Source organism: Equus caballus, chromosome 5 (assembly GCF_041296265.1).
Source record: "Equus caballus isolate H_3958 breed thoroughbred chromosome 5, TB-T2T, whole genome shotgun sequence".
NCBI classification, from domain to species: Eukaryota; Metazoa; Chordata; class Mammalia; order Perissodactyla; family Equidae; genus Equus; species Equus caballus.
This window is the reverse complement of record NC_091688.1, coordinates 81,051,908-81,196,086: the sequence shown is the minus strand read 5'-3', so window position 1 is coordinate 81,196,086 and position 144,179 is coordinate 81,051,908. Positions and strand designations below refer to the sequence as shown.

The following is a 144,179-nucleotide window of genomic DNA, read 5'->3' as shown; positions in this document are numbered from 1 at the left end:
TTTATTGACTAAATACATCTTATTATCACATACATGTTCACAACTAAGTCGATAAGCACCTTGAAGGTCAGATGCTATATACTTCATTTTATATCCTGAGTTTAGAACAATGCTTTATTGGGATTAATATCTTAAAATATATCTGCTTTTTTGATCTAGTTGATGTGAAATTCCAATATATAGTAGTCTTATGCTTTTATGAAATATAAATTTAAATGCTAACTCAAATAAAAGTTTCCTTGGCATTCTTGTTAAAATCATAAACTGAAAGGGGCTGGCCCCGTGGCCGAGTGGTTAAGTTCGCGCGCTCCGCTGTAGGCGGCCCAGTGTTTCGTTGGTTCGAATCCTGGGCGTGGACATGGCACTGCTCATCAGACCACGCTGAGGCAGCGTCCCACATGCCACAACTAGAAGAACCCACAACGAAGAATACACAACTATGTACTGGGGGGCTTTGGAGAGAAAAAGGAAAAAGAAAATAAAATCTTTAAAAAAAAAATCATAAACTGAAAGTGCTCTGCTGAACAAAATTAAATACAAAGACCTTTCCTTGTTATTAATGTAAATTAGTTTGAACTTCTTTTAGGCCATTTGTACAGCTTCCTTTAGTTTTAATCACTTGCTATATAAATATACAGTTGTTGAATTGGGGATTGAGATGGCAGACTAGGCAGCTGAATTCTCTTCTCATCCCTCCCAAGATTCTACTGAATTAATGCATCGAAAAGTACATAAAAGGAATAAATACGTACAGTAGAAAAGACACTTAGGGCTGGGTGAGTACCAGTGAATGAGATACTTTATTTCTGGAACAAAGGCAAAAACAGATGGATGAAACAAACAGAGAAAGCCTCAGCCTTAAAAATTATAAAAGGAAGCTTCTTTAAACATGGAAGCCAATTTCTCCAATAGAATGCTACCAAGGCCCTGGACCGAGAGTCAGACGACATAATAGAAGGGGGAGTAAGAAGTGGGCTGAAACTGGTGTATTAGTTGAATGTCTACACGTGGAACATCTATAGTAATGACAATACTCCTCGCCCATCCCCAGCACTAAGCTCCAGCCAAAACACCAAAGGGCTTAAAAATTCCAAGACTGGAAAAAAGTCTCTGAGAAACTGGACTAAAAATACAAAAATAAAAAGAATGTTAGATGAAAGGTAAGAGGCATAGAAAACAAATTTATGATTAAAGCATTCAACTAATATAGTCTCATGAAGAGACAATGGAGAAAAATGGGGGGGGAAAGCAATAATTAAATATTAGAAGAGAATTTTCTAGCATTGAAGAAAAAAAATATCTTCAGATTGAAAAGGTCCAATGAATGGGCATAAGAAAACAAATTTTGAGTCAAAATCTTTTCAACTTTAAATTCTATACTCAATTAACCTATCATCAAATTTGAAAGAAGAACAAAGACACTTCCCAATACAAAAGCATTCAGAAATTTTATTTCTCACATATGCTCTTTTTCAAGAAAGTTACTTAAGGATATGTCCCAGAAAAATGAAAGAATATACAAAGAAAACAGGAGATCCAGAAAGTGTAAGGAGAGGAGTCAAAAAAAAATAAAGTCTCAGGATGATGGCTGCACATTAACCCAGCCAGCTTGAAACAGGACAGAAGACTCTACAAAGCACTTTAGGGAAAGAAGGGAGCTTGATAGAAGATAAAGTGACATTTAAATGGAGAGAGGGAGGGAAATCAAAAAAATTAAGAATGAAATGAAAGGTAATTTAAATATTCAGGATATGTGCTAACTAGTAATCTTCCAAGTATCAAACAAAGTAAAGCAGAAAATGAAGCACTTGATGGTACTCCAGAAAAAAAGATTCTGGTCATAATTACTGCAGGGAAGAATTTTCTTCTTGTGGCCCAGGTACTTCTTGTATCCACTGGGTAGTCTAGAGAAGGAAATTTAACACCCTAGTTGAACCAATATTAAACAATAGCCATAATCATGCAAATACCATTCATTGTTCTTCAACTATTCCATTCGTTCCACAAAGAATGGAATACTTGGTTATGATTGTGGGACAGACTAGGTTGTTAACAGTCTTAACAATGTAAAAATAAAAATAAGCTGAGAGAAAATGCTATGTGAAAGGGAGAAGAGAGGAGAAAGAAAGAACAGGAATAATACTTTCTTCTTACAAATTTCGGAGTCAAGAAATAAAATGGAAATTGATGAAGCAAGAAATAACGTTTAAGGATAATACTTTAAGTTACAAAAATAATGTAAGGACTAAAAATCATATAAATGTCATCTATTTGAAGGAGGAAATGTGGTGTAAATGAGCCAGATCTTCATCTTTTGTTTCAGAGCTAATCGATATTGACAAAAGTGTATGAATCCTGAAACAGAAGCAGAAATACATTATCCAGTCTTTGGAAAGGAAGCACCGAAAGAAAAGGTAAACAGTTGAAAGAGATTGACTCTTGGGATTGGGACTAGGGAAGGGAGAGAATTGATGAGACACTAACATATTTGTATTATTTATTACCACATGCATATATTTGATACAAATAATAAAAATTTTTAAAATGAACACAAGTGTTAAATTCCAGAGAAAGAGAGAGATATATTTGGGGAGCTGAACTCACTCTCTCCCAGGGTAATCCGTCTCTGTTTCTTCCTTTTCCTTAGTGACGATGTATTCCACTTAACTCTACAGCTCTCCAGTGTCTCTCAATTCTCATTCTTTGCTGACTCAGAAATTACTTCTAATTGGGAAACTTGTAATGTCACTGTGACTTCCCTAACTTTTTCTAACATTCTGCACCTCTTTCCTTTCACCTGCAATAGAATATGAATATGAATACGATAGAATGACACACGCAATTTGTAGAGAGACAAAATGTCTTGGCGCTTTAAGCAATGATAGAATATTCTTTCACCAGCATAAATCAGTCTGAACCCTTGACTGCAAGTAACAGAAACCAAATTCAACCTAATTAACAAGATAAAGAAGTAATTGTTGACGCCAAGGAATCCTTAAATGACTAATTGCAGGAGTAGGGGTACAGGTGGACCTCAGAAAAAAAATGGAACCAGGAACTTAAGCCAGGATCCCCTATCTCCATCATCATCTGATTTTTCTTTGCATACAACTTTATCTCCCTCTTTGAAGACCAGAGGCCTCCACAAGGTGGCCAATATAGGGCAAGCATGGCAGTAGGCAGCTCTCAGTCCTCGCAGTACCCAATTTTATCACCTAAGAGAGACTTCCTCAGGTCAAGTTTTTAAAATCCTAGAGAAGAAATCTAATTGGCCTACCTTGGGTCAGACGCCCGACTGTGGATGAATTAGCTATGATCAGGAAACACTATAATTGGACAGGTTGAGTTGTGTGACATGTTCTCTCACCCCCACTGATCAATCAGCTGTTGTCAGGGGCAAGGGCCATGTAAGACCTAGGCAGCTCTTGCTGGAACTATATGGTTAGAACAGAAGGAAAGAAACTCAAAAGAAGACAGGTGTTATTCCAGGGAGTAGAATAAGGAGATAGAAATACTAGACAGAAAAAACAACAAATGTTTACTATCTAGGAGATAAAATTATTTCAAAGAAATCACTTGGTGCATAATAATTGTTAAAAATATATCAGTGTTCACTGCATTGGGGCTTTACTATTGAGAAACAATAGTTAAAGCATTAATTCAACTTCATATTTCAAAAAGGCCCATAAATGGGAAGAAGAATGATTATTTACAGCCTTAAAGATTATCTAACTTTTGCACACTACCCCCCTACAAAACAATTTCATTTGAATATCCCCAAAGCTGGCAAAATTTTGTTCTTTGGATGTATATGTAGCTTAAAACAACTAAAACTTAATTGGGTACATGAGTGATGATAAACAAGGAAGGCGACCAGGCTAAAAGTTTTTATTTTGAAACAATGTTTTAGGTTTAAAGAAATAAAGTAAATGGCTAAATAATACAACCAGTTTTCCTGTGTAACTCTAAAGGTAATCCCAAAAATGGGATAGAGAAAACATATTTGGAGCAAGAGAAGTATTTTTTAAGCAAATCTGTAGCCACCTAGAAAGAGTTCTTAGAAATAAACAGATTGTTTAGAGACATGTGTCTATCATCAGCTTGTTACTCTATGCCAAGCGTTGAGAAATATTTTCTATAAAGGGCCAGATAAATAGTTTAGGCTTAGCAGGCCGTACTGTCTCTATAAACACTGTTTAACTCTGCCGTTGATGCTTGAAAACATAGGTAAATGAATGGATACGACTGTGTTTCAATAAAACTTTATTTACAAACCAAGTTGTTGCATTTGGCCAGCAAGGCGTAATTTGCTGAATTGTATTCTACACTAAGCAAGTATTCATCACCTTTATTCTATCACTCTCTTCTTCCATGTACCTTACATACTACTTTCACTCTGTTTTCGAGCACAAATGTGATCATGTCACAGTCTCACTTAAAAGCTTTTACTGATAAATCCCAGTTCTGGTCATGACAGAGGAGACTGTATCAGACCATCCTCCCTGCTCAGAATATCTGTGAAAGCAAAATAAGATATAGAACACAGTTGCTTGAAGTAAACAGACAGGAACCAAGGTAGCCAGGACTTGAGAAGCCATGATCCCAAGGAGAAGGAAAACACGTTGAGGTGAGCTGCCCGGCTCCTTCAAGTTTTCCCCTGGGTATATTTTGAGAGAAGCAGCATAGAGCTTTGGCATTCTCACAGACCTAGAGAGGCAAGTTCAAAGTTCCCCAGACAGTCAGAACTTAAGGAACCAAAATTCCAGAGAAGAGGGAACTTTCTGCATAACAGTCTGCACAGCTTTTGCTTTTGAGATGTTTGCTGAATCCTCAGTTGCAAAGGACTGAAAGACTCAGAAACCAACATCTTGGCTTGAATACAGCACCTTGTTCTGTGCTTTGCACACTATAAATATTTATAAAGCAAATATTTAATCAAGAACCAAAAGACATGGCCTTTAACTTCAATATACTTACTATTTGATTGGAAAGTATCTAGTATCAGCAAATGAAATGGCATTTAAACAAGTCACAAAGAAATTAAAATAGAATAATGAAACATAGCACTGATAGAACATCAAACTCTTTAGGGTTCTTCAGCCTGTTATTCCTTAAGCCTCTCTGATTTCAGTTCCATCTAATCCTCTTTGTCAATTCCTAGATGGGTTCAATTAACCTTGCTAAATCCTTTTCTTATTCATCAAGTTCAACTTTCTTGCCTATTTCCAAAAAATACTTTGACTAGTCTTATCTTCCAACTCTGCAAAACTATCACAGTCATTTATGAACTGAGACAACAAGTTCTTTTTTTTTTTTTTGAGGAAGATTAGCCCTGAGCTAACATCTGCTGCCAATCCTCCTCTTTTTGCTGAGGAAGACTGGCCCTGAACTAACATCTGTGCCCATCTTCCTCTACTTTATATGTGGGACGCCTACCACAGCATGGCTTGCCATGCGGTTCCATGTCTGCACCCAGGATCCAAACCAGCGAACCCCAGGCCGCCGAAGCAGAACATGTAAACTTAACCACTGCGCAACCAGGCCGGCCCGGAGACCACAAGTTCTATACACTATTCACATTTGTGTTTGCAATCTCACACAAGAAAGCATCAAGATAATTTTCAACCTCGTAGATGTCAGAATCCTTTTAAAACTGTCCGTAGTCTACTATTCCCATTTGTTACTTGATTTAAACATCTTCTCAGGTAATATATTTAAAGAATAGTAAATGTATTGTTTGTATAGAAATAATATAAACTCATGTAACATTTTAAACAATATGGAAATTTTTTTAAAAAATTTACATCTCACTTGATATCTCCCACTCAGTAATAACTATCCTTAATATTCCTGACAAACATTAAAATAGATGGACTGATGGATAGTGTGATAGGCAGAATAATGACCCCCAGAGATGTCCACACTCCAATCCTCATTGCCATGTTACTTTACTTGGTAAAAGGGACTTTGGAGATATAACTAATGTTATGGACCTTGATATGGAGAGATTATCCTAGATTGTCTGGGTGAGTCTAATCTAACCACGAGTCCTTAGAAGCAAAGAACTTTTCCAAGTTGCAGTCAGAGTGATGTCGTGATGGAAGAAGGATCAGAGACATGTAGCATGAGAACTCAACCTGCCTTTTCTTGCTCTGAAGATGAAGGAGGAGGACATAAGCCAAGGAATGTGAGTGGCTTCTGGAAGCTCGGAATGGCCTTTGGCTTATAGCCAGGAAGAAAATCAGAAACCAGTCCTATAAACTCAAGAAACTGAATTCTCCCAACACCTCAAAAGAGCAGGAAAAAGATTCTCTCCTGGAGCATACTGATGGGAACACAGTCCTACCAACATCTTGATTTTAGCCCATTGAGATCCATGTTAGACTTCTGACCTATAGAACTGTAGTTCTGGTAAATTGTTATGGTAACAATAGAAAATTAACACACATAGGTAGATAGATGGATGCAGGACTTTGCAAAACTGAATCCTTCTATATATCCCATTTTAGAATAAAAATACTTTGTTATATTTTATATGATTTTAACAGAAACTAAAAGTTAAAATTGAAACATTTCTTTACCACAAGAGATGTTTATAAAAAGAAATTCATCTAACATTAAAAAAAGATTATGGGGCCAGCCCAGTGGCACAGCGGTTAAGTTCGCATGTTCCACTTCAGTGGCCCAGGGTTTGCTGGTTCAGATCCCGGGTGTGGACCTATGCACTGGTTGTCAAGCCATGCTGTGGCAGGCATTGCACATATAAAGTAGAAGAAGATGGGCACGAATGTTAGCTCAGCGCCAGTCTTCCTCAGCAAAAAGAGGAGGATTGGCGGCAGATGTTAGCTCAGGGCTAATCTTCCTCAAAAAAAAAAGATTATGAAAAATATTGAGATGTTGGAATCAGTTTTTAAAAAACTATATGTTTCTGATTTAGGCAATATCTATTGTCTTTGTTATAAAAATACAGAAATTAGCATATTCACACTTCTTCCCATTCCTCTCCCATATCACCGAATTTCATTAATTATATTCATTTTACTATATCAGAGTTTATAATATTTACATTTTGTTCTCCATTCAATATTCCCAAGAATCTTTGAGTATATTATTTCTTATGTTTCAATGTTTAACACCAGTCCTCTTTATTGTGGCTTCTTTATTCATGAGTTTCTAATTTTGATTCATCTTTTTGTTGGCTGGGATTGCCTAATATATTTTCAAGCAAGACTCATGAGTGCTGTGTTGCCTGAGTTCTTGCATATGAAGAATTCTTCAAACTTTAAGCGTGAAGGATAAGATGGTTGGGTATAAAATTCTTTGATTATATTTTATTTCCTTAAGAAATTTGTAAATACTGCATCACTGCCGTCTGGCACTGGATGTTGGCTGTGGAAAGACTGAGGCTAGCCTAGTATTATGTTTGTGCACATTTTTGTATTTTAATTTTTCCTCTCCTGATAAAAAAAGGATTCTTTCATTACCCCTGAAGTCCTCTAGGATATCTCTTTTTCTGGATAGTTTTGTACCAATTGTTTTCTGGACTAGATAAACCATGTTTATCTATATATCCAGATATTTATCTCAAAGAATTTATCTGCTACTATATCATTTTATAGGTTTTTTTTTTCCTGTTCCATTTTTTTTAGTCCTTTCTTCAAAAACTAGGTTTGTATTTTAAGTCATATTTATTCTTTTTTTTCACATGGCTTTCATCCCTGCAATGTTTTTATTTTCTCTTCCATTTTTCTTCTGAACACTACAAGCTCTCTTTTCACATCCTACAGCTTTTCATTACTTTTTTCTTTAAAGACTAGCATATTTTCTTTGAGCTCTTTTTAAAGAGAAATCAGTGGCCTACATTTTCTTAAGCCTGAAATTTTTGCCTTTCCCTATTTAATTATTCCTGCAGTATATTCTTTTGTTTGCCTTCTGATTATGTTTTTCTCTTTTTATTTTGTAGTTTACACCTGTGGACCCCATGCTAGTTCTCCTGTGATTATTGCTCATCTTAAAATGTAGCTGACTACTTATGGAAGAATGTGTGAAGGGATGAAAAGAGGGTTAAGTTGAAGTAGTCAATAGTTTCTATGAGAGATGTGTCATAAACACTCTCTTAACAAGTCTATTATTGCCTGGGGGAAATGATATGGCCAGAGATAAGCAAGTGGAATTATTGCTGTCCCTGAACATGTCTTTCAAAACATAGCAACTTTTCGGCAATATTTTAAGGAATATATTGACATAATGTCTATAATGAAAAGACATTAGGATTGGTCTACTCATTGTACAATTGAAATGCCAACCTTCAGATTATGCTGGCTCCTTAAACTACAAAGCATCCCCTTTATCACATCTTGTACCACCCCTCCTTTACCTATAGCCCCACCTCCTTAGGATAGATGATTTAGAAATAAAGAGTAGGATTGTTTGTTGATGTGTTGTCTCCCTCAGTACCAACTTGAAGTTCTGTGATATTAAAGTTTCTACACAGATACTTCCTGCTTCTTTCTGGGCCCACTCACACCTAGAGTGATTCTAGAGATTTTATCTCTAATAAAAAGACCCTTAGATAATATCTTTTCAGATCAAAGACACTTACTTCTAGGGAAATGTCAGTTCTGCTCTGGGTTCAAGGTGGCATTTATCAGCTCTCAGCCTCCTTGCCAACTCCTACTCAGACTTCACACTAGGTGGGTATGCTTACTTATGCAAATTTTCAGTTGTCTCTGCACTTTGCTTTTTTATATGGAGTGTTTCTTTTTCTAGTTTACATTCTTATAGTTTTTATTGGTGGATTTTGAGAAAAAGAAGTTGAAAAAATGCTTTTACTCAGTCATTTTTAACCATTAGTCTCAGATAATCTTTCTTAAATCAAAAATAAATGAAACCCTATCCCACTGGTTATGGAACTGAGGTAGAATTTGGACACAGGTAAACAACTTGGACATCAGAATGATGATTTATTAAATGAAAAATGGGAAAAAAGTCAATGTCTATGGGCATTATCAGGATAAAGAAGTTTTTTAAAATTAGCATATTTAGGTTACAATATTTTTAATCTCAGGAATGCTGTGATAAAACAACAATCTTCAAAAGTAGTGGGCGTAATTTAACTCTTGGTTTAGCTTTTTAAATGACAGATCTTCAGCAATGTACTGAAGGGATCTCGGATATTCTACACAAAAAGCATGAAGGTTTCAGCTGCCATTTCAGATCATTTCCACAAAATAGGAGTGTGAGTTGGCCCATCACAGCTTTAAGCCTTGTTTATATCATATTATTAGGCATCTTTTTCTAAAATGGATGAATTTCATCTCTGTTGAAGATCCATTGAAGCAAATAACCCTCTTCTTGATAATCACAGCAAGGGTAATAGTGAACTCCTCAGCAGTTACGGTCCCACCTGCAATGTGCTGACCACTCACTTTGATGTTGTATAGATTAGAGTAAGTCCCATCTGGGGCTTGATGGAAGTTTCATCAGGGCTACACTATGCTTAGCTTTTAGGTTCTCAAATTCTTAACCTTCCATTGAATTTATGTTGAGCTAATGTGCACTCAGAATTTACTTTGATCCTCTAGTCACACGCTTAAAAGATTTTTCATCAATCACATTTTTTTTCATCTCTCACTAGTAATAGTTAGATGCATACATGCTGTACTTTTCACATTATGGCTGACTCATTCTCTATTTCAGAATTTTTTCACTGTCAAATGACAAATTCACAATGAATCACGATTCTTATCATTGTCTCATCCTTTTCCATTGTTTATCTCAGCTCTGCATCATAACCTATGCCTCTCCTTACTAGAATTTGCTGTTATTGCTATTATTGTTATGTTGGGATTAGTAATGCTCCCAAAACTCCTTAAAACTAAATAGGAGCAAGGTCAATATGGAGGATTATACAAATGATGATGGCTAAGAATAAATTAGCTCCTTGTGGCCAATACTACACCTGTTGATTTAAGATAGTGTGCTCTAGCACACAACTTTCTTGTTCAAAAATTTGTGAAAATACACCTCTTTGAGGCTTGAAAGGCAAATTTAGTAATGTGGCTAAATCACTAGCTAGCTTAGTAATGCTGCTTTTCTGGGTGAGTGATCTCAATTACAAATATGGGCAAATATTACTGAGTATGCCACTAAAAGTATTAGAATATTTGGCTAAAAAATGGAGACAATTGGCATTACAATGATGCTTTTTGTATCTCAGTTTTCATGTGAGAAAAATTTTGACTTCCTACTCTGAGGAGACAGATCTTATTTTAATGATTACCAAATTCTCTTCCATTTGGTAGCATTTTCTCCTTTACAAGTTTAGAGATTTGCTACTTAATGCTTTTGAAGTTAGGAGGTGGGTTGTTATATTTTTACTTCTATCTACATGAATGTGAAAGTTACCCATGGGAACCAAAGGAAGCCTTCTTGGCATCATTGACATTTAGATGGAAAGCATATGCTATTCATTCGCTTCCAATTTGCTGAACAATTAAACTCGTAGATTTAACACATATACTTCCCACATTTTCCCTTCTTAGCCTAGCACCTTATACAGGGCATAAAGGCACATAATCTCATATTTTGATGATATGGAAGATATTTGATATTTGTGGCTGCCATGCAACAAAATGGCATTAAAATCATTTAATTCTCTGCTTGGGTTCAAACATGTTTTCAGCAGTCTTAAACCCAGGGCCAAAATGTTGGCTAAGAATTAATAAGAATTTATTTATCACCAGCATTTATACACAGAGCCTTTAAAAATCCCACAGAAGTAGTTTCTTATAGGTCCATCGCAGCCATTAAAGATGAAAAGGTATATATCATGAATTCCATTTATTCCTTCTCGAATACACAGTTTTCCAAATGGAATTCTATGGTTTTCCTAAAAGGAAAAAAAAGCTGATCTTTGGTATGATTGCTGTTATTCAGGATATTGTTGAAATACATTTAACTAGGCATCTACTGTTTGGGGAATTTGCAGTGATTGAGTTCCAGTTCATTACTTTCAGGGCTGCGATGCTATTGTCAGGGTCTCAAAATCAGTGAGATGGCCTAAACCCAGGTCAGAGAGGCTACGATAGCACAAAGGCAATTATGCTGCAAGAAAAATGTTGTCCACTAATCAGCTGGCAATCAATTACTAAGAAGAGAAGATAACCCTCTCCCCACTCAAGCTCTTCAGTATTAATAGTGCCGTCGTGTAATTACTTTCGGCTTGGGCAGGTGCATGAAAGGACAGACTCTACAGCACACTGCATCGAAGATTAATGAGTTCTGTCAATTTGCCCAGCAGACATCTGATTCTCCAGCTTTCTGTAGCTACTAGTTTTACACTTGCCTCAGGGCTTTTTCCCCCTGAAAAAAATTAGCTAGTAATTTAAATACATTCAATAAGCATACTTCTTTAAGGAAGGGAAAGAAACACCCTAATTTTGCAATGAAGTACGAACCAAAAAAGGCTCTTCATCTGAATATTAACATAGCAAGTGGTTCATAATGGCAGTATTCTTTTAGTCATGCTTTATTTTTAGTTGTCGCAATTAGTAATGCGCAAGATTCAGAGGCTATATAAACCCCTTGAAGTGGGATTATGCAAACCCAACATCACTGATCATCTCCCTTCCCCTTGTTGGCCCAGAAGCAGAGAAGGGAAAAACTGCGAGAGCTCCAATAAATAATGGAACTGTTTTAAAGCCTCCTACACTACAAATGGCTTGACTAAGGAGGAGACCTTTAGCCCACGGATTTTCTGGGTAAAAGCCATTGAGACATCCCCCACCGGTGCATCCCGAAGGAAAATACAGCTTTCGCCCAGAGAACCTGGTCATCCAGGCCTATATATTTGTGTCAGAACAAGAATTGCCTATAAACTGAAATGAATATCAGGAAATTTGCTGTTACTCTAAATTGATATTTTATAACCCAACTACTGTAAAATCTCATAATCTTTAAATACATGAGGTCAATGTCCTAAATGGCTATTTCATGCTGCTACCTAAAGTGTCCGATTTGTTTCTCATGACGACCTAAGTCTTCCTGGTTCATGGCTCTTCCTCAATTGCTCCTTCAATGAGTGTATAAATAAAAGGAGAAAAAACAATTTCACTCAGAAACATTATTTGTTCGTTTACCTTTCTGCCTCCATTTAATGTTACAATCAGCCATCCATGAAATTTTTTTCCAGACTACATTTATTGGATATTAGATTTTGCTAATTAATTCTTCGTCTTAATTTCTTTTGAAGCAACGTTATCAATGGTATCCAGTAAAAGGAAAAAAAAAGAAAACAAAGAAAAAAAATCCAGTCCAGACATAACTCGATTTCCACAGAAATGGATTTAAGCCTACCCAAATGTTATAGCTGTGTTTATCACTGATCCATGTTCTTTGCTTGATGCTGTTTAAATTATTATTTTCTAGAGTAAGAGACAATAGAGCAGAAAATATTTTTGATCTGGAGAAACTGTTCCTAAGAAGATAGCAGTACCTGTGTTTCCCTGAAAAAGACAAAGTCTCATGCCTCTAAAGCCACTAATCTTCAAAGTTGGAAATGTTTTGAAACTCACATCACACACAGAATCTTCATCAAAAAGAGATGAGAGACACATTATCAAAGCCGTGACCTCATATGAATCAACAAGAACTAATGCCACCTCACTCCACTAGAAAAAGACCTTAACTGTTTGAATTTTCCTCTTTACAATATTTTTACCTGTATTGACATCTTTTTATTCATCCAGGGGTTGCAAAAGTGATTATTTTTCCCAAATATGTATTACCTTCTAATGAAGTCCTTGGCAGGCATTTCATGTGGCTTAACTATAAGAGTGTCCAGACCATTGCTGAGAGCTGTTCTGCCTGGAGACATCATCCTGGTGAGCCTACCCCTGATGTGTGACGACCCAGGCCACCAGCTGTGGTGCCAAAACAGGTGTCAAATATAGAGCTAATTATACATTCATTCAAATATATACACGTGTATGTATGTATGCATGTATGTATATTGAATTAGTATTTAAATACCATTTTGACTGCTAATTCCTGGTCAACATTAGCAGGGTACTTTGGAGACCAACATTTAAGATCTATTTGGACATTTTGTCTAAGAAAGAAAATCTAAATAGTGTAAAGTGAATAGACGGGCACGGAAAAGAGGCAATATTCTAGGCAATATTAGCGCTTTGGTCCAAAGGAAGCCTAGCTCCATGAGTCTCTTAATCTCACTGCTCCAGGATTGGATATATTACTGACTAATCCTAATGGGGATCTTATTATTATTAGATGGAAAAAGACAACTCTTAGTAGAGATATAAAACATCTGGACCTCCACAAGCCCAGACTACATAAAGCAGAAGAAAAAGTGGACTTAATCTCAACTCATCTCTAAGGGGGAGGAGATAAGGAAACTTAAGGAGCTACAAGCAGAGGAAGGTTATAGCAGAGCAGCGTGATTTCCCATCTCTGATCCTCATCAGTCCTGGCATGTGTTTTATCCAGATTTTCTTCATCAGGCAGAGTGCTTCTCAGATCAGCTGACTTCCACTAGAAAGAGCCCACTATGACAGGCAGGGCCAGGCTTTTCCTCAACGCACACCCTGCAGGTGGCTGCATATAGAGGTATGTTTACATACCTGCTTACAAATAGAGGTGAGCCTGGGTCCACTTAAACCGAGAGGCATTTCCTGTGGGCCTCAAACCTCTCAATTTCTTTCATCCAGGAAACAGATTTAATTAGCATGCCCGGAAATAAAATGGCTGAAAGAAACAAACACCGTCTCTGTATTTCCCGCTCTGGGAAACCTATTACCTCTTCCAAGCCCGTGTACAGAACTTGCCAACACACGAGAGGGGTACATCTCCAAGGCAGGACACATTTACAGTTGAGGCCAGCAGAACAATTTTCTTTCCTGGTCCCACCATCTCTAGAAACATCCTCATCAGGTACTCTAAATAGGAAACCATATAACTTTGTAAAATGCAATTTTATATTTAACATTCAAAGTAAAGTCTAAAAGCTCTTTCAATAATTATAATAATAAAAATAAAATAATAATAGCTAACACTGTGCTGACTAAAGTCCGGCACTGTTCTAAGTGCTTTACCTGTGTTAACACTTGTAGTTCTCATAACAACTCTATATGGTAGGGACTATTACTGTTCCCATTTCACAGGTGGGGAAACTAAGGCGCAGTTTAGTGATTTGCTCAAGATAAGACTGCTAAGTGGCAAAACTTGGATTCAAATTCAAGGGGTTCCCCTTCAGAGTCTATGCTTTTTACTGCTAAATTAGGAACAGAAATTTTTAAACACTTATACTACCAACAAAGGACCAAAACAATAGAAATAATTTTTTAAATTGTGTGAAATAATAAACTCAATAATGAGCATAACATGTAATTGAGCGATACTGTGATAGAGCTATTTAATCAACCTAACAAATCAAAACACCCCACTTGCAAGCCCAAGGCTGAGTCAATTAAATTCCTGGATTCACAAAAGTTTGTCTCCAGTGCTCACCCTAAAGCTCATTTTTCATCCAACTAATTTTTGTGGTGGTCTGGCACTATGCTAATTGCATCATTGGATTTCATCCACAAAACAGATAATTATCCGACTCTCTCTGGTCAGTGCATCTACGAGGATCAACTTGGACTGAAGCTCATCTATCTCTTAGAAGACTTACTAAAGATTGCAAGAAGCCATCAACACCGTCCAGTACCCCGACATTGTCCACATGTCCTTCTTCTATACCCCAGGCTTTGTAGGCTTTGGATGGAGTCCCAAGACACACTGGTGACAGTTTAAGCAGCTGCCTAGCTGTATCATTTTGGAAACAGGTTCAACTTCACATAACAGAAAATTGAACTCATGGTGGCTCAACCAAATAGAGATTTGTTTGTCTGTTTTCACACAATAAGAGCTCAGGATGTTGAGGGGGCAGCCTGGTGGCATAGTGGTTAAATTCACGTGCTCCACTTCGGTGGCCCTGGGTTCTCAGGTTCAGATCCCAGACACAGACCTAGCACCGCTCATCAAGCCACACTGTGTGGGCACCCCACATAAAATAGAGGAAGACTGGCATAAATGTTAGCTCAGGGCCAATCTTACTCACAGAAAAAAAAAAAAAAAAACAAAGAAGTCAGGATGTTGAAAGTCCCAGGCTGGTGTGGCAGTACCATGATGTCATCGGCACAATGCCTTCTATCTCTGCTTCACCTCACACTTGGGGTGTGGACCCAGTCTGCATCAGTCTCAGACACTACGACACTGGCACAGACAGGAGGAAGGGGGAAGGGCAAGGTGAAAGGCATATGCCAGCTGGATCTGGATGTCACCTAAAGAATTTCCTTGATAGTCCTATGCTATGACTTCTGTTTATATGTCATTGTCCAAAACTACATCACATTGCCATCCCCACTTGGAAAAGGAGTCTGGAAAATCTGTTTCTTAGGTGGGGACTTTGCCACTTGGAAAAATAATTTGGATTATGATAGTAATAAAAGAGAGAGTAGGGGCCAGCCGATAGTGTAGTGGTTGGGTTTGTGCACTCTGCTTCAGCAGCTTGGGGTTCACTGATTTGGATCCTGGGCATGGACCTACATGCCACTCATCCAGCCATGCTGTGGCAGCATCCCACATACAAAATGGAGGAATATTGGTACAGATGTTAGCTCAGGGACAATCTTACTCAACCAAAAAGAGAAAGACTGGCAACAGATGTTAGCTCAGGGACAATCCTCCTCACCAAAAAAAAAAAAAAAATCACTGTTCAAAATAAAGAGAGTAGAATTGGGTTGTCAACCCTCAGTCTGCCATACTCACATTAGTCCTGAATGGGAGAATCCTCACACTGCTGTGGCTTGCCTCTGCTTAACCAATTCCATAATTTGGAATCTATTGACCGCATTTCTGGTATGCAAGGACACTTCTGGTTACAAGTAAAAAACCTCAATTCAAAGTAGCTTAAGTGTAAAAGAAATTTACTGAGTTCACATAAATTAAAAGTCTGGGATATATTGCTTTCCTATACAGCTAAATCGAGAGCTGAAATAGTGTCATCAGAGTCCTTCTCCTCTACCTCTTTTTTCTCCTCTTCCTCCTCATCTTAGACAGCTTTCTCAATGTAGCAGAGAAAATAAAATGGCTGCTGGCCATCCACATCCTATAAAATTAGTGTTCCTAGTGGAAACAGTGACTGTGTATGTTATTGAGGGTCCAAAGATGAATGATAAATGATCCTACATTTAAGGAGCTCAGCAGTCTCGGGGAAATGCTTTAATTTTATTGGATGAATCAAGCTATGTGAAAATAAAGTGTTATACTCCCACTAATTTAAAATACTTTTGAAATGTACTGCTCATCTCTAGTCTGTACTAGCATCCACCATTGTTATATAAGTTTCAAGTCTAAGACCATAAGACTGAGCATCATATCCCAAAAAGTATTCCAAAAAGCAGAAATTCTGGCATATGACATAGGAAAGTGCTTCCATGGCAAATAAGTGCCAGAAACCATGCATATTATACCCTATTCTTACAGACTTAAGATGTTTACTAACATATTAAAGATTCCAGAAGGTCCTCAAGTTAGGAAATCTGTATAATTTTGTATAGTCCAGCATTGTCCAGACTTTATCATGCAATAGTTTTCTGAGTTGAGTGAATAAACTTCAGCCCTTGGACTTGAAAGATAAGAAAGAAAAGAGAATTAGAATTTACATTTTATAACGTGTCACACAATCTGCCTCTTACCTGTAAAGACATAATTCCATGTTCATGCCATAATACACGTCATAACTACAGCAAAGGTAAGCAGGAGCCAGAGCAGCGAAAAGATAAGAGAATGGTTCACTTTGGTGTGTACTGGGAAATTGAGCTATTTCTTTTAGAAGTAGCACTGTCTTCCAACAAGAATCTAAGTGCATTTTGACAAGAGAATGCTGAATGGTTCACGTTGTTTACTATACAATGTTTCAGTTACTTAATTATACACTGAAGTACCTAGAAAAGAAATATCTCTTTTATGTACAACATACCTAATAGAGCATTGTGCAGGTTGAAACTACATGGCTCTCTGTATTCCGGCATGTTGCTCAGTGGCTCATACCTTAATAGGCTCTCTGTGTACTTGATGTTGACAATAACTATGAGCCTTCAGCAACAACTAAACTGGTCTAGTAACCCTCTCTCAGTACACTTTCTGCTTTGCTACATTCACGCTATTGTGCAAGCTATCCCTGCTATGTGAATGCCCTATTGTGAGGCTGACAAAATGCCACCCAGTTCCAATCTCACCTCCTCTATGAAGTCGTCCCTGATAATAATAATAGTAGATAATATTTACTAGGCACTTACCATTTGCCTTGATCTAAGTGCTTTGCACACATGATTTATTTGATCCCCACATATCTTAAAGTTCTATGGGGTCAGCTTAATAATTATCCCCATTTTATATGAGTCCTAGCCATCATGCCCTGGTCATGTCCCAAGAACCATTTTAGAAGATTTCCATTGATGTGTGGATCTATAGATAGGACATGACTGCTTCCATCCCTTGACCCTTTTGACACGGCACTAGTTATAGGTGTTTTGTGTCAGATTGCAAATATAAAAGGGTATACAGAGTATATGAACTAAGGCTGACTGTTGAGGGACATGGTAGGTTGTTAAAATCAAGTAAACAAGGGCTTACCGGGGCACATGGACCTTGAAAATCATTATCACCCAACTACACTCTAGGCTGTCCAAAGTCTGGATCAGATGCTATATATAAAGCCTGTTACATCAAAAGAAAGAGGCAGGAATCCATTCACTGAAACTGATATTGTGCCTTTAAAGAGTATTTGATTTGAGCATTTAAAATACTGTGCTCCACTGCTGGTTTAATTTTTATAAATGCTCCCTCTCTTATAGATCTTCTCAATAGCCACATCAGAGGAAAGTGAAGCAAGAAAAAGCTCCTCATTCAGGCACTCAGTACACTCCTGCTTGATTGGAATGGATATTGTACATAATATGTCCCTACAGATGTTTCCTCCAGTGGGGCACATTGAATTTCATTTAAATGCCAAGGCACAAAGTCTAAAACAATGTGACTTTAACAAAAAATCTGATGAGGAATTTGATGAGAAAATGGCAAGAATTCCTGTGGCATTTGGGTAACAATTTCAAGCCTTCATTTTAATAGAATAAACAGGATCATATTTCATTCAAATCTGGCAATGAGATGAGCTTTGGGTATTACATTGATATAAACCAATAAAGAATTTGCAAATTTGAAGCACTAATTAACAGACACAATATTAAATGAAAAAAGTTTGCTCCAGGGGCAAATACATTTTAAAGACTTTAAACTTTTATTAAAAGACATTTTTTGAATCACTTTTTTTGTAGTTTACTCTTTCACTGGTTTTCACAAAATATGGGGAGATTGTGATATTTTCAAACTGATATTTTTAATACAGCATCTGATATTCCTTTTTACCTTTTTGAGGCAATACATCAATGTCACAGTGTTTTGAAATGTGGAGAAAAATAAGCCAAAACATGAGCCCAAATATCACAGAATAATCAGAGCAGACGATTTAAGAGATTCTGTCAGTGCTCAGAGTCCAATAAACTACGGGTGTTCAAGTTGACTCAGTGGGTACAGCCTATAACAATTATCAGAGTCATTCCCAGGATATAGCAAATCAGGCCAACTACCCCCCAGGGTAAGAGCACATGTTCAGAAAGGCCATCATACTGGCAGAAAGAGTGGTTCTACCACCTTGGACTGGAAGAAACCTCAAGATTTTACTCATATAATCAGATAACACACTTCACTCCACCACCACCAAGTCAAGAGCATCCACCCAAACCCCTTGTGAGTCTGTGACTTTTTGTCCCCAGAAGTCTTTGGGATGCTAATTTGAACTCAATTTCATCTGGATACAAATTGGAAGGGAGGTGGAAGGATGAGCTGAGGGGATACCATAGATTTAACTCAGGTCTTACAAGCAGATAACACTTCTTAAATGAATGACCTATTAATTTTCAACTCCATGCAAATATTATTTCAAAATACTTCTAGAGGAAGAACTCTCTGAAGCCTTGGCTTACTGGTCACACATGCCCTACAGAAAGAGAATGTTCTCTCCCTAATTGCAGTGCTGCACAGAGTTACTTTCTTGAGACTACGTATCTAAGACATATGTATCCAAAGATTCATACTTCAGAAAATGGGGATGTCAGCCAGAATGTTAAAGAATCAAATACATGAGACTAACCTTCACATAAGATATTGTGGGCTGGTTCTGTGTGTGTGTGTGCGTGCGTGCGCACACCCAAGTACACATCTTTGTTTGAATGTGTGTATTTTTAAACAAGTAGTTATTTTATCCGAAGCATGTATTCAGCAGAAGTCAGCTGGTGTTACTATTACCTCTACTAACAATTCTGCAATCTGTGCGCCACTCACAGGTTTTCACAGAGAATTAATTTGTTTGCATTATAACTAAATACCACATTCTCTAAGAGGGAAGAGGGATTAAGTATAGTGCAAGGAGCTTTATATACATTTTATCCTCAGAGCCACTTTATGAGAGAGGCATTATTGCACTTGTATTACAAATGAGGAAAGTAAGACCCAGAAAGTTTAAGTAACTGGCCAAAGATCACACAACCAATAAAAAATGAGCCCGAATTTCAAACCAAGAAGATTTGGCTCCAGAATCCAAGCTTTTTCCCACTATATTAGAACATCAGAAAAATTGGTTTAAAAGTGAAAGATTTAATCAAATTAGTTAAGCCATCAAATAACTAACTTAACTTATTCTAACTCATTTTTCCCTCAGAAGAAACTCAAATCTGATCCAGTGCCAAGAATGCCTGTTTTATGGAAACTGTGAACCAGTTTTGGCTGTACAACGTTTAGGAACAAATTTGTGCTCGCCCACCCTACCCCTTTAGCATGTCACGTTATCAATTAGAACTTTATTCCTAGCTCCATTTTACCTCACCCTTTTTCCTATTTTGCCAATTTTTCATATTTTACATACTCTTACAGCTGTGAGAAGTGCTTTCTTGAAGAAAGTATACTGTAAATAAATTAATTTTCTTCTAGTGTATTAATCAGCTGTTGGGTAGAAGTTAATGAGTCACCCAGTGTTTTCAGTACCATTTTTCCTCCCCCTAGTTTCTGACATAAGAGATACTTCACTGATGTGTCTACATTGTCCTTAACACAAATAAATGATATTGTATTGTAACATAGGATGTATTGACTTTATGCCATAGTATTTGAGTATTGTCAATTTTATACCATAGTATTTAAGTTACAGGATGTCAAGGAGAAGAGTGCACATTGCTCAAGGCCCATACCTCCTCTACAGGAGAAGGAGTTAGTGCACTCCCAGTTGTACACAGGATAGTTGTAATGTTAGGTGGAATCGTGACCTTGTAATTGTCTATTTGGAGATTAAGTATGATTTAAGGAGATGTTTATGGGTACCAAGTTGACAAGGGGTGGACTTGTGATGGTTAATTTATGCATCAACTAGACTGGTCCATGGGGTGTCTAGATACTCAGTTAAACATTATTTCTGGGTGCGTCTGTGAGGGCATTTCTGAATGAGATTAACATCTGAATTGCTAGACTGGGTAAAGCAGACTACCCTCCCTAATGTGGATGGGCCTCATCTAATTCACTGAAGTCTTGAATAGAATAAAAGGCTGAGGAACAAAGAATTCTTGCTCTCTGCCTGACTGTCCTCAAGCTCGGACGTTGGTTTTTCTCCTGCCTCTGGTCTTAGACTTGGACTAGAACTTCTACCATTGCTTCTCCTGGTTCTAAGGCTTTTGGACTCAGACTAGAACTGTACCATCACATCTCTTGAGTCTGCAGCTTACCAAATGCAGATCTTGGACTTCTCAGCCTCTAAAAATCAGGTGAGCTAATTCCTTATAGTAAATCAATCTCTCCCTCTCTCCCTTTCTCTATCTCCCTCTCTCTCTCTTCATAGTGTATCTATATAGCTTCTGTTTCTCTGTAAAACCAAGACTAATATACATTTTAATACCAAGACATCAGGTTGTTGCTGTGACAAACACCTAAACATGTGGAAGTGGCTTTGGAATTGGGTAATGGGTAGAGACTGGAAGTTTTGAGGTACATGCTAGAAATACAAATGTTAAGGGCAATTCTGTAGATGGAAATGAGGATAATGTTATTGGAAACCAGAAGAAAGGCAATGCTTGATATTAAATGGCAAAGAACTTGGCAAAACTCTGTTCATGTGCCGGTGTTTTGTGGAAGGTATAACTTGCAAGTGATGAAATTGGATATTTAGCTGGGGAAATTTCTGAGCAAAATGTTCAAAGAGCAACTTTGTTTCTCTGGACTGCTTATAGCAAAATGTGAGAAGAGACAGATCAGTTGAAAAAGGAATTGCTAAAACAAAAAGGAACCAGAACTTAAAGATTTGGAAAACCCTCAGCCTGTTCATATGGCAAAAAATGAGAAATGGTGTTCATATAAGAACACCAAGGGCATAACTGGACTATCACTTGATAAAAAGTTTATGTGATGACATGAGCAGAGACACTGCCAGTTTGAACTGAAGGGGATGGAGACAGGATGAAATGAAGGAAGGCTCTCAGACTTAGATCCTGCAGGACTGGACCACAGAACTATTCAGCTGTGAACGTGTGTTATCCTTCAAGTAAAGGAAAGAATGACGACTAAAGCAATTCAGAGACCATCAGAGCTACCATCCCAGTTTCAATAGGCCAGACAGCGTCTGACTGGAGCCTAGGAGGCAAGAGCATCCTGTGGAACCAGGGTCTGGGACCCCCACCTAGAGCTGTGGGAGTGACGCTGCTGCCCCAGTGGGCCTGGAAGGCAGAGCATTGAACCAAAGGGATTATTTTTGAGCCTTAAGATCTGATGGAATTCACTTTGCTAGGCTTTGGACCTGTCACCTTTCCTTCTTTCTTATTTCTCCCTTTTAGAGTAGGAATATCTATCTTATGCCTGTCTCGTCATTGTATTTTGGAAGAACATAACTTGTATAGTTTCACAGGCTCACAGCTGGAGAGGAATTTTGCCTCAGGATGAATCATACCTCAAGTCTCATATCTGCTTTAGATGTTATTTAGAAGAGACTTTGAACTTTAGACTTTAGGGTCAATGCTGGAACAAGACTTTGAGGCTGTTGGGATGGAATGAATGTATTTTTTATGCAAGAAGGACATGAATTTTGGAGGGCCGGGGTGAAATGTTAGGGACTGAATGTTTGTGCCCCTTCCCCCAAAATTCATATGTTGAAGCCCTAACCTGAATGTGATGGTGTGTGAAGATGAGGGAAGTGATTAGGGTTAGATCAGGTCCTGAGGGTGGGGCCTTCATGATGTTATTAGTGCCCTCATAAGAAACAACACGCGAGAGCTTACTTGCTCCCTCTCTCTGTGTGCATACATTTAGAAAAGGCCACGGGAGAACACAGTGAGAAGGCGGCTCTCTACAAGCCACAAGGAAAGCCTTCAACAAACTCAACCATGTTTGCACTCTGATCTTAGCTTTCTAGCCTCCAGAACTGTGAGAAAATAAATTTCTGTTGTTTAAGCCACTCAGTCTATGGTATTTTGTTATGGCAGCCCAAGTAGACCAAGACATGTATTTTTAAAGGCCTGAGTTGAATTCTGTCAGTTGCTGAGTTTATCTATTCCAATTACGCATTCCAGAAGTAGGGAAATAGCCACAGGATGGGTTCATGTCTCAGTCCGTTCAGGCTGCTATAAATAACAAACATGAATTCCTCACAGTTGTGGACACTGAGAAGTCCAAGATCAAGGTTCTGGAAGATTCAGTTTCTGATGAGAGCCCACTTTCTGGTTCATAGATTGCACCTTCTCACTGTGTCTTCACACGGTGGAAGGGGCTAGGGAGCTCTGTGGAAACTCTTGCACAAGGCCACCAGTCCCATTCATGAGGGCTCCACCTTCATGAACTGAGGCCCTACTTCCCCAAGTCCCTACTTAATACCATTACATTGGGCATTAGGGGTAACATATGAATTTTGGGAGGACATGAACATTCAGTCCACAGAGGTACAAGAACCCACTGTGAGATGCGCCTAGACAAAAATTCCATTGATCACCTGACCTCTTTAAGATTCAACTCTGACTGCTAGACCACAGTAACATTTTTGGTCTCTTGTAATTAATGTCAGTTCAGAGCCAGTGTCCAATAATCCCCCCAAAGTGTGATTCTTTTCTTTTCTTTTCTTTTCTTTTCTTTATTTTTTGGAGGAAGATTAGCCCTGAGCTAACTGCTGCCAATCCTCCTCTTTTTGCTGAGGAAGACTGGCCCTGAGCTAACATCCATGCCCATCTTCCTCTACTTTATATGTGGGACACCTACCACAGCATGGCATGCCAAATGATGCCATGTCTGCACCCGGGATCCAAACCGGCGAACCTGGGCCGCCGAAGTGGAGCATGCACACTTAACCACTGCACCACTGGGCCGGCCCCTATTTTGTTTTTTTCAATCCACAGTAACTCTGGTAAAAGGCCACAGGTCCCTTCAGGTGGCTGGGAGCAAGGTTAAGAGTATAATTTTGGCAGTGTAGCAGGGTCCTTCCTCAAGGAGACCTGGCCTCCCCTTCATTCATGGGATTCGGGTCTGTAAACTGGCTCAAGTCTGAGAATTGACTGAGGGGTTGTGACTCTCTGTTTTTGATGATTCCAGTTAGACTTCTACTCACTTTACCTAGAATTCTCCCACTTACACAGATAAAGTAAGACTTCAATGGACTGCCCATCAATTTCACTGCTAGGGACACCATGGTCAACCAGCCAGTGCCATAGGTCTGTGCAAGTCAAGAGTATTTTGATTACTGCTTTGACTCTGTTATCCACGCCCATTATGTTATCCACGCCCAACTCGTCTGTGGTGATTAAGTGCCACCAAATGGCCCTGCCACTCTGGATTCAGTTCTCCTCGTTGCATTTAGTTGTCCAGTTCAGCAGCAGTAACTACACTTTAATTTCTGACCTACAAAGGAGAGTGACTACAGACTCTTCAAGGATGCTGGGGCTCCCTCACAAATTCATTCCTCACAGTCGTGGTAAAAGGTGTATCCTCTGCACTCTCCCAAGGAAGATAAGCAGGCCTCACATGATAAATCCACTCTCATATGCCAGAGTTGGGTGTGTAGGCGTGTGTGAGCAAATGGCCCAGAGGGCAGGGGCCAGAGGGTCTTTATTTATGTATTTAAAAATTATATACTATTTTATTTTATTATTTATTCATTAAATTTACTAAAAATTACATATAAAACTTCTATATGTATTTAAACATTAAAATAAAAGAGAACTTTCAGGTAGAGATTTTAGTAATAAAGTGCTTTAGTCTTTGCAGTGCTAACTCCATCCAACCACAACCTTAGAAGCAAGGACTCAGCTTTTCCTTTTGGTTGAATATAGTCTTTCCAAGTTTGGGACATCTCAGTACCCTTCACACTAATTTTCCCTATCTTCCCAAGATAGTGACATCAGCTTTTCTTCCATTTCCAAGCAAGAGGTAGGTGCCTGCAAATACAAATGAGCTTGCAATGAAGGGCCAGATTGTCTTTTCGAGACACCGGCATGAATCAAAGCCAAAAGGGGAGGAAGGGACTGCCAGTCCAGCACTGATACCATCGACACAACTTGAAAACAATGAGCTTCTGTATTTAAAATGTCATTAACTGGGGAAATAACTTAACTGGCATGTGAAAAACCAAAAAGTAAATTATAAAATTTTTACCCCAATATCCATTCTAATAGTTTAGCCTTGCCACTACAGTATACAGAGCAACACAGAGCTGTTCTTTAAAAGATTAAACTTGCCTACTTTCAAATAAAAAAAATCATCTGGGAAAGTGATTTGCATATTACACAATTTCAGTGCTAAGACTGCAATGGGTTTGCCTCCTAGCCTAGTGCATTTGAGACGTAAACCTTTTTTTTAAATTTTAATGAGTACTGTATGTATGTGCATTCTAATCATGTATAAAGCTATTTTTCTTAGAAATTTTTGGAAACATTGGGTTTTACACAATAAAAAAGCAGACCAAAGGGTTTTTTTTTTCTGTTCCTCTACCTAAGGGTACCCGTTAGCTTCATGAATATGGGTATCAATGAGTCACTATCATTCAAGGACTGATATGGAAAGCTTGAGTTTTGAATGTCAAACATTGTTTTTTAATTCCAACTGATATCTATGATTGCATATACCATATAATTTTAATTACCTATTTATGTTTCTGTCTGCCCCACTAGACTGTGAGCTTTTGAACACAGAGATTCTGCCTTACTCAATTTTTCACATCCAGTGGCTAGCATTGTCCCTGGCATGGATCTCTATTGGCAGGATGTTTTCAGCCTAAGACCCCCATGTGAAGATTTTTTCTTCAGTTCTTACAATCAGATGGAATGCAGCAATTCAGGGGAGTAGAATTCACAAGAAAAACACCCTAACTCAGTCTAGCCAGCAGTCTGGCTGTTCTGATGTCTGTAACCACTGCAACCACTATTAGCGTTAGGAAAATAGTATTTTGTAATACTTTGTAATTGAATCCTAGAAATCCTCCATTTTCATTACGTATACAGCCCCATGTAGCAGTCTAGGAGCAGAAGTTCCGGGACTCCTACTACTGCCTCTGCTACCTAAGCTGTCAACCCCATCCCTATCTTCTTATTTTATTTTAAACCCTAGGTGCATAGAATTCACTTATCAGACACTCCAGTTTATGACACACTGCTATCATCTGTCTGTTCAAAAAACCACCCATTTTATTTTATTTTCATCCACCATATTAGATATATATTTCCTTAGAAATACAATGTTCCTTGAAAAGTAGAGTGTTGTTTAGTTTATATAAACTTAAAGCATAATTTTATTATATATACATTAATATTTAATTACTTATTGTACTAATAACCGCATGCTGTGCAGTCCAATGTGTTCACTAAACATTATGTTTTTGAATTCTGTTCATTTTGCTGGATATAAATATAATTCATTACTTCTGACTGCTGCATTCCATCATATGCATATATCACCATTTACTTATCCACCTTTTAAATACCTCCTAATCCTTGCTGTCACAAATAATCCTGCAATGGACATCCATTCCATTTGTGGACCTTATCAACATATTTCACTTCACTGAGTACTGCCAGATTTCCCTCCAGGGTGGCTGCACTAGTTTGTACTCCCATCAGCAGTTCTTAGAACTTCTCATTTCTCTATATTCCTGCCAACACTCGATAGTATGCATTTTTTAAATTTTTCCCAGTGTAATGGGTATGCAATGATGTCTCATGGTTATAATATAGGTTGAACATCGTTTCATATACTCATTGGCTATTTTTAATTTCCCCTTCTTTGAATTGCTGATTGTATCCTGTATATATTTTTCCTTTTGGATGCTTGGTTTGTGATATTCATTTGCAAGAATTTCTTATATATTCCAGATTTCTTTGTTGGTTTTAGATAATGCAAAAACTCCTCTCAACCTGTGCACGTCTCCTTTAACTTATCTCTGGTACCCATAATTTTGATGTTGTGAAATCCATCAGATTTCCTCTTCAGTTTGTTCTTTGTGACTCTTCCTGAGATCCTTTCTACTGCAAGATTACAAAGATACTCTTCAGTATTTTTTTCTATTAGCTTTATAGTTTTATCTTTCACATATAGAGGTTTCATCCACTTGAGGTATATTTTTATGTTAGACATCCAACTTTCATTGTCTAGTTTTTAAGAAACCTATTCTTTCTGCATTGATTTGTGATATTACTTCAGTTATAACAAAAACCTTACATATCTGTGTGTTGTGTGTATATAAACACCTTCATGCATAGACAAGTATACCACAAAACCATGGGCAAAATGGAACCCAGGGATGAGTGGATATGCACACCTGGCTCTCCCTGCACTGGCTCCATTTTTGCCTATGGCACTGTGGTTTCATGGTATGCCTTCCATCTGGTAGGGCATACTCCCCCTACCTTTACTCTTAGTTTTCAACATTGTTTCGTCAGCTTATTTTTTTTCGTATAAATTGTGATTGGGGTCTTATTTTCTAGTTAGTGGTTGCTGCGCTAAAGTGATGCTACTGAGTTGTGTTGCAATGAGAGCTGGTATTCTTGTCTTACTCTCACTCTCAAAAGGAAAATATTGAATATCTTCCCAAGGAGGATGACACTGGCTGCATCTTTTCGGTGGATAGACTTTATTAAATTTAAGGAATATCCTTTTATTCTTATTTTTCTGAGAAGTTTTAAGTATTGACACTTATGTGTAATAGTCACTGTTGTAGGACCATCAGATACAACAGCGAACAAAACAGACAAAATCCCTGCACTTAAAGATCTTATAATTTAGTTAGAAAACCAGAAAATAAACAAGATAAGTAAGTTACCCAGTAATACGTCCTAGACCAAGATGCTGAACTAACACAACTTCTGGATCCCTCCCCGAAGACCAATCCCCTAAAAGTAGGAAGATTTTAAGAAAACCCTGGGGCATTGCTGGGAAAGGGAATGTTGAACTAGTGGGCGTGGAGTAGCAGCACTGGCCTGAGGCAGCAGGCAGATGGGTAGGACTGTAGGATGAGAGGATTAAAAAGAGAAGACACCATTGTTGGGGTGCTGCCCTGGCTTCCCCTTGCCTTTTACTCCATCCATCCCCACTGCTTCCATATCTTGAAACTCAGACTTCTGGTCCAGGTATTCTCAGAGGTTAAGTCTGAACAAGACAAAAGTCCTGTGCTTGTGAGCCACTGAGAGAAACAGATGAGAACTAATTAACCTCAGACAAGTAGCTTCTCACCCTTATCCCTCCAAATACCCAGGGCTGGTGAATTATAATCTATGTGTGTCTCATCCTACAGCTGATTTTCCTTAGGGTGCAAAGTGTGAAGATCTAAGGAGTTGTTTAATAGGCTCTTGTTTTCTGGTACCTGGTCTCTTCACCCTAGGTGTCTCACACACACTCAAAAACATAAACACTAAAATCTTTGGAGCTGACCTTTACAAGGGTCTGGCCTTCCTCGGTTTGTATTACTGAAGAGAATAGCTGGTACTCCCAGGAGAAAATGAATTCACAGGCCCAGATAACAAGACAGTTAAGGAGCACAACTATTCCAGTGTGCTGAATATGGATATCATTAGGAGGAAAATATTACAACAGTCAGACCCAGATTTCGAAATTGAAAAACATGTCAAAAGAAAGATATTAGTATATGGAGCAAAAATATTAAAAAGGAGGCAAAAGAGAAGGGCTGGCAATTTCCAATAGGGTATCTGGGGATGGCTTCCCTAGACAGGTAACCTTTAAATAAAGACCAAAAGAAACATAGGGAGTTTGTCATGTGGATACCTAGGAGAAGAGCAAAGCAACCTAGGCTGCTGAAAGTCAAATGCTGAGCTGGAGCCAAGAGAGAGGAGGAAGGGTGGTAGGACATGAAGCCCAAGAGGGAAGAAGAAGGCAGACACAAGAGTCCTAGAGGCCCTGTTACAGCTTGCATTTACTCTGAGGGAGCAGGGAAAGTCATTGTAGGGTTCTGAGCCAAGGAGTGGTGTAGGGGAGGAAGACATTTCCTCTACCGTCTCTGGGTTCTTCTGGCCGGAAAACGAATTAAATTCACATGAGACAGAAAATTAAACAAAGCTTTATAACATGTATACATGGGAGAGGTCAGGCAAGCTGAACAACTCGCCAAAATGGCTGAAGCCCCCCGCCCCCCTTAAATATCATATCCAGCTAAAGACAAAGCAGGAAGTTGGGGGTAGGGGGAGTCAGTTACAGGAGGTTACCAGAAACAGGAATAAGATTATTATGCAGATTTAAGTCCTTGCCTTTGGCATTGATTAAGAGTTTCTAGAGATAAGGTCATCCTCTTTCTTCTTCCTGGTACAGAGAGGGAGGTACCTTTACAGATAGAGATTTCCTTTACAATGTAAATGTCTCTTAACAAAAGGCAAGCAAGCTCCACTCCTCAGAGCCTCCTTCCCTGTCCCAAATAATCCTCATGCCAAAGAGACATATCTTGGCATGGCCAAGACCAGTCCCCCACAGTGGCATGATCTAACTTATGCTTTAACAGGATTAGTCTGTTAAAAATAGACTACAATGGGGCAAAGTGATAACAGGAAGACTAGCCAGTAGAGTATCCCAGGTGAAATGATGGCATCTAGGACTAGCATGGGAACAATAGAGATATTGAGAAATGGTCAGCTTCTAGGGTGGAATGGAAGAAAGCAGTGGCTACTTCCTGAGTGAGGGGAAGCTAAGAGAGGAGAAGATTTTGGAAGGAACACCAGCAAGTTTTTGGATGTGTTAATTTTGAGAATGCTTATAGAACATTCCAATGAAATGTCAATTAGGTAGACGGATATGGAAAGTCTGTATGTCAGAGGAAATACCTGAACTAGACATAAAAGTCTTGAAAGTCATGTGACGTTAAAGAACTAAAAAGTTCTTCAATGTGATGAATTAAATAGATGGATTTTCTGATTTTGAAGAAACCTATTCCTCCTGGAATAAAATGTACTCAATCGTGACATATTAGTTTTAATACAATGTAAGATTCATTGACCAATATTTTATATGCATAGATTTTTGTATTTATATCCATGAGTGATATTGACCTATAAGTCTTTTTTCTTGATAACAACTTTCCAACACTTAGACCTCAAGTGTTGGTAACAAGGCTTTACTTACTTCATAAAATGAGTTTAGCAGCTTTTCTTCTTTTGCTATTTTCTAGAACGACCTGTATACGATAGTCTATGCCTTATAGGCCAAGAGAAGGACTTTGGGGTTTATTCCAAGTGTGATGGGAAGGCATTGGAGGATTTTTGACCAGAAGGATGACAAAATTTGGTTTATATTTTAAAGAGATTAATTTGACTATGAGGGGGAGAATGAATTATAGGGGGCTCCTGCAGTAATCCAGGTGAAAGATAATGGTGTTTTGGACAAGAATGATAGCAGTAGAGATGGAAGACAGTGACCTGATTCACAATATCCTTTGGAGAATCTAGTTGGTGATTGTGTGCGTATACATGAGTTTCTAAAAGAGGAAATGGGGACCATTGTGAGGATGGTAACTTCTTAAAAGTCAAAAGAATCACGTGAAAGCAAGACAATAGCTGCACCATACACATGACATCTTTATCTATCCCTACTCTAACCACAAATTAAATATACAAATTATATTAAAATTGTTACTACCATAAATAGGATTAATCACAAGTCTCTCAATAGTGTTTCACCTTGTGAAGAAATACTTTTAAGATCATTTGCATTACTGCCAGGAGTTCATAACTATTTCAAAAAATCCTAGACTGGGATGTTTTCAATCAAAAACACTAGGTTTCATTTTTGTTGAACAGGAAGATGCAGCTACCAATCCCAGGTGAGGATTCCTACCACAGAGAGGATGACAAAGAGCATAACAATGCCAACTACCAGAAGTAGGAGCCCACAGACCCAGGCCCACAGCATCTTCTATGGGTTCAGAGTCACCAAGAAGGACTCAACACACGAGACACTGGTTGGAACAACGCCTTGCTCACAGAAAGAAGAAGAAACGCAGCAGTATCATCATCTGTAATGTGCTCTGGTCTCCCATGACCAAGGAGTCTCTCCTGATAGCCCACACAGGGCGATGGACTGCACATACCCCTCTTGGGCTGAGGAAGAGAGGAGAGTGGGGCTGGCCAGTTGCCATATGATGCAGACACTTAAGCAATACAAGGAAGTTCACTGCGCACCCAAGACGGGGAAAGATTTCTCCTAATAAGAAAGAAGAATCTGGAGCCAAGAGATAGCTTGGTACCCAGCCTCCATCTAAGGGAATGTCCCAGGCCCAGGGCACTGATTGGACAATCCCAATACAGACAACAGGTCGTGTGATGACTGCTTCCCCAACAATTTTTATAGGCGGCTGCTATTTATTCTAACTTTTCCATTCTCAAGTACTTTTTTACACGCACATCAGAAGGGCTACTGAGAGGAAATCACCAAACACTCTTCAGAAAAAGCTAACCAAGTGTTGCAGGATGCATTCAAATTTTCTAATCCATCCTTCTTCTCCAACATATGTCAGGTTGATTAAGAAAAATTGCTGACTTTAGAAATAGTAAAAAATAACTGTTATACTGATTTGTAGTGCATCAAAAATAAGTGTATCAAAGAGAGTCAAGCAAAGGTAGGAAATGCTCATAACAAAAATTTCATTGAAAACAAAAGTATCTGCTAAAAAATGTTTTCAACCTTTCACAAGCAGCAGGTGGGTTGTGGAATTCTACCAGGTCAAGTAATTTCAGTCTTTGTTTGGAGATGAAATTGCTTAAATCTTTACCACTATAGTGCTTACCTGTGAGACATATTTGAATCAGAGCAGACTTAATATCTGCTAAGAATCCTCTCTCAAACTTAAGAGCTCATTGTCACTGGTCCCCAGAGGACAGTTCATTTTTATGAGTTTACATATATTGATAATACTTTATTTAACAGGCTCTATCTATTTAAGACCATCAACAAAACTTGTATCAAACTGCAGAAAGGCAAAAATTCTAATATTCCACTAGTGAGAGGATCCATGGAAATAGATTGAAAAGATCAAAAGGAATTTACTGTGGCTTCTTTTGAGCATTCTACTTGTTGAGTGGAAAGCTGTTTGTCTATCCTGAGAAAGAACAAAAGGTCTAATTCCTAAATATATAGAGCTAACATACTGTGGTTGCTGAAAACACACTGAGAAAAACAGGACCCAGGCTTCTAAAAGGCAAAATACACTGCTCCTAAAACACAAAAGCCACACTATGAGAATTTATAAACCAATCTGGGACTGTCATCTAGTGCTTACTGGTATAATGTTTTGGTAGACTATGCTACTATGACAACATTTTAGTTTTCACTTACACTCTTGCCACATTTGTGGCTATGTATATTTCTCTCACTTTTAAAGTGCAAGGTTGTTTAGGGCAGGGAATCTGGTATAATGGAAATAAGATGGATCCCAAAGTGGGAAAACTTGAGTTTGAACCTCATGTATGACACTTTTTACGTACTGAAATTTAGGCAAGTCACTGAGCCTTGGTCTTCTCCTCTGTAGATGGGGACAGCCAAAATAGCTACTTCCCAAGGTTTTAAAGGAGAAGATGTCTGGGAAGCAAAGGTGTAAGCTCTGGTGCAGTCTACCAATATTGATGACTATTACTGCAGATCTTTTTAGCCCCCAGGGTGCAGCACAGTGTTTTCTGAACATTCATAGCACTCAACACCTGCTTGTTGAATGGGACACACTCAATAGAAATAGTGAATTAATCTTACATACTAAGAATTGGGAGGGCCGGCCCTGTGGCCCAGTGGTTAAGTTCGTGCGCTCTGCTTTGGCAGCCAAGGTTTTTGCCAGTTTGGGTCTTGTGCATGGACATGGCACTGCTCATCAGGCCATGCTGAGGTGGCGTCTCACATAGCACAACCAGAAGGACCTACAACTAGAATATACAACTATGTACTGGGGGCTATGGGAGAAGAAGAAGGAAAAAAATTTTAAAAAAAAATGAACTGGGAGGTTTCCTCTTCAGGAGACACATTTCAGAGGCAGGGAAACTCAAATTGGGAAGCAAGCCTAGTTTTCCCCAAAATCCACATGTTTAGTGGCCTCAGCCGTCCCTTTGGCATCCCAGAGCTTGTGACTTCCCTCATTTAACCCAATCCTATCCTCAGTTGTCTGCTTCTCAAGAAACTTATTTCCATAGAACTCGAAGTGTCAGTTAGGCAACCAGCTAAACTAAGCTTTGCAAACAAGGAAGAGAGAAGTAGAGAGTCCAATAACACCTCCCCTCCCGCCATTATCTCAATATCTTCCATTGTGCGTACCAATTAATTTCTCACAAAACCCTAGGTCCCACTCTGAGCAATATAAAAAGCCTGCTTTCAGATGTTTAAAAAGTATATTCTGTTGTTATATTTAACTAATATTGCTGTAGCCTTGCATATTTCTGTAATTGTTATGAGAACCCGAGGTTCCACCTGGACAAGTTCAGGGTTCCACCAGTAGTATACTGACCACTGGGTGAGACCACAGATCCAACAAATGAACAACGATTCCTAGTAAACACTCAGACTAAGAGAGGAGATAGTCTTCAGATGTATTTTCTGCAGGCAAATCTTTAGAGGTCTGTGTCAGAGGAAATTTCAAAAGCTTGCAAATACAATAAAACTATTATATGGTATCCTACTCTTCTTGAATTCAGAGTGCTCCAAGTCAAATGAGCAAACCATAATTAGGAGTAAAGAATATGGAGTCAACTAGCGAAAATCTGAACATCTATGACTCACTGGTTATGTGATCCTGGACAATTGGCTTGGCTTCTTCAGGTTATAAAGGGGAAAAGAACAGCACATACCTCTAGCGCTCCTACAAAGCCACTGGGGCCCTATGGAAAAGCCACTCTCTCCTCAAGCTACTTTATTGGCAGCCAGAAAATTGTCATTATATATACATATGTATGTATGTATATGTATGTATGTATGTATGTATGTATGTACGTATACACGTATATATACAAATCTACAATGACCACCAATGTGAATGATATTTCCTACAGTTTATGCAGCACACAACCTATAAAGCCACATGCAGTGATGCTCCCCTCCTCATGAGTAAAGGAGATTTTACCCTGCCATTTAAAGCATTTAGGACAAGTTTAATAAATGCCTATTATTATTATTATTATTAGTTATGCCCAGCCTGTAAGTCTACAGTACAAAGTACCTAAAATATTGATGTCGCCCTTCCAAGACAATAATATAACATGATTATAATCAAGTTCCACTGTACAAATGCTTGGCACTTTCTAAATGAGAAGAGCAATCAATAGAAACATTAAACCATTTTCTAATGATTTTAGAAAATCAATACTTTTCAATATTTTGAAGTCTGATAAAATTTCTAGTCAGTCCAAGAGTTTTGCTCTGGCCAATGCCACTCCAATTTTTCTTTCCTCATTAACATTCCTTACATTAACAGAAAATGAGCTTATAGCTACAGCAAAGGATGCTGGTAGTTCAAATCTGGACTCATATTCCCAGGAAAAGCAAGCACAAAAGCAATATCAAGGAGAAACAAAATATATTTAAATTACATTAGGTTCCCCTGTTGAACTGAAATTAAAATTTCTTTGAAAAGTTCAAATTTGCTTGTTTGTTCCCTTTGGTTTGGTTTTTTTCATTTTTTTTCTGGAAGAAAATAAAGTACTTTGTAGGGTAGAAGAGGGTTGTTAAGGATTTGGAACAGGAGACAAGAATCTTTCATTTTGAAAGAGATCGGGTTTATAGACTGATATTTATTTGCATGTAAAATGTTAAATCTTAGTTTCAGCCTTTGAGTTCCAGCCTCATGGCCACACTCAAGTCTAGAAGCAACTTCATTCACATCAAATGCAGGAGGAAAGAACATGTTTATAAACGGAAAAAGAAATAGTTTATAATTAAGCAGAGCTGAATGCTCTAACAGACAATACGCAAGGAATAAAAATGAAAAACATTTCGGTCCTTCTTTTGCTTTCGTGGTCTAACACATCTCTCCTTGATGAGCTGGTCTGACCACAGCTGGGCTTTACATTTCTGTAATTAGCACAGCAGAAGCCCAAGTGAGGACACAGCTTTTCCTCTTCTATTGTTTGCACATGGGGGGCAGGATTCTAAATGTCAGATGCTTCTTCCTATTACAAAGTGGCCTACTAACTCCTCAAAACCAGTTTGAAGACCTTTCAAGAATCATTGAGTCAGGCCCCATATCCCACATTAGATAAGGATTCTAGCAGCAGCAACCTCCAAAGGACTTGTCAATTTTCTTACTCAGGAAAAAGTAAGAATAAAAATAAACGAACGTTTAGGTTACCTTGTGGAAAGTTCTGATGTAGATTTAGAGGTACTGGACTCTGCCCCTTGATTTCATTTCCAGGTAATTCCATTGAAGGACAGATGCTTTCTTTTACATCAGCAGAGAAAGCTGGAGGAAAAGTCAAATTGTGAGTTCTGTTTGTAAGTTTTATAATTCCTAGTTGTTCATTTTCATACCTACTTACTGACAGCTAGATCACCTAAGTCAGTAAATAACCTAAGAAGAAAGAGTTTCGATTTTCTTTTTCCTGACAGTTGTTAATATGTAGGCCCTGTAAAAAACTAGGCACGGATTTTATATCACTAGAAAACCGCCGGCTATCCAGACACCTAAAAGTTTTATATAGTCCTAATTACTGCAGTGTAGGGTGGCAAGGAACTAAATCAACCCTTCCATTTTTTCCTCCTATGAGTTTCTAACACCTGGAAATAAAGGCCAGGATTACCTTAAATGGGAAAGAAATCCCACGTTGCTTAGGTTATTTGAAAAGTCCGTGTAACTTGGACACACCCTCTCATCTACTTTATCTGTTTTTCTAGGTTAGGTGAAATCCTAAAGACCATGATGCAAAACAGAAGAGTAATCTTTATTTTGGAAGCTATGCAAATCAGCCTTGCCTGAGAATCTGTGGCCCATTAGCAAGTAACACGGTATGAAATGCCACTGAGCAAAGCTGTGTTCACCACCACAAAATGAAAGAGCGAGATGACAGATTCATAACATGAAGAACAAGAATCAGGTGACTGTGGGAAGGAGGATAGAGAGAATCAGAATCGTGTGGGATCATTTTTCACCCCTGCTGGGTCATGCTTCTGCCCCAAGTTAGAGAACCACTACACACAACAGGATTTCCTAAACCCTTCTCTACTTTTCTTTTACCCGAAAAAGGAAGAATTTGGTTCCACCACCACCAGGACAGTCTTGATGGAAAGGAGGAATCATATCCACAAGGTAGGAATCATTGTACTGATGAATGACAGTTTCTTTCTCCCATATCAGTAGTCCCATTAAGCAGCCAAGAGTTTACCTGCGGGGTAGTTTTTAATTTTTAGAGAATTAAACGAGGCTTAAGACAAGAAAAAGATAATTAGAAAGAAGGGTAACACCTTGTAGTTACTTGGGTCTGCTCCACCCTTAACCTTAATCTCTAGTGATAACGTCCACCGCTCTCCCATGAACTTCCATCATTTCTCCTCAAACCCACACGTTATTTGACCTACAGTAGAAAGGATACTGTGGAGAGTCGCAACTCAATCCACATATTTGGATCCATTCCACTTCCCTTCCCTTATATCTGTATGTATATGAGTTCATCTGTCTGTGTTTGTGTGTGTGTGTGTGTGTGTGTACTAAAGTACCTGTATGTGCCTGTAGAAGCATTTAGTTGTCAACAATATGGCTCAGTGTTGTCCATCAGAACTTTCTGTGATGGAAAAGTTCCACATCTGCACTGTCCAATATAGTACATGTGACTATTGAGCACTTGAAATATGGATAGTGTGACTGAGAAATTAAAATTTTAATTAATTTAAAGTTAAATAGCCACATGTGAGTAAGATAGCGGCTACTATATTGGATAAGGCAGGTAGAGAGGATCAAGTCTTTATTAGATACAATATTGGAACATTTTGGCACAAATAAATAAATGTTCTGGTTGTTCACAGATCAATCTCAAGTACATAGAACAGTAGATTGTATATACTAGATATATAATATGTATATATTATCATATGAATGGAGGAGTCCTAACCAGCTCATTTGTCAGGAACAAGATATGCAGTCATTCAGGAACTCAAGATTCCAGTGACTTCCAAGGTTGACCTAGGGATTGCCATTCTATTTAACTGGAATGGGAAAGAGCATGGAAGAGGCTGTCAGAGGTTTTGATAGGTCAGACCTGAAAATAGGGTACTTCCATTTATGTTCCACTGACCAGAACTCAGTCATGTGTGCATCTATCAGCAAAGGTCAGAAACATAGCTGTGTATTCAAGAAGAAGGGAAACAGATTTTGGTAACCAACTAATAGAATATGCCACTACAAATGATCTTACTTTTCTTTCTACATTTCTTTATTTTGAAAGTTTTCTGTAAAAGTATGTGTTTCCCCAAAACCAGAAAAAAACAGTTTTATTTTTGAAAGGAATACCAAATACCTTTCCATAAGAAGATGTGATAACTAATATTTAAGGTTAAAATACAACTTTCAGGCCCTTGTAAAGGATTAATCTGGAAACATAAGATTTATAGAAGATATAGGAAATTAGAGCTGTAATGGACGTTCAATACCATATAGTCATTTGTCAGATAAGTCAGCATTTCTCAATCTTTTTTACATCATTGTCCCACTAACGAACCTTTTAGGTTTTATTTTATTTCTAATAATTCCCTCTGTGAAATTTTAATACCACAGATATACTGTCCACCTATGTTCTAGATATAGATGTAGATATAGATATATAGATATAGCTGTGCTTTATACATAAAAAGAGTAAAGTTTTTTTTTCACCCTCTCATCCCCTTGGGGGCAATATGAGGTAAGTCCATTGAAGTTAAGTTACTTCCAGGGAGTCCAGAGAAGTTAAGTTACTTATCCAATGTCACAAAGCTAATCAGTTGATCAACCAGAACTGATTCTCAGGTGTCTTGCCCACCAATTCAGTGCGATTTCACCATCCTGGTAGTGAAAACTCAAATTAGTAAAAGACACATTAGCATCCCAATTGTTCGTGACATAGTAAGGATGAGAAAAAAAAATGAACAATGTCTTACAAGCTATGATATAGTTGGTGGTTGGGGTGTTTTTGTTTGTTTGCTTTTTGGTTTATTTTTCTTTTAGGTTTTTTTTGTCTTCCTGTGTGATAAATAACAGGCAGAGGTACACCCAGACTTTCAACACTCATCATTTGTAAAACTGCTGGGGAAGAGGAAATGAAAATTAAGTCAAAGTAAATCTCACACCCAGTCAGCCCTCTAATGACCAGATGACTTATTCAGGTCACAATGTGTTTCCCCTCTCTCTGCTTCCTTCAATGACAAAGAATGGTGAGTGTCAGGAAGGGTGGCTTATGCCTTCCCAAGTACAAATCTAAAACTTGATAAAGAGAAAATAAGTGTTTCAGCAATGCCAGCACCAAAGGGATCAAGATGGCTGAATTTTCTAAGGAAATAGCATTGCCATTTCTTCCAACCAAGCACTAGCTAATGGAAAAAAATTAAAAGTAATAACCACACCTCTCACAAGCACCTATCTGAAACATGCTCTGTATTCAGAGCCAAAAATGAGGGACAGCTGTCTGTCACATGAGAAATGGCTTTTCAAATCTATGAAAGTAATTTTTAGAGCTACTTTGTTTTATACAGGAAAGATGATGGTAGTGCTATATACATTAGGATAATTTGACAAGAACAAAGTTGGTGATGTTACATCAGCTTGATAATAATAACATTTTTATCAGATTTTACTATAGGATATGATAACAGTATTTGAGCGAGAAGAAACTGTGATGTTACAGAATTATTGTAGTCTTTTACAGTATCGCCAGAAATAAGCATAATCCAACTTTCCTTTTAGTAACTGCTTAATCTTATATTGTTAAGAAAAGTTATATTCTTTCCTTTTAGTAGGACAGGTAAAATTATCATTTAGAACATCAAGCCATTAAATTTGTTTTTTTTACAGGATCATCTCTTAGATTCCGTAAAACTAGCATTCTGCATAATTTTCTACTACCTTTTCAATGAAAAATAAAATTCTGGCTAGAAGTGCGCTATCTGACCTTTGCATTAATAGTCTTGCTTCTTGCCTGTCAAGCTAATAAAGAGTTTGGGGAATCATAAGGACTCATCTGGAAACGATAGAATTTCTGCCTTTGTCTTTCTTCCCTGGACACTAATGGCTTTTTGTCAGTCCTCTTCATTCAGTGTATGACACATGAAGCCATTCCATTTTAGTTGTCCATTAACTTCAAGCATTATGACAAGAACAAAGCAACCCCCTAAAGAAACTGAACTCAAACACTCATATTAAATTTCTCCAATTCCTCAGCTTATAAGGTGCTGTTTTTAATTGTCAATAATGTTCATAGGAGTAACCAATATCCATTACTAATTAAAACAAGCTGTTTAAACAAACACAAAAGGTCACAAAGCCTGTAGATCAACATATCCTGCTATTGTTTGGCTTCCTGGTGCATTACACCTGATGATTTGTTTCTATCTTCTAGTCACCTATTTTTCTAAGTAGCAAATATAGAGAACAAACACACAGAAAGCAACCTTCCACAATAGGTGACATGAGGCCCAGGGCTCCGGTGTGCCAGTGGATATTGTTTCCCTAAGATCAGAAATGTGCATCATATAACTGCAATGAAAGCAAAGAAATTTTCATTTTATTTTTCCTGAGTTTGTGGGAATCAGAGGCATAAACTACAGGGAAAATGCAGTTTTTATTAGGAAAAGGGACACCTCTATCTTTGTGCAACATTTTTAAACAAGCTTTTATCTACATGGATGCACTATTAAGACACAAATAAAATACAATACCTTGTCTGACATACTGAACAATGGCTTATTTTAAAATTTTTCTTTATTTTCATGCCACTAAGTCCCCTATAAAATATTTTTGAAACTATTTGCTCAATCTTTGCTTGAGCTCTTACATTTGAAACTGCCTTTTCTTTTACAATTGTACTCCCTGACAGCATATTAATTACATAGAGAATATAATCTCTGAATTAATACCAAACCAATTGAGTAAGCCAGTAGAAGGAGCCAGATAGACTTTTTAAGCTACTTAATATTAAGTTGTGCGATTCACTTATTATAATCAATTTCAAATTATGAACAGAAGTAGAAAGGAGGAATAATTTAAATTAACAAAACTCCCAAACCTCACTTTAGACAGTAGTATCAACATTCTCCTCCAAAGCTTTTATCCAAAATGTTTATGCCCAATTGTGTTACTAATTTACAGATATTTAATTCATATTGTTTAATTTTTTTTCTGGCCCAAACCATACCAGATGTATGAATGAATCCTGAAAGAAGGAAGAGTAGGAAATAATCTTTGTTGCTCATCTGTTACTCCTCTCTGAGTGATAAACCCTTTACATACATCATCTCATCTCGTTCTCATTTCATTCTGTGAGACTGGTAATATTATCCACAAATAAGGTTACTTATTTGCAAATTAACGCTCAAAGAGTTTATGCGACTTACTCAAAGTCATCCAACTAGCAAGGAGTGGATTCCATGCTTTGACTCCAATTGTCTCATCAAGTGCAGCAGCCCTTGGAGTAGACTAAAGTCAATGTAATCCTTTCACTTGAGCTAACCAGAAGACATACTGAGTTTGAAAGTTTTAAATGGTGTTTATTTGCAGTACATAATGGAGTTGCCTTATTCCATTTTGACCCTATGATTATACAGATTGTGACTTTGTTTCCAACTTCACAGCATTGTAGTTCTTTGGTGCACAGAGGCGCTTCATTAGTTACCATACAGTGAAAACAATACAGCTGGATAGTAATGTTGACTTTGCCATTCAATGCAAAAAAAAATATTCAGATGTTTGTATCTGGAGAGCTATAATGTTTAGACATTTGAAAATTGTGATTCTTGTCATATTCTGAGATTCTGCCAACTTGTAGCATTTACTTTAACTCCACTTAAGCCTATTCTCATTTCACTGCCTGCAAAATTAAAAAGCAGGTACATTTTTTGGTACATCCAACACTGTGAAAAACAAGCAACCTCACAAGTAGAATCTACAGGACAGTGCATTGAAAGCTAAATCTGATAGTTTTCCTGCTCATTTAAATAGTTTCCAGTGAAAAATCTATTGCATCAGGTATAAACTAAGCCAAATGAAGATGTTTTGCTGACTTATAAATCACCATTTTGTTTTGGCAAATCAAGTTGAAAACAGTTTGAATGATTAAAAGCATGAGAAATTGTGTATTAAATGTTTCTATACTTCAGAAAAAAATTGTTTCATAGGTATTCAAATTAATATAAAATAGAATATTTGATTTAAGAATGAGCAAATCTGAATACTGGATTAAATATCCTTCAATAACCTTAGTTTCTAAAGCACAATAGGAAAGACATTTCCAATTTTTTTAAATTTTCTGAAACACAAAACATCATAAAAGGAACTTGAAATACTTTTGATAACAAGGAAAGAAAAGTTGATACAGCTTACTAGCACCATGCAGACATTCCATTGTTTTTCATTTTTTTTCTTCCTTCCCTCTTCCCTGGGTATTAACATATTCACCAGAGCCTTATAAGGAAAATCAATGGGTGTAAAATTCAAATCCGTTGACTCTTGCCATATTTTAGCTAGTCTGGTAAAAGGTTTGGTGGAGAAAAGGGTTTAAAGCACAAAGTAAAGTGCACATTTGATGACCTGTAAGATTGAATTTCTCCAGGAAATTGAGAGCTGACTATAGACTTCTTTACCCCTAATACTATTAGGAAGAAAGTAACTTCAGTGTGACATAGAACACATTTTGTGAAATATACAGTTAGTTGTTCATTAACCCTTAAGAAAATAAAGACTTCCTTACATAACCACCTCTGAACATCAGTCTTCATAACTTACTGGAAAGAACATAGGACTGGAAAAAAGGCCATGATTCAAATCCCTATTCTCCTACTAGTTATACGACCTTAGGATAGTCGTTTAACATTTTCAGAACTTTGTTTCTTCACACATGAAGCTGAGTAATAATACTCTAATTTGTTGCAAGAATTAAATAATATAACACACTTAAAGCACCTAGCACAGAATCTGCCACCTTAAAAATATCAGTAAATATCAAGGAGAATTCTGATAATGCAATTATTCTAATAAAGTGATATAAATCAGTAAAAGTATCCAATGACCTCATTCTTATTGATCTTCACTTCCCATAAAAATATGATTTAAAAAAAAGAAAATCCCACCACATGTAATTGCAGAGTACAGCAGACCAAAGCAAAAGAAGAGGAATCAGGCTACAGTAAAAATTTTTACCATTTCTGCCACAAGCTCATGAGCACACATTCATGGACACATGGACAAAGCAAGGAGAGAATGGGGTAAGAATATTTGACTCCACTTTGTGTGGGTGTGTGTGAGGAAGATTGGCCCTGAACTAACATCCATTGCCAATCTTCCTCTTTTTGCTTGAGAAAGATTGTCCCTGTGCTAACATCTGTGGCAATGTTCCTCTGTTTTGTATGTGGGATGCCTCCACAGCATGGCTTGATGAGCAGTGTGTAGGTCCACTCCCAGGATCCAAATCCGTGAACCGTGGGCCACCAAAGCAGAGCGTGTGAACTTAACCACTAAGCCACCAGGCTGGCCCCTATTTGACTCCATTTTTAATGAAAACTCAGATGGCCACTTTATTTTGAAGAAGATCTCAGTGGCAAGTCTTACAGACTTGGTGGTCAGTTACTAATTTAACAGTATATCATAGGTATATATGTAGTTCTGTAATATATTAGAGAGCTCCAAGCTATAAAAAAAAAAAAAAAAGTAACCTACTGGCACATATTATGGGAAAAGTGGTAATAGTGGATGACTTGTGATTTGGAGGATGGGTTGAAAAATACAAGATGAACTAAATATTGAATACGGATCATTTAAATGGTGTTAAGGAGAAGTTCAAATATAAAATGGAAATTTACATTCATAGCAGAGGAGGATGCGATGAGAAAAAGATAGAAAATAGAATGAAAGATTTTACGACTAGTTATTTAAAGACAATAAAAATGTATAAATATCTTCTACAATGCCATTTTATTTCTGCAGCAAGATGTAATATGGGACTTTAATACATTGCACTTGAGGGAAACAAACAAAGTTCAGCTGATAACTCTGTACTAGACATTAACAGGTGCAAGTAATAATGAATGTCACAGTACAAGTATGGTAAATATGATAATGTATCGTATATACTCACAAAGATCACACTCAAAATGACCCTCCATGATCCTTGAAACAAAGTTTTCTCACTCTACTTCCCGTCTGTAGTAGTTAGAGATCCAAATACCTTTTTTATTTTGAATTGTCTCTGTCCCTTTTAGATTAAATTGGCAGTGCTTCCATCAATACAATTCTCTTAAAATTTTGAGGGTTTTCCACAAATCTTATTAAGGTTCTCTCTACCAGATAAAAGCCACACCCACCAATCTTGTTTTGAGAAGTACTTGTCTATCTTAACCTGTAATGCTGCTTCAGAAAAACACCCTAAAGATTCTTCAAAGCTCTGTTGTTAAATGGAAAGGTTTTGTGAAAGATACTCTTAAAATCTGTACAGGGACTTTTTTCTGTTAGAGGCTCTTCTGAGTTTTTTCACAAAGGCTTCTATAGTCACCGCTTGGCTTCATCTTTAGAGCATGTTTTCTGACAGTGCCTAGATTCGATATTTGCCCAGAAGCTTTTTCTTATTTTTAGAATTGTTTGCTGTCTGGAGAGCCTGGGCATGAGAAACACTTTTATTTTTTGAATTCAGCTCCTTAGTATTTAACTGAACTTCTTTGAACTTATCGTGATTCTCTTGCATTTTACTCTAAACGAAGGAAATGACCAGGTGGCAATTTCCACACTCTACCTGAAAATAACCTTAGCTAGATCATCCAGTTTATTAAATACATTTTCTACTTTCAATGTTACCACAAGTGACAGTGCTGAACTTTCCCTAAATATATAACAATAATCTCCTTTTCTCCAGCTTATAAATAATATGTTTCTCACTTTCTTTAAGCCCTCAGGAATAGCCTCCTCAACAGTGGGCTACCACTAACAGTCTCTTCAAGGCCCTTCCAACTTCCACTCCCCACCTGGTCCCAAAGCAATTGCCACATTTTGGGGGTTTTGTCTCAGCAACACCCCACTTCTGGTACCAAAATCTATCAGTTATTATGGTTCTGCAACAAATTTCCCCCCAAAACATGGTGGCTTACCACCAAAATAGTCATTTATTATCTCTTGTGATTTCTGTGGATCATGAATTCAGAAAGATCCCAGCTGGGAACTTATCATTTGGGGGGGTCTCTCCTGCGATGTCAGTCAGATGTTTGCTAGAGATTCAGTTACCTGGAGGCCTTTTTTGTTGAAAAGGAAGGACAATTCAGGAGCCCAGAGGTCAAAGTGAATCATTCCCCGGCAGGAGAACTGAGCCTTAACCAAGGGACTAGCAACATGTGCCTGACTGGGCTTCAGAATGCTTTGGAACAGTGGCTCTCATGTGCCTCTCATTTTTCCCAGTCCAGAACAGGAGAGTCTATAGTGGTCATCCTTGCCCAGGACACTACTGTATGTTGGTTGAATGGAGAATCAGATGATGTATTGCTTTAGTTCAAAGGCCTTCAAATTAAGAACTATGCTGAAGGAGTGTTAAGGGAGGAGCCTTATTCACATCTGGACCTGAGTTAGACAACAAGATCTTGGACATAGAGTTCAGGCCAATGCTGTAATAGATGAGACTTTTTGAAGCCTTGAGAGAGGAGGTGTATTTTGCATTTGGGAGGGATATGAATTATTAGGGACCAAAGAGGGACCTGTGATTGCCAGCTTCCAAGATTCTTCGCTCCTAGTGTTCATATCCTTGTGTATTCCCTTTCCGCATCAAATTGCAGCTGGCTTATATGATCAATAGAATATGACAGACGGGATGGTATTTGACTTCCAACGCTAGGTCATAAAAGGTATTTCAGTTTCTGCCTTAGCCTCTTGGATCTCTCACTCTGGAGGATGCCAGTCTCCATCCTATGAGGACACCCAAGCAGCACTGTGGAGAGACTCAGGCAGAAAACTAAAGCTCATAGCCAGCTGTCAGTGCTGGTGATTATGTCACCTAGAAAGTGAAACCCCTAGCTCCAGTCAAGCCTTCAGATGGCTACAACCCTAGCCAACTTCTGACTGCAACTGCATGACAGATCCCAAGTGAGAACTACCCAGCTGAGCCCTTCCCAAATATTGAATCCACAGAAAAGGTGTTGTTGCTTTAAGCAGCTAAGTTTGGGAATGATTTGTTACACAGCCATTACAGTAGCTTATACAGAAATACAAGAGCAAAGTTTGAAAATAGGTAATTATTCAAAATTAAAAATATAATGAAGGAAACATAGACTATATTTTGTAGCAGAGAAGATACATCAAGAAAATATGACAGGAAGAAAGACATCATGACTCAAGAGAGGAAAATTTATGTGTGTTCTGCAATGCATTTTATTCCAGTAAGAAGATATAACATGAGAGATTAATAAGACACTATATATAAGATCATTCAAAAAGCATATATCATAATTATATACTAGACATTAGCAGGTACAATTAACCCAGAATTTCATAGTGTAATCATTATAAATATGTTAATACCATACATACTAACAAAGTGCACAGAATCAGTTAAAAAAAACTACAAGTACCTAAAAATGCATATTTTACAAATGGAGACCATGTTGTATAATTTCAGAATGTAAGAAAAGTTCATCTTATTTATCATTTTAACAAGAGTTTAAAATACTGTCAGAATTGCTTTTAAATGAACTGGTATTTACTATAAACATGGCACGAAAAGTTTATTTACTCTTATTTCGCCTGCAATAAGCAATACGTATTAACCTATCCAACTTTACATATAAACTAATGGTAATTATTACAATCCATATAATTTAGCAGATTTTTTTAAAAAATTACACCCAAGCAACACCTTTCCATATGGCCAATTAGTAGAGTCGTAAACTGCAGCAAATATATGATGCTGTATTGAACATCTGTGTTGGTTATCCTATGGGAATTTTTAATAAAGGACCAAGCAGCATATTGATGTTAATTCTACGTTACCGGGACTTTAAATAAAAAACTAAAATAAATAGCATCCATTAAACTGATCATACTGTTGTAACTCAAATTGTGTTTATTATGCTAATGGAACATGAAATTAAGAAAAAGACCTTTATGCCAGTGGAATTAATTAATGAGCTTTATGAAGGCATTGGGATGTAATTTATTTCTAGATAAGTAAGTCTAATTTGCAGTTCCATGGGCCTCTGCAATGCTGATTGTAATAGTCATTCCTGCAGATGTGCTGTTCACAGCATGTCTTTCCATTAGAACTGAACACCTCATTATATAAACTGTACCTAATTAAACATAATACAGTGGTGACTTGTTAAACTGGCCTTTTTAAGTCAGCAGCTGCCTAAGCTAATAATACTATACACAAGATTTATATCATCTTCCCTATAATACTGATATTAAAATATACTGCCCAAGGGATTGATAACTAATTTACAAGTATGTAACAGGTACAGTTCTGATTCTGTGATAAGAGATTAAAGGCTAGCAGCCCATAAAAATAAAATGAATTCAAGTCCATTTGGAACTCAAGAGGACTTGGGAAACTTTATTAAAACTACATACCTTTTTAAAAAATCAGTAAAATAGTCATGAAAAGAAAGTGAATACTAAAAGTAAAAAATATAAATAAATAAGTGGGAAAGATCTAGAGGTCCTTCAGGTACTTTTCTGAGTGCATACAAAGTTTTTTCAGACTCAACATGCTGCAGTTACGTTTGTCACTTATAGTCACATCTGGATGTGAGATATGGCATTTCTGCTAGAGATAGGAAGATACTTATAATACCAGACCTTGCTCTGCTTAAGTTGGGCTTTGAACTGCCATCTTAAGAGACACTATAATATTCTTCTTTTTTCAATTGTCAGCTAGTAAGGTGAAAATATAGTCACGAAGCCTGAGCTCCGTAACACAAAGTACAACATATACAGAAATCTCCAAGCTAATTTACGCTCCTCTCCAACTTCACATTCACCTGGTTATACCATTCATCATGCGTCATCCAACTCAAGTCTGAAGTGCTCTGAAAAGTGATTCTTGACTCACCCAGTCTATCTTAGGTATCTGTTGTTATACCTCCTAAAGACCACTGCTTTTCTCTAATTATTGCAGGTTTAATGCTGTATATGGTAGATGTCCAGAATATGTGTCTGTCTGTTCCTTCTCCCCACTAACAAATTATAAGACAAAGGTTATCTATAATTTATCACTGCAACGCAACTCCTAACTGGAACATAGTGCTGCCTAATGAATATTAGTTGATTGAAGGATTCAAACAATCCTCAACCTGTGACTTTGCTGCTAATCCTTTCTGCATCTAATTCCAGCAACTTTATAGGAATATAGCAGGTCACTTGGTAAATATTTGTCAATTTAATCCATTGATGGACACTATTAAAACCAAAGTCCATTTAACTTGTCAATCACATATTAATTTAACATCAGACTTAGAAATTCCGCACTTCACCCAACTTCATATTTCCAAGTTGTCTCCTTCTGGTCCCCAGTGGCCACCTCCATTCAATATATAAATTATTTGAGTCATGAAAGAGTCTTATTTCAGCAGTTACAAATATCATCTAGCGGGAATATTTCAAAGTGTCCATATGGCTACTTTGAAACATTTAAACATAAGGCATAGTAAGTTTTGATAGTTATAAAATGCTATTTAGTTGCAGTAAATAGTAGAGCCACCATAGTCCCTGCTGTTAGCTCCTCCTAAAATGGTTATGAGCTCTGCTATCCTCATTTTAGGTAGCAAAGGACATCAACCCCAGGAAAAAAAAATCCAGAGGCTAGTCAAGGACCAATGGCCCATATGGACTGACTCAAAAAAAAAAAAATAGGCAAATGAGATTCCATTTTGAAGATGATTTTTAAAACAAACATGATTAGGTAATTGGAAATTAAGCTGTATGTGAAAATATTCACAAGATTGGGTAAAATCCACAGCAGGCCAAAGCCATTTCTAAGCTAAAGATAAGGGAGTACGTATTGAAAAGGCATGGATTATAAGATGAGAACTGTTGGTCAAACAAGAACAGGACAGTCACTCAATTGGAGATAGAGATGCTACAAGAGAGACAACTGAGCTTTCCTGTCATGATTTCAGTCCACAGAGGAAAAAGTCTTCTTTTTTTTTTTCAAGCAACCTAAGTAGGGATCTCTTTTTTATAGTCAAAAGAAACAAAATCAAATGCATTATTAAAGGGGAGGCATATAAATTAGTATAATGTTAGCTGCTGTAGCAAATAAAGCCCAAAACTTCAGCAGCTGTTCTATTAAAAAGCAGTCTCATAGAGGCCTTCAAAGGTCAAAGAAACCACTGCTTTCAAACCATTTTCAATGATTGGACTAGAGGTGTTTATTTCCATAAGAAATGAATATACTGACTCTACCAAGGAGAAGTAATAGCTATGACAAAGACGAGAGAGAGATTTTTAGGTTCTATTTGTTTTTCAATACAGCTCTTACAATGCATGAAGAATACCAGAACCAGACCTAGGAGGATGGAAATTTGATGAATGTGAAAACTTGATTGAACACAACTGACATTAAGAGAAGGCAAACTTCATATTGCCAGACATGGAAGGAATGCTGTTTAATTTTAGATACTCTAGCTCCTACTTCATTTTCTTCATTGTTTTATCGCTATTGGCTACCTTAAAGAGGAAGCAACAGAGAATAACAGAAGGAGCCAGAGACCTAACTGAATCCTGTCTTAATAGTTATGCAATTTTTAGCAAGCTTTTAAAATATTTTTGAGCTTCCATTTCCACATCCGAAAATGAGATAACACCTACTTTGCAGCTGTGGTGTAAATTTAAAGGACAGTATGTAGAAAGCTCCTATTATCTGCTAGACTATAGACTATAGATCTTAGTTTTAAGGGGTATGGCGAGTTCAGATTTGAAATGTAACCTGAGTATGGCACTATTTTGATAACATGTTAAATCCAGGTTCCTTAGAGGATCAGAATTGCTCTCCTTCTGCTTTCCAAACAACTGAAGTCTCAAGCTGTGGATATGCCAACAACCGTTGAATTTAAGAACGCAACCCCTCAAATATCAGGGAGATCTTAGCTGTGTGTTAGCCATCAAACTAACAGTGCAAATTATTCTTCAAATCTGTCTTCAGCCGTGATCCATGCAGTAGAATATTAGACCTTTTGTTCTGAAGAAGAGACAGCATATAGCAATTGTCATCCAAAGTTTCCCCGAACCCTCTCCAAACTGCTGATAACCTGAAGAGTAATAACCCACATTTCGCTGTCACCTTTGCATAATGCTGGAACTCAGCCTCCAGTCAGTTTCCTCAAGCTATTTCAGGGAGTGTTGGGAGTTGTCTCACCTGTTCTCACAGAGACTATGTCTTATACTTACAATACGCCCCTTTCTCCCATCTCACTCCCTGCTTCTAGATTTCTACTACTCAGGAACTCACTTGAGGGAAATTTTTACCTCCGTTGCTACCAGTGCCATCCTTGAAAACAAAGATTCCCTGCCCAGGATGCTGTCTCCAGTATACCCAAAACTACAAATGCCAAAGTGTTAAAGTGAGGCTACATTATCTTCCAAGTTTGCTACACTGAAGCCTCTCTAGGCTTTCACAGAGATGGACAGAATGCACCCCTCCATCATTTTGTCATCTGGGCCCCAAAACAGCACTACTCTGCCCTCACAGCCTGAGTGTCTCCAGAAAACTGATCTACTCCCTTCTCCTAAGAACTGTGGGCAATCTTCCTCAGTTCCTCCATTCCCCCTCCCCGACTCTACTTCCAACAGAAATACCTTGTATATCCCTTTCCTTCATACAAATAAACTCATACGAATAAACACTAAATGCCACAGGCTCTACCAATGTATCACACAAGCCAGACATGAGAGAAAGTCAACGATGATTCAACCAGAGCTTGGATATAATAAAATATATAGAAATTCCCATACTAGGAGAGACCCAATCAAAATACCACTGGATTAGAAAAACCTGTCTTGTCCTATAAATCCAAGGTATTCAGTTCAATTGTGGACCCAAGATACACAAGTAGGCAACTAAGCTAGTAATTGGGTCCTTTCAAAGTTTGCCATGTAGAGGTCATCACAGGTCAACCAAAGAAAACCAAAACTACTAGATGTAGAAGTGAAGCTATCAACTCACAGAGCCAAACCTATCTAAGTCCTTTAGTATCAGCAGCCAATCTGTGCTTCCTATGGCCATGATAAGTGAATTTTGATTTTTTTAAAAATCCATATCCTTACCTGCATCTAGGAGTGTCTGCAATAACTTCTTTGGAGAGGATCCTAACTATTCGATTCTTCTAGGGTCAGCTTTCAGAGTCTTGAAAACAAGAACACTCCATAGGTGTCCTTAGAAAAACAAGAACAGAAAATTGAATGTTGTAACATCAAAACAAAAGCAGAAGATTGAATTTTGTAACATCAAAACAAAAATACAACTAACTGGGGCTGGCCCCCTGGCCGAGTGGTTAAGTTCACGCAATCTACTTCAGTGGCCCAGGGTTTACCAGTTCGGATCCTGGGCATGGACCTACACACCACTCATCAGGCCATGCTGTGGTGGCATCCGACATAGTAGAACTAGAATGACTACAACTAGGATATGCAACTATGTACTGGGGCTTTGGGGAGAAAAAAAAAAGAGAGGAAGATTGGCAACAGATGTCAGCTCAGGGTCAATCTTCCTCACCAAAAAAGTATACCTTAAAAAAAATACAACTAGCTGAAGATAATGCGGTCTCATTTCAGTTTGAAAGTGAATTATTGCTATCTTGAGTCCATTCCTTTCTCTCCAATTCCACTACCGTTATTTTTGTCTAAGCCTATCTCTTCCCATCTTAACTATCATAACAGCCTCCAACTTGCTGTGCTGTCCTGCATTCTCACCTGTATCCCTGTTTTCTCTTCACCTAGCTTACTCCCATCTATTCTTTAAGCTTCGATGTAAATATCAATCTCTCAAAAAAAAAAAAAAACTTTCCTGACCTTTCCTTTTCCTAGATAGATAAAGATCCTGTGATGAGCAGAATAATAGCTGCCCCCTACGCACCCATGTGTCCTAATCCCTGGAAATTGGGAATATGTTACATTACATGGCAAAGAGAGGATTAAGATCACAGATGAAATTAATGTTACTAACCAGTGGACCTTGAAATAGGGAGATTAGCGTGGATTATCCAGGTGGGTCCAATGTAATCACAAGGATCTTTAAATGTGGAAGAAGGAGCAGAAGAGGAGATTAGAGTAAATGGGAAAAAAGACTCAACCTGCATTGCTAGCTTTGAAGATGGAGAAAGGGAACCACAAGCTAAAGAATGCAGGCAGCCTCTAGTCGTTGGAACGAGCAAGGAAACAGATTCTCCCATAGAGCATCTAAACACCTTGATAATAGCCCAGGGAGACCCATTTTGCACTTCTGACTTCCAAAACTCTAAGAGAATAAATCTATATTCTTTTAAGTCATGATGTTTGTGGTAATTTGTTACAGCAGTATAAAACTAATACATTCCTTTATTATAAATTCTCATGGGACAAGTTGGGACAAACTTGTCAAACTTGTAATTACACTAATTTTTTTGGTCAATATCTGTCTCCATCCCTAGAGAGAGTGCATGTCCAGGCTGTCCTGCTCGTAACTGGCTTAGCACATTGCCTGGAACATAGTAGGCTCTCTATAAATATTCGTTGAATTAGTGAACTGTATTTGTGGCAAAATATTCTCATCCTGTACAACAAAAATGATTGCACTCCAAGTGATGCCGAATCCAGCCCCAAAGCTGAAGTTTCTGGGACTAAATGATATATGTGAGGCCTTAGGTCTTTTTTTGAAAAATCACTTTAAAAAGAGAAACACTTTAACTTATGAATATTGAAAGGACTTAAGAGTGAACAAGACATATTAAGGATAGGCAAAGAAGATCCAACATGCATACAAGTCTGTGAAAAAGAAAACTAAAACAAAGGAATAGAACAAATACTAAAAATTTTAACTCAAAAGAACTTTTCGGAAATTAAAAAAAAAAAGATTTGAAAGTACATATTGAAAGAGTACTCTCTGCATCTGAGGTGTCAACTTAGAACAATCAACATTAGGCTTTTTTTAGTAATTATAAAATATTCTAATTCTGTCATTCCCTGTGTCCTTAAGAAGCAGGATTCTCAGTGTAGAAGAAAAGAAATACGGATGCAAGAAAAAGAGTGTAAGTAAAAACGTTTAGTTCTGAATTTAAAGGGCAAGTATCAGTATAAACTCCTGAGGTATGCAAACTTTCAGGGTACATACACACACACATTTCCTAGATCTGTCCACTGTAAAGCTCTGGAAACAATGATCAACTCAGAATCTGTGAACACCACGAGAGCCCAGGCTCCAGCCTCAGCATACCATTTCCATTTACAAAGAACTGTGACTGTTTAGAGAAATGGCTAATTTCAAGTCAGGGATAGTAAATGTACAAGGTTGGCCTGGAACATCAACCTGACATATCAGGTAGCGAGAAAATTATCAGACTACAAGGGTGATAGATATATGGATAGGTAGATAGATACAGATAACTCAGGAGACAACTTAAGAAGAGAATCCAATGGTCCAAAGATAGGAAAATTTGAGCTTTAATAAGGATAAGATTGCAGTGGGTTGAAATCTATGAACTATGCTTAAATCTATGAATTTATAAAAATATTTGTGAACCAAAGAAATTTGATCATTGTCTGTGAATGACAAGAAATGAGTTCATTAATTTGAAAACTTAACAAATAAAATGAAAATACCAAGAATTAATCCCTATGTGACGTGTACCAATAATAGATTATAGATAATAATAGGTGAGAGGAAGATCTCCTTATAAAATTATTACAGCTCATAATAAAAAAGAACTTGATAGAATTAGAATAGCATCATTTTACAACTCCCATTGAATTAATGACCCAGGTAATGAGCAGCGATGTCAGTTAAAAACAAAAACAACACAAATAGCAAAAACTAGATAACATGTGGCTCCTGAAAAAAATATATAATACCACGTATAATGTTGCAAAAGGATTAAACCTAAGTCTCATCCAGACTCTGGATCCAGCTGCCAAAAGCACTACAGAGGAGGGAAGAACAGGAGCAACTGCTTCACGAGCATGTAATCGGGAAAATGCAGCCTGCGGGAAACGCTGCAAGTCAAATGCCAGGCTCTTTGACAGATAAATTATAAATAAAAGAAAGGTAAACGGTAAAATTTTAATTGTAGATTAAAAGAGACCTAAAAGACATCAATTTGTTTAATATGCAAGACTAAACTATAGTGTCTAGGAAAGTAATAAAACCAAAAAGAAAAGCAAAGAAGTGACAACTATGGAAGTCAGAATAACAGTTCCTTTTGGAAGGAGGGAGAGACTGTGACGAGGCCCTGGGAGGCTGGAGGTTCTCTTTCTTGTCCCAGATGGTGCTTACAATGGTTTTCACCTTATAATAATTTACTCGCTATATGTTTTGGTGTGATTTCTTGTACTTGCATCTTATTTTACAGTAAAAAGTTTAAAAAATATTAATGCAGTTTCTAAGAATACAGACAACAGAGGAATAGAGAAGTAACTTCTTACTCCCTGAGTTGGTCGGAGATATACATAGAAACCAGTGCTGAGGAGATTCAGAGTGAGAGAGTTATCAGTGGTATCAATTTATTAAAGATTCTTTTTAATTCTTAGGAAAATATGCTTGAAGAATAAAGTCAGGTTAGAGTCACCTAGATTGTAAACTCCCCAAGAGCCTATCATCTTCCCTACATAACTTTTTTTGGTTGAGGAAGATTGGCCCTGAGATAACATCTGCTGCCAATCCTCCTCTTTTTGCTGAGGAAGACTGGTCCTGAGCTAACATCTGTTCCCATCTTCCTCCACTTTATACATGGGACGCCTACCATAGCATGGTTTGATAAGCGGTGAATAGGTCTGCGCCTGGGATCTGAACCAGCGAACTCCGGGCTGCCAAAGTGGCACCACAAACTTAACTGCTATGCCACCCAGCCCGCCCCTATCCCTCCATAACTTTTGTTTTTCTTTTCTCTTAAGCCATTTTTTATTTTTTAGATTTTATTTTCCCTTATTCTCCCCAAAGCCCCCATACATAGCTGTGTATTTTTTGTTGTGGGTCCTTCTAGTTGTGGCATGTGGGATGTCGCCTCAGCATGGCTTGATGATTGGTGCCATGTCCTCACCCAGGATCCGAACAGGCGAAACCCTGGGCTGCCAAAGTGCAGGGTGCAAACTTAACCATTCGGCCATGGGACCAGCCCCTCCCCTTATAACTTTTAGCATGATTATGGGCATGGGGGAGTTGGGAAGTGGGTAGAGAGGATAATAATTTCAACATAATTATTAATAGTTTTGTATGCTTATTTGAAATTATCTTAGTTTCATACACATCAGAAAGTTGGGATTTTACTCAAAACTAAATTTCCAAAACACATACAGGATCAATATAATCATTCGCTAAACAATTTAGACCCAATTACAATGAAGTAAAATAAAGTTGGATATTGCCCTGGAAATATAATAAAATTAATAGGGACAGAGAGTAGATTAGTGGTTGCCAGGATCCGGGAGGAGGAGGGAAGGAAGAGTGACTGCTAGTGGGTATGCGATAAAAATGCTCTAAAGCTGGATAGTGGGATGGTGGCACAAGTCTGTGAATAGACTAAAAGCCGTTGAACAGGACACTTTAAAATGGTGAACTTTATGGTATGTGAATTATATCTCAATAAAGCTGTTAGACACACACATACAATAAAGAGGTGTTACACACACCTGTTAACACATACACACACCTTAACGAGCACCCCTCGCTCCCCCTCGCTCCCCCTCGCTCCTGCTCTCACCCACTCTTTTTCTATTTTTATTCTCTTGTCCCTTGACCAGAAAGGTAATCGAATTAATTCTTTTAAAAGTCAGTTATGTGTGTTTTCTCTAAATATCAGGGCACACACACAGTTATAAGAGGTTGCATCGTTTTATTTTACTTACTTTAAATTAGAGCTTTGGGAATTTGTCATGCAAATTTATGCAAAATAAGAATATGAGTGGGCTACTATTTCAATTCAGAGACAAGAGCACTGTCACTTTAAAAAATAGAACAAACCTACCTTACTGTTCTTCTGGTCTTTCTGATTACAAGAAATAGCAACTATTTCTGGTTGAAGTGCCTTCTCACTATTATATGTATTTCTAATAGACATCAATAGCACATTACACATATTACATCCCGTAAGTGAAACACATATCGGCAAATTTGTGTGCAGCCTGCATTGAAAGGAGCAGAGATGGTAGCATATTTGATTAAAATACTGGGTAAAAGTGTTTCTATCAGAAAAGTCTTCAGTATAGAAATAATTTGGTTTACGTATACATAAATTATATTAACTGCCTTGGTTTCTAAGTGTTTAAGTGTGACGCTACAGAGATTTTTAGCACTATGTCCCTCTACTACATTTCTCATGCCACTACAGATTAGATATGTCTTCAAAACATAAATGTAACACCAGAATTTTATCTTATCTTTTCACGACTGCTGTCTATAAACCAAACACTTCAATAATGTTTTCTAAATTCAAACAAGACTACTGCAGTTTTGCACTGGAAATTTTAAAGACTTAACTGGGCTCTAATTGAATTCCATCTCCACAGACTCCCTGATTATTTGAAAGGCATATCAAATTTTACTTATAGCAAATGCTTAAAGCTTAAACATTTTATTTGCATTTGTTTCAAGGCCAGAGATTTATTGAAACAATATCAAAAAAACATTTTTTAAACTTTAGTAAATACAGTGTCTCATTTTATAAAGCAAAATACTCAAAATTTGTGCCAGTTTTCCTGTGGTTTGTAAAATCTGGTGTACAGTATGTTTGGTGAGTGAAGCCAAATCATTGGGATAGAAAATACAGTCCCAAGTTAATACATCACTTTACAATCTAGCATTTATCAAACACGTAGAGGAAAGCAGGGAAACTGCGCTAAACATGCTTTACATTTTAAGGTAGTGAATATAACGGAACATTTTCTTAAATGAGTGTGTCTTTCTCTAAAATAAACTAACTCCCATTCAAAAAGCAGATTCTTAAAAATGACAAGAAAACAAATTACAAGAGAAATCTGTCTGTCTATGATGATTTCTTTTTGCCTTCCTGCGGAAAAATGGAACATGTTCACACTGCCACTGTCCCTTTTAGCTATGTGATTTCAGTCACAACGATATTTAAAAAGCAGAATTTGAATCATTTAGTTAAGCCAGACATTAGCCTAAGACCATGGCATTCCTATACCGTGATCTTCTCATGCCAGGGTGCTATTTATAAGAAATGGTTTGACCAGTTACCGACATTCTGTTGGGTAGCACTACGAGGTTTTAAAGTTCGTGAATCCTTTTTCTCGTTTTTCCTAACACACTTTGTGTTTATTTCCTTTTCATTCCTAAAAGTTGTCTTTTTGCCCTAAAATTTCCTGTTAATTCTGTATATTTTTAACTCAACTTGCACACTTAACGCACCAAATAACTTGTAACACTGCACAGCATGTTATGAAGCCACTGAATATGTATGAAACCTGTTTCTACCCTAAGTTGTCATTTCATAATCATCAAATATTAAGCTCAAAGCATAATCTAATGGCCTCACTAGTTTCATACATTCATGTACCTTAGACTTTGGCTATGAATCTCTCTGCTTAGCAAGACATTGATTAAAGTAAAAATGACATTGTATGTGGCAAGGGGTACACCAAAATATAAAACATTCACTGATTTATATGACTAGGAACGATTCTTCATGCAAAGACTGCTGGAATGGACTCCCCATAAGAGGAGGGCCTTCCTTCTCATTCACCGCTCTATCCCTGGCACCTAAAACAGAGTCGGGCACATATCACGGGTTCACTACATATGCACCAAACAAATAAATACATTACCAGTGAATTAATAAGTAAATGAAAGTCATGACGACTTGTAACTGTAGCAAAAATGCTTCATATAAATACCTGAAATGTGAACGCATAGAGAAGCATCACAGAATGGCTGTGAGTTTTAAAAAAAATTTAAAATACCTGGTATTAGTAAAAATGTAGAAAAATGAAAGAGGAGCTACCACCTACTGCTGGTGCAAATGTAAATTGAGACATTTTGGGATGACAATTTATAATATACGTTACAAGCTTTTCATCCAAAAAGTCGTTTTTTACAAATTTATCCTAAGAAAATGATCAGAGATGGGCACAAATGTTTATTGACAAAGAATAGAGTTGTTTATAATAATAAAAAGTTGAAAGGATTTATGCATCCCAAAATGATGGAGTGGTTAATTAAATTATGGAATACCAATAGAATGGAACACTATGCAGCATTAAAAATTGTCAGAGTATTCAATACCATAAAAAGAATGTTCTGGAAATACTGTTGATTAAAAAGAACATCGCAAAATAGCATGATCCCTTTTTCAAAAAAATATTCCTATTCATTAAAAAGAGTGGAAAACACTTCAAAATATTAATGGTAGTTATTTCTTGCTGGTGGGACTATGGGTAATATGTATTTTCAATATTTGTTATTGTTATTTTTCAATATTTTCTACAATAAAAAGACATTACATTTGAGGTCAGATGACTTTAATGATATTAATTTAAAATCAAAATACAAAAAAAACTTTTAAACCAGATAAACTTGGCTTTGAAATTACACTCAGGCACGATTTTCTTATCCTGTCCCCTTATGCATATAATACCATCTATATTGTGGGGCTTGGGCATAGAAAGTTGCACATAGATGCTCGATAAATGGTACCTAAAAGTAACTACATCCTGTAAATGCTACACACAGGTGTCTAGAGATGAAGATTAAGAAATGTATTTTTGGGAAACTTGTCCTTTAACATCTTTATCCACATCAAATATGTATTTCACTGACCATTACACAAGTCTATTAAAAAAACAATTAATTACATATTGAAGGACCGTGTGAAGTTACAGCCAATGCAATTGCTAATGCAGTTCACCAAAGTATTTTTGAGCATATTGCACAAATGCTTAAATGTGACTTAAAAAAAATTCTATCTAAAACATTTTATAACTGGCCAGCTTTTATGACAATTTAAATTTTTCCATATGGCCAACAGCTGACAGTATTATGCCAGCTTTAGTGTTCCTCTCCTTTTTTATATAAATATGCACTTTCAAAAACAGATTTAAATTATTGAGAAGAGAACTATGAATTTTTATAGAGTTCATGTTGACATAGGGCTTTGTAATACTTAAACTAAACCTTTATAGTATATCTTTTATATCATTTTTCTCCAAGGCACACGTGGATTTTAACTCTATGAAAATCTTGAAGAGGTGGGTTTAAAATCTCTTTAACACTATTGATTCTTCCATAACAAATTTTGTGCTAATGGCCTAGCTCAATCTTTTTGACTACTGAAGGAGATCCAGCCTTAGATTTCAAAGATCTGCGTTTGAGCCCTCACACCTCGCTTCAACTTACTCTCCTTATTTTTAGCATGGGGATAAAAATGTTTGTATCACAGGGACAGTAAGAGGATCAAATAAACTCAGACACAAGGAAGTGCTTTGTCAATGGTAAAACCACTGTATGAGGGTCTCCCAAAGAATATTTAGTCCACTGGCCCCAGCTCTGCATGAAACAGGTTTCCATACTCACACAAGCTTGGGAAACTATTTCCATGTTGGAGAATCGCTGGCACATTAGCACAGTCAACCTGTGATTCTCAAGATCGGACAGGAGGTTGGTGGAGAAGAGTAGAAATATTTCAGAATCGCCTGGAGAAGATGATCAGAAGAAACATACAACCCCATCCCCCAGCTCCCACATACCCAGCAACCAGATCTGAACTCGCCCTTGAGGTAGAGAGACACTGTTGTGGTGAAGAAAATAAACCTGTTTTTTGAAAGTATCTAAAGTTTTCTGATATATGCTCATGTCAGAGTGTTTAAAACTACTCTATTAAAGTTGATAATTTCTACATTAACATATGGGCTTAACTTTTTAATGCCATTATTTCACATGCTGTTTTGAGTAACATCTATTAATATGGCCACAAAAGGTGTGTTCTTCAGAACATACCTTAGAAAATACTGTAGTAAGTTACCATGATGGCAGTTGTTATTCACCACACTGGCTTAACGCCACATTGGTAGAGAGGCGCGGTCACCCAAAGATGCAACCCCTGCATGGGACTCTGAAAGGTCTGTGTGAGGTGTTCAAAGGCTATCAGTTAAGATGTTTTCTGAAACTGGGCAGGTATGTAATCAAAACGCTCAACTAAAGGAATGTATAGACGAATATGTCTATGACCTTGGGATAGGAAAAGCTCTCTTAAACAAAACGCACACACACTTAAACAGAAGACACAAGATTAATAAGTGCTCTTACGTAGTTAGCAAGTCTGATTTGTCATAATTGAAGTGTCAAAAGAAAATTAAATCCTTAGGTTTAAGTATGCCATTCATTCTTTCCTTTATTCATCCACTCACCAAATATTTGTTGCATATCTACTACGCAACAGGTTTAGAGGTGATTTTTTCAGATACTTGTGTACTAGTTATTTTCTCACAAAGATTTTCCTTGGGCGATCATATTCAGTAGTAGGAATTTTCAGTCATGACAGCTGGGCAAAATTTGAAATTGTGATCTCTCAATTCTGTCCTTTCTCCCCACTTCCTTCTCCTTCATAACATGAGGCTTAAGACAAAACACCGCCGGTCTTCACTTTCTGACCTGGCAAGATAACACATTTCTTCCAACATGATAAACCAACATTTAGGTGAGAGTAATTGCAATGCCTTGCACATAGTAGGAACTAGATAATAATTTAATATGATTTATTTGATTTTTGGTTTCATTTTTCAAAAGTAGGTCTTTTTAATTTAAAAAGTCACTGCAATACATTGATTTGTGTAAATGCGATCAACGTAGATTATGTACCATTTGAGGTTGAGGATTAGCAACTAGGAGAAAAAAGTTAAGACAGTTCCAGGACTCGCCTGTGAAGCAGTTAGCATTTCCAGCTTATGAAGTCTCTGAGGATATTCTGCATGTGTTGCTGCAATCTTATGAGCACGAAAGCAATCTGCTCATCGAGCCTGCCTCTTAGGATGCGTCTTGGTGTGATTTTCTTTGAATTTATCCTGTTTGGGATTAGCTCAGCTTCTTAAATCTGTAGGTTTGTCATTTGCCAAACTTGAGACATTTTCAGCCATTATTTCTTTGAATACTTTTTCAGCCCCACACTTGTCCTCCCCTCCTTCTGGGACTTGGTTGATATGATTGTCAGATCTTCTGTTATAGTTCCACAGGCCCCTGAGGCTCTGTTCATTATTTTTTAATCTATTTTCTGTTGTTCAGATTGAGTGATTTCTATTGTTCTATTTTCAAGTTCACTGATTCTTTCCTCTGTCCTCTGCATTTCACTGTTGATCCTATCCAATACACTTTTAGTTTTGGTTATTGTATTTTTCCATTCTAGCATTTCCACTTGGTTCTTCTTCATATCTCCTATTTCTTTACTGATATTTTCTACTTTTGCATTTGTTTCTAGTGTGTTTATAATTGCTCACTGAAGCCTTTTTCTGATGGCTGCTTTAAAATCCTTTAAATCAGATAATTCCAACATCTATGCCATCTTGGTTCTGGCTACTGTTCCATGTATTTGCTCATTCAAGTTGAGATTTTCGTGCTTCTGGATATGACCCATGATTTTTTATTGTATTCTTGACATTGTGGGTGTTATGTGGTGAGACTTTGGATCTTATTTAAGTCTTCTGTTTTAGCAGGCCTCCTCTGACACAGCATCAGCTGGGGAAGGTGGAGCCTCATTTCTGCTGGGCGAGAGTAGAAGTTCAGGCTCCCTACCAGGCCTCCACTGACATCGCCCTGGCTACAAGAGCAGGGGTACTTCATCACTGCTCCACACACGGCCTCCACTGACACCACAGTTCAGGGAGGGCAGCTCATGACCTCTGGAAGGAGGTCCAAGCCTTGGTTCCCACGCAGCCTCTCTGACACACCTCAGTGAGGAGTGAGAGAGGTGCCTTATTACCCCCAGGTGAGGGTGGAAGTCCAGGCTCCCCATTCAGCCTTTGCTGACACAGGTGGTGGTAAGGCCACCATTTTTTCCCATGTTGTTTGACTACAGTAAGGGGGTTATTTTCTAAAAGTTTTCTGTCTTGCTAAGCTGACCCTTCCTGATCCTTTTGTTAGGGAGATCAGACATTCATTGGGGTTTCCTTTGTTTGTAATTTTGGCATTTCTAAATTGCTAGCTTCTCCAGCACCCAGTCTGGGATTATACATGGCAAAAATAAAATCCAGGGAATTCACTGCCATATTATTCCTCGGGTCCCAAGGTCCCTAAATGGTCTGCCTTCTTCTCTCTTTCAGAAACTTCTTAGGTTTGTTTTACATACATAAGGTTCAGAATTTTTAACAGTATTTAGCAGGAGGAATAGAGAGAAGTGTGTGTGTTCTATCTTTTCCAGAACCAGAAGTCAACATATTTCATTTTAACGTTCTCTATGTTATATGCATGTTATTTCTCCAAGGATTTTTGTGGCCTGATACTATTATGATTTCATTCATTCAGAGGTATGTTTAGAAATGTTTTTCAAAACACTATACCTTGCATATTTCTCTGAGAAATTTTCATTTCACCATTAAAATTTTCTTAATCTGTAATGCACAGCCAATTGCATTTTTGCTGCAAATATATGTTTCTTAGAAGGTATAACATCCACAGGCACAAAACTCAATTTTACCGAAAGTACCAAGGTACTGATATGATCATTCCACTTGGGTGAAGGATGAGATGCTACTCATCATATCTTTCAGAGACTTTTTCCGAATGCACACGACCAGAGCCTGATTATTCTCTTAATTTCAGCCTCACCTGAACAGATGTTCCTAGTTGATTTTCTTCTACTTGTGCACTGATAGTCTCATTTATTCTGATTATCATTTTGTGTTTTTATTGAGCATGATCTTCTATTTGCTCATTTTCATTCCCCATTCCTGTTTGAGCACCTCCATCATCTTTCACACAGTTTGCTTTTGATGTCTGGAAAAGCCAATAATACCCACAAATCTGCTGTGGCTCAGATGCTCACTACAAAAGTCTTTTCCTTTTCAGTCCATCTCCTGAAGATATTTTCCTGGCAGGCAATAAAACAACTTTGGAGAAATAATGTCTCATTTACTTCTCTCCACTTAATTTGCTTTTTAAATTTTTTCTCATCTTGGGAATTTGTATGAGAGAAAAACTTCATTGTTTTGAGTCTGTCTCATGAACTAAACATAACCTTTGACAACATTTCAATGATACAAGGCTCATTTGGAAATTTGACTAAAAGTGGAAAACCTATTTGGTGTAGCATGCTATGCTAACCATTGCTATTTCCACATCTGCACTATTTTGAAACAAAGGACTGTAAAATCTGAGTAATCTTGTCCCTGACTGTTCACCTGGTTAGCAAAGGGGCTTCATGAAACTTAATAGGTAGGTAACATAAATCCACAAAAGTAAAACGAATTCTTAAGCTGATTAGAAGTCTCTGTACTACCACTCCTTTTATTTTCTCCAATCATCTAATAAAAAGTAAAAAAAAAAAAAAAAGTAAAGAAAATAGGGTTAAAAAATCATAGAAACACTGGGCCCATTACTTTATTTTTTCCTCTTCTTGGCGTGAAAAGAATTGCTCCTGAAATCCTCTTGGCCCTTATGACGTCATTATAGAAATGCCCTCTCACAAACCTTCCCATTTGTTTCCTTCACTGCCTGCTCTGTAGTTGAAACAATTCTTTTCAGAATAATTTATAAATTGTTTTGTATGACACCAGTGACATTTATTACAGGCGTCAAGTTCAGCAAAAGATACCCAGTCATTTCTATCTAATTCATTTATCAAACGTTAAGGGCTACGGCAAGAATTTAGAGGTCATGTCACACAGTATCTCACAGTGAGGAAGACAGTCTTGTTCCCAGTCGAATGAGCTAACGTGGAAGGCATTGGTCAACAGGAAATCTTAAAGAGAAGAAGGAATGGCAGCATTGAAGAGAGAGGCTTGAGACAGAGGCCAAAGAGTAACCACAGTACCAAGAGTTGATCGGATTTGCTCCATTTTTTCTTTTAATTTTAGAAAGTGGCTATTTTCCATTATTTCTTTAAAATTGTTTTACTTGGTTTTTCAAGTTGTTGTATTACATGGGTAAAAGTGACGCTTCGGATAAATCTGACTCTTCAGCCTTAATTAAGATCTGACTTGGTATACCATTATGCACACCATGGGATTATATTTGAAATGTAGATAGAAACCACGTTCAATTTTCCTCCCTGTACTGCTCACCATAAAGTTTTAATGCAATGCAGCTATTTCCCCAAATTATTTTTCTCCATTGAAATTTTATTTGAAGAATTTGTTATCACAGAATGGGGTTTATAGAACTCTGCATCTGTCTGTTGGGCAATAGAATTCCTTTTCCTCCATCTTTGCTTCTACTCATTTGAGAGTATATTCAAAATCATAGGAATCAGTCTCTGCTTTAATTTCATTGACTCCATCCAACAAAAGAAAACAATAACTGTTGGATAAAACTGTAGCATCACTCTCTTATTAACTTCCACTCTTACTATGTTTATAACTCTGGCTGTAAAACTGACCACACTGGTGTTTTAGATGTAATTGATGCTCAACCTCAAAGAAGAAAATATTCCAAGATTTTTATTGAATGATATCTTAAATTGAAATATTTTTTAATTGAACTATTTTTAAGTCATGTTTCAACACTGATTATTGATGTATTATGGGTATTATGAGTTTACTCAAAAAAACATTATTTGGGCAGATATGAAGCTGTCCACTAGTCAATAGAAATGAGAAAAGATTCTCAAACTGATAACCAGAAATTTCTACACTCTGGGATCTTGAGGAATGTGTAAAACAGATGCCACTTAGAATCGTAACAAAGACCACTAATGAGTAAAGACTCTCACCAAAGTTGGCTGAAGCCCTGTTCAAATGGCTCCCTAACCCAGCTAAGGAGATGGCAGCAATCACACACTGTTGCATCATCATGTGAGCTGGACTCTGTTACTAAGCATCCTCCACCGTGCTACCCTCACACTGGCACCTGCACCCTAGAACTTTCTTTTCTTGCAGCATGGGACAGTAGGAATTATTCGTTCTGGGATGCTTAATGCATTCATGTTTAATTCTTCACATACTATTCAAACACTTGCATGTTGATAGCACCTTGAGGTCTTTGAAGTTTATTTTTGTGCATTTTCTTGTCTCTTGGCCCACGTCCTCCCTTTTCTTCATCCGTCTGCCTTTATGTCTCCACCATATCTATCTATATCTTGCAAAGAAATGGGACTTTAACATTTCCCTTGCAGTACTCCTTCCTGAGAGTCAGTGCCAACAAACTGCAACCATTGACAGGCCCTGGTGTGCTCTCAGGCTTCTGTGCATCCCCACCAGAAGCAGTGAGAGACGACAAGCACCCGCAGATCGAGCATCCAGGGTGGGTGCAGAGCTAACATCTACCACTTGGCAAGCCGCGTTCCGGGAGGCTTACTTTGCTCTCATTCCGGGATTGTTATAAAAATAAATCTTTTAACACTTGTTTGGGATTAAAAGTGAGGGAATCTAGACTCACATTTTAAAATGCACATCCTGATGAATAATAAATACACTTAGTAAATATACATTAAGGGAGAATTGTATTTTCTGCAGCTTGTTGTGTTTCACCGAAGGCATTCTCCACATAACAATGAATTAACAGAACTCAAATAGCATGTCGAGATTGGAGTAATGAGTGTGTAACTTGTACCACCTCCTGGAAATGAAAGAGACTGAAGAGATAGCAGACCAAAATGAAAGGGGCTCTCTATGGGAAGAAAGTGGAGTGGCCTTGAGGACCTTCCGGGGCAACAAATAGGAGACAGCCCAGGGTGTGCTGGGGAGAGCACTGGGCTCAGAGCAAATAACGAGAGTTCTAGTCTTGGCTTGGCCACCAATCCTCTGCCTCTCAAATGCCTGTGAGGATCACGAGACCTCATAGCTACAGAATTACATGCAGCGTATGTAACTGACCTACGTGAAAGAAGGGCAGAAGTCCTGCAACATCAAGATCGAGGAGACATCTAAGAAAATGACTCTATCAGCTTGGCCACAAACATATCTGTGAAATTAACCTTCTGCCTCCTTAGCTTCTCCCCTTTTTCCATGTTCATTTCCACTAGTCCTTCCCTTCCAAGCCCCGGCTGTAATCAGGAGCTCACAGGATCCACCTTCCCTCTCTTAGTCTTCCCTTCATGCCTAGTCCCTCAGCTGTTGGACCAACCCCTCCCAACTCACCACATCGAAGTCTGATTGTCCCATACCCTCTATTTTCTGGACCCCATTCTCTGTTGACGCCACGTCAGAGGAACACATGGCCTCAGGAATCAGAGAATCTAGGTTCAAACCTAGCTCCTGGCTTGCCAACTCTGAGACCTGGCAAATAACTTAACCTCAGGTGCCTTTGTCTCCTCATCTGTAACCTGAAGCTAATAATAATACTGGCTTCACAGCATTCTTGTGAGGGCAAATAAGTTAATAAGAATAATAATGGCACAGTGCCTGGCTCATAAATACACACTCAATAAATGGAAGTATTATTTGATCTAAAATGCTAACGATGGACATCAGTTTAATGTCACTCTTCCAAAGGAACTCCTGATTTTACCAGCAGCCTTAACCTATAAGAGTTAATTGTGTGATTTGTAAACCCCATGACAAGGTGGGAGACACTCTAGGGCAGCGGAAGAAGGGTCCCTTGGGACAGGCTATTCCAACCTTCATACAGGATATTCCAACACACCAGACAGCCCTACTTGCTGTGATTCTGATAGTGTGTCCACACATCCCCTCCCTCATTTGCATAATAACGGAAAATGCTGTGGCCTGGACCAGAAGACGGAAGTGTATATCTACCAGGATATTGTTTACTCTGGGGCCTTGTCAAATGATCTGCTCTTTATCCAGAACCGGGTAAACAGAAATACTTTTGCAGAAACAAGTAAACACTGTACTGTGCAGCGATTTCACAAACAACTATTTAATAGTCCATTACCAGCTTTTCCAGACAAGCAGTCACCGAACCTCCTTTTTTGTGGAAAGGGCAGTCATTGCTTTGTTTATGGCTTGCGGTGGGGGGGACAAGGAAGGTGACACTAAAATTACTTGTCCGTCTTTGAAGCTTTCCAGGTAAGCTGTGCCCAGACTCAAGGACAATGTGCTAAGACTGACTCCTGTGTCGCCCCTGAAAAGCCCTGGGAATTTTAATTGAAATTGCTTTTCAGTACTGGCAAGCTGCCTTATTTGCAATTTGTATTATGAAGGACAATGCTAAATAAGAAGGGTGACTTTTTTAAAAATACAAACTGCAAAACCGTATGTTGGCAACCCTCCCCTCCCCACCTAAGGAATAAACACGAGATATTTTTTCACTAAGGGACAGTCAACATCTTTGGTTATCGATATTCAAAACCCAACTGAAACAGTGCAGCAAGCTGTAGTGGGAGATGGTCCCCAAAGTAGAAAGCTATTCATGGAGATGGAAACAAGCAGAACAAACAGAAAAATCTCCATGTTTTCATCCTATATTTCAAAGCCATGTTAAAGTCACAGTCCCCAAAATTCATGAAACTCCATAAAACAGAAAGACTTTTACTTTTTCCCCTCTCATTTCTACTTTAGTTTGTTTACTAATTTAACAAAGTAATTTTTTTTTTTTTTGGTAAGGAAGATTGACCCTGGGCTAACATCTTTTGCCAGTCTTCCTCTTTTTGCTTGAGGAAGATTGTCACTGAGCTAACATCTGTGCCAACCTTCCTATATTTTGTATGTGGGATGCCACCACAGCATGGCTTGATGAGCAGTGTGTAGGTCTGTGCCCAGGATCTGAACCTATGAACCCAGGGCCACTGCTCAAGTGGAGCACATGAAATTAACTACTATGCCAACAGGCCAGCCCCCAGAGTAATATTTTTTAAAACTAAAAATTGACAACTTCCCATAAATACCTTTCCTGCAAAGGTCCCCTCCCCCCGGCTCTCACTTTTATAATGTCTAAGCTGATGGGCCTGCTGCTTTTCTGTGACTTACGAACAGTTTTCCCTAGAAGGAAATACCACACTAAAAAAGATTTATCTTTTCAAAAACATGCCCAAATTAGAGAATGATGCTTAGCCAATTGTGAGATATGATAGTATCTTAGGGTAAAAAAATCAAATCCTGCTATGGAAAGGAGGCAATCTCAACAAGCCCCCAGCTTCTTAACATCGGAACATGGAAACCGTTTTCTCAGGGCCCAAACATGTGCCAGAGATAATATGCTGAGAGAATAATTATTTCCCTGTGATGGGCTACTATGATTATCTATCCCATTATAAGTCTAGCCCTTGAAAATCCAAAGGTAAGCAGCAGTTAAACAGCTATAAACAGTGGTTAATGAGAATTTTGAGGAAATATGATGAGGTGACAACACTGTGAAACCCACTGCAGAAATGATCCCTGGGTATGAGAATGTTTCCTAAACGTCAGACTCTGTGCACGCTCTTTTTTCCCTCATGATCATCTCCCTTTTTCTCTGTCTCTCCCATTCTTTTTCCTTCTTTCTCCCATCCTGTGTTCCTTTTTCCAGCTCATTGTTCTCTCTCCCTGCTTCCTCAGCCCTCTCTCCTCATCGTTGTTGCCTCCATTTTCCCTTTTTCTCTTTTCCCCATATCTTACTTCATTCCCCCAATGACGTGTCACAATATTGCAAGGAAGTTTACTATAAGCATAATTGGGTTTCCTGTTGTTATTTTTTAAATCAAAGTTAACTCTTTTATATCACTCATTCTGTGTACAAAAGGAAACCCAGTCAAGATGCTTTTTATTTTCATATTCTGTGCCTGTTTATTTCAAAGCCATTTGCTACTGACATAGGGGGAGAGGTAAGGAATAAAATATATGATCCTTACCCTCAAAAAAATGCCAAAGCTCTAAGGACTTCTTCAGATTAGATTCCTTTTACTCTATCTGCCTTGTTTTCCAACTTTTTTTTTTAACATTTGCTCATCATAAATTTATTGATTACTTAATGTTTGCCCAGAAGTTTAAGCATGTAAACAATGGATTGGTGGAAGGATTATAAGGAAAAGAGAAAGTTTTTCTACTTTTGCTTCCCAAATTTATTCCTTATCTTTTCCTTGTGAGGAAATCAAGGCAGAAAGAAATGAAAGGACAGGAACGGCACCCACACTACACTACACACACACACACACACACACACACACACAGTCTGAAGTATGGGAACTTCCTCTTTCCTCCCTTCCCCTGCCTCAACACAGGCCTCACCCTGAGACTTGGCCTTTCTTCCAGGCACATTAAAGGGAAAAAATTGGGGCAGGTGTTTGGAGGGGGACAGTAGGCAGAGGCCAAATTCTTTCCTTCCCAAATCTGAAGAACTTCATCCAGGAGTGCAGATGCGCAGACACTCTGACAGGTATGTGTGACCACCTGTCCTGCACAGTGGATATTATCATTCCTGAACGTTGAGTTTTAGAGAGGTGAAACACTTGGCTCAGCAAGTATATGGCAGATTCTAACCCGGTTATCTAACTGCAAGGCCCATGCTCTTTCCACTGGAGTCCATGGCTGCCTTCTCTGCCTTGACACACTCCAATGGCTTCTTTAACACTCAGGGTAAGTTCCTCCTACTTAAGTGATCCTTCACTCTCTCCTCAGAGTCCCGTCTCTACCTCTACTATAACACTTACTACACTGGTGATAATTATTTACTTCTCTGTTACTTCAACCACTCACATACGAGCTGCTTAAGGACAGAGTGGCCGTCCTGTTCATCTCTGTAGCTCCTGGGACCCTTTATATAGCACCCTATCCAGAGGGCTTCAATAAATTTTGCTTGCATTGAATTAAGCCAAACACCAAAATATGGTAAAGAATGTTGGGTTTAGAAAATCTATCTTATTCTAAAAGAAAAAATACCGAAGCAGTTAGATTATCACAGAAAAAGAGAAACTAAATCGAAAATATCACAGTCCCGCTTCAGATTGAGGGGCCAGACAAGAGAAACAATTTTCATGAGGAACCTATGAGAGATACAAGAAAAAGACAAGAGCACCCAATGGGTTGATTTGGCATTGTAAAGCTGATAAACGAGGCAGAAAATGTGTGTTGGTCAAGCCTGACAAGGCAATAGCTAGATTCCTCAGGAGAAAGAGAGGAAATGTTCTCTCACCAGTGATTCCAGAATAACATCTATTAGTTGGGGTTCTAACATTACATCCAATTAACCGGCCATCTAAAAGGCTATAATCTTGGACTCAGACACTTCTTAGACAGATAGGGCATTTTTCTCAGCCAGTATTTTTTCAGCTTTATTGAGGTATAATTGAAAAATAATATTGTAAGATATTTAAAGTGTACATCAAGGTGATTTGATATACATATACGTTGTGAAAGGATTCCCACCATCTAGTTAATTAACATATCCATCACCTCGCATACTTTATTTTTTTGGTGAGAGCTCCCTTACTCTACTCTCTTAACAAATTTCAATTGTACAACACAGTGTTACCAACTCTTAGCAAATTTCAATTGTACAACACAGTGCTACCAACTATAGTCAACGTGTTTTACGTTAGATCCTCAGAACTTATTCATTTTATAGCTGAAAGTTTGTACCCTTTCACCAACTTCTCCCTAGTTTCCCCAACCCCAGCCCCCAGAAACCACTTTTCTACTCCGTTTCTATGAGTTTGACTTTTTTTAGATTCCACATATGAGTGATACCATGCAGTATTTACCTTTCTCTGTCTGGCTTGTTTCACTTAGTTGATGCCCTCAAGGTCCATCCATGTTGTTGCACAAGGCAGATATTCCTTCCTTTTTAAGGCTGAATAATATTCCATTGTGTGTGTGTGTTGTGTATATATATATATATATACACCCCACATCTTCTTTATACCTTTATCCATTGATAGACACTTAGGTTCTTTCCATCTCTTAGCTATTGTGAATGATCTTAGCTGGTGTTTTAATTCAGCTTAAGCTGACAGATGTAGAGGAAGGTTCCCTGCCCTTTCCACCCTTAACCGCAGTTTGAGCAGATTTTAAAATAAAGCTCTCTTTTAATTGAATCAACCTGCACTATGAAGTGGCATCACTTCTCTTATGGCTTTTATTTGGATTCCTACTACTTCCTTTAAAATATTTTTCAAAAAAATGTTTTCAATACATAGTGATGAACTCTTATTTTATCATTAAAATTATGTAATAATTTTTTTTTGAGGAAGATTAGCCCTGAGCCAATGCCAACCTTCCTCTTTTTGCTGAGCAAGACTGGCCTTGAGCTAATATCCGTGGCCTTCTTCCTCTGCTTTATATGTGGGACGCCTGCCACAGTATGGCTTGATAAACAGTGTGTAGGTCCACGCCCAGGATCCAAACTGGTGAACACCAGGTCATGGAAGCGGAGCATGCAAACTTAACTGCTACGCCACCCAGCCAACCCCTGCAATTATATAATTCTGCCTGAGATTTTTAACTTTAATTTGGAATAATATGTCATTGATTTTATCTGAAATGCTTTTGTGTATGCCATGTTTATATTTACCTTAGTTTTCTAGCACAAAAAATTGTAAACCCAATTTTGTAGTTCTGCAGTTAAAATGGATTTAGTAAGGTAATTTATTTAGAATGGTAGAAAAATATGGTATTCTGGTCAACTAAATATTTTAACAAACCGAACTACCCCATTCACTATAAGTCAGAGACTGATTCTCAAAAACTTGGTGGAATACTCTAACAAGACTTAAGATTTTATCTGTTTTGATTTCGTTGGTGTTTTGAGTTCTTAGAAAGTCATCATTATAAACATTACAAATCATCCTTAAAAATTGTATTACATGGTGTTACCAAGGTAGAAGTTGTAAAATTCTAGCCAGTATCCATGAACAGAAGGTGCACAGATGATTTTAATGGCTCAAGGGCTGGCACTGATGAAAGAGACCTTCCTGGGTCCGAGGCAAGCTGTGAATAGTTCATTCCAGGTACCTCCTTCCCACCCTCATCAATGTCTCCATTCTTCTTTTCTCTTTTCTTCCTCCCATTTCCTGCCACCATTCCATCCCCCAAATTCCCCTCCCCCACTTTATGTTACAGTTAATCACTGCTGAAGTAATCACTAAGATATTAGTTAATAAGGGATGAAGATAAGGTTACCATGATCCCAGGAATATTTGTACTCTCATGGAAGCTGCTTAAACAGTTGCCCTCCAGACTAAAAGGAGAAATGACTTGTCCTTAACTTAATACAAAAAGCACTTACTGGTCTGACCCCTGGCTTTGTAGTTCAGTCTCCCAGAACTCCTCGGCACAGACCTTTAGGCAGCTTTCATTCCATTCCATGCCTCCCCACATCCCATATATTTTTCCCTCTACCTGGTAAAAGCTCCCTTTCACCCACCCCACTCCGTACCACCATCACCTTCTTCACGTTGGTGACTTGCCCTTACAGGGAGAACATGGGTAAGTACTACATGGAAAAGCCTTCCCAGGCCTCCTGGTGTGCTTCGGATGCCCTTCCTCCGTGCGCCCCAAGCATCTCTGCATAGAACACTCACTATTTCACATGATGATCATTGGTTCTTTTCTGTTTTCCCCACAGCTAGACTACCACCTCCTTACAGCCTCATCAGTCTTCAGATTGTCAACATCTAGCAAATTGCCCAGTACTCACAGTTCATTCAGGTTGAACAAATCACAGATTGCAATAAAATGAAGGAGGTTTGGGATACCACTGTTTCATGGGGGGATGGAATATATAGAAAAATACTGGAAATACTAATGAAAAATGTTGTCAACTCTCACTGTAGAATATAGGACTTAATATGCACAGAGCCTATAGCACTATAAAGTTTCCTGGGTTTTTTGTTTTAAAAAATCCCTGATACAAGCTTATTAACTTTTCATTTGTTCCCCTCTCACTAAAGGAGAGCACAAAGCAAGCCTGTTCTTTAGGCTTCCCAATTGTCTAAGTTCCAGATAAATAGGCTTCCCGGGTTTGTGTGTGCTTTTATGCGCTTTAATCAATATATTTCCCAGTTTGAACAAGACAATAAATTAATTCCTGTCTTTTTAAAACTAGTTCCCACTTACTCAAAGATGTCACTACACAACTTGGAGGCAGACTTGAACAGTGAAAAAAAAATTTCTTCGGCCCAGAAGTTCGTATACCTGCGAGTTTTAGTCCTGGCTATGCCTCTGGCTGACTCTATGCCCTTAGGAAAATTACATAACGTTTATGGGCCTTGGTTTCCTCATCTATAAAACATAGGCGTTGGACCAGATGACTTTTAAGCACCCTGTCAGTTTAAAAATTCTATTATTACATAAATCTTTAATTCTAACATAGAGCAGGTGGACCCTGAAAAGTCCTGGAAATGACGATACTGTACTGTCACACAAAGAAGATAATCTCCACCACACACGATTCAATTTAAAATTCACGGCAAAGTCAAATTTGCACGCACAATGTCTGAGTGACCAAGAGTAATAAAACTCATCCATGGAAGGAGCGGGAAGCAGGGGGGAGGGGACCCAGGCACTCTGGGAAACAGTATGCAGCCTAAATGTATTTTCTCACACTGATGTATTTTAAATTTGTGACTATGAATATACCACAGTGAACAGCTTGAAGTTCTTTGGAACAAACATCATCTCTTCTAAGGTCACTCACACAGTTTCTGAAGGAACTGCAATAATAACATTTGGCATATGTAGATAGAGTGCTCTGCAGACTGGAGCATGGAGAATTATGCCCTGCATGTTCCAGAAAAGATGATCCATGATTCAGGTGAAAAGAAATATCAGGCACATTTTTGACAGTGGCAGCAAACCCAAACAGTATAACCATACAATCAATATGGACGCCCTCATTAAAATCCCCAAGTAGCCGTGAGTTTGATTTTCAGCGGGGTCTGGACAGGAATAATGGATTTGGTGGCCCGGAGGAACATTAGAGGTTTTAATAAAAGGAACTTAAAATTACCAATGTTGGCCCTGGTTCCAAGGAAGCCTGGCTCGGTATCCGTAACAACACAGGATGAACCTAATTCCTCGCCTCTCGGATTCTTGCTCTTCAGTTTAAAATGCCATTTTATATGCAGCCTGATGATGTCTCCTCAAAAATAAACTCATAAAAATTGCTTTAAAATTTCTGATCAATGTTTTCAGTTCACATAGATATTAAACTGATTTTCCTAAAGACTGAAAACCTAATTATGCATTCAATTAGAGTTTCTTAATAAAGATTAAAACTCTGAAGTCTATTACAAGCCCATATTTGATTCAACTGCCATTTTATCCATGCTATGGAAGTGTAAGTGGTAACAATGAATATAAATTATAATACATGCCATAGAAAGAATGCTATTTGTCCAAGTAGGTTACTATAAAGAATTAAATTTTGCTATCAGTCCCACGATCTAGCTAAAATTGGTATTCTTTATTTGGTCTTTCAATGTAGTCCAATTTCCTACTTTGAAAAACAAATTCTAGGGAATAAAGAAAAGAGATTAATTTATCATTAAGACTCTGCTTAATTGAAGTCAATTCCGAACAAACTTGAATTCAATTTCTGCTCATTAAATTGAATGTGCTCTGCGTTCCTCTCTGCATTGCTTTGAGCAAGCAGCTGAGAACAAGGGACTAACATCAAAATTATTAAATTGAGGAGATTTTATTTGGTCTTCACATGCCAGAGCCGCTTTGATGAGGAGCTGTTTTGGCACTGAAAGGAAAGAAGAGCAGCTGGAGGAAAAATCAAATGAAACTAAGCCTTGGAAAATTGAAGAAAACGCAAGCTTAATAATATTTAATAATTAAATTTCCACAAACAATAGCGGCAAATGAAGTAATCTGCAAAGTCTGTGAACTCATTTGCATAATTGATGCCGGGCCCCTGTAAATGAATAATGAAGATAATAAAAGATGTTGCTAAAAATGGGCACAATAACAGCAAATTTCATCAAGCCGCGCTCTCTGATTAATCTGCTCTTGCAAATCAGCAGCGAGCGGGGAGCGCGTGATTACCCGCGCCGAGGCCGGCAGCCGGCGGCGGCGCTGCCCTTTCTCTGCGGGTCTCCGGGCGCGTCCCGCCCGCTCCCCGCGCCGCCCGCGCGCCTCTCGCCGCAGCTGCCGCTGGGGCTGCCGCGGGCGCCGCTCCGCCGGAGCGCGCCTCCACCCGCCGCCCGCGCCCGCGCCCGCGCCCGCAGCGGCGCCCTGGCCCCGGAGCGGTTTAGCCGCTGCCTTGTGTCGCGGCCGCGTGCCGGGCGATGGCCGCCCAGACCCCCGGGCCCCCGATCGCCAACCCCGGGGCTTCCCACCCGCGCCTCGGTGGAGGGAGGCCCCGGAGGCGCCATCGCTCGCGCCTGCCACCTGGACGCTGAATAAACTGGGAAACAATTAGGTGGCCGGGTGGGGAAGGTGCTGGGTGACTGCACTGCCAGGCGGCCGCGTGCCCCCGCGCTCGCAGGGGTTGGCGATTGGGGGCGGTTGGGAGTTTGTGTTTAGGGAGGAAGGTGAGAGGTGCGGGATCTGCCCACGAGGGCAGTCGCTCTCGGAGAATCGGGGAATGGCTCTGTCAGGTCGCAGGCCCTCCTCCGCCTTTATCCCCATCACGCACAAAAAGAATGGGCCTTGCAAGGGATGTTTATTATGCACTTTTAAGTGACTATTCAGAAAAGAGCAGGAGGCACAATAAAAAAGGCTTCTGCCCCACCAATTCCCTTCCCTTGAAGAAAAAAAGAAAGAGAAAGCCACCCACAAAGGTAAGCTGGGCGTTTCAGATTTTGTGGGGTTTGTTTTATTTATTTATTTTTAAAGAATCAAAATAACATTTTCCAGTTTGCGACTTACATTTTCCAGTGCGTTTTTCTCAGGGCCAACCCAAGGGGCTAATAAAATCTGAGAGCTGTTAGTCCCAAATACATTTTGTGCGGGAGTTTGTGAAAGCAACTTTTGCCGAGTGCAAACGTCAGACGATGAAACTGAAAATACTTCCAAAGTCACAGGCTCCTCTTCCAATCACAGCGCCTCACATTTCCAGCGCTCCGGGATAAAGTTGTCTGAGGAAAATAAAAGTGTTGATAAACCATGGTTCCAGATTGTTACTTATTTTACAACCCTCGGTTTGCAATCGATCATAGCTTGGGCCTAACAGGACTGACTCCGGCTTTTCATTTGTTTATAGTGTGTGCAATGTTTTATGCCTCAAATGTACCATGTCAGCTATGTAAAATAATGCAGTATTTTTGTTCGCATCCTGGATCCACTTGCACAATGGTTTTTGTTTAAAATGAAGGCGGTGATTATTTTCCATTATTACAGAATGGAAACTTCAATCCTAAACATCTGAGAAACATAGCTGAAGAATCCACTGCTGAGCTGGGAAAAGCCGAGAGAAGCTCGTGTTTACTTGATTCACAAAGTGCAATTGACTCTATTTAACTTGACCAATTTAAATCCAATCTAATAAACCACAAGCTTGCTTCCGCTTCAAAAAAGCCAACAGGCCACCCTGAGGCCCAAAGTCCATCTTTCTCAGTGCCATGATGTCAAATAAACCTGTGATGCCCTTGTTTTTGCTAAGCGAATGGCTCATATGTTGCAGTTAATTTTTCTGGTGCAACAATCACATTGTAATTTTCCATGACTCTTCTCTATAAGTACAAAGAAACCCTGGAATCATGGAATTTTGAGCCAGAGGGAACCTCTTCACTTTACATGGGAAGAAATGGAGAGAGAGAGAGAGAGAGAGAAGTGAAGTGCCTGCCCGCTCTCACACGGGCTCTACCACCTGCCTCCAGGTCTCCCTGCTCCCTAACAGGTGGTTTCTCCCCGCCTCAGCCTCTTGAAGAGATGGAAGGAAGGAAACTGGGAAAGGACTCAAGAGCAACACTTCAGGAAGCACAGGGAAACCAAGGGAATGCAGTAACAGAATTAACAGGATGTGGGAAAGGTTCGAGTGATAAATCCAGGTGGTTAAATGAGTTTCAAAGCATCAGGAGCCAGGTCATAATAGAGAAACCATGGGAAGGGCAGAGGCTGTGTAAAAAATAATCTGGGAAAATAAGGACTGTGGAGAGAAAGCAAGTGCTTTTTAAGATGTGTCAAACATAGGGTCAAAGTTAGATCAAGAGGAGAAAAGGAAAAGTCTGGGGGAATGTCTGTAGACAGGCAGAAAGAGAGTGAGTGAACTGATGTCCTAAAGATTCCTTCTGTACGGCGCTGCTGAGGAAGAGAGCGTGACGAACGGCCTCACGAGAATGAGCTAGTGCAGGGCTGAGAGACACAGGAATGGCCGCAGTCATGGTGAATTGTGGGCAGTGGTGAGAGTTTCGTCCCAGGAGCATGATGAGAATGCCAGCGCCTGACCCACATCAAGGCTGCTTCATCTGCGGCGAGATGGAGAGTGTCCTAAACCAGTCAGCCCTCAGATGAAGAAGCGTGCTGTCCAATGTCACCCAGCAGCTGGGTGCCGGGCAGAGGAAATTCAGGCTTTCTCTTCTGCATCTGCGCATGCCCACGGTCACGCCCCTTTCCTGGTTCGGATTTGGAATTGTTCAGTTAGGAAGGGCTCTGAAGAGATGCCTTTCGATTTCCTTGGGGTTAGCTGGTTCAAATCTCCCTCATGTATAAACTAAGAATGTGTTCTACAGTGTTCCTCAGCTTATTAGTTTTCCTGGAAGAAATGGATGATTCTCATTGTCACTTGAAAACATCCACATTTTGGAAATGCCTGGGCTAGCGAAGTGTAATAATAAAATTCATTTCAATTGGTCAGTCTCGAAGGTTAATTGAGCAGTTATACTTTATTCTAATTATTTCTGGCTAACATTGAAGTGATGGCAAAGTAGTAAGGATTTTTGGCCAACTCCTTGGGTTTTTTCCTCTCTGTCATTTTTTTTTTAATGACTGCCCAGTGTGGGCAAGGACCTACTACTCAAAGCAGATGACCTTGGCAGCAGTGTTTCTGAAATCCTGGGTTCTGGAATACTTTAAGGCTCTTCGTCACCTTTAAGAGCTGTCCTTATGAGGCCAGGAATCTAGCTGAGTTTGGTGTGGGTAGACAATGGGATGCTCTGGTTGCCTGGAAACCCTGGTGAACCGATGGTGACCACATCCGTTATAAACCGGGGCCTGATTCTTAGCAACTTCAAAGGTTTCTGGAGCAGCGCTAGCTGCCAGCTCTTCTTACATAGAGCAACAGGCAGAAATCGTTGGTAATCTGGCAAATGACAAACTTCATACCCTAGGATGTTTACTCTCTCTCTGTATACTGAATTTGCACACAATCTAGAGTTATTATTTCCTCACAAATAATTTCTATCTAATGAATAATGATGTCTTTGTTGTGAGCCGATAGTCCAAGTAGCAAGTTTCCCCTAGTCAGAATTATCTACAACTATTATGTGTTTTCGCACTCAAACTTTTCTTACAGAAACAAAAACTTTTATTAAAATAGTTAGAAATTATTTTAAAATTAGCATATAAAATAAAGAATGCAATATTCAAGCAGGATACCCATAAGCCATTTCAAGCATAATTTATGGTTACATAGACAATTTAAACAATTAGGGATTTTCCCCCACTGACTATTAATTCTTTTTAACGATGGTTTTTCTCTCTCTGTTCCTCCCAAGCTAAAAAGCACAAGTTATTTATCTTTCCTGGTTTGTTCACTATTTTCCAGGATTTATTTACAACCCCCTAAAAACGAGTGTTGAAACTCTTGCATCTGCCCTATTTCTGTTTACTCTACCCTTATCTCCAGCTGGAAAACCATAAGGAAAAGGAATTTAAAGAAAATTCTAAATTCATTACTCCCACTCTCTTCCTATCTCACCATATTTGACTCATCAATATGTGCTGAGCACTCACCATGAGACAGACATTGAGAAACAGGTGAACAAGTGTGGTCCCAGCCCTCCAGGAGCTTACAACCACCTGCGGACGGGGTACCTACATGTACCCAGGAAATGATTATGTAACGGAGTAAGTGCTATAAGCACTTAGCCCAGCCTCAAAACTTTGGCGTATTTTCATAAGAAGATGAAAAAAATGAGGAAAATTGTATGATAGCTTATTTCATGTTAACTTCATGATGGTCTTTTTCTAGCCATAGACATCATCTTAAAATCCCTCCTCTCCAACAGGTACTAGAAATATTCACTTATTTACAGTTCTAGTAAGCTGTTAGCAACCACAGATTTAATTCTAAATTATCCCATAGAATGTACCTTTTCACAGAGCTTGAGTTTTAAAAGAAATCCCAGACATACTTGGTTCAGCATTGACCTGTGTGACATTGACTTGTTAGAGTGCCATATATATGAGATCTATTTTAAATATGTGTATATGTACATCTAATATATACATGTTTCACTCTGGATATTAAATTACAAGTTTGGTAGTGACTTGAGGTGCCATTAAGAAATTGGTCTAAGAGACCAAATATAAAAGTTGTCAGGCAATTAGGAATTGGTGAAAGTTCTTGGACTTGACAAATGGTATTATAAACAAATATTGCTGTAGCTTGAGAAGGATGGACCAACAAATGTATGACCACTAGCCAGAAGAAACCATGGCTGGAGTGTGTCCTGACTTCAGGGGATGTAAAGAGAATGTTGGAGTGACTGCAAAGTAGAATATAGGAATCTGCATCCTCGGAGACTGTACTCTGACAAACCCGTTATATCAGATGCTATTGCTTTCACCTGTTTGTAGCAGGCCCCTACTCTACTGGCATCACTAGGTAGGAATTTGTTTTTCACTTGGCAGGAGGCAGGCCAGGGCTAGTTCAGAGGCCCTACAATTCCAGGAGAAATTCCGTTTCCTCTCTCTTCCTCTCTATCATCCTTAGCATCTACTTTTTCCCCTTATGGTGACAAGATGACCCCTTTACCTCCAGGCATCGTGTCTGTATTCCATGTAGAAAAGAAGAAGGGCAAAAGGTATGTACCAGCTGAGTTCATCCCTTTTTATAGGAAAACAATAGCTTGCTAAGGCCTCACCAAGTAGAGTCTACTTCTGTACCACTGGATAGAACTAGGTCACATGGCCTGAGCGTTAAAGAATCTGGGGAGGTGAGAAATGCTAACAGGGCACATAGCCCAGGCCCAAACAAATCCAAGGTATCTTGTTAAGGCAAAAAGGAGAAATGGACATTGGGTATAGAACCAGTGCTGATTCCGTCAGTGTTTCCAATTTTAAAAGATGTCACCTCACACACTAATGCATTCAACTACCCTGTGTTTATATACAATGTAGTACTGTTGTAAAATAAACATATCAAATCATTTTTGTATCTCAGTACTCTTTCCTTCAGTAAAGAGGTAGCATTTTTGTAAATGTATCCAGTAACTTGACCAATTTTAGAGGCTGTCAAGAAACCCAATATTACTTTATAGTAATAAAGATATATACTCTACTTCATTCTGGATCTTAATCTCACACTATGCTATATTTTTAAAGGGTTTTGTGTCCTTACTGCTGGAAGTTTATTTGCTGGCTTATAATAAATGTATGGCTAACATTCAGTAATGCTTTAATACACAAGACCGGTGTGAAGGTATTTGAGCAACCCCGGGAATTGTGGTGATCTGGGTGGTGAAAGAAGAGGAAGCGTTGGATGGGCAATATATTTCAATGATTATATATGCCTATCATTAAAAAGCATTTATTAAGCACCTATATGCACGTATCACTGTTGTCAAAGAGATGTTTTACTCCAATCAACTCTGGATTTTATTAATCCTTTTACCTATTTTTTATAAACTGTTTTTCCACTCAGCAATATCTCAACCAGAGTAGACAGAGAGGGGCAGATAAAGCTCAAACCAGTCAACCTAATCGTGTTATTAGCTATAGTTAAAAGTTTGCTGAGGGAGGAGATTGAAACTATTTGTAAAATGAGGTTTGTGTTTGTGGATTTCAGTTATCCCTGCTATTCCTAGTACCTCTTTCCATGGACAATCAAGAGTTGGATGAATCTAAAACTATTGTTTCGGAGCAAGATTTGGTTGCTATCTGTCAGAGATCATAATTAGCATCAAAAAGCATTTATTCCACCCTACTTTTTTAAAGGCATTGTACTAGCTGGTAGCAGTGGGGACATTTGGAAAAAGTAATGTTATAGCAGCCCTCTTACCACATTGCACATTTTCTTAGAAAAAGCAAGTAATGAGTACATAAGTGTATATAACCTTCAACATGATGGGAGGAAAGAATACAAGTGTTTTTTTCCTCAATAGTTAGATTCGCATTCTTAGGAGTCTGGCTGAAGGCATCAGCCAACGTGTATCATCTCATCCAGTTATCCCAAAAGGGAAGTTTGAATGTTCAATTTACACAAACGTGTTGACTTAGGTTTTGCAAATGAAGGACTTTTTTCTAAACATCTCATGCTATGCTCCACGTTAGACTCTGCTCTCAGTCTTCCTTTGATTGCAGCACAAAGAAACTTGACTCTGCCAATTACTGTGTGACCTTAGGCAAGTCACTCACTTAACCTTTCTGGGCTTCCTTTCCTTCTTCTTAAAGTGGGGGCAGCAAAATCTACTCTGCAGGGTTGTTAATGGGGGAAAAAAGGTGACTTTGAATGTAAAATCACTTTGTAAAATGTGACGTGCTATACTAATATATTATTGTTTCATTAATCCAAACATCCTATTGAGGAGTTTTTATCTGATGCTGAGCATCTGAATGACTTTGAGCTTGGAATAACTTTGATGAAGTACCACACGGTCTCAAAGACCAGCCATCGTTGGCCAGCTAATTGGAAAATCTCTGGTTTTGAAGTGAGTTCCAAGGTGGTATATAATGCACTTCTGCTTCAGCCATCCTATTTAGGATAAGCTACTTCGGAAATAGTCACAAATCATTTTCCAGGTTTGCTATAGTAAATGGGTACTCAGCCTTCAGAAAGAACAGAAAGGTAGGTAGCCATTGTCATCATTCATTCATTTAGTGTAGAGTGTTATTAATACCTATGAAATGTATCAGAAGAAACCTTTACATTTTTATATGCATTTGCCCTTTTAAGGAATGAAGTAACTAAAATTAAGATGACATTGCTGAAATGGGTGTGTCAGTCTTCACAAATTGCTACCACCCAAAATCTGGTTATCGTTTTTCCTTTATTTATTTAATTTTTATTTTGTTTTATTGAGGTAACATTGGTTTATAACATTATATAAATTTCAAGTGTACATGATTATATTTTGACTTCTGTATAGACTACATCATGTTCACCACCAAAAGTCTAGTTGCCATCCATCACCATACATATGTGCCCTTTACCCCTTTCGCCCTCCCCCTGCCCCCTTCCTCTCTGGTAACCACCAATTTGTTCTCTCTATCTATGTGTTTGTTGGTTTGTTGGTTTATCTTCTACAATGTATGAAATCATATGGTAATAGTCTCTCTCCCTCTGACTTATTTCACTTAGCATAATACCCTCAAAGTCATCCCTGTTGTCGCAAATGGCAGTATTTTTTTCTTTTTTACCACATTTTCCTTATCCATTCATCAGTTGAGGGGCATTAAGTTTGCTTCCATATCTTGGCTATTGTGATTAATACTGCAGTGAACACAGGGGTGTATGTATCTTTTCAAATTAGTGTCTTCTCCTTTATAACCTAAGTTTCAGCTTTGCTCTACTCAAAGGACTCCCAATGATGAAAATATCATGTAATTCTAGCCTAATATTTTGCATTAAATCATCCATGTGCTTTCAACTCTTTGGTTGTTGATATCACTATAAATCTTCTCTTGGGTACCCAGTTTTTATATCAAGCATTTATAAACTTCATAAACATTTGGTGGAAGATGTTTTTTATTATTATTTCTTTCTAAATTTCTGCTCAATTCTTCTGGTGATTTGTAGCAGTAGGTGCATGCTAAATAACATCAGGTATTCCACCAAAGTATTTTTTAATGCACGCTTCCAAAAATTTGTGGGTAATTTCTAAAATAGGTTCTGAGCAGAGGGTCTTAGAGAGGAAAAAGGATCATTAGTATCCCTCCTCGGCTAATTTAGCCAAGTACATTCCACAACTCTCCCAATCAGTATATTAAGCAGATGTGGTCTTTGTCCACCTAGTAAGTTGCGTTAGACCTTTCAACACTCTGCAGCCTTTTTATCACTCAGCTGCCAAGTTCCCTAGGGTAATCATAGACAGCTTGTCAATTTAATTGCAAAGAAACAGGCTTTCTTGTGACCATTCCAATTTTAGCTGCTACTTTAAATTGTACATGATAGTTCTTCCATGCTGTCTGCCCTTTAAACAGTGTGGATCTCTGCAAGCCTCTTAATGGTGATGGAAAAAGGAGGCAACGCTGAAAATCTGGCTTGCTGATAGAGACTGTAACATGCATTTTATTAAGTTGCTGCTTTAGGAGGGGAAGCTTTTCCTTAAGCCCAGTATGCTGCCATTACATCACCTAAATTATTTTTTTTCTTTTCAATCTTCCGCTTTCATGCACATTTTCCTCCTTTCTGGGTGATAGAGGATTCATAGGCCATCTGGATTCTGAAACATCTGGACACTGAATTTCTGCAGAGGAGAATCAGAGGGAAGAGACGATCAGTGGTACTGGGTGTCTCTGGAGAGATTTAAATCAACGAGGATATTTTGGTTGTCTCCCTTTTGGAAAGTTAACACAAAAAGTGAAAGGAAAAAACAGCACCTCATAGGAACCCAGTGTTTCAAGAATGCTAAGAGTATAAAAGACAGTCGGACTTTTAGATATAAATTTAGGTCACTAACTGAATACGTCTTTATATTAGATATCATTTCTAGAATTTTCCCCTATTTTTTCATTGTCATGCATTTTTGGATTTAATTTAGTTAGATATACTTTTAACAGTGCTGAATTTAGATACTGCATCATTTTTGCATAACATATTTTACCTTAAGCTATGTATAATTCAATTCAATAAAATTTTATTAATCAAGTGTTATAAGTAAAGTCATAAAACTAACATATCAAAAATGTTCATGTGTTCAGCTTGATCGAAAGACTAGATATGGGCACCACTTAGGTAAATCAAGAAGAGTTACTTTTCTAAGATATGCAGAAGAATATTAGTACAAAGAGATAAATAATGTTTCCCAGGTCAGGTGGAGTTGTAAGCTTGTGAATCCAAAAATCAAGAACCAAAATGATAACATATGTGTGTGAGAAGGTCTTGTTAGACCTTTGGAAAGTCCAGCTGCCCTCCTACAAGCTCAGCTTTATGTGTATATGCATGTGTGTGTGTGTATGTGTGTAAGTGTGTGTGTGTGTAAGGATTTGCACAGAGACAGAGGCTGCCCTGGAATGTGCAGGGGACCACCTCCTCTGGACCATGAATCTCGGTGATGTACCATATATAATCTGACTACTCAGTTCAGTACAGTCTAGTCAGGCGTGAGCACAGGGCTTATTTATCACTCTCAGCTGTTCCCCGCTAACACAGCCTGGTCCACCATCTTGACTGAACTTGAGCTGCAGAACCAGAACAAGGATGAGTCACCCAGATTGCTCAGCAAATCACCGCAGCAGGCCCTTAGACCAGTCTTAAAGCTCCTCCTTTGTGTAAAGGCACTAGACTTAGCTGTCAGGCGAGTGTGAAGAGCTGTTCAGATTCTATGATTTATTTCCCATGCTATTGCAAAATTTTATTTTTTCTTTCACTATATTTTCTCTGGTAAATATTTGGGCTGTTAATAGATTTTCTTTCCTGAAAAAATTGAAATTGCTACTCTTTAAGTACTCTTTAAGAGTACTCTTTAAGAGATATGAGTTTGAAGCAACCAGTCTTATGCGCCTTCACGCAGTTTTCTTGAAGTACGTGATGCTCTGCCGTATATAAAAACAGTTAAGACTGTCAGTTTCTTGATTTCTAGGAAACCAGAACTGCTCAAAAGAAAAAGAATCCAACAGTAAAATTTTAGTAACTACTTTTTTTTAAAATCAGGCATACCTACATTTAAAAATAATAACTCTCTGAAATAAGGGACTACAGACATATTCTCTGATTTCTGCCAGTTCATTGTGTCCTTAATTTCCTCTAACTGCGTCTTCAGCGAGCCCCACAATGAAGTACAATATTAGATGTTCACTTGTATGATATCAACCTTGTATGAAGAGAATGAATAAAAAATGAAGTTCTTAGCTGTGATCTATTTCAGATTAGCCATTTTCATTTATAAAACTGTTTATTTTACTTTGTCAGCTTGAAGGTCAATCTAACTTCAAATTGCATATTGCAGAATTTCAACAAAGATATGAGGCCCATCGCTGCTCCCTTTAAGACTAAAGGTGAAAAGCTGAGTCTTAACCGGGATATTGGGTAGAGCTTTATGAAATGGACCAGATCACATTGATATAAGACTTGCAAAGACACTTCACTTTGAAGTCAAAACATCAGCGCCTGGACAGGGTGGCAGGTGGCATCAGTATTAGCAAGTATTAATTGTGGGCATTAACCCAGGACAAGAAAACACTTGTCACACACTAAGGAAAGAATGAACAATAGCCATCATATCAGCTACCGTTTATTGAACACTTACTGTATATCAGGCATCATTCTATGCATTTTAGATTATCTCATGATGTCTCCACAATAACTCTTTGAAGTAGGTACTATTGCTATCACATTTTACAGATGAAAAAGCTGAGGGACAAGGAAGTTAAGACTCTTGGCCAAGATCACACAGCAAGTACATGAGGGAGCAAGGTTTCAAACCCAGGCAGAAAGACTCCAAAACTCATATTCTAAATGACAAGGTATGTGAATATGCAATGTAGAGGACACTACAAAGACTATAACTCAATGTGCTCAGATATTGACCTGTAATTAAAAAAAAAACCTAGCACCTCCTACAGACTCCGATAGCACTCTTAGATCATCACATCTTCCAATAATTACATATTTCACACACCCCGACTTGGTGGTAAACTTCACGTGGACAGAGACCATGTCTGTTTTGTTCACGACTGTAATGTTGGTGCCTAGCACATTACCTGTCACATTGTAGCCATTTAATCAATATTTATTGACTAAATATTCAATAAATAGATTTCTTGAATATTTACTGAAATGTGATTTCTTGTGAGGCACTGTCCATTCCTCAGGATGGTTTTAAATAAGGCCACAGAGTTTAGCAAAAAGAATGTTGCATTTGGACATAAAACTTAAGTTCTATCCTAACACTGCAACATCTCAGTTCTGAACAACAACATCCTTGGACAAGCCACTAAACCTCTGGAGTCTCGATTTTATCATCTGATCAGCAAATACAATAAAGATATGTTTCCTAAGAAAGTTTTGGGTGCTACGCAAATCCTCATTATTATAACTATGGGTTCTTCTATTTGATGACGAAATATCTAAAAAGGTAGATCCAAATAAGGAAACCAAATCCTTTTCATGGAATCCAGAGACAGGAACACAGACCAGGAAGACACAAATGCTAAATGCTCATTTCACTGAAAAGAGCTTATGTCCTCAAACTTGCCTGAATAGGCCTGGTTGCTTTTCTTGTTACATATCCCATCTTAGTACTTGTACTGAAGGAAACAGCAGTGCAGGTATGCCTCTGAGATTAAAGCATTTCTCAACTGATTCAGGTCAGCAAGCCTTCTACCCTTTAAGATAGGCTGACTATTTAAACATTTTAAAATGCACCCCAAATTCTTTGTCCAGAGTTTAACCCCCAAAGGCGTCTTCAAGCTTTTACTCAAGTCGACCTTCTCAACATTTCAGCCATGTTTCCTGAAGACACTCCCTCCTTTAGGGTGGCTTATTTGAGAAGCAGTCTTTTGTCTCCAGTAAGGAAAATAGTTTTGCTTTTTGGTTATATATTTTCTTTTTCTGAAAGGACCAAGCTCAGAAACTACTGTGAGATAAAATCATAGATGTACTATTTCATACGGAGGGAGCCCAGATTTATTTTTTCTTTGATGGGAATTTTAGCAATGCCCCCAAAATATATAGCTTTCCTAAATCAGTCAGTTACAAAAACGAAGTATGTCTGTATTTGGCAAGTGAATTTAAAAATGGATTCTCATATTGTAATAATTCCTTTTATAAGTGGAGTTGCTTATTATAAAATTTTACCATTTTGACATTATCTTACACCAATTAGAAGTCCATTCAACCTCAGCTGAAACCCACAACTTTTAAAATACTCTTTAAAACCAATTTCCATTGTAACAAAAACGATGAATAATTTTTTGTTATTAAGTATAATAATAGCTGACATATATTTTATGATCAAAAACATTGCTAATATAAAAACGGATTTTAAAATTGCAAATAAACCTTTAAAAAGTGACTTATCCAGGGGTTCTAAACTTGTGGTCCATAAATAGAATTAAGAAAGTCTTTGAATATGCATAAAAACAAAAATTATACTTTTATTTTCATAACGTCTAATTAAAATCTTGCATTTCCTTCCATTATGAATGTCAGGAACCAATCACAATAGTATTAGCAGTTACCTGTGATTTTGTCATTAACAAAAATCACAAACATTTTCAAATTATATTCAGTTACTGCAAATATTTCAAAATATCTTTTTTACCCATCACTCCATCCAAATTGTGGTAGTTCTTAGACAAACTACTAGAGCATATTGTTTAATGTGTTAATAAAGAAACTCACATTTCTTGATCACAATGTTTCAAAATTTTGCTAACTGCCCTTCCATACAATTGGTTTCCTTTGAAACCCTATGTAATTTACCTTATGCATTTAAAAACCTTACACTCACACCCTAATCCTTGGAACCTGTGAATGTTACCTTAAATGGCAAAAGGTCTTTACAGATGTGATTAAGTTAATGATCTTGAGGTGGACAGATTATCCTGGATTATCCCAGTGGGTGCTAAATGTTATTACAAGTGTCCCTGTGTGAGGGAGGTAGAGGGAGATTTGACGACAGAAGAGAAGACGCCCACATGACAACAGAAGCACAGATTGGAGAGGTGACCTTGAAGATGGAGGAAGTGGCCACAGAAAATGAAACAGGCAAGAAATAGATAGTCCTTTGGAGTCTGCAGAGAGTGGATGGCCTGCCAATACCTAGTTTTGGCCCAGGGCAACCAATTTTGGACTTCTTGATCCCAGAACTGTAAGATCATAAATTTGTGTTGGTTTAAGCCACAAAATAAATAAATACATAAATAAAAATAATAAATAAAAACTTTATTCTGAGAGGGAGTCCACAGGCTTTACCAAACTATGAAAGGGGTCCTTGACACCAAAAAGCATTATGAATATCTATCTAAAAACCATATTAAACAGTTTAGAGTATGCTATGGACTGAATTGTGTCCCCTCAAAATTCGTATGCAGAAACCCTACCCCCCAATGTGACTATATTTGGAGATGGGGCCTTTATGGAAGTATTTAAGGCTAAACGATGCCATAAGGGTGGAGCTCCGACCCAATCGTGTTAGTGTCCTTATAAGAAGAGACACCAGAGCTGGCCCACTCTCTCTCCTAGTGAGGACACAGCAAGATGGCGGCCATCTGCAAACCGGGAAGAGAGCTCTCACCAGAACCTGACCATGCTGGCCTAATTTTGGACTTTTAGCCCCCAGAACTGTGAGAAAATAAATTTCTGTTGTTGAAGCCCCCTGATCTGTGATATTTCGTTGTAGTAGCCCAGGCTGACTGATACAGAGCAATTCTAGCTTTTTCCTTTTCAAAGGCTTTCTTGCTACTTCCTTTAGTGGCAAATCTGGATACTATCTGGGACTTTGCTGTACTCCTTTGTCAGGATTCAAGACCTAGACCCACTTTTAAGCCCAAAGTCCTGTGAGTTGTTACTTAAATAAACATCATAAAAAGGAAACAACGTATTAGACAATAATAAACAACATTTAAATACAGTTGTCATTTGTTTCAGAAGTAGGTGGCAGTTGCTGCTGCTGCTATCAGATTCTATTTCCATGAGCAACATTGTTTTCACAAGTCCTCTGTGATCAACTCCCTCTGAGACACTCAGCGGCTCCTGGTACACACAGTGACTTTGCAGGCCCTGCCCCACAGGGAACACCACAATTCACCCAATTAGGCAACTAGGTGTCCTGAATTTTTGTTAAGGACCATATTCCTACATCAGCACTCATAACCTCCTTCAAGAAACACACGGTACCATTTCTGGTTAACCTTAAAACAATCACATTAAAATAAAGAGGACTGTCAGTGGAGCAATTTTATAAATAGCTAAAATTAAACAGAGCAAGACTTGCAGTGCTAATGCATAAGCAAAGAACTGCCTGCCTGCATTTCATCGAGAATTCCTGATAGCAAACTGCAGTACGTTTATTATACATTAATTCAACACAGCACTCAAAATGAATTTATGCCCTGGCTGAAGGGTGCAATATGGAAACTAAATATTATTTATTATCTTAATATTAGTAACCATACTAAAAAAAATTGTGTTAACAATTCAGAGTGTTTAAAAAACTAAGGATACCACAACTCTCTTTACCAACCAACGGCTTCTGCCTTAATTTATGCAAGTGTAGCCTATAGCTAAAATCTTTGTATATTTGTTTCCCCATGGTATTAGTGCTCAAAAATAGGACACTCTTTCAAGGGCACCTTATAAACACAGAACTATAATTTATTTGGCAAATTAAAGCTCATATAAAATGTGCACACAGAGGTACAGATTAACATATTTAATTTCAATATTACCTGCAAACCTATTTTTTCCCATACACTGTTCTAATTAGTCATATAAAATCGTGTCTGCGTATTATAAGCAATTATTTTAGTGGAAATAGACACTGGATCTGAATTAAATATACTGTAAAAAAGATAACGCTTTTATGGAAATTAATATATCCATTTGTATCCAGAAAAATGTGTTCTAGTTAAATGGCATGAGAATGTTAAGCATTCAAAACCTGATTGCGGTAAAAGTTGAGATTTTTATGATTTAATAATACAGAATAATATGCAATCTTGGTAATACACCAGTATTTATATTTTGATGCTATTTCCAAGTTTCCGAATCCCCAGTAACCATTAGAGTCACTTTATGCAGGAGGATTTTTCCTATTATGAATATTCACTCCCCCTACAGTTGAATGTGCAAATTGTTTGTGAACATTCTATTTAGCAAATGATTCTTTTCCTATTAAGCCTATACTGGGAATGATAGTGGGGTACGTATCAAGCTTACATTGCATTAAAATAGTTGCAAATAGATGCTGATAAAAGATTATGCCTGTAAGTAAACGGAAGCTATAACTTAAGTGGCAGGATTATTAGGCTTTCTAAAAGTTGTAAACTGACATAAAGGCTTCGCCACTTAAGGATTTTTGGAAAGAACAGAATTAAATTGAAGACACTTGACCCAGCACAGGGCATGTGACGGGATGATCTAGTACCTCAGACTGGAAGCTTCTCATTCTTAGGTCTCAGCTCAGATGTCACCTCCTCAGAGAAATCTTCCCAAACTCCTTATCTCAGAAGGCTCCCCAGCCCCAGCCCAGTCTAGTACTTTCACCTCCCCACCTGATGTGTTACTTTCACAGGACAAATCAGATTTGTTCATTTCCTTGTTTATTATGTGTCTTCCCTACTAGAGTAAACTCTGTAAGGATAGGGACCAATCAAGCATTTAGCACTGTTCCTGGCACAAACAAGGAGCTCAATTACCATTTTCTGATTGAATGAAGGAGCTAATGTGATATTTCTTTAAGACATTTCTCTAAGATTATTTAGGATTTGGTTGTCAAGAAATCTTAGATTTATTAAAAGGTTTTTAGGATATTCCCTTGGATTCAGGATTAGCTGTCCATTCTATTCACAAAAACATGGGGCTAGAAAAATCGCGTCCTTCCCCTCTTGTGTACCTTCCCAAGCAGACGAGAATCTGCCTTGTAGATTTAAATGTATGTTGTGTGAGGAGAGCCCACACAACTCCCTGAATGACACGTCATTGTTTTTGCGGCTACCCGTCATGGCCCCAGGTAACTCTTCCTGCAAAATACTGCAAACGTCCACATATCACTTCTTCTAACCCTCATTTTCGCTAACTCTCATCACTCCGGGCCTCCTGGAATGGTTTCCTAGTTTGGGGCAATTAGAATCATTAAGTCCAACCAGCAAAACCCACTAAGATTCACCATGGTTACTCGTTTAAACATTGTCAACCTCTGGTCTGTCCATCTTCTAAAGACTTTCAGAAAAGACAAGCCCACAAAACTCATTGCAATGTATTATAATGTCAAAAAAGTGTTCCTCCTGCCTCTCCAAAATCCTTGGTAGAGGCTTTCTTTTTGGAGTCTCAGGGTAGATAAAAAACAGCTTGTCACCACTCATTAACCATGACCTGTTCTAACATTGTAACAGAGGACCTGATATTGTATAACATTGGATCTAACGTTATATAAGGGGACCAGCTCCTGGTCTTTTCCCTATCACTCATTATTTTACATGCCTGGTTCTGTTCTTCTTTCCAATTTGAAATGACTTTCACAACTCAATCTGAGGGCCACACCACCAGGAACACCATACCCGGTTTCTGTTATTCCTCTCTAGCTTTTGTGGTTTTCAATTTTTTTCTTTAATAAAATGAGTGTAATGTTAAATATTATTCACAATCTTACCTTGTTTTGCTTTAAATTGTAGCGTCAAAAGCCTGTTTTGCAACTTTGTCATTCATCCTGCTTTCTCCCATGACTTCTACGTACATTTTAAGCAGAAACTTCTGTTACACTGTTCTTGAAACACTTCATTATTAACTTCTTTCTAGCTAAAGGATTTTAATCCTTTGTTTCATAGTCTTTTTCTTCTTAGCTTTTTTTTTTTTCTGGTGAGGAAGATTGTCCCTAAGGTAACATCTGTTGCCAATCTCCCTCTTTTTCCTTCAGGAAGATTGTCCTTGAGCTAACATCTGTGCCAATCTTCCTCTATTTTTGTATGCAGGATGCTGCCACAGCATGGCTTGACGAGCGGTATGTACATCTGTATCTGGGATCCAAACCCTCGAACCCTGGGCCACCAAAGCAGAGCATGCAAACTTAACCACTGCGCCACCGGGTGTACTTTTCTTAGCATTTTTGAATGGCTTCCCATTGCTCATAAATTCAAAATCCTCACATGGCCTGCAGCCCCTGGCTTAATCTGGCCCTCCCTTCCTCTTCAACCTCATTTCATGTCACCCGCCCCCAGCTCCACACACAAAGTTCTTGCCACGCTCACCCGTGTTCTTTAGCAAGCACACCAGGTCCAGTCCGGCTCCGGGTCACCTGCTCGTGCCATCATTCCGCCCTGGCTCTCTTCACCCAACCTCTCCTCCCTTTTCCAGGCTAACTCCTTCCTACTCATCCTTCAAGTCTCCTTGAAAGTGCCACTTTCTGCAGGAGGCTCACCCTGACCACCTCATACCTCAGAGTCCCAGGAGATTTTCTTTCACAGCACTTTCTCTTATTTCTCTAAGTATGTGTTTAACACTCGTGGCATGAAGAGAGGCTGGGTCCTTGGTGCTCTCATCTCTCTCCACCCTCACTGGTTTGGCAGTGCCACCCATCTCAGGGCTTTAAATATCATTAACATACTGACAATTCCCAAATGCATATATCCATTCCAGATTTCTCTCCTAAATGCCAGATTCATATGTCTAATTTTCTGCTTGACAGTTGACCTAAATATACTTATAGACATATCAGACATCACACGTCCACCTCTGAATTCCCACCTTCCCCCCAAAACCTGCTCTACCTGCAGCCTTTCCCCCATTTCAGGTGACAGCACCTCCATTCTTCCAGGTGCTCAGGCCAAAGAACCCTGGAGTCCTTCTTCACATGTCTTTCTCTCTTACCCTCCTCCAATCTTTCAGGGAATCCTATTAGGGATTCCTTCAAAATATGCTCAAATTTTGTCCATTTCTCACCACACCCCACTCCTGGATCACTGCCTGAGCCTCTTACAGGGCTTCCTGATACGTTTGTCCTTCACACTGTATCTCAACACAACAGCTAGGTGGAACTTTTAAAACCCAAGTGAGATTGTATCACTCATCTGCTGAAAATCCTTCAATGGCTCCCCATTTCCCTTGAAGGAAGAACCACAGACCTTACAATGATTTGCGTTGTCTGTCTGACTCTCTTCTTCACTCTGCTCCAACCACAGCAGCCACGCTCCTGCCTTAGGATCTTCGTATTGACAGGTCTCTTGTCTTAGAACGCCCTTCACTCAAATATCCCCATGGATAATCCCTCACCTCTTTCAAAGCTTTTCTTTTTCTTTTCTATATCAATTAGCACCTTCTACCTTCATATGTAATCTACTCACTTTTTGCAACTATTATTTATTGTCCATACTCCTTACCAGAGTGTCAGCTCTATGAGCTCAGGGACTTTATTCACTGATATATCCCAAGTAGCTGAAATATAGTGGGTTCTCAACTATTTATGAGATGAATGTAAAGGAGCCTCCTATACAAACTTCAGTTTACAAGTGTTTACAAGGTTGTTTTAAGGATAAATGAAAAAATATGTGTGAAAGTGCTTTGTAGGCTAAAGTCCCCATTGATGAAGACCCCAATCTTTATTCCTTCCACAGAAATCACCGTTGTTATCAGCGGCGTATTTTTTTCACTTAATCTATGTATATATGATCACAAAAAATATATTATTTAATATGAGCTTCTTTTCTTAAAATAGTGAACAGCATCATAACATTGAAAAGCGAAAACCCTTCACAAGACAAAGTTCTTTATGTGAGTGAGATTATTGTTACTTGGGAGTAGGGATTAAGGGACTCTCAAAACAAGTGATGAATTATGTATTTTGCAGTAACTCTGTACTTTTACTCCAGCATGACCCTTGAATATCCTCTTCTGAAAATGGAGTGCTGTATGAAAACAGAAATAAATGCAATTTCCTTAAGGTTGAGGCAAAGATCGAGGAGATAAAATTCACTTTTCTAAGAGATAGTCTATTTGGGTTGCCATTCTCCTTGTGTTCTGAGGCATTCTGATGGGATTTATATTCAATTTCTGAAAAAATGTTGAGAATTTCAGACTCAAAAACATCACAAAACAGGATATTTTCTCAATCATCTAGATGTTTAATCTTATATCTACTTCTAAGTTTTGATTTCAAAGTTGATGTAAATTATAATTTATTGCTATTTTATTTCTAAAACATTTGACTATTTTTAAACCACCTAACATGAATATTTCATCTTTATTATCCATATATAATAACCATATATCACTAATTTCAACATTTTCTTGAATGTAAACGTTAATTGGTTCTTTTGAAATGTTTTTTCCCTACTGAATGCAGCTTAGTTACCTTAAAAGTAGATTCTGCCACGTTCTCTTTTAAAGACCTTGTCTTGTTATTTGTTTTGGTAACTTTGCCAATTTTTATATAATTTTTGCAGTCTCCATCAATATTTTTAAATTAATTATGATTTCTAAACAAATTAAAATAGACCTATAATAGGTTCATTGTAGTTTAACCCAATAAATCTACCGAGGAAAACTGAAAGGTTGGGTCAGTGAAGCCATGCTGGAGTATCATTGCCAATTTAGCTATCAAAAGTAATCCATTATGATACAGTTTATTACAAAGTACATTTAACACATTAATTATTCATCCACAGTGCAAAGCTTTTACCAAAAGCCTGTTCTTGGTTGCTTTGTTTTCCTAAATAGTTAGACGCCACAATTTTGTAATCTAAGATTAGCATTTGGCGCCTTAATCAAATTCCCAAAGTTCTGTAATGTCTCTTTTTATTGCCAGCAAATCCAGATGGAAGTGGCTTTTTAGTGTTGTTATTAAGCGTTAGTTTATTAATGTTATCTATTAAGCCCAAGCTGCACATTGCCCATTTAAGAACTTACAGAATCATACTTGATAAATGTACCACGCGAGTCCAAAAGGTTTAAGAACAAAATGAAGACTTTAGTATATAAATTAAAGCACTTTGTGTGGTGCTTAAAAAGCATCTTGGACAGAGAGTTCTGACTCATTAATTATAGATTAAAGCAGAGCCTCTCATCAATAAAATTTTTTAAAATATAGGCACAAGTTCCCAAAATGGACTTTAACTCAAACTCGAAGAGGAGGAGAGAAATGAAGCCAGTCAGAAAAATATTAGCTCCTCATGTGGGAGAGAGGGTGGGAGATGGATGGGGCCCTGCGTCAGGGAGCAAATGTAAGCTGAGCTGTAGGAATCACCTGCTGTTATAGAACATTTCTCCACGAGAAGACTAACATAAAATTAATGGTGCCGACTCCTACTGAGTTGTCCAGAAAATCACTTTCACAGAGGTATGTACGTACTCTCCAACTGTTGATTCTTTCATTAAAGACCCCCAAAAAGTCACCCTGCTCACATTTCCAAAACTTCACTCATATGCTAAGGAAAAAATGAAATCATCTGTAGATGGAAGATTGAAAATGTTTTATGTCCCCAAACTTCTCCTAATATTATTTCCGTGAACAATTTTGCTTTAAAAATCGAGTTATTCATTTAAAAAGCTAAAAAATATATAGTGGCCATTATTGTTGCAGAGGTTCTAGAACAAAGGCCTAAGAGATGCACTGACTATAAAATCAGACTCGTCTGGGGCTCCATCTGATGGGCAGGGAGACTGGAGATCAACCTTGTCACCCCTCCGCCCCCGAAATGAAGGCTGTGAGCTCAGTGGAGAAGAGGACAGTGTGGATGGAGGGTCAAGGAGGCACAGGGGTCAGGCTAAGTTCCAGCTCTAGGACATGGCCTAGAGAAGAGGAGGGTTTTAGAACAGCATGGTGAAGACTGGCAGGATGGTCCTCACCCTGCACCCCAGCCCTTCCCCTGGGTCCAAAGCCAAAATCACAGATACAAGAACCCTGTCATGAAGAGCACATAGAACAAAGCCCTGCATCTGAAAGTCTCTGGTAGACACAGAGCACACAAGCCGAATGTGCTCTGGGGCCTAGTACCGGGCCGATAGGGGAGAGGAAGGCACACCTCTACTTCAACGGGGCCAAGGAGCTGGCATGGGCGCACAGCTACGGCAACATCTCAGGTGATGGTGCTGTCATTCCTAAGCCTAGCAACCTGGTTTGGGAGAAGGGAGAGATAATGTCATAACATTGAAGTACAGGAGATCCTCTTCCTTTACCCATACCCCTACCCAAGGACTTCCTTCAATAATCAGAGAGGATTTGGGGCAGGAGGGCACAGATTAAACTGAAATTTACCATGACTCTTCTCGGGACCCTATTACATACCCTTGACTGTGTGACACAGAACATTCACATTGCATCCTCTCCTTCTCTTCTGGAACATGTAACATCCTTTAGTGGCACCTAATGGAGCATTTAACCTGAAATGTGGAGTCCAAGCAAAACCCCCATCATTAAACCAACAGGCTGCCCTCAGAAATTCCATGCTCAGGAGGTAAGAAAAAGGCTGGCCAACAGAGTAAATTATTCTCCTCCAGTGTTTTCCCCCAGTTAGATAAACCTAATAGGTGGAAGTCAAGTAGAATAATTAGCCATTTAGTGGCCTCTCTTACTCATTGATTTGTACAAGCTCTTTACATCTTCTGCTAAGAAATCCATATGCAGCTGCTTGCCTGCCTCTATGCAGCACTGCTGAGCGTGGCCCTACAGCAAGTCATTTGCTTAAACTATAGTCATAATAAAGGGCTGGGATGACCAGATTCTGAATCTGTCGCCATCCTTTGCTTCTCCATTTTCCAGTCTTTGCTACTTATTGATAGTTTTTAGGTGAAAGAGTAAGAATTTGTTACTTTACTTGCACTTTGTCAGCAGGATTCACCCCCAAAGTTTTAGATCAAAATAGCCCTGGGCAGCTGTGGGTGACCTCTCTGGCCATCAAAGAGTAAAGCTTGGCCCTCTCTTTTTACTGTAAAGGAGCTCAAGATATGACAGGTGAACCAATGCCTCACCATAAAGTGCCAGGGGAGTGACAGAAAGAGTGACAGACAAATTAAAGAGTAAGTTCTGTTTAGCAATTTTGGGTGACAGCACTTAAAATTTCTAGCTCTAGGATTGTTTAGGAATGACAGTATGCAGCTGAGAAAGGCAGCCCACCCGTTATGAAAAGAAAGTTGTGTGAGAACTTAGAAAAAGCCGTCCTCAAAATGGGAAAAAATTCCTTACATATGTTATTTAAAGAGTAACCCATTAACCTTTTACACACTCTTCAAATTGTCTATTGCCACATTTCCCCATTAGCTCCATGTTTGAATCAAGGTTTTCAGACAGATTTTGTTTCACTACCCCATAGAAATGTCATTAGAAATTGAATTTAGTGTACATTCATGGTTGCCGTAGTTGTTTAGTTGTCATTTTTCCAGGCAATGGACTGTGCTATACAAACATCAGCTTCCGCCCAGGGAAAGGCATCAAGATGAAGCCTCCCCTTGATAAGGTGTTTTCTGCATGTGATAACAAATGGCACCCAAACTTGCATTGATGTCACTGGGGACAGTAATCACTTATTGAGTGCCTATTGTATACTAGAAATTTCGCTAAGTATTTTGTGCTCATCATCTGTCTCTGACATATATAACGGATACTCAACAAATGTGTGCTGGCAGGAAAGAGGAAGGAAGAAGAAAGGAGAGAGGAAAGGCGGGAAGGAAGAAAGTTTCCTTATAGTTTATAACTTTTACTGAACATTTACTTTTTTGCAGATCATTTTCAGAACTTGAAAAACAAGTTGTTGTGCAGGTAGAAACGTTCTTTTTTTCCACTGGGATTTAGTGAAGCAGGTCCCACAGCTGCCCAGAAACATGCGCAAATGGCCTTTGGATTGTGCCTTGACAGCCTCTAGTGAGGAATAACTCTGCTGCCAGCAACTAAGACTAACAGCTCCAAAGTAAAGAAGTAAACAACACTGAGTTTTCCTCGCTCCAAAGAAAGCCTGAGAGGACTCCGTTGCCATCAGCTCCTGGCTTCCCCTTTGCTTTTTTCACTCTGAAGATTTGCAGTCAGGAGGCACCTGCTCAGAACAGAGATTACTCGCATACGGGATCAACAGAAGAGAGTGCAAAGGTCCAGGCCAGGAGCCAGCTGTCATCTAAAGAGGGACTTCAGCTGCAAAGCCTGTCCAAACATCCATCACAAACAGGTTTTGGAAGTTTTTATATGGGTTTGAGCCAGGTTTTTACCTTATCCATATCCCAAAAAGATGATCCATCCCCGTGCCAGAAACTTTCAAATAATAATAAAAATTATTTGATTATAAGAAAGAAAGGGAAAAGAAAATGACCAGGCCTCAAACAGAGAATGACTCAAACAGAGCCTGAGCAGTTGGGAGGAGTCTCCCCGTTGGAGAATCTACACCATATTACAGACTGAATTTCAACAAGCTATTTGGGATGATTTCGTGACTAAGCATGAAGCTGGAATTATACTGCCTCCTTGGTCAAAGTGCTGTGGACACTTTCCCTTCATTATTTCAGGTTTTTTTCTATGCTGGCACTTTATTCAAGCTCACAAAATAACTGTACTTTGTAAACCACAAAAGAAAATGTACGCCCTTTTATTTCTATTGTGTTGGGAGGATTTGGTGGGGGGTGTTAATGTTAACTGTTATTGATCATGTTATCATTATTATTACCAACTTTAACCTAGTCTTCCATATCCATATATTTTGCATATGCAAAACAACAAAAGCAAATAGCCATTTGAATGTAATTTGGGTTTCTTCCTTTGTTCTCAATCTGGTATGATTCCAACTAGTTTCAACTCACCTCCTAACCCATTGCCTGAACTTTCATTTGCTGCTGATTCCTATCCTTTGGGGTTTGATATTGGAGAAAAAAACATAACTATCTTAGGAAATGTAGAAAAAAGTATTTAATACTCATTTAAAGTTTAATTCACCCACAAGTAAAATACACAACTATGTACTGGGAGGATTTGGGCAGAAAAAAAGAAGAAGATTGGCAACAGTTGTTAGCTCAGGTGTTAATCTTCAAAAAAAAAGAAGTGCAGGGTTAGATTTTGCCTTTAAAGAAGAAATTTAATTTTAAAAACACTTTAAAACTTATGACTAGAAATAAACTTTCTTAACCTGAGAAATGACATCAACGTAAACCAAGAGCAGTCATCATATTTAATGATAAAATTATGAAATAATCCCCATTTAAATCACAAACAAAACAAGATGCCCACTATCCTACTATTACTGCTTCTGGTCGATATTCTCCTGGAGGTCTTACAATAATAAGGTATGAAAGTAAAATAAAATATGTAGAAATTAGTAAAGACAAAGTTGCCTTTTCCATACAATGAGATTACCTATAGCTTATATTCAAGATAATACAGGCAAACTATTGAAACCAATAACAGAGTTCAGCAAAGTCATTGGATAAAAGTAATTCGACTGGTTAACACATATTGAATTCTCACTGTGGGTCAGGCACATTTCTAGGTACTTTCTGTATGTTATTAACTAATAATATTAACTAATCTAATATTCACAATAGCCCCTTGAGAATGATACGATGACTATTTCCAAAAAAAAAAACTAATGTATAGAAAGGTAAAATAACTTAGTGTTATAGGTTGAATTGTGTTCCCCGAAAGATATGTTGAGGCCCTAAGCCCTGGTACCTGTGAATACAACCTTATTGAAAATCAGATCTCTGCAGATGTAATCAAGTTAAGAGGAGGTCGTTAGGGTGGGCCCTAATCCAATATGACTGATGCCCTTATAAGAAGACAGAAATTCGGACAGAGACACACACAGGGAGAATCCCATGTGACAACATAGTCGGAGATTGGAGTTATGCAACTACAACCCAAGGAATGCCAAGGATTGCTGGCAGCCATCAGGAGGTGCCAACACCTGATTTCAGACTTTTAGCCTCTAGAACTGCAAGACAATAAATTTCTGTTGTTTCAAGCCACCCAGTTTATGGTACTTTGTTAGGGCAGCCCCAGAAAACTAATAAACTTGCCAAGGATCACACAGCTAGTAAAATGACAAAGATGGGACATAAGATCAGCATCCCAAAATACTCTACATCAGTAAAAACAAGTCAGAAAATGTAACGCAAAAACAGATACTATTCACAATTACATACACTTCAAGGTACCTTAAAGCAAATATAATACAAAATGTTCAGGATAAAATTGATTCTCATTATTTGTCATAATTATGTTCTATAAAGTTGCCACAAACACTCAGGTAGCAAATACTGAGCCATTGCTCCAAGGAGAAATACAGGGTTAGGGTCCTGCCAGTATCTGTGACATTTTCACCAACTCATCAATATATAACCTTGTGTCATGTGTGTTTCTGTTTAAAAAAAACCTCATTTAATATAGATTGCTGATTTATTCACACTAAACTCACAGCCAACAGCACTATAACTCACGCCTGAACAAAGCTTATCTAACACAAGTATTTTCTTCTGTAAGGCACAGCACAGCCTACCTGCACTTAGGAACACTGGATAGTCCTTCATCACCATGCTTGGAGGCCATTTTAAATAATAAAATCAACCAAAAAAAAGCACAAAAATGTGAAAAACATGGCACTAAATGAACTGTGAAAAGGACACGTCCGTTTACAATATGAGAATTGCAACAAGAAGGCAAAACCTCACCTGTTGGAACTCAGCCAGGAACATCAATGTATGTCTGGCAACTCAAATTTTTCACCACTCTACACGTGTTCATGAGTTTCCAAAAAACCACAGTGAGTATTGACTTGGGGGTTACAAATAAATTTTAGGATGTAGGTAAATTCACAAATATGCAATCCATGAATTATGATCACCAACTGTATTTATGGATAAAATTATAAAACCTTATGAAAAGACAAAAAAAGACCTAAATAAGTGGAGATGGAAGATGGTCATGAATAGAAAGACAAAATTATAAAGATGTTAATTTTACCAAAAATTAATTCCATCAAAATCCCAAAGAGTATTTTTGAGGAACTTGAAAAACTGATCCTATAATTTAAAGGGAAGAGTAAAGAACCAAGAATCGTTGAAATAATTTCGAAAAATAAGGTGTAGAGACTTATTCTGCAATATATTAGAATTTAGAATAAAGTTATATAAATTAAGATAGCAACATTTTGACATAAGGCTAGACAAATAGAAGAGAGGAATAGAAAAAAGAGACCAGAATTGACCCACACATATATAGAAATGTTCTTACGTCTGAGATGGAGTTACAAATCAGAGGAGAAAGATTAACTCTTCAGAAAACATAGTTAAGAACAGTAAGTTGTCCAGGTAGAAAAAAAAGATAGATCCCTACTTCACATCATATCAAAAATAAATTGAGAGACAGTGTCAAGATGGTGGCATAGGCAGACTCTGCCTCCTCCTATGGACATAACAAATTTACCGCTACACTTGGAACAATTACCCATAAGAGATAATGAAAACTAGATAAAAAGAATCCCCACAACAAGGGAGAGTGCTGACTGAGGTGGAAGAGGCAGAAATTTGGGGGCCAGCCCGGTGGCACAGCGGTTATGTTCGCATGTTCCACTTCGGCAGCCTGGGGTTTGCCAGTTCAGATCCTGGGTGCGGACATGACACTGCTTGGCAGGCCATGCTGTGGTAGCTGTCCCACATATAAAAAGTGGAGGAAGAGAGGCATGGATGTTGGCTCAGGGCCAGTCTTCCTCAGCAAAAAGAGGAGGATTGGCGGCAGATGTTAGCTCAGGGCCAATCTTCCCTGGGAAAAAAAAATTCTTTATTAAAAAAAAAGAAATTCCTTTCTGGAGAGAAAAAAGTCACCTTCAAGCTGCAGTGCCTCACAGCCGGCTGGGAGCAATCATAAGATAGGAAGCCTTCCCTGGAGGAGTGGGAGATCTGAGCTGGGGAGAGTTACCACAATAAGCAGCTTTTGGACTCAGCACAACTGAGATGAGTGTCATAATATCTGGTTTTGCTGACTACTAACTACAATGGGGAATACTCCCAGAAAAGCTATAGACATAAGCAAGAAAAAAGCCTGCTCTTAAAGGGCCCACACACAAATTCACCCATTTCAGAAAGCATCCTAAAATCACTAGAAAGAAAGGTACACAGTCCGTTAGTGGAAAGAGGCTCATTTGATAGGCTCTATGCATTTCAGTGAGAGGTGAGATCTCTCCAGGGACTAAGACATTGGTGGCAGACATTATTGTAATTTAGTACAGGCGTACTGACACAGATGCCAGCAGATAACATTGGAGTTCTTCCCCTGTCCTGTTATCCCAGGGGTTCTGCCCACCCACTAGATCACTGGTTTAATCCAGCTCAGCAAGGGCAGACAGCCCCACCTAGGGATTGGCCCCACTCAACAGCAAGCCCTCAGGCAACTTTTGAGCCAGCATAGGTGAGGTGCCTGGACCCTCGGCAGCTGGGTGAGCAGGTCTGCCTCGTAGGGAAGGGCATGCATGAGGAGCAGGCTTGCATTGGTGGAGTGTGTAGAGCCTCTACAGTGGGGTGACTGGGTCCGCTTCAGTGGGTTGGAGCATGCGCACAGGGCAGGACTGTGTCAACAGGGTGTGTGGCCCTGTGGGTGGTGGAGCTTGTCAGGTGCAGCAGACTTGTGCTTCTCAAACAGCCACGTAGAGGATTGGCCCCACCTTCCAAAGTCTGAAACAATTGGGTGCTCCCATTCCTGGGGCCAGCCTCCCTCAGCTGCAATCTTGAGAGAGCTGACAACAGCCTTGCAGGTAGAGGCCTACAACAAGTGTAAGACACTGAGACTAGCAACCAGCAATGCTGGGGGCCTATTCACTTAACATAAAAACTGAAACAGGAAGGTGCTTTTAGACCTTGCAGCCAACTGTACTGGGGGGTCCCCACACTTGATAAAGTGATTGAAGGATCCATAGCAGCCACACACAGCTGAGCATTACAACCAGCTGGCGAGGGGGACAACTTAGCCTCCACAGGCACCTGCAGCAAGAGCAACCCTGCCACAACAGAAGAACACATGTAGCCCACACTGGGGACACTCCTGGAACATTTGGAACTGGTGACGAGAAGGAAGCACACTGCTGAGCCTCACAAAGCATCTCCTACATAAGGCCACCTCTCCAAGATTAGTATACGTAGCTGACCTACCTAATACATACATGTAAGCATAGGGAAAGACTCAAAATGAGGAGACAAAGGAACAAGACAAAACCCCAGAAAAGGAACTAAATAAAACAGAGATCAGAAATCTACCTGACAAAGAGTACAAACTAGAAGTCATAAGGATGCTCACTCATCTTGGTAGAACAATGGATGAACTCAATGAGAACTTCAACAAAGAATTGGAAAATATAAAAAAAAGAACCAATCAGAAATGAAGAATATAATATTGGAAATGAAAAATTTACTAGAGGGAATCAAAGGCAGAGTAGACGACACAGAAGAACAGATCAGTGAGCTGGAAAAAAGAAGAAAGGAAAGAGAAGGCTCAAATGAATAAAATCAGAAATGAAAGAGGAAACATTACAACAGACACCTCAAAAATACAAAAGGTTATAAAAGAATACTATGAAAAGCTAGACACCAACAAACTGGATAATCTAGAAGAAATGGATAACTTCTTAGAATCATAAAACCTTCCAAAACAGAATCAAGAAGAAATAGAGAATTTGAATAGAACAATCACCAGTAAAGAGATTGAACAGTATTCAAAAACCTCCCAAAAAATAAATGTCCAGGACCAGATGGCTTCCCTGGTGAATTCTATCAAACATTCAAAGAAGCCTTAATACCTGTCCTTCTCAAACTCTTTCAAAAAATTGAAGAGGAGGGAAAGCTTCCTAATTCATTCTACAAAGCCAATATTACCCTGATAACAAAACCAGATAAGGACATCACAAAGAAAAACCAAAATTACAGGCCAATATCACTGATGAACATAGATGTAAAAATCCTCAACAAAATACTAGTAAATTGAATAAACAATATATTAAAAAGATCATACACCATGATCAAGTGAGATTTACTCCAGGAATGCAGGCATGATTCAATATCCACAAATCAATCAACATGATGCACCACCTTAACAAAATGAAAAGTAAAGACCACATGATCATCTCAATAGATGCAGAGAAAGCCTTTGACAAGATACAACACCCATTTATGATAAAAACTTTGAATAAAATGAGTATAGAAGGAAAGTACCTCAACATAATAAAGTCCATATATTACAAACCCACAGCTAATATCATACTCAATGGAGAAAAACTGAAAGCTATCCCTCTAAGAACAAGAACGAGACAAGGATGCCTGTCCTGCCACTCTTATTTAACATAGTATTGGAAGTCCTGCCAGAGCAATCAGGCAAGAAAAAGAAATAAAAGGGATCCAAATTTGAAAGGAAGAAATGAAACTGTCACTATTTGCATACAACATGATTTTATATATAGAAAACCCTAAAGAATCCACCAAAAAACCTTTAGAAATAATAAATGAATACAATAAAGTTGCAGGATACAAACTCAACATACAAAAATCAGCTGCATTTCTATACACCAGTAACAAAGTAGCAGAAAGAGAAATTAAGAATACAATCCTATTATTAATTACCAAAAAGAATGAAATACTCAGGAATAAATTTAACCAAAGAGATGAAAGTTCTAATCACTGAAAACTATAAAGCATTGTTGAAAGAAATTGAAAAAGACACAAAGAAGTAGGAAGATATTCCATGCTCTTGGACTAGAAGAATGAACAAAGTTAAAATGTCCATGCTTCCTAAAGCAATCTACAGATTCAATGCAATCCCTGTCAAAGCTCCAATGACATTTTTCACAGAAATAGAACAAAGAATCCTAAAATGTATATGGAACAACAAAAGACTCCCAATAGCCAAAGGAATCCTGAGAAAAAAGAACAAAGCTAGAGGTATCATACTTCCACAAAAACAGACACACAGATCAATGGAACAGAATCGAGAGCCCAGAAATAAACCCACACATCTACAGACAGCTAATTTTTGACAAGGGAGCCAAGAACATATAACGGAGAAAGAAAAGTCTATTCAATAAACGGTGTTGGGAAAACTGGACAGCCACAAGCAAAAGAATGAAAGTAGACCATTATCTTACACCATACCCAAAAATTAACTCAAAATGGATTAAAGACTTGAATGTAAAACCTGAAACCATGAAACTTCTAGAAGAAACCATAGGCAGTACTCTCTTCAACATCAATCTTAGCAGCATATCCTCAAGTACCATGTCTGACTGGGCAAGCAAAACAACAGAAAAAATAAACAAATGGGATACATCAAACTAAAAAGCTTCTGCACAGCAAAGGAAACAATCAACAAAATGAAAAGACAACCTAACAATTGGGAGAAGATATTTGTAAAGCACATATCTGATAAGGGTGTAATATACAAAATATGTAAAGAACTCATTACATCTCAACAACAAAAAAAGTAACAACCCAATTAAAAAATGGGCAAAAGATCAGAACAGACATTTCTCCAAAGAAGATATACAGATAACGAACAGGCAACGTGAAAAGATGTTCAACATCATTAATTATCAGGGAAATGCAAATCAAAACTACAATAAGATATCACCTTACTCCTGTCAGAATGACTATCATTAACAAGACAGGAAATAAGTGTTGGAGGGGATGTGGAAAAAAGGGAACTCTCATACACTGCTGGTGGGAATGCAAACTGGTGCAGCCATTATGGAAAACAGCATGGAGATTCCTCAAAAAATTAAGAATAGAACTATCTTATGATCCAGCTATTCCACTGCTGGGCATTTATCCAAAGAACACAAAAACATGAATGCACAAAGATATATGCACCCCTATGTTCATCGCAGCATTATTCATAATAGCCAAGACTTGGAAGCAACCTAGGTGCCCATCCAGGGATAAATGGATAAAGAAGATGTGGTATATATACACAATGGAATACTACTCAGCCATAAGAAACAATGAAATCTGGCCATTCGTAACAACATGGATGGACTTTCAGGGTATTATGCTAAGCGAAAAATGTCAGAGGAAGGAAGTCAAATACCGTATGATCTCCTTCACATATAGAAGATAAAAACAACAACAAACAAACACATAGAGACAGAGATTGGATTGGTGGTTACCAGAGGGGAATGGGGGAGAGAGGAGGGTGAAAGGAGTGATTAGGCACATGTGTGTGGTGATGGATTGTAATTAGTCTTCAGGTGGTGAACATGATGTAATCTACACAGAAATTGAAATATAATGATGCATACCTGAAATTTATATATTGTTATAAAGCAATGTTACCACAATAAAAAAAAATTTTAGTAAATTGAAATGAAAATGACAGACCCAAATATAAAAAGTAAATGTTTAAAACATTTAGGAAAATAGAGGAGATACTTAGAGATTTCCAGGTAGGAATAGATCCATTTAGTAGGACAGAAAAAAAACACAAACCATAAAGAAGATTAATAAGTTAGACATTAAATTTTTAGAAGTTCTGTCCAATAAAAGACACCATAAAAAGTTAAAATGCAATCTACAGGGCTGGGAGAAAGTATTTTCGACACACATAATTAACAAAAACTTAATATGCAAGATCTGTATATAAATCCTTAAAATGAATAGGAAAAAGACAAAAATTGATTAGAGAAATAGAAAAAGGATATGAATGTACAAAAGATACTCAACAGCATTAGTAATCAGAGCAATTCAAAACTCAATAAACTGCATTTCATACTTATTTGATGAGCAAAAATTAAAAAGTCTGATAATCCCACATTTTGGTAAGGATATGAAGGAATGAGAACTTTCAACACCGCTGATGGAAATTGAATTGACAGAAACACATTTAAAAAGAGCAATTCGGCAATATCTGCCGAAGTTGAAGCTGTGTGTATCCTTATACTCTGTAATTCATCTTCCAGGTATAGCACCTAGGAAAACTTTACATGTGCGTGAGAAGACATGTACAAGAATGCGCGTTGCACCATGTTTTGTAACAGCAAAACTCTGCATATTACCTAAATATCCATCAACAGTAGGTTTGACTAATTATAGTTATAGCTATACAACAAAATGTCATATAGGAGCTAAAATGGATATATCCAAAAGAAAGATGCAGCAAAATATATACGAATTTCATTTATATAAAGTTTAAAACAAAACAATATCATATACTATTTATTCATATATGTGTGTCATAATAGTACAAAACATTCATGAGAATAATGAACAACCATTTTAGGATAGTAGATTTTTCTGGGGGAGGGAACAGTATTGAATAGGGCTAGTCAATTGTATGTACAATTTATTATTATTTTTTAATCCATAGCAAAGACAGTAACCTTTTAAGAGTTAATACAAGAGAGATTGGGTGGGCATTTGTTATAGTGTCCTCTATAATTCTCTATAACTTTTTAAATATTTAATTTAAATAAGAAATGTTAAAGTCTGTTGAAGTTGGAAGGAACTCGATGTCAGTTTAAGTCCTAAATTCAGCACTTGCTGTTAAAATTTAGAGCCTGCCATCAAGTTCTATAAATAAGATAATAGAATGTAGGAATTACACTTAATCCTCTAATTACTCTCAGCTTTAATCAAGCCTTTATTAACATAATGTGACTAGCTTGGGGTCTTAAAACCTGAGAGGGGATTTAGGGAAGAGTAATCAAAACAATGAAAAATAAGTAGGTGATATAAGGAAAGGCGAGGGGAACAGGGATGATTTCGAATAGTGGAAGAAAGCAGAGAGGAAAATAGATTGAGGAGGATGCACGGTTTGCTCCTTTTATATTGATGTCTGTGCCTCAATTAAGGCCTGGCTGAAATTAGCTGTTTGGGTTATCTATTGCTATGTAACAAATCACTCTAATACATAGAGGCTTAAAGCAATCATAATCATTTATTTTGCTCATGAATCTGTAATTTGGCCAGGTCTTCAGTGAGGATGGATCTTTGCTGCTCCATGTGGCATCAGCTGCAACAGCTCACCTGGGGCTGGATGGTCCACTTTCACAAAGATTCACTCACTTGCTAGCAAGCTTATGCTTGCTATTGACTGGAGACAGGACTCTGGGCCATGATCCTCAGTCCTTCTTCTTGTGGACCTCTCCACAGGCTTCTTGGACTTCCTTACACCATGATGTCTGGATTCCAATAGTGAGAGTCCCACGGGGGAAGTACATGACATTTTTATACTCTATTCTTAGAAGTCAGAGAGTGTCATTTTCACTAAACTCTACTGGTGCAGGTAGTCACAAAGACCCACCCAGTTTCAAGGGGAGAGGATGTACACCCGACCTCTTGATGGGGGAGTAGCACAGTTGTGCAAGATATTTTTGCATCCATCTTTGAAAATATAATTTGCCACACTGACCTTCTCGCTCAAATCTCTCTCTGTGTCAATCTATTTTTCTCACTGTTTCCAGAAAGAGATCTGATCAGGCCATTCTCTTGTTCAATGACAAAGGAGATTGCTCTCTGTTCTTCTCTTCACAAAACCCGATTCGTTCTATGGAGCTACAAGTCTTCATGGAGTCAAAAGCTATCTCATAATTCATTGAGGGAATCTTGAAACATTCACTTCTGTGCCCAAAGCTTAGGAAAGGCTGACCAAAAATATTGATGTTTCCAATGCTTTTCTACTTGAGTTTAGCTAAAATAACATGACAGGACTTTCATATTTCATGTAACCTTGTGTCAAGCCCATGTGCAGACTTATCAGCAACCCAGATGAATGTGAAGGAATTCACATAGCAGTATTTCTGCCACACTCTAGACATTCAAATAGAACATAATTCATCAATCAAATCAGATTTTAAAATATTTTTTAACCCAGAAAAGCAAGACAAGGTAGGCCTTGGAAAGTTTTTCTTTGAAGCTCTTCCTTTAACTTATTTGACTCGGGATTTTTCAGCACAAGAGTCAAAAGTGGTATTTGTCAATGCAAGCATCTGAGGGTTGGTCACACCATTAGGTTCCCATTTTCACCCTATCCACCAAATTAATACATTATCTTCTTGTTTTTTACTAAACTTGGAAGATTAACTACGATTTTGCACCAGAACAAGTTTTACCACCTCTTTTTTGCTGAAACTGTTAAGCATGCTCCCTGAACAGATGCCAGCTAGAACTCTCTGACATGTGAGACTAGTTTGCCCTGGGGACAAAGTTGACTAAGAAGGTTGTTGGACTCTATTAGGTTGCACCATTTTAAATTGCTGAAAGTCAACCAGTCTTGGCCAATAAAAAACGGGAATTTCAAATGGTTCAATACATATGCATTGATCAGACTGAGAAATTTCCTTGCAAAATCCAAGAAGTCAGGGATTTGATTCAAGATCAACTAGAATGAGCCCTAACTGAAGATTCAAACTGCTTTTCCAAATACACAATGTTTTGATGTAAAAGCCGAAGAAAGTGGTAACACTGACTCTTAAGTGAGTCAAGTGGGTTCTCTATGTGGGGACCCAACCATATGAAAAAAATAAGAAACTTTTGTTTCTCTGGACTGTTTTTTAGCTGCTGTGTAAATTATCAATAAAACTTAAATATGACAGCTTTTAAAAATAGGTTTGATGTTATTGGATAAAGTCTTTGCAGATTTTTTAACAGACCAAATTTAACTGGAATGGTTGAAAGGTTTTTGTTTCCTAAGCTGTGAAGTGGAGAAACTAATCCTGATTTACCCTAGAAGTTAGAGGTAATGAAAGAATCCATAAGCAATACTTAACAAGTATTTAATACTATAATTATGATCCATAAAATAGATATCCACAAAAAATATGACCAAAATGACTGGGAATTATCATTAGTATAACATAGTAGTAAGGCTGTGGCAGACTTTAGCAGACAGCCACCTATTTCAATTGCTTTAAAAAAAAAAGAATAAAACACATCCTATGCTAAGAAAATTAGAATCAAAGAGGTGTAAAATTTAAAAACACATTAACTTCATTTGATAGTCTTTGGGAATAAACACAGGATTAGGAGAAAGCCTTTGTGAGTATTTTGGAGGAATACAAAGTTTGCCAGAATGCTTAAAGGTTTGGGATTAGCTTTTACATTTCTCATGTCTTTTTATAAAGCCTCACTTGTACTTGGTGTGCTCCAAGTTGAGTTATTTAACAATGAAAGGATAAAAATTACATTGAGTGTAATATGCACAATATACTACTCTACTACTCTTGAGTTTCTCTTCCAAGTTCAGTCGGTAGCTAATAGCATGGCCCTCTGGATATGGAGGAAGACGAGCTGTTTTGTACACCCACCCATCCAATTCCATCCCAACATTCTTCTCTCCAATCACAACAGTTTGTCCGGAGAAAGAAATATGAGGACAAATTCACGCTTATTTTTTCACAGGTGGTGACAAGAACCCCGTGATTACTGTCTCACCACATTTGAATCTGTACTGTTCAAATTTCTTTGAATTTCTCAAAAACTTATGGTATATAGTTTGCCCTATTTTATCTTTAAGTAACACATTTAGCAGCATTTCTGAAAGTGTGCTTCGTAGAAGTCTAGCTTCACAAGATGTTAATAAAATTATTAAGACATAAAAGAGTTTCATGTCAGTGCTAGGCTAAGCAAATTTATTTATTTATTGTAATTCTCATCTGAACTTTTTACATACCAGTATACATTATAAATCTTCTAGGGTATGTATAGCATGTGTAATTTCTCAAAGTTAATTTAATCATGGAAGCCATTTTGCAAAAATATCTCAAGAAACTAGAACATACCCTATGGAACTCGGATTTAAGGCATTTCTCATAATATTTTCTTGATACCAATGTAAGCTATGGGTTTCTTAATAATGGGGTTCTTGTCCAAGATTCTTATTTATCTCCCTCTGATTCTAATAACTTCTAAATATTTACTTGGGAGTTTATTTATTCAATAAATACTTATAAAATTCCTACTATGCTCCAAGTACTGTTGTGCATTTTGAAGACAGAAATGAACAGTTTTTTAAATGTCCCTTTCCTTATGGAACTTACATTTAGTTAGAGGAAGTATCAATTTACACATAAACAAATAAATGTCAAGAGTGCAGATGCTAATGACTGCTAATGAAGAAAAATAAAAACAAGATGATGAACTAGAGAGTTTCTAGGGGGTGAGAAGAGTGATTGTAGCATTTTAGAAAGGTGATCAGCATGATTTCTCTGAGAAAGTGACATTTGAACTAAAGAAATATGAAATGAATCCTTCCCCTTACTATTTCTCTTATCCTTTGTATTATTTTTCATCAAAATAATACTTGTACATAATAAGAAAATTAAAATATACTGAAAAGTTTATAATAAAAACCAACAACTGCTACTCTATCTCTATCCTAGCTCCAATTCCAGAAGCATACTGTTTTAATAGTTTATGATTCTTGTTTTTCTGACAATTACCAATATATGGAAGCCATACGTGGAGGCTGGCAGAACAAGATGGAAAGATCTTGGGTTCCTCAAAGTCTTGAAGCCACCATATCATCCCAGAGGTTCCTTCTTTTGTGTGAGAGAGGACTAAATCTATCTTCATTAAGCCTTTGTTATTTGGAGATATCTATTACTTGTAGCCAAACCGTAAGTGTTATAGGATCCAATATTATAACCCCAGGCAACCCAAAGAAAAACATTCCTGGCATCCAAGTCAAATGCATTGTTTTTCTATCTCTATAGTAATTGCTCAAAATCATGCTACCTTTTAGTTTGCTTCCTATTCGGATTGTGACTTTCCCATAGAGTTTTTTGTTCATTGTTTCTCCTTTTCTAACTCTCTGTTCTGTTTTCTTAAAAGAGAAGAAACGTGCTGGCTTTACCCCATCATTCATGACATCAGCTTTTAACCCATTCTATCTAATCTTTGGAATCTGTCCTTTTCTTCTACTTGAGTCACGCTTCAAGGGGGATTCAGACGTTTCCAGGACCACTGTCATTCTGTGCTCTTTTCCTTGGACACTTAGTTTAGTTCCAGTTTCTTTTATGCGCCATTTTTCTCTTTCATGGATTTTACCCTCATTTTTCCAGAGTACACCATAAAGCCATTTTCTAAGCAAGAATGCCTGCAAGTGAATGTTCCAAGTCCTTGTATGTTTGAAAAAGTCTGTTTTTCCCTTCATACTTTGATCAGTTGTAACTTTTTCTCCGAATTTTGCAGGCTTTGTTTTGCTCTATTGTCTTCAAGATCCCATACATTTGGGATTGCTAATGTTAGCCTGATTCTTGTTCCTTTCTTTTGACCAATATTTTCTCTCTGGAAGCTTCTCAGACATACTGTTTATTGTCGATATCTGAAGTTTCATGATGCTGTTTAGATGTGTAGGTCTTTTTGCACTCATTCATCTCAACATTAGGTAGGATTTTTTAATAACAAAGACTTGTGTCTTTCTAGTCAGCTCTAGATATTTTTCTTCTATTGTTTTGATCATTTCTTTCCCTCTGTTCTGTGTTTCTGGTACACCTATTAGTTAAGTTTAAATATCTGGATGGATTCACTGTATCTGCCAACTCTGAACTGAAGTTCCTTCAGAGTTTTTCCCGGCAGGTCAGTTCTTTCCATTGTTGCAGTCCCCCCTTCAGTGTCCTAGGCTGGCATTTTCTCAGTAAAAAAAAAAAAAAAAGGTCCATCAACAAGCTTGTATTCTCCTTCCATCTTGCACAAATTTGTTGAAATACCTTACCTCATTCGCAGATGGTAGCCCTCTCTTTCTCTTGGTTTATTCCTTTGTATCTTCTGCATTTTATTTTATTCTCAGACCTTTGTGTTCAGTCTGCCATCTTGCCAGAACACTTCAAGTTTACCTTGGGTGACACAGTTGAAATAAAACTGCTGCCCCAATTTCTCAGCAGTGCTATTTTTAAACATAAGAATGTATTGTACAACTTAAGTAACACTAAAATACATGTTTAAGTATTTAAGTATTTTATCACTGTAAAATAGGATATGAAGAACAAAATACACCCAGGTTTTCTTTTCTTAAAAAAAAAAAACAAAAAGAAGAAGAATGGAGTGCTATTCTTCTTCTGTTGTTATTTTTCATTTTCTTGTAGAATGTAGCTCTTGAACTTACATAGTTTAAAAACATTTTTTTTTCATTTAGGTGATATCTTAAAAGCTTTTCTATACAAAAACTTAAATGATTTTCAGTAGAGATTTTCCCTCTGTCCTTGAACCAATTTCTGATTCTTTTAAGACGTGTTACCCACTGTGATATTAACGTATTACTATAAGAGTTGGAACAGCGGGAGACAGCTTCTCCTGCCTCAGGAGAGAGAGAAGGGATGTGTGCCTACACTTTGGATGAGAATTTCCTTGATATCTAACTTATACTCTTGGCAGCATCAGTGTTAGAGTAACATTTCTCCACTTTAGCTGGTTTCTAAAGTACTCAAGGATATGCAGGCAAACCATATTTCTATATATCTATAACTCTTTAAGTTCTTTGTAGATGACTGAAATATATTTATTCAATAAATATTTGTGCTGAGCACTATATTTTGCCCAGGGAGACCACAGTAAACAAGATGTCATGCCCTTGGGTGGCTATTAGGGATACAAATAAGTAAACAGTAAGTTTCTAAAAAATGTGGTCAACGCTATTATAGAATAGCGAAAAGAGCAAACAAAAGCAACAGTGAACCCCACGAAGGAGGGTGGGGAGCTGAGGTGAGAGAAGCCTTCCTGAAGAGGTGACCCCTGAGCTGAGACTCAAAGGGCCAGCACAAAGTAGCCAGTGGAAGGAAGTTTAGGTAGATGGAACAAAAAGAACATTCCAGGTATTCGAAACAGTATGTTCAAAGGTCATGAGGCAGGGCCAGTGACAAACTACAAACAAAGATGGCAAGAGATAAAACTAGAGAAGAAAGCAAAGGCTAGATTCAAAACCATTTTCAGTATACCATATCAAACAATGTGGACTTTCTTCTGAAACAGGGATAAGGAAGTATGCTCAGTATAGGAGCAAATCCTTCACGTTCTCTTCGGGCAAGTTCTGATTTTTTTCATAGATGAAATAATAATGTGACAAATATTTATTACAGTTTTACTATGTGCAAGATACTTTATTAGGCAGGTAGGAAGTAAAAGCATTCAACCTCAGGTGAAAACAGGTCAGGATATTTGGGGCTACTGTGTATTCTGATGAGAAGGGAACACACAGCAGGAGCACTGGGTGGTAGAAGATAAAACTGAAAAGTTATGTTACAGCCTAATACCATAATAAGGATTTGGACATTAAGTAATAAATACGCTATCCAAGTTTTTTGAGTAAGGAAGAGACCTGAGTATATGTGCATTTTATCCAAAATGTGTATCCCTACTCTGTATTATACTGCACATGTCAAGAAATAAATCACTTGGCTTGAAGCAATTTATGCTTTGCTTCTCTTTTATTTCATTTATTTAATTAAGGACCTGTACTATCTAAATGAGCCACTTTGGCTTGTTTTAAATATTGATTTGGAAACTACTGCTCAGCATTCTCTCTGAATCCAAATTGAACATTTATTCAACTTGCCCTCAAAGAGCTCACAGTCTAAAGTTACGACCAGAAGTAGCTTTCATAAGCCCCCATCATATTCTTCTCTGTTATTGTTCAATGACAGTGAAATTAAACAGGCACCAAATCTCATAGTAATCCCATGGTTCTTTCTGCATTTCTCCATCTTCTTCTGCGGGCTTCTCATTTAAGCAATCAAGTTAAGTTAAAGACAGTGGTTTAGGTCATGCCATATACCTTCTCCCACGGAAACTATCTAGACATCATTTATCTTCTGGAAACCAAAAAGCCCGTTCTACTTCTTTCTTGTGAACAGGAGTAGATCCAGGTTGTGTGGACATGGACGTTATTCATTTGGGGGAGGGAGAGAATTCTTTAAGAAAATAGAATACAAAATTGTACATATAGATTCTTAGCTTTGCTCCTTGGAAGAACATGGAATGGATCCTGAAAAATAAAGGGCGAAGCTTTATTAGCTTCATGAAAAATTCTCCTCTCATGAAAAGCAAATATATAAACAGGCAACATACTTCCAAGAGTTATCAATATGATCTACACCTACATTGGCCATCTGAGTATAAGAAATATTTCAGAAACATGGAGGCCCATTAAAGTGCCCTGCTTTCTGCTATCATCGCCCACATTTGCCAAAACCTTGACTTGTCACAGGGAAGAGATCTCATCTGAATATTCGATTTGAGCTATTTTACTCCATCTTTTAGCTATTTTACTCATTCTAGATTCCAGACTCTGACACTTTAGCAATGAATCTGTGCTTCATATCTGCCCTTTCAGTAAGTTCCACCCAGAGAGCTAGGCCATTTTCAAATGCTGGCACCCACAAAGCTAACATAATAAGAGAGACGAGATGTGTTTTATCAGGTAGAAAACAACAATAGGGGGAAAAAAGCTGTTTGGGGTAGTGTCCTTAAAAGTCTGGTTCTGAAGCCAATTGGCTGCTGCCTTTAGCTGCTTAGTTCCGTGGAAACCAGTTGTATGACTGCAGATAAAAGGCTGGAGACCTCTGGAATATGAGCAAGTAGCACCTCATTATACAAATAGAAGCAACTCAACTATGCATGCCCTCAAACTGAGCTCTGTGTTCTGCTGCATTTCAAAAATATCCATCTGTTCCAAGAGAAGAAACAGGAAGTTTTGTTAATTATCTCTCACAACCCACTAGTTAGTTTCCAGAAAAATCACTAAAGCCATCTTTCCTGAATAAATTTAACAAGTAAGTTACAAGATGCAGCACAGTAGATAAACTTTACATTACTCCTTTTAAATGAACCAAATCTATCAGTAGGCCAATTGCACGTTCACTGCTTCAAAGCCCTTCCTGTGTCCTCAGGACTCAACAGACATGAGTATTTTCTGTACACAACTTTTTTTGTACGACAATATTGATTAATAAAGCAGTATCACACCAGGTACATGCAAAACACTAGACATTATACAAGCACTTGAGGGCTATTTTCTGATTTATTTGCTTTAAGCACAATTTTGCTTCAGAATCCCATTAAAATATCTCACCAATGGTGAGAAACGGTGTGAACCATTAATTAAAAGAAATTCATGGGAAACATTTTGTTGGTGGTTATTAGCTAAGTTAAATAGATATCGCCCAAACTTCCTCCTCAGTGCAATTGTGTCGTCTTAACTAAGACTCCATGCCAGGGTGCTATAACGGTATTAAGAATACACATGCCCAGCTGGACTCCTGCCATCATTCTATAAATCATTGCCAATTATGCCAATAAAGCAGCCCGGGCAATGATTGATTTCTTAGTTATGCAGTCAGCTGTTCTTTGACACTTTGTTTTCCTTCAAACGTCTCAACCATGGCCTAGTTTCCTGAAACCATCATAGTTTACATTCCCCCAAAAGAGACATTTGTACACATCTGTTGGTGAGAAAAAGAGTTTAGAAATTCAGTGAAACCTCATTAATTCCTTCTAACTGTTGAGGAGGATAACCAGAATTTGTGAAAACTCTGGATTGTGAAAGACTTTTTTAAAAATACAAAGTTCAGTGTTTTTTTACTTTTATATATCCATAACAACTCAAATTAATCTAACAAAGAATCACTTTTTGCAGTGCTCAGAGTCTGTGAAGTATATGGTAAGTTTATAAAAATGTGACAAATATTTAGCATTATCATGACAACTGACTGTTACCAAGGGTCACTTCTTCACTAGCAAAGAGAAGCATAATATTATGAAAACTTTGAAGCAATGACCTCCTTTATTTCTGGTAGAATTAATTATTTGTCAAAACTTAAATATGTTTTTGATCTACTATCATGGATCAAGACTGGATATTTGATATTTATTCAGATATTAACCACTAAACCCAGCTGGAAAACAAAGCAATAGTGTGGAAAGCCCAGAGACCTGGAAGCCAAACAGACTTGGATTCAAATCCCAGCTCTATCCTTCACTAGCTCTATAGAATTTATGTATTAATTCAGTCAACAAATATGTACTGTACAGCTACTCTGGGCTGCAGATACAGTGGTGGTGACTATCATGTGAAGGTTAAATTCTCTATGTGGGGAGAAGAAAATAATCAAATAAAGGAACAAGAAAATTTCAGATAATGTTAAGACTGTAAAGAGTGGGTTGGAATGGAATAACATGTTAGGCGGTTAGAGAACACTGCAAGGAGCAGACGATGCCCCAGTTGAGATCTGAATGGCACAAGGACCAGTCATGCAAACGCTGGGACGGGGCAAATTCTTCAAAACAAAGGGAACAGCATAGTTGCTGCAAGTTGAAACAAGTTTGGTGTGTTTAAAGAAAAGACACAAGGCCATGGCACTCTCTCTCTGAAGATACTGAAGTGGCAAACGTCTTCAGGTGTAAGATGGGAGTAACAGTAGTGCCAATCATGCTGGATTATCATTAGAGATTTTATTTGCAAAGTATCTCAGCAGTGCCTAGCACATCTTAGACACTCAAAGAAAGTAAGTGTTCTTATACTTGTTATTATAATTAATGTTTGGGGCACTGAAATCCTGTAATTCAATATCTCCAAAATCAGAAGAAGTTGACTACTCAGAACTATGAAAATTTCCAAATAATGCCAGTGTGCTGTGTTTATCTAAAGAACTAAAACTGACTTTTGCTTCGTCTCCTCATAGAAGCAAACATTCATATGTGATTTTAAATGTACATGAATATGTCTTTTAATTTTAAATATGCATGAATCTATGTCTGCTATGTTCAAATCATTTTAAGAAAAACCGCATTGAAAGGTACTCCAAAAATGTTATGGATGTGCAGCAAAAATTGATATTGATAAGGGGCAATGTGTCCACATGGGTCATTTATAAACATGCATATTCTCTGCATTGTCAATACAAAAGTGTTCAAACACACAGAGCGTGTCACAATTGTTGCACGGCTGTAACCAGAATTAAGTATTCATAATACGCTTTCTAAAGTAGCAGTCCAAACCTCTTAATTGTACCAAGCATAATCAAATTCACAAGCATCCCTCTTAACACTTAATCTTAAGTCATCCCTGGGTGATAACCGACTCAATCATCCCACTTCGTAATCATTGCCCTAATATTTACTAAGGCCTAAGCTACCTAATTCTTCCAAACAATAAAAATGTCCGCGCACCAAGAAAGCTACTTTCAAACATAATTCGAATCAAATAGGCAAAACCTTGGAGCTGTAGAAGAGAAAAAAAACCCTTCTAATTCAGTAAGACATATTACTAATTAAAAGAAGTCATCTTATTTAAATACGCTAGCTGTCTAGAGATAAAATGAGAACTTGCCGACACGCACCCCCTTGCCTCCGTGTGTTCTTTAAGATCCACAAGCCACAGAGAAAATAAATTATCTGGCTTCCACTTAAACATCTTTGTCTTAAAATCAAAAATCAAAATAAATTTGAGCAACAAAGTAAATAAAGTAGCATTAGATTATAATCCGAAATATAAAATAGATATCCATGAGTCCATACTGATACAAATAAATGATTGCATAAATAAATAAACGGGGGAGAAGAGACAAATCTCCATGCAGAAGAATTCCCAATAATTTATGTAGATATTCTGTCCACAAGGAGATGAAGCATCACTTTTCACTTAAGTGTGGGCTACACACAGTGACTTCCTTCCGAAGAGGACAGTATGGAGAGTGGGCAGAAGAGTAACTTGGCGGTGGAGAAATCTACTATCTCTGGCAGGTGATCAAAGCCAACATCTATAACAATAAGCGATATTGATAGAGTGCACCCTGGAGATGATGCTCTGAGAGACGATGAGACGATGTGCTGAGAATGGTACTTCACCTCTGTTGTCTTCTTCCCAAAAACCCACAACCCATCTAATCATGAGAAAAACATGAGACAAATCTCAATTGTGGGACATTCTACAATAATACTTGACCAGCACACCTCAAAACAGTCGAGGTCATGAAAAACAAGAAAAGTCTGAGAAACTGTCACAGCCAAGAAGAGCCTGAGGAGACATAATGACTAAAAGTAATGTGGTATCCTAGATGGGATCCTAGAAAACAAAAAGGTAAAAACCAAGAAAACCTGATTAAAGCATAGACTTTAACTTAAAAAAACAGAACAAGGTATATTTATGAGTGTCCCAAATCCTTTGAAATGAGCCTAAGTGAACCAAGAGTAAAACATATTATTTTCATTAACTGATTTTTTTTTTCTAGCAGAGGCTATTGGTTAACTCAACGTAAAAACACCATCAATAACTGAAAGGTAGCATTTGAGGAAAGCATCAAGTTTATCAACACTGTATCCTCATGAGGTGTTTTAAAATTTTACTGATTCAATTATTTATTTATAGTTTTTGAAAGTTTTTTTTTCCTGGGGAAGATTCACCCTAAGCTAACATCTGTTGCCAGTCTCCCTCTACTCTGTATGTGGTTTGCACCCACAGTGTGGTTGATGAGTGGTGTAAGTCAGCGCCTGGAATCCACACCCACAAACCCAGGCGGCTGAAGCGAAATGCATCGAACTTAACCACTACGCCACCGGGCCAGTCAAAAAATTTTACTGATTTAAATAACAACCGTAACATTTGTAAAGTAATCTATTTGGAGAAGCAAGAAAAAAGGCTCAGGGACCTCACTTACCCCCTAGGATTAGCTCTCCTTCTGTGGAACTCTTCGTAGTGTAGACCCTTATGGAGAAATAACAATATTGAATATTGACAGACTTTTATTTAGCACTTGCTGTGTACCAGAAGCCATTATAAGTATGTATATGTATTACCTCATTTAGGTCTCACGTCGTCATTATTATTATCTCCAGTGCACTAATGAGGAAAGTGAGGTGCTTGAGAGGTTAATTTGCCCGGTAACAAGGCTAGTAAGTGACAGAGCTAGTTTCTGAACCCAGGCTGTCTGGTCCCTGAGCACGTACATTGGTTTTCTAAATGGACTACATCCCTTCCCCTCTTCTTTCTCCTGAGGCCTCTGTCTCAGCTGCTAGAAGTCTGCCCTGCCCGCCTCCCTAGCCCCATGCTGAGTGCTCCCGTTGTCGGCCACCGCCACCAACTTTGGGAAAACCTAACAGGATTTCTGAGTAGGCAGATCAGTTTCTTGTCCACAGTAGTTTAGTTCTCCAGGAAGTAGATTCTAAGACAGAGTTGAGCGTGGGGGATGTTTCTTGAGGAGAGCTCTAGGGACCCACACCTGTGGAAGGGAGCAGTTGAGAGCAAGACTGGGCAGAGGGAGAAGTCAAGCTGTGACACGGGCCCAAACAAGCTCAGCGGACTCCTCAGAGGCTCTCGGTCTAAAACAGCCCTTAGGATTATCTCCAGTCAGCCGAGTCGGCCAAGCTTTCTTAAATCGCTTGATAAACTACCTAACCATCCCACTTAACACCCACCACGATCAGCACAGAAGAAACCAACTCTTCAGTTCCCTCTGTGGCCATGCTTACGCTGAAGCACCTGTGCCGGGCTCCCCATGGGGAGTTTTTCCCAAGCAGGGCTTATCTGAAGCAGGTAACAATCAGAGTGATTTCATCTGACAGTTATCTCCCCCTCTACCTAAGTGTAAAACATGGAGTTTGAAATTCCACCATTATACATTCATTCTTTTTTCTACTTTGAAGATTTTTTTGTCAAATACTAAATTGAAAATACTCCTCCAAAAAGTCAATATAAACTATTCTCAGCTAATCTTAGTGAACCTTAACTGACTGTAGCTGAGAGCAAAGAAGAGAACACTTTGAAAGAGAAATGGGGCACTAAAAGAAGAAGTAAGAGGGTGCCAAAAATAAATACTACCTGACTTCACAGCTTTGCTGAGACTAAACTCTGTCCCTGAGTTCTCACAAAGCGGTTCCCCTCTTACCTGTCACTTTATACCCTCAGGTCTCTGGAAAATAACATAAAGATATTTCGTGGAACATCCTATGTTTCATAATCGCATTGTAGTGTGTAAGATAGAGTCTAATTATTTCTCTGAAACTGATCTCTTTCCAATCAAACAATGTTTATTCCTACTTGGATCTTCTTGATTTTTGTCGCATAATGCCAGGAGAAATATGCCTAGAGATGTCTTTGACACAGACTTTAGTCCTAGCAGAACACCGGCTCCCACACATATAACAAAGGATTTAGTGCACACCCTTATATTTACAGATGTGAATGCAAGTTGAAGATGTGAAAATTACTGGAAACCAATTTACAGCAACTGAAGCAAATTAGGGCTTTAGGGCTCATTGCAAACTTAAAAAAAAATAATGAAACAACCAGCTCTAGGCAAACCATATGTGCCATCCCAAATCTTTATTAATGGAAGTATAGCTACACGTTAAAGAGAATTGAATTTCCACAGCACAGATCCGAATAGTCAAATGCACAGACTGTAAGCCTTTATTCTCAAGGTGAGTTACCAAAAGATTGTACAGTGATTTAGAGGCAGCTTTTGCAGTAGCCTTATACTCAGATGTTTGAAAGACCTCTACGTTATTAGCTACACTGCCCAAACATCAATGTACTTTTTGAAGTTTGGAGGAAAAAATGCATTTTATTTTGCCAATATTGGAAAACAACTACCTACAAAAAACAATCAAAATAGTTGGCATATACATCTTGACTACAACTGAGATTTTCAGCATATACCAAAAAAGTTCCAAAGCTTGAAACATTAGTAATAGGTCAAAAGCCAGCTTCTTCTAATATTAGTAATAATTTCTATGGGATCATAATTTCCATACGTGTTATGAGATGTTGGATAGAGAATGTGACATCTCTGAACAGAAATAAAGATCCAAAGGAATTTTCCACTCAGATGACACCAAAAATGACCCTTCAAATGAGCCAATCATGCACCAGCTCTTACTAGTATACAACAACAGAGGACAAAAGATGACACAGCAGCCACGTCCTACAGGTCGACTTGATCTCACCACGTTGTAGTGAATTCAATTGTGACTCGTAAGCCTTGCTCAACTCTTAGAACTGATCCACCCATTTCAGACTTTCTCTGGAAGGTTCTCCATCCTCAAATACATTTTGCAAAGTTGGTTCAGAGCAAAAGAAGAAGCATGGGAATATCACAGTGGATGAGAATTGGGTCAACACCTAATGTGTCTTATCCTCATCAGTCTGATTTTCTTCTGATTCTCAACCCTATGCAGATGCCTAATCTCCTCTACTTAAACATTTTTAGCTCTCCAACTGGTTGTTCTAAATGTGAAAACAAAGCCGAATTGTCAAGTGTCTCAATCTTACTCAGTCATTGACTATACTTACATTTCAAAAATGTTATTATCAACTACAGTTCACTATCATCCTAAAGTATTATTAAAGTAACATCGAAAAAGATGCAGATTACCCAATTACCCCCATTATTTGTAAACTGCTTGTATGAATTAAAATTACATTATAATTTCCACAATAATGTCCTAATATTATTAGTGTTATTCATAGTGGTATGCTTTTTTATCAACCATATTTGAAGTGTACTTGTTGATAGTCCTCATCATTACCTATGATTTAGGATGCAGCATTATCAGAGTTTGACCCTAACATTTGCTTTCTCAAGAAGAATCAGCTCTCTTTGATTCCTCCAACTGCTACTATCAAGGTTGCTCTGAAACATTTGAAGATACCAGAGCAAAATCCACCAATCACTAATCATCCATATACATGTCTCTCTGGAACACTCCATTACCAAGGCAATAAAAAATGATGGTGCTTTTGAGCACAGCATCAGTATTTATATACTGTAGATAGTTTTACAGTTGAACATGTTATTATGTTTATGCCTAGCAGTTATAGCAATGTTCCCTGTTTAGTGATGACATACTATAGGAGAGTACTCACAGAAAACTGACTAGAAATCATTCACACCCTATCATCATGAGACGGACAGCCTGACACTAAAAATCCTATTAGCTACAACGTTAAATGATCCTTTGTGTATTACTTACTCCAGCATTAAGATATTCTGAGGTCAACTAATTCAAACATTAGACTTCCTCACAGTTATGCTAGCCCCTTTTTCCCACTTAATATGTTGAAACTCCATGAGTGGTTTTAATTATTTTGCATTTTAAATGCTTACCATGCACTTTATGTAAATTATGATGGCCACAGAAGTTTTGATGCGTGAGGTATACTGACCACATAATTGCCTAGTCATGTAATTCCCTTAGTAGGTCTCTTGCAAAGTTCTCTCAATTTCTTCATTTCTCTTAATATATGTCATGCAGATTTCTTCCAACACATGGTACGCACCTATGAGAAGTTTCACTACTCTGTTTTATTAAAAGCATGGAGGGTGTGATTTCCAATCCTTTATAATTTCTGGATTTACTAATTAAATTGCTTCAATCGTGTCAAAGGCACTTTTTATCACCTAGAATATTAAAATCAGCCCTTTTTGGAGAACAAAGTCAATCAGAAAAACTCTAAAAGCATGAAAAAGTGTTTCCTGTCTTCAGATGACTTAAAAGGAGCTCAAAGGAAATTCACCAAATTTAAATAAAAATTCATTATCCTAAAGAAAATACGCCTGCAAATTAAAGCCACAGCAGCCAGCACCCTGAAAACAAGCCTAAGTAAAAGGCAGCCCCACCTACAAGGGGCACACTCTTCTTATTATCATCTTTTTCCCATGACCCTAAATCTGTTTAGACCCATAGTAAATTCTTTATCTGATGCAGTCAGCAAAAGGGGTGTTTTGATTAACATGTTGGACCAGAGAGAGAGGAATTAAACATTTTTAAACACTATATGTGGCAAGCACAGCCCAACGTACTTTATATCATTTAGTCCTCACAACGTCCTGCAAGGTAAGTATTGTTACGTCCATTTTTCAGATGCAAAGACCAACGGTGAGTGATGTTACATAATTCTTCAGAAAGTGCTGGATTAGCAAGTGAAGAGCTGTGATGTAAATCAAGTTGTTTGATTCTAAAGCCCCTGCTTTTGCATGTACCGTGCTGAATATACATATCACACTACACACAGATTACTACTCTCCACAGAATTCGAATATGCGAAAAATAAATTTGGATCACGAGAAATATAATTTATTCTCTTTGAAGATTCAAAAAACATTTAAGAATTTTGTCATGCCTCAAGTCATCATTAGAGACATTAGTCATCCTTTCATTATCAATGTATCACAAGTGCCTATTAACACAGATGTATGATCAATGGAATGACAAGGAATACATCTATACATGTGCATTCTTCCTATAGGAACACAACAAATTTCAGACTTCCAAGACGAAGTAACCATTTCATGACTATACTTTAAAATATGATTCCTCATTAGGCGTGCTCGTACAGGGCGTGCTCGTACAGGGCGTGCTCGTACAGGGCTGTTTGCACATAGCCCTCATGTGAACCTTTAGACATTCTTCAGTTCACAGAGCACGAGATGCTCATCACCATCCTTGCCCTTTAAACTCCAGGGCACTTTAGGTCCAAGCGTAAGATCCGAATCCCCAGAGAGCTACTGTTTTGAATCTCTAATTAGGAAATGATTTCAAGTAGCCCCTAACATCATCCAAAGGAAAAGATTGTTTCATTTGTTTTTCCAATTCAGCAGACTAAAGATAACCCTAAACAAAGTCACTTCCATCACATTACCACCACAAGGCCAAACACTGCTAAGCTTCTCTAGGCAGAATTTGGATTTTTAAAGAAGTTTTTAATGATTGAAAGCTTTCCTGACCCAAAACATAGATTCTCTATCAACAGCCCTTCCAGCCCTTGCTGTGAGTTGAGGGAAGAATAGGAAGACAAAGAGGCCTCCCCAGGCTTCCTTAGCTCTTCACGGCGTCTGGACAGCTGCCTACTCTGCCAGGCTGGCCCTGATTTCCCCCATCCTAAACTCGAATCTCAGTGGACGCTCAATCTCCTGCCAAATACAAAGTTTAATCATTTCTGCTTCGGTATCTTTGTATTTCTGCATTGCTATGCAGCATTAGAATGGGCAAGCTGATAGGGCCAAAGATAATAATGTGCAATGTAAGCATATTCGCAGACTAAATGAATCTAGAGCTATTGGTGCTTTCTCCCCAAGTTCCATTGTCAATGATGCAGATGCATGCCACAGATGGAAAATCTTCCTCTTCAGATGACTTTGCTAGAACTATGATAGATAAACTGTTTCTGATTTATAGGAACTTCCTAAAAGATCTCCTACTTGACATGTTGCAAAAACTAGGAAATATGCAGCTGTTAATATCAGAGAAGGAAGTGATCTGGGAAAAATCGTCTGGTCAGATTTATTAGTGGTCTAGGAGATGCAGAGAAAGCAAACAAACTTGAAGCTTTGCATATAACATGAAGCTTAGGATATATTCCAAACTTTCGACGGCTGGTGACATTTAGGAAGGAAGAGTAACAATTTAGAAAATCGAGGAAGTTGTATTAGTTTGCTAAGGCTGCCATAACAAAGTACCACAGACGGGGTGGCTTTAACAACAGAAATTTATTTTCTCACAATTTTGGAGGCTGAAGGTCAGAGATCAAGGAGTTGCTGAGTTGGTTTCTTCTGAGGCCTCTTTCCTTAGCTTGTAGTTGGCCATCTTCGACCTGTGTCTTCACATGGTCTTCCATCTGCACATGTCTGTATGCAAATTTCCTCTTCGTACAAGGATACTGGTCGCCTTAGATTAGGGCCCACCCTAATGGCCTCATTTTAACTTAATTATCTTTTTAAAGACCCTATTCCGAATATAGTCACCTTCTGAGGTACTGGGGTTGGGGACTTCAGCATATGGATTTGGAGGGGACACTATTCAGCCCATAACAGAAAGGACATGAAAAATACAATCCCCTTCCAAGACTGCCTGTACTCTGAGATGATTTCTGTTACAAACGATGCAGAGTAACCCATTGTAGAAGGAGAGCTCAAGACCTGAGGTATAGATACCAAAGATGTTGCCATGGTTACATGAACAAAGGCAAAAGTAAAAGCCTGAGTAGATGGGGCAATAATTTAATCATGAAAACTTTTAATAAAAATTGTGAGGTTTGATATAAATTTTATAGATTTTTAAAGAAAAGAACGTATGTCTGATCTTCTATTCAAAATTTGGTTCTTATGTTCAAATATACATTACAGATACTTTCATTCATTCATTTTATTCTGTCTATGTTTATTATCGAGAGTCTACTGTGTGCTGTGCTGTATTCCAAATAATAGCCAGTGTTTTGTTTTCTGGTGAACGATATCTATACAAAACTGAGCCCTTTGGCACGTGAGTGTTAAACTAGATTGCCATTTGTTTTAATTGTTAGTTGCTTTTTCTAGTTTCTATCAAGATACGGCAACATAAATTTTAGCCAGTTTTCAAATGCAACATAGGTAGGAAATAATTAGTCATATATATGTATGTCATCATCCTTTGTAGTCAAAAATACCATAGCTAAAGCCAAGATTGCCCAGGTGCTTCCACGTGTTTAGAATAGTAATTATTAATGGGTGTCCTTTTCTCAGCGGCAATATTTGGGTTAGCAACGGTCCCTATCAAGATCTGGAGCTCTCAATGGTGCCAGAAAATTTACACTCAGATTGTGCCACTTAATGACTCTGAGGATTCATATCTGACTTTTCCCTTAGCTCTAGCTTTGAATAGAATTTCTAAGGAAAATAACAAAAGGATGTTTGTGAAGCAAGACATCCTCCGGAAAGAGTTTATCCTTATCCTAAAAAGAAGTGGTAAACAGACAGTCACCACTAAGTGAGGTCCTTCCAGGCTACCAAGTGGCCTCTGGCAATTCTGTGTCATAGGTTTTCAGGCAGTTAAATCCAATTTTCAAAATGTCATCTTCAAACCCCAAAGCTTGGTAGGGAAATTGCAAAACCCACAAAGGGAGAAATCACTGTAATACAGGTTGTCTCTGTTCATTCTTAATGGACTTCTATTATTCAAACAGACCATGTGACTTGGAAAGTCTTTGTCTGCATTAAACTGCAGAGTGGTTTGAATATAGTACAGATGCCCTGGAAAGCAAAGATGAACATTTTTTCAAATTGAAAACATGTAATGGTTGCCTAGTAAAGAGATAAAAACTTGGCTGATGAAGTTAACCCAAATTGACTTATAAAACTCCTGAAAACAAAAAACTTTTCATTACACATCTCATTTCTCATCTCCAAGCTTTGGCAGTGAGCAGTCTGTCTTTGGAGAGCTGGTCTGATGACGAAAGCTTTTGCCACTCCATTTCATGAAAACCATTGTTTGTGTCTCTGAGTTCAATGAAAAGTCAAAATTAGCAAGAGAGCAGGAAGAGTTACATGCAAGAAAGTTCCAAAGGTCTGTAGAGATTATTAATCAGTTAGATGAGAGCATTGCCTGTTCTCCATGGAATCTTTTTCTTATAAGTGAAGCAAGTCTGGCATTGCCAGCAAATGTCAATGCCATGCAGAGCGACTAGATAAATTTAGAGCGAATGATTTCCCATTTAAATAGAGACCAATGGAGAGTCTATAATAAAACAATTTGCACACAGTTTGGGATATGACAATGGTAATTGTTCTTATGTTGAAAACAAATCTTTCCTGATGTGTGCTTGTGGCAGAGCAGAGTATGTCGTAATATAGCCCTTCCCACATCTATAAACAGTACCAGGAAGGCCATTCAGGATTTGTAACACTTGCCCAGCTTACCCAGGAGCATAACACATTGGGAGGAATGACTACACACAAGAGTTTTCAAACCCTTATTTTGAGCTGGAAAAAGAGTGTTCAATACTAGCCATCTGAAAGCAGAGAAAAAGTGGAATGCCCTTTCATCTTCAGCTGGTGGTTGATGTTCTCGTTACCTGGAACTTCTAAAGATGTTTTAATCCTGCCGGAGCACTGACTCTCAACCAGGCTGCACAATGAAACTACCTGAGGAGTTTTAATAAACTGATACCTGGGATTCACCCCTAGAGATTCTTATTTCAGTGATTTGAGGGATGGTCAAGTAATGGAATTTTTAAAAGCTCCCCAGGTGATTCTAAAGAGCAGACAAGGTTCAGAAAGACTGCTTAAAAAAAAAAAGGAAATTATTAGATGACATTTTGTCATTTATAGCTAAAAAAGTTAAATATATCTAAATAGTTCATATCTCTTTTTTACTAACATCACGACAATCATCCAAACCATCAAAGAAAATGTGAAATAACAGAATTTTTGAACTAGAAAGGACTTGAGATCTTTCAGTCCAGGGATTCTCCAGCCAGTTCTCGGGCTCCTGCGAGTCCTTTCGGTGGTGTGTCAACCCCTTGAAATTACAAGTATGTGTATTTTTCTGAGAAGAGTATCCATAGATTCCATTAGCTTCTAAAAAGGGGCTCTGGGCCCAAAAGGTTAAGAAACACTTACATAGTCTAAATGCCCCAATTTGCAGACGATGAAACTGAAGACCAACATGAACACAGAAAATAATATATTCCTCACCACCCTTCCAGGACATCTCAGAACCAAGCCCATGATGGCCCATATGTTTGTGAACAAAACTGGTTAAAATCCCCTCCCAACCCCCAGAAAAATGGAGCTCCAAACAGACTAACGTTTTGACTAAATCAAGATTTCAACCAGGTAGCTCAAGTATCCAGAACTGCAGAAACGGTAATGTTTTTGAAGACTTCCCTAGACTATTCACAGAAGGGGCCCGGACTAAGCACTTTCTCCTCAAGGATTTATCAGACTAAATGTCAAGTCAGGAAGTGAGCAAATGTTAGCCGAGCCCAAGCTGAGATTAACTAGTGCTCCCAGTGTTGCGTTGTAAACTCAATTTGATTTCTCCAAAGTTTGTATCATGTTTAATTTACACTGTTCTGTGACCTTAGTAAAGTGTGGTTCCTAAGTATATTCATTGATGATGACCTCATTGTGAGTCCACAGCCATTCATGAAAAAAAAGATTCTCTAGAGGAGGTCACTCATATGTCTGTATATCCCTTACATAGCACACTACAACTCTGGGTGGGGGAAACCAGAGGGAGAGAGCTTTTTCCATAACAAAGACCCAGCTCTAGGTAGAGTCACATTGGAGAAGGTAGAACTTTATATGACATTTTTTTTCCCTTTAGCTGTTCAGTGAGACTATTAAGAATTATTCTAACATCTAATTTCCCCAATTTTCTGATTTTGGCATACGCTACCAGAAGTTTTTAGGAGTTCCCTCTGATAAGGTATACATAATATTCTTCACTCGGTATCCATAAACAAAGAAATTTGTCAGGTTTAAGTTAATAAGTTTGGGAGGTTGGAGTCAAACCTGTGTCCTGCAGAGTCCCATAGAAATTATGATATAGTTATGACTATAATACAGTAAAATGAGCATGAGTTTTGGGATCAAACTTAGGTTTAAATCTCAGTTCTGCTACTTATTAGCTGTGTGACCCTCGACAAAGTACTTAAACTCTATGAGCCTCAACTTCACTTTATAAAATAGGATTCATTGCACCTCCATCAGAGGGTCGATATGTTGATGTAAATACCAAATACAGTGCCTTGAATACGATCTACTCAAACGTGAGACACCTTCTTCCACTACCTTCTAAAGCTGTGTTCTTTCCACTAGACCGAGTAACTTTCAGAACTCTTCCTATTCCTCTTCCTCACCTCAGCACCACTAACCAAAGACACTGCTAAAATCCAGAGCAGAGAACGTTGCATTAATGAATGAAAGATGTTGAACACTTTTCTTCCCATGTGCTTGGAATTCTTACTCTAATCGCAATAATAGGTCAAAAATTAATATCATGAATCAAAAAAGAGGAAAGGGAGAGAGAGAAAAAAGCCAAATCTAAGAAAAAAAATTACGAGAAATTTGGAAGAAAGAGAGAGATTGTGGCAGCCAGTCACAACACTGGGCTGAGGATCGTTTACAAGATGGTACCCAATTTATTCATTCATACACTACATGTTCTCTGAAGAACAGATTAATACGAAGTCAGAACTATGTTAGCCTCAGTGTGAGGTGGAGTGTCTGATATATATTTTACAAGACATCATTTTGGCCTTTGGGAGTTTTTTATCACAGAGGGAACATAAAACTATTCAGTAAAATTGTAAGGACATACGCGATTTTATTTAATGAATGATACAAACATTAAATGCTATAATTATTCCTAAAAAGAGGAGAAAGAGTTGGGGGAAGTAGGTCCTGAACTGAGACCTAAATGGCTGGAAATGTCAACCTAGAGGATATAAACTTTGGCGCAAGTGGAGAAACCAAGGACTGAATGGAGGACTAAAGGACCAGAAGATGTCAATCTATGAAGCAAAGTTAGGAAAAGGTCCTGCGCAGGTGGAATAGCATCCTGGAGTTGAGACTTGTTCAAGAGGCATTAGAGAAAATAATCCTTACCAGATTGTGTTTTGAAGGCCTGAGGGATAAAATTATGAAAGGACTTCAATGTCATGACCATGTCATGTAGCCCTTGGATATTTCCTAAGCCTAGCAAGCATATTCAGGGCCATAAAGGAAGAACTAATTCATAGTAGAAACAAAATTCTTCAGAAGTTCCCTAAGAACCTAAAGAAAATCTAAAGACACCTAAATATGACCCATTTTAGATTTCCCTCTGCATTTCTACATGTAGCCATTTCCCAATAATTTGCAAAGTGCGTCAGAAGTCCAAATAACCTCAGACTACATACATAAACAAGAGGCAAGCCTATGCTTCAGTTTGGTGATTCTAGGCTTGGTGTATGATTACCACTCAGCATTCAACTGTTAACACCACCCAGACATATCTGCGTCACTTTTTAATTTATCCATCATTCTTAATGCCGCAGTTTCAAAATCCTTTGCCAAAGCACACAGGAGTTTTTTTTCTAATTTTACATTGCTCCACTTGGCAATAAAGGGAAATCAGTTATTGACTACATTATCCATAGTTCTTAAGGAATGGCCAGACTTTCCCAGTGATTCTCATCTCCAAATTTCCTACACTAGCAACTCTCTAGGCTGGAGACACAGCCCAGGCAAACTTCAGAATACTGTCTGTCCTTAGAGTACTGTCAAGGGCTCATTTAAACTTAAGAATTAACATGAAAGATTCTTGTGTTTGCAGACGAAAAGGGACTAAACATTGTCATTTTCTTCTCGGCCTCAAGCTTAGGGTTGGCTGCCAAGGGGAACGGCCCTACTCAGTTTCCCTTGGAACTCTATGTAAACAGCTTGAAGCCAAGAGAAATCAACTAATCCTAGCTAGTAAGATCAAGGGTTATGACCTCGCTCTGGGAATGCTAGCCTGCCCTGACTATGATGGAACACAGAGGAAAAGAACCAATATTATTATATGAATGCCTGCTTCTTCCGTGTGGGTGGGATAAATCAGGGAAGCAAGAACAAAAAAGTAAAAGCAAAGCCAGAGTGAACTAGCAGAAACAAAGTTAAATATAAAGGGAAGGGAGCTAGTGAGAAGAAGAGTAAACAAGAGATGAAAACTGCGTGCTAATAGAAATAAAAAGAATGGTTGAGATGGAGATAATGATGCTTCCAGCAGTGTTAAGCAGTACCACTTTTTTCTCCTACCTAAACCACCATTGGCACCCTTGCAAAAGTTGCTATCTCTTCCCAAAGTTGAGCACAATTTATCTTAAAGGCATCCTACTGGTTAATATATCTTTACAATAAACTCTCTGCTAAGTGTAAAGAACTGGAGAAATAAATTGAAGTGGCTTTTAGTGGTGGCTGGGGGTATCGGATTGACAGCCTTGCAAATGGATGGCTTCTTTTCTCCCAAGAATAGATACAGCCCGATAAACAGAGGTGTAAGATTCCCCCACTGCTTCACCAATATGCCTTCACCCCGACAAAGTAATGGCTGCAAGAAAGAACAAGTCACCTTTTCAGCCACTTCTCTGCTGATACCGCTCAAGAAGTGACTTTTAGCACCAAAGTGAGAGAACTGTTTTCCCTACAACCAGCAAAACAGAGACACAACCCACCTGTTTCACTTGGAACAGAGAACAGTCCAATCAGATATGAATAACTTTTGACTACCCTCAGCTCGACTGGTTTCAAAGCACTGAACTTAAAGTGAAAATTAACTTGAGTTTCCCATTACAATTTCCCACAGCCATCGAGTCCTCCAACAGTCCCCGGCACTAAATCAGCTAATGCAGTATAGTGTAGCTATTTTATCTGGTTCTCCCAAAGATATCTGAAATGAGTACTCTGCCATCCATGAAATCAAATGAATCTCAGGGACATTTCTATTTATGCAGTGTGAGGGGGATCTTTCAAAAGAGAAAGGAAAAGCATAAAACAGGATGGAATGTTTCCAAGAGAACAAGTAACGTGCATTTTCCCTTCTGAAAGAAAAGCAGCAAATATGTATGAAAAATTGAGGGGCATAAGTTAAAGTGGAATCTTAACATCATTTATTTATGTACTGAACTTAAGAACCACTAAAGTCATCATCATCACATAACCTTAAAATGAGCAGAGACCAATATAACACGACTATCCGATCACAGTCAGTAGATGTTAGAAAACATATGCTTTGTTTATCTTATACTTTCCTAAACAATCATACACAGCTTTCTTTTGTTCCAGGAGTCATTCAAGCATATAATAAGAGTTCCAGCAAGTTGAAACTTCTTGTCTCTGGTTATTTTCATGGAGCTGTAAACCTGCTGCCGCCAAGTCAGTAGTTTTCTTATGTTGTCAGAGAGGATTAAAAGGAAAAAGAATGTCATCATTCCAATTCTCATTAGTAAAGAACTTCTCCATCTTCAGTCCCTTCCATTAACCCTCATTAGCAGTTTGCATTTACTTTTAAAACAATTTTAAACATCCCTGGCGCTTTCAAGGTAAAAAGCACTAACCTTCACCCCGTGGTCTGCAGTTCACACTTACTATTCCCTTAGCTATTACAATTTCTCACCCTGGCTTTTTTCTCTTGTTGTATCTCAGAGCAAATCTCCAATCATCAGCCTTACGGACACTCAACTGGTTTTCCCATGAGTTTCAGACCTTGTCTTGTCTTTGCTCATCTATTAGTTCATTCATTCATTCCTTCTTTCACTTAACAGACATTTACACAGCATCTCCTCGAGTCTTTATTTCTCCTACGATCATGTTGAATCAAATCCAAAAGAAAATATTGTACAGTTGAAAAGGCACCAGAACAGAAGTCCTGGATCTAGTGTCAGTTCTGTCACCCACCAAGTATGTGCCCTTGATCAAGTCACTTTCCCAATTTATAACTCTGTTAATAGGGGTTGGGCTGTATCATGTCTAAGACCCCTTATAGCTCTGAAATTCTACAATTTCATTGTCACTCCAGGAATTCAGTGCAAACAGACAAATCCACACCGTGATGTTATAACTTTGAGATATCAGTTTGAGGATATTTACATTTTCAGTGGTTGAATACAAGAGCTATCCTAAAGTGAAGTAAGGAAATTCTAACTTTGGTACTTTTTGGTATGTTAATGGGCCACTAGAGGAGTATTTGAGGACAGAGGTGCTCCAATTCCTTTTAGGAGACTAGTCTTGACTACTGGTCTATTTACTGTCTCCAATTCACCTCCTTCCATTCTCCCTTTACCCACTCCAAGCAGGCTTTCACTCCTACACATCCAATGAAACTGTTCTCATCAAGGTCACCAAATGGTTTTCACAGAGTTAAATCCAGTAGTCAACTGTTACTCCTCATCTTACTTGACTCTTCATCAGCCCTTGACATGGTCCATCGCTCCTCCACAACACTCTTTCTCCGTTGGGCATCTATGACTCACTCTCTTCACCTACCTCATTGATCACTCCTTCTCAGCTTTCTTGGCTAGTTTCTCTTCTTCAGCCAGCCCCCTAATTTTGCAGTTCCCTCCAGCTCTGAGTTGTTGGTCCTTTTCTCTGTGTGCACTCACTCCCTTGGTGATCTTGTCTAATCCCATCGTTTGAAATTCCATCTATATGCCAAAAACCCCCAAATTTATATCTCTAACCAAGACCTCTTTCCTGAACTCCACATTTGTATATCCAGATGGTTAATATGCCTCTGAAAAAAGAATTCCTGATGTTCTTGGCCAAACCTAATCCAAACAGTTCAGTCGATGGAAGCTCCATCTTTCCAGATGCTCTGCCAAAAAGTCTTTGGAGTACTCTTTGGTCCCTTTATTTCTCTCCTACCCTATATTTCATCCGTTATGATATCAGCTCTACATTAAAAATAAATCAGAAGCAAATTACTTCTTACCTCTACTGCCATCTCTCTCCTGGAGCTGCAGTGGCTTCCTAATAGGTCTCCTGACTTCTATCCTCGCCCCTTGACTTCTGACACAGAAGTCATAGTGGTCTTTTGAAACACTAACTCAAGCCCTCCATTGGATATCACCAAAGTTTTCACAATGGCCTGCAGGCCTTACATCATCTTGTTTCCATAACCCTTCTGATTTCACCTCCTATGAGTCTCTCTGTTGTTCATTCCACTCCAATCACACAGGCCTTCTTACCTCAAACATGCCAGGCACAGACTTAGTGCTAGCTCTTCTGATTGCAGGTATCTGCACAGCCAATTTCCTCACCTCCTTTAAGCCTGCTCGGTTCTCATCTTTTCATTGCATCATACCCTGTCCATCCCACCCGGATCAGGCACTCCTCATGCCCCTTACCTTGATCCGCCTTTTCTTTTTCCATAGCAATTATCACCTTCCAATGATCTAAGTAATTTACTTATTTTATTTATTGCTTATTTTCTGACTTCCTATACTAGAATGTAACCCACGGGAGGACAGGAATCTTTTTCTGTTTGCTCATTGGTGTATCTCAAGTACTTGGAACTGTCACAGGCACCATACATGCTTTATATTTGTTAAACAAGTGATGAATCAATAGATCACTGAGTGAGCGGATGAATAAGTAAGATTGGTCCTATAGTTATCATATTATAATCAACATCATAAGAAGCTACATATGAAATAATAACCTTAATATTACTCCAACTATCCAATCAGTGCCCAATCTCACTGCCTCTTCTTGATCATTTGATGCTCCCGTTGGATAGAGAGCCTTTAGAGTTCACATCTCCCCATTGTGGAGACCTTTGACCTTCACTCACCAGAATCCTCAGAACAAAGTTTAACCTGCGGTTGAAGAGACATAAAGAGCTCTGTACCCATCCTGGTGACTTACAATAAAGCCTATAAAATAACTACCTTATATTTCTGCTGTAAGAAGTGTAAGAGAGAAGAGTAAAAGTTAACATTATTGAGGTCTATGTGGCAGACATTATTCTAAAGTTTCACAAGTATAAACTCCTTTCTTCCTTACAACAACTCCTACCTCCTGACCTCACACCTCTCTTCTCATTATTGCATGTGATCCATCTGGACAACACTCGGAAAGTAACAAAAGTGCAAATGGGTCAGAAGGGAAGATACAAAACTAAGGAAGTACATCATGGCCTTTAACATTTCTAAAGAAAAATGTTATCTCTGTCAAGCACAGCTGCCATATCTCCATGAAGCCAGGCTGAGAAAATGTTTACGTTGACACACTGAAGGTCAAATATTCAAGGTTAATTAAATTTCTCCAAGGTGAATCATGGAGATGGCCTAGTTAGAAGTGGATATAGAATTTTTACTGCCTAGCCATAAATTGGCACTGACTTGCCAAATACACTTAAGCACATTTCTAAGTATTTTTGCTTATAATCAATTATTTTACATATTTTCTGTTACTAGTCTTTTACAAAATTGATTGACAAAAAAATTTACTAGCTTACCTGTGCTCATCTCATTATCATTTCAAGCAGCTTCCTATTACCCTACTTTCTCATCTCCATAAACACAAGAAAAAAAATGTCGTTTCAACTAACTTCCTTGAAGTCACCCTCTACCTGCTTCCAATCATGTTAACCCTCTCACAGTTGAAGATCTTTTCTTCCCCCAGCTATTTTCATCAGCTCATTCAGCATCCATTTATTGAATGTCTACTGAATTGCAGTTACCGTGCTAAGCACAAAGAAGCATAATCCACAGTCCTTCGATCAGAGAATTTAGTGTCTAATTGTAAAGAGGAAACCAATACCCTGAAAAAGTTTCATATAATAACCCTAATGTCCATAAAAAGAGGACTAGACAAATAAGACAATTATGTTCATAAAATGGTATACTACAACTTAAATCAATAAATTAGATTTAAATGCATCAATATGGCTAGTTTAAAAAAAATTGAGTTAAAAAAGCAAATTTTCAAAAGATATATGCAGTAATTACACTACATTCTTTTACAAAAAAAATTACAAAATGACATTATGTATTGCTTACAAATATCAGAATGTGTAACAAAAACCATAGACTTAAAGATTAGCCACCAAATTCAGATTGGTGACTGCCTCTGGAGAGGGAGGAGGGGAATGGGGTTGGAAAGTATATAATGTGAACTTCAACTCGATCAGTAAGGTGCTATTTCTTCATTTGAAGAAAAATATATGAAACCAGTATTTTTAAATGGTAAATTTTCCTAATTTGGGATAGTGAATATATGGTACTTTCCTATATTTTAACATGTTTTTTCCCTAATGTCTTCCAAATTTATAAATGAGAAAGAGAGAAGAGAGGGAGAGATGCCACACTGAAAATACCATTCACAATAGATGGGAACACCAAAGGCCATAGAGATGATACCAAAGACATCAGTGGTGTCAAGGGAGCAGCAGGTATGAGGGGCTGTGAAGGGACGGTGGGGAGAGACCAGTGAATGGGAGTGTTCCTGGAAGTCCTCCTCAAAACACCAGACTGGAGTCAGGCTTGAAGCATGACTAAAAGTCATACAGACTGAGATGAGCAGGAAGAGTACTCCAAGGAAGATAGCAGAGGGAAAGACGAAGATGCAGGAAAGGACAGGGAGCATTCAGCGGAGACAGCCTCAGGAGACCGTCTTGAGTTTGAATTTTAACTCTGCTATTTACTAGCTAAGTGACCTTGGGGAAGTCACTTAATCTCTCTGAAATTGTTTCTTCAACTTGAACATGGGATAATAATATCTTCCTGGCTGCATTATTGCACAGGCTAGAGAAAATGTATTCGAAGATGCCTGACATATACAGCAAATGCTCACAAATGAACGTGATGATTAATGATTATTACCTGGGACTAAGACTCAGGTCTCTCAATTTCTTGAGTCAGTGATCTTTTCATAACACCACACTGCTGATTTTGTAATTTAGCCTTATCCTAATTTCATGTAACCAAAATTTTCACAATAATAAAGCCAGCGACCTCAGTGGAATCCTGGGCAACTCACTGGAACTGGATTTTAAAATATGCCTCTTAAAAACAGTGTGAAGTTTCCTTAAAACATTAAAAACAGAACTACTGGCAATTCCACCTCTGGAATTTATCTGAAGAATACACTAACTTGAAAAGACATATGCACCCCCATGTTCATTGCAGCATTATTTACAATAGCCAAGATATGGAAACAACCCCAGTGTCCACTGATGGATGAATGGATAAAGAAGTTGTGGCATATATATAAAACGGAATATCATTCAGCCATAAAAAAGAATGAAATCTTGCCATTTGCAACAACATGGATGGACCTTGAGGGCATCATGCTAAGCGAGATAAATCAAACAGCGAAAGACAAATACTGTATGATCTTGCTTATATGTGGAATCTAAAAACAAAGCAAAAAAACAAGCTCATAGATAAAGAGAACAGACTGGTGGTTGCCAAAGGCAGGGGGTGGAGGGTGGGCAAAATGGTGAAGGGAATCAAAAGGTACAAACTTCCAGTTGTAAAATAAATAGGTCATGGAGATGTAATGGTGACAATAGTTAATAATACTGTATTGCATATTTGAAAGTTGCTAAGAGAGTAAATCTTAAAACTGTTCATCACAGGAAAAAAAATTCTGTAACTGTGTATGGTGATGGATATTAACTAAACTTACTGTGGTGATCATTTTGCAATATATACAAATATTGAATTATTATGTTGCATACCTGAAGCTAATATAACGTTGTCACTTATACCTCAATTTTTGAAAAATGCCTCTTTTGACATGCACTACAGCTTCAGACTCTACCTTTCACTGCCTCTATTGGTTGTTCTCTGAGAACATTCCTGATTATTTCATATGTCCTAAATATGACCTTGAAACAGCCAAAGCTAGAACTTTTGGTTAATTGGCTTCCCAGTTGTTGAGTCAGCTGCTGGCTAAAATTTGGAATGCCAAACTTGTCTCAGCCAGGACGTTAAAATAGGAGAGTTACACGTTTAACGCCTTGAAGTAACTGGCCTTCAATGTTTACCAAAAACCCAAGTGCACAGGACTTCGGTCACGTTGCTGTTATTGATAAAGCCTTCACAGATTTCTTCAACAGACTCTAACATATTTTCCATTTTACTCAGATTGCTATGAAAGTAAGTTTAAATAGCAATTAAAAAAAAAAACTTCAGCAGACTTCCCCAATGCTGCGCCATGTGAATATACACTAATAGACGCTCTGGAAGTCCCCAGGACTCTCATACATCCAGTATCAGTAAAGGGAGGCTGCATCCACATGGCTCCAAGAACGACGCCTCTCTCCAAGCAGACGGATGGTCCCTGGTCACTCTCCTGAGCCAGCTGCAGCACCATCTAAGCCCAAATTTGGGCAATTGACTTCTTTTTCTCAGTGAGGTTTTGGCAACCATTGTCACTATCCTGGGAAGTTGTCCTTTCTTGGAGATAAATTGCCATGGGAAACTATCTTTTCCCTTTTAGCACATATTTGCAAATTTCATTGCTCTGCATGGACGGAAGAAGCATATGCTGCTTCTCAACACCACTCGCCTCGAACAGCTGAAAAACACACGGTTGTTAGGAGCAATGGACATACCCCATCCAGAAATCTCCTTTTGTGAGACAGGCTCAACTAAAAATGCCACAAACTTGCATTGATAACGTGCTGTTTTCGTCCACCGTCAACCCACTATTACTGCCAACAATCTTTCAAAACAATATTAGGGCTCTCAGAATCCTCACCAATCTCCCACTCCTCTCCTATACCTTTTCTTTCATCTCCTAAAGAACAAAGAAACAGATCTGTGATTTTCTCAGGGTTAATTAATGATATTTATTGAAGGCACTAACTTTGTCGCATTGTTTTTGGTTTATAGCAGCGTTGTCAAGAGGGGGTTTGAAATGAGCTAAGATGACATCTCAGCCTTTGAGGGAAAACCCACACAAACCCACAGCCAGGGCTAGAGTTTGACATTTGAGAATACGTTCTAGGTGAGAGAACCAGAAAGAGGATAGGCCAAGAATCAGCAATTCTTTTAATCCAATGTCCTTCCAAAGTGATAGGTAACGGAATATACCACCCCAGAATATGCCTCTTGGGCAGAATGATTATTTTGAGCTGAAGGTAACTGAGAAGAAATAGATACAAGAAAAGCTCTCTTCCCTCCCCCTTTTTGCCTAAAAGTGGGATATAAATTTGTAAAGATGTCTCCCTCCCCCTTCTACCAGGAAGGACAGATGTTACCAAAGACAAGTATCAGCCCAGAGAGAGCACCAGAGGAATCCACATAACAAACTCTACTACCTAGCCCTTATCTTCCATTAGTTCCCTCATATATTAATCTTCCCACAATTTGCCACCCTAGAAACTCAAGGTCCTTTTTCTCTGTCTTGTCACTTCTCTAAAAATTTACTGTTCATTTGTCAAGATGCTACATAAGCCCGAGTTCTAACCACTCTTCTGAGTTACTCATCACTAAGTATTCCCATTGCATGCACGATGCATATGCTAATAAACTTGTTTGTTTTTCTCTTGTTAATTTGTCTTTTTTCAGTCAAGTTTACAGGGCCCCAGCCAATGAACCTAAGATGGGTAGAGAGGAAAAGAGTTGTTTTCCTCCCCTACAAATGCACACTAGGGGACAAGAGGGGCTTGGTAAATTGCCTTTCTCTGTCTGCTATAAAGAGGGATGTTACCCATCTCTGAGATTACTGGTCTAGTGTTTTCTATAATTACAAAACCTCCCAACAATTACAAATAGAGGATAAAAGAAGCTATGATTTTCATTTTCTAATTTTGAAAAATTCTGAAATTAAAGGAATTTTTTCTCTTTCTTTAAGAGAAGCAGAAACCAATAGGCACAGCACATCTAATGATGCTTTAAAGGTAACATTTTGGAGTTCATCTCCAAAGACAGGCTAGGCAACAGCAGAGAAATCTATGGGACTTCAATTAGCCATCATAGTTTTTCATTTTATTTTTTGATTAACTTTTTTCATGCATAGCTGAAAAACACTAAACAGAATGAAAGGCAAGTTTTGTAATTAGACTAGATTGCCCAAAGCAAGAGAAAAAGAGAGACAGAGAAATCCTGTAATTCAGCTCCTAAGTAACATTCTCCACATGATAGAGTTCCTTCATACATTTTTTAATCAGGTTTTAAAGTTTTGCGTGTATACATTGAAATGAGTGTTTCTGTTGGGAAAATATACTATTTTGCATCAAGGCTTTCATTTTCTCTTAAACACATCTTTTCCCTCATATTTTAAAACATATAGTACATAGAAATGTGAGAAGGCAAGGAGGAAAGGAAAAATATCATGAGAGAGAAATAGATGATAAAACTTACATATGTGACTATAGCTCTTTCAAAAACATTATTCATTAGTACATATATTAAACTATAATACGAATCAAATCATATCCTCTGGGATAGCAAATAAAAAACTGTGTCGTATGCTTATTGCGCAGGAAACTATATAACTCATATAGGAAAACATTTGGTTGAAAATAAAATACACTTTAATTTGGCAAAGTTTTTCATGTTATCTTTATGGTCAAAATGGAAAAATTGGACTACATGATAGAATAGGTGAACAAGTGTACCCAAAACCATATTGATGGATCAATGGCACCCTGGAGTAGAGTTTCTCACGGATGACACAGCTCTCTGCTTTTGGACCATCAGCCTTTCTCATCAATAAATTACGTAAGAGAATAGGCTTAGCACATTAGTAACAAGAACACAAACTGAAAGGAATAGCTAAGAGGGTAAAATAAATATGTTAAGATTCCAGAAGGACTCAACAGGTTAGAAGTACAGGCCCAAACTAACAAGATATAATTTAGTAAGGATAACGGTTAGTTCTATATTGGGATCAAAAATTTAAATACAAAATTAGAAAATGGTGGAAAACCAGGAGCTAGGGTTCCTATCAGAAAAAAGTCCTGAACACAGAATTAGAGAACACCTGTGGCATAAATCAATTTATCTCCCTGTGTCCCTCTGTTTTCTCACCTAAAAACCGGACATAACAGTATCTACCTCTCAGGGTTGTTGGGCAGTTTAAATGAGATAACACGTGAGACCAAATCTTACAGCAGTCTATGTAGACCGAGGTCTCATGAGCCCACACACAATGACAGTGTCAGGTCAAGTGGTATATTGTCTGCATTGTGCTGGGTACTGGTCAAACCAAGGGAATAACACTACGATCAGGTTTAGGGGCCTGACTTTTAGATGAATGGAGGAAAGTCAGAAAGCATTTATTGAGCATCAGCTTATGGGCCTAATAGCAGGCTCTGGGAATATTCAGGGGAAGCCATGGTCTCTGCCCCCAAGGAGCTCTCAATGTAGAAACAAATGATAGGAAAGTTCACCTAAAAGAAGGTGGTCAGTGTGTTGACAGTTCTGTAAGCAAGATCAATGAGAAATAGTTGTCTGAATCACCCTTACCTCACCCACCACATCTAACCCAGCGTTTGCTCATTGCACCTATTCAATAAACCTTTTCTTTTTTTTTTTTTTTTTAAAGATTTTATTTTTTCCTTTTTCTCCCCAAAGCCCCCCGGTACATAGTTGTGTACTCTTCGTTGTGGGTTCTTCTAGTTGTGGCATGTGGGACGCTGCCTCAGCGTGGTCTGATGAGCAGTGCCATGTCCGCGCCCAGGATTTGAACCAACGAAACACTGGGCCGCCTGCAGCAGAGCGCGCGAACTTAACCACTCAGCCACGGGGCCAGCCCTCAATAAACCTTTTCTGAACGAATGAGTGATAGAAGTTTTGTCTGGAAAAGAGAAGACTTAGGGAGTACAAAAAAATCTCTTTAATATTTAATCTTGAAATTCTAACTTAAGAAGGAATAGACCTATATTTGTAGCTCCAGAGAGGAGAACGGAGGCAAAAGGGTGAAGGGACAAGGAGGCAGAATGAGTTTTCTATAGAAAAACGTTCTAATAATTAGAGCTTCTGACAGAGAAAGGACTAGCTTAAGAACTAGCGAGTGCTCATCACTGAGAGTGTTCAACAAGAGGCTATCTAGGACGATCAGGATGCTGTGGAGGAAGTTCCTACACTGGGCTATGGGAAGCTGGACTGTATGGAAAAAAATACTTTCCATTTCAGAGACGCTGATCTGAGGATTAAAAGGCTATAGTCCTGATACCCAGTGCCAGTATTGTAGAGCCTGTCATATTAGGTACTGGGATATTAAACTGGACAATAGCATTTGATTTAAGCAGCCAAAAAAAAAAACCAAGAGAGAAGATGACAGTGTAAACATTATCTCAGGTTATAACGAGGACTCCACGAAATGTGTGGCATCTGATACTGATACATAGACATACACAGCTTAGACTTCATGCCACATTGACAGAAACTCTTCCTGAAGTCCTTGGCTCCACCATGGAAGACTGAAGTGGTCTTCCACGTTGGTCAAGTGCATAAAAGGAATTTTTGCCAGTGTGTTTGCACAGGAGTGTTACTGCTTCATAGGTAATAGCTCACGTAACAATTCCCAGACAACAACTTCCCTGTGCCGACCCTGAATAAGATGAATCAAGTCGAGTTAACCCCAGACCAGAGGGAAAAGTGTACCCAAGTCTTCACTGAGGGCTGCCCTCAAAGCCCTAGTCCCCAGACACCTCATGCTCAATCAATCTGGAGAAACGTATCAGTGATAGCCCTGCTCATAGGCAGTCATGGCAAACACCATGAAGATGGCACATGAACGTCCTCTATTTGATAAACATTGTTTTATAACAGCAAAAACATTAATGCTGTAAGACTAATTAAGGTTATTATATTTCATCTGGGCCCAGGAATCCTAAAGCTTGGCCTTCTTTGTGTATCTCCATTCAAAGCTCCCAAGCCACGGCGTCTTTCGCTGAGGTATTCGCCTTCATAATTAAGACTAACTCTCTGAAACCTGAAAGAAAGATTTTGTCAGTAGGTCTAAATTACCCCTCCAGGGAATGTGTGTACTGTTCCTCCTCTGAAAGTTGTATTTCCTTGCTTTTCTTTGCTTTTAAAAAATCCACTTAGGATATTTTTTTTTTAAAAAAATTTTAATTTAAAAAGCTAGATCTTTTTCTTTCCAGGCCTCTTAATTGAGATCCAAGGTTTAGAAAAGTCTGACAATCTGCAGGGTCCTTTTCCTGGGACCCTGCTTTCTTACGTTTGTTAGTAGGTCAGGGACACTGATTATACTATAAAATTAATATATGTATTTATGGTTCTTAATGGCTGCATCCAATGTTGCTTTGCCTCTGGGCCTATTGACTGGAATCAAGGTAAAAGGGACAGTGCCAAGTTTCCCAGACAAGGTTGCCTACAGAAGCAAAACCGAAAGCTTAACGCAAAAGGGAAGTACAACTGTGAAAAGTCCATGTCCAAAATTAACAAATAGAGAAAGCCTGAAAACCACACACCCCAGGGCTCCATTTCATCTTCAAGAAAAACCAGGATCTAACTTTTCACTCAGAAGTTTCCATCCCAGGTCACTTCAGCAGCACAACATTTCAATTCTATTATTTAAGGAATGGTTTGAAATGTTCCCCAATCCAGTTTAACACGTCCCAAAGCGCACTTCCACAGTGTGTAAGTGCACTGCCAAATAGCCAGGCCCGCCGCAAACACAGGTAAGAGCAGCTAGGCCAACAGAGGAGGTTACATTTGTTTGGTAACTTTCCCCAGGCTATTAGTCCAGACTGCAAGAAGCTCAAATGAGACGTGCTTCTCAGAGTTTGCAGTAAACTAAGCAGAATAGCAAAGAGCACAGCCCAGGGCCTAGAGCAAAGGACGAAGCAGGAGCAGTGACGGCCACCTGAATGTTCAAGCTCCTCAGCAGTGTCACCAAAATGCCATCTAAGGCCCATGGCTGCAATGTGAACCTGTGGCACGTCTGACTGAATGCCAGAACCCAGAGCAGCAAGTTACAAAGAGCTAGTTCAATCCACCTCTCCAGCCTCTATTTAATTGTTTAAGTAAACATGATGAAAAATACACGACGGTGTACTCAAGCTGTAAAGGCCTCACGACCTTACCTCTCCAGAGGACTTCGGACTAGTCGGCGCTACCTTCCCGCTCCCTCCATTTGCCACAAGTTGTTATATTAAATTCAGGCTCAAACCCGCTTAGGCTGTAATCCGCAATCCGTTTTTCATTTAACTTCTAAACATTAAGATAAATAGAAATCTCATCAGTAAACATTGTGACAGTTATCTTTTTAACTGTCATTTATATAAACTTATGCACATCCCTTTCTAAATCACCCTCAGATGTATCAGTTGTTCAAATATAAACATATTTAGCAGAATTCTGTCATCTCCTCATATGTATATTCATTGGTGAATGACTCACTTCATACATCTTCATAAACCTGAGAAACTGTCTTCTGCGTTATTCACAGATTCCGGTGATGGTCATGCCAGCAGAGTCAAAAGCTGACAATGTATGCAGCCAGGTCGGCCCTGGGGAAGAGGAGCCAAAAGTCATGGCTTTGGAATCATTTTAATCTGTCTCTGGGTACAAGAAATGTCACAGAGGTTCACCTGAAATCAAATTATCCCTTTCTCTTTGCTTGTTTTGTACCACCTAATCCTCTAACTCTTTATTAAACTTTATCTTTCCCATCTGCTCCAGCGAGTGCTCAACACCTTGTGGACCAACTGCGGGCTGATTGGTTTTTATGAGCAACAGGATCTCAGTTTTATGCACATGCTTAGGATTATCTCAAGGACAGAGAGGATGAACAATCCATTAAACAGAATAAGCAACTACACATCTCAAGGTAGCTACGGCGTAGACTTGATTTCAAAAGAAAAGGCTGAATTAAAATGTCTGTCCAAAATGTCCGACCTCCCACACATAGAAACAGCATTTTCTGTCCTCCCCGTTCTAGTGAGTGCTACTACTAGAAATCACATCTCAGTCCCACTCAATCAGACTTCCCAGCCCTTAAATCTTATTTTAAGATCTGACACTACATTAAGAAAAAGATCCTCTGGAAAGCCCTCTTTGCGCTGATCTGTGGGCACAGCGTGCCGAAT

The 144,179-nt window shown here is 38.3% G+C and overlaps 1 long non-coding RNA gene across 1 annotated transcript; it reads left to right on the top strand.

Annotated features, from left to right (window-relative positions):
* Positions 1-74,261: 74,261 nt before the first annotated feature.
* LOC111773595 (uncharacterized) lies at positions 74,262-143,766 on the top strand. Its single transcript, XR_002808236.2, has 3 exons — positions 74,262-74,757; positions 135,448-135,557; positions 143,540-143,766. It is a non-coding gene; the product is annotated as an uncharacterized lncRNA (long non-coding RNA).
* The last annotated feature ends 413 nt before the right edge of the window (positions 143,767-144,179 follow it).